The sequence below is a fragment of the Sarcophilus harrisii genome, chromosome 3 (genome assembly GCF_902635505.1).
Source record: "Sarcophilus harrisii chromosome 3, mSarHar1.11, whole genome shotgun sequence".
NCBI lineage: Eukaryota > Metazoa > Chordata > Mammalia > Dasyuromorphia > Dasyuridae > Sarcophilus > Sarcophilus harrisii.
This window is the reverse complement of record NC_045428.1, coordinates 593,628,777-593,762,428: the sequence shown is the minus strand read 5'-3', so window position 1 is coordinate 593,762,428 and position 133,652 is coordinate 593,628,777. Positions and strand designations below refer to the sequence as shown.

The 133,652-nt window shown below is 52.3% G+C and overlaps 6 protein-coding genes across 8 annotated transcripts; all 6 read left to right on the top strand.

Moving 5' to 3' along the window:
• The first annotated feature begins 25,802 nt into the window (after window positions 1–25,802).
• CBLC (Cbl proto-oncogene C) lies at window positions 25,803–45,415 on the top strand. Its single transcript, XM_031963237.1, has 10 exons — window positions 25,803–26,367; window positions 27,898–28,044; window positions 28,414–28,570; window positions 28,743–28,864; window positions 29,040–29,177; window positions 32,670–32,757; window positions 38,758–38,889; window positions 39,905–40,024; window positions 40,292–40,378; window positions 45,123–45,415. Exons 1-10 carry the CDS (start codon window positions 25,817–25,819, stop codon window positions 45,192–45,194), a joined length of 1,614 nt encoding a protein of 537 aa, XP_031819097.1. The 5' UTR covers window positions 25,803–25,816; the 3' UTR covers window positions 45,195–45,415.
• Window positions 45,416–49,017: 3,602 nt separating this feature from the next.
• BCAM (basal cell adhesion molecule (Lutheran blood group)) lies at window positions 49,018–55,544 on the top strand. Its single transcript, XM_031961661.1, has 13 exons — window positions 49,018–49,265; window positions 49,535–49,605; window positions 49,756–49,852; window positions 50,226–50,408; window positions 50,648–50,784; window positions 51,015–51,174; window positions 52,038–52,153; window positions 52,271–52,495; window positions 53,636–53,757; window positions 53,998–54,146; window positions 54,286–54,424; window positions 54,902–55,019; window positions 55,124–55,544. Exons 1-13 carry the CDS (start codon window positions 49,085–49,087, stop codon window positions 55,127–55,129), a joined length of 1,704 nt encoding a protein of 567 aa, XP_031817521.1. The 5' UTR covers window positions 49,018–49,084; the 3' UTR covers window positions 55,130–55,544.
• An 8,824-nt stretch (window positions 55,545–64,368) lies between these two features.
• Window positions 64,369–95,566, top strand: NECTIN2 (nectin cell adhesion molecule 2). Its single transcript, XM_031961660.1, has 10 exons — window positions 64,369–64,520; window positions 67,025–67,103; window positions 69,319–69,931; window positions 70,623–70,919; window positions 71,146–71,263; window positions 72,214–72,362; window positions 76,977–77,136; window positions 94,531–94,594; window positions 94,785–94,871; window positions 94,992–95,566. The coding sequence occupies exons 1-10, from the start codon at window positions 64,369–64,371 to the stop codon at window positions 95,214–95,216; spliced, it is 1,944 nt and encodes a 647-aa protein (XP_031817520.1). The 3' UTR covers window positions 95,217–95,566.
• A 1,322-nt stretch (window positions 95,567–96,888) lies between these two features.
• On the top strand, window positions 96,889–100,484 carry TOMM40 (translocase of outer mitochondrial membrane 40). The gene is given in 10 exon segments (XM_031963236.1): window positions 96,889–96,928; window positions 96,931–97,146; window positions 97,710–97,777; window positions 97,854–97,946; window positions 99,003–99,104; window positions 99,191–99,296; window positions 99,507–99,629; window positions 99,709–99,785; window positions 99,864–99,966; window positions 100,056–100,484. Coding segments are annotated over 10 exon segments (1,068 nt in total). The 3' UTR covers window positions 100,196–100,484.
• A 2,519-nt stretch (window positions 100,485–103,003) lies between these two features.
• Window positions 103,004–104,661, top strand: APOE (apolipoprotein E). The gene is made up of 3 exons (XM_031963234.1): window positions 103,004–103,123; window positions 103,307–103,499; window positions 103,812–104,661. The coding sequence occupies exons 1-3, from the start codon at window positions 103,081–103,083 to the stop codon at window positions 104,485–104,487; spliced, it is 912 nt and encodes a 303-aa protein (XP_031819094.1). The 5' UTR covers window positions 103,004–103,080; the 3' UTR covers window positions 104,488–104,661.
• A 13,384-nt stretch (window positions 104,662–118,045) lies between these two features.
• APOC2 (apolipoprotein C2) lies at window positions 118,046–121,549 on the top strand. Of its 3 annotated transcripts, none has more exons than XM_031963232.1 (4): window positions 118,046–118,131; window positions 120,387–120,455; window positions 120,793–120,949; window positions 121,344–121,549. In XM_031963232.1, the coding sequence occupies exons 2-4, from the start codon at window positions 120,401–120,403 to the stop codon at window positions 121,432–121,434; spliced, it is 303 nt and encodes a 100-aa protein (XP_031819092.1). In that variant the 5' UTR covers window positions 118,046–118,131; window positions 120,387–120,400; the 3' UTR covers window positions 121,435–121,549. The 3 variants fall into 3 exon arrangements, with proteins under 3 accessions (XP_031819092.1, XP_012402238.1, XP_031819091.1); XM_012546784.3 differs by lacking the exon at window positions 118,046–118,131 and adding an exon at window positions 119,654–119,750; XM_031963231.1 differs by lacking the exon at window positions 118,046–118,131 and adding an exon at window positions 119,794–120,055.
• Window positions 121,550–133,652: the final 12,103 nt, after the last annotated feature.

The following is a 133,652-nucleotide window of genomic DNA, read 5'->3' as shown; positions in this document are numbered from 1 at the left end:
CCGCACGGATTGGAGTCCTAAGGAGTTAAGTGGCCTAGCCAGGGTCTCAGAGCAGAGAGTGTCGGAAGCCTTCCTGGCCGAAGGCCGGCTCTGGCTCTCTCCCCTGCGCCGGGCCACTTCTCCGTGCTGATTCCCGCCTAAAAGTATCCCAGGGGCTGAAGAGTGCAAGCAGGATCAGCCCTGAGAACAGAGCTAGCCACCGGCACTGGGGAAGGGAGCTGCCAAGGGGGCAATTTCACCTTCACATAGGGCAGTTTTTGTGATTCAGTCAGGTCCACATCTTCATGACCCCTTGGGCAGCGGTTTTCTTAGCAAAGATACCGGATGGCTTTGCCATTTCCTTCTGTAGCTCTGACAGGGGAGGAAACTGAGTCAAAATGAGGCTTGCCGGGGTGGCTGGGTGGTGCAGTGGGTAGAGCACCAGCCCTGAAGTCAGGAGGATCTGAGTTCAAATCCAACACTTCCTGGCTGTGTGACCCTGGGCAAGTCACTTAACCCCAATTGCTTCAACCCAAAAAAAAAAAAAAAGGCTTGCTCAGAGTCACACAGTCAGTGAGGGTCTGAGGTCTTGAACTCATAAAGACGAGTCTGTTTGATTCCATCCACAGCACCCTCTCACTGCCTAGAGATGGAGAACTAGGGGTAGACAGAAGTGAGTGGGTTTGGTCAGGAAGGTCTTTATTGCTGCCTCTGACCCCAGGCCAGCCAGACCCTCAACAGGGCAGTTTGGCTCTGGGTTTCCTCCCCTGGGTTACATCTAAGGCCCCTTCTCGGGCTAAGAATCTATGGCTACCGAAAGCTAATGAAACACTTCAGGAGACTAGGTTGGCGTGGCCCAGAGCAGTCTGGGAGGACTTCCTGGAAAAGATGGTCCTTGAGCTGGGTCTTGAAGAATGAGACAGATTTGGCTATGCGAAACAGGCCGCCCTTCTCCACACCCCCAGCCCCACACCCCCACCTAAGCTCTCCCTTGTGGGGAGGAAGACCTGGCGATGAAGGACACAGTTCTAGACAGAAGACTGTGGGAAGCCTTGAATGCCAAGATGAGCACCTTGGGTAGACAATGTGACTCTGTCCTCTCCACTCCCACCCCCAGGACATGGCCCGGGGGTCACCCACAGCCAAAAAGGTTTCTGAGAGCCATCAAGAAGGCAATGGAGTGGAGAGGGGGGAAAGGCCAACAATGGCAGCCTTCTTTTTTCTGGAATAAGTCCCAGGCAATGAAGGGAGCCAACCTTGTTTGCACGGCAGTGGGGAGGCCATAGCCAACTAAAGTGGGGGGAAGGGCCACAGAGGAAGCGCCCGGCCCTTCTGAGGGGCCCATTCGGTTCCCCAAACCCTTTCTGGGCCCGGAAATCCCACCATCCCCAGCGTGTGTATTTGTGGACTCATGGAACATCAGGACTAGATGGAATCTTAGAACTTAAGAGGCAAATCGAGCACCAATTAAGTGTCTGCTGGGCATGGCGGTGAGCCTGGGGGTATAAGGGAAGAAAAGGAGTCCTGAACCCAGGAGCTCACAGCTTGATGGTGGATACCAGAAGCTGGGGAAGTGCTCGCTTTGGATGATGGGACAAGGGCCCAAGCCCCACCTTTATCCCTGCCCCCGTGATGCTGGGCAGAGTCGATCACCTCTCTTGCCTCAGTTTCCTTGTCGATAAATCGAAGGGCTCGGGCTAAACCACCTCTGAGTTCCTCTCCAGTCCCAATCTGTGATGCTTTAGTGGGGATTCTTTGCCCAGAGTCGGTGAATTGTTAAAAATGGATTTTGAAAACTACATCCCAATAGACTTGGTTACTCGTGCACAACACATTGTAAGCATGGCAGGACAAGGCTTCAAGAAGGGGGCCACGGCCTTCAGCGGCCTGCCCACGCACACACACACACACACACACACACACACACACCAACAAAAATAACAATAAACCCAACAATACCCCCACAAAATTTAGACAAAACAATTTATGATACAAACACCCCAACAACTACTTACAACCCTTCTCACAAATATACAACCTCATTTACTTTACTTTCTCAAACCAACTACAACACCACCGACAACCCACACACACACACACACGCACTCACGCTCACCCACACTCACACTTTCTCACACCCACACACACACACACACCACCCACACAAAATCTGAGGAAAGATCATAGAACGCCAAGGTTTGGAGGGAAAACCCTTGAGATGGTAGCCAGGAGTTGAGCAGATTTTCATTATCCAGTCCAGTTAAAGACGCTGAGACCCATCCATTGAGTGATCCAGATCCAAGAACTGGCCCTTCCTATTCTTAATTAACAATAGTACTAATAGACGCTGACTTTGGGCCCCTCCCAGTTCCCAAGCCCTTTTACACATTATAACCCGTATCTGGCCAGTTTGATCGACCCTATTTTCCATATGAAAAATTAAGAACTTGTCCAAGATCACAGAGCTGAAATCTGACTCTGGACCAGATGCTCTTCTCCCAACAGCAGCACCATCGTCTACTCGGCTCAAAACCTTCAGGGGCTCAGGAGACATGGGACAGTGGAAGGGACTGGGAGCAGGGAGGGAAGGAGCCGCCATTTTGGAAGGGCGTGAGATGGCCAAGTTTAGAGTAAGGGATCATAACCTGGGAGAAATTGCTTTTAAAAATATCTTCATAATAACAATTCATAAAATCATATTACATTATAATAAATGTAGATAAGAGAATATGATAACTATTATTAATAATAATAATGATCTTAAATGTCATATTTCTTTTTTTAATTTTTTTTATATTTTTTTATTTTTTTTTTTATTTAATAGCCTTTTATTTACAGGATATATACATGGGTAACTTTGCAGCATTAACAATTGCCAAACCTCTTGTTCCAATTTTTCACCTCTTACCCCCCCCACCCCCTCCCCAAGATGGCAGGATGACCAGTAGATGTTAAATATATTAAAATATAAATTAGATACACAATAAGTATACATGACCAAAACGTTATTTTGCTGTACAAAAAGAATCAGACTCTGAAATATTGTACAATTAGCTTGTGAAGGAAATCAAAAATGCAGGTGTGCATAAATATAGGGATTGGGAATTCAATGTAATGGTTTTTAGTCATCTCCCAGAGTTCTTTTTCTGGGCATAGCTGGTTCAGTTCATTACTGCTCCATTAGAAATGATTAAATGTCATATTTCAATACAAATAATCTCCTTTGTAATCCTATGTATTTAAAAACATGGTTCTGAGAAGAGTCCCAAGACTTCCAAAGACTGACAGACCAAGGACCTAGAATGAGAACATCTGCTTCAGAGAGAGGGGCCTAAGGAACCACCGACCTGAGAACTTGGACCCTGCCCTGTCCCGAGCAAACAAAGGCTCTATATCTCTTGCTATCTTTATTTTTCAAGACTGCCAGGCTGGTTTTCCCCTTCAAGCAGGAGGAACTAGTGTTCTTCCCTCCCCACCCCCACTCTCCTAGCCTTTGTCCCTTTCCCCCCTCTGGCCTTGAAGGCCCCACCCAGAAACAAAGACCTTTACCACACCCTGGTAACCCCCTGGAACAGTTACAAAGGATTTTAGAGGCCATACGGGCCAAAGACCTCATTGTATTGTGAAGGGAAACTGAGGGCGAATCTCCACTCCAAGAGGCTGACACAGACAACGAGGCCCCCGCCCAGGGAGAAGGGCTGGGGTATTCTGGGAATGAGCCAACCCGGCTGCCTCTGAGCTCCCCCAGAAAGCAGTCTGAGCCCGCCCAGCCTGGAGTCTTAGGAGCTCTCCATGGTAGCCAGGAGCAGGACCAGCTGGGGGAGATGGGAGGGGGCCTGAGAAGCTGAGCCCAGCTCCCGGCTGCCCTCTCGGTCTCTCTGTGGGCGGACAGAGAGAGGGTCCTAGCGAGAGAGCCGGCGTGGGGCGAGAAAGAACCGGGTTCGAGCCCCACCTTTGGCACTCACTGGCTGTGTGATCCAAGTCAACGAACTCTGTGACTCATGTCTCTAAATGGTAAAAAACAAGTGCTGATCTGCATGGTGGAGGGTGTTTCCACCTGGGAGAGCTCTCCACACAGATAAAATCCCCTGGACCAAGGGTCAAGGGATGCAGGAGGAAGATGAGAAGGTCTCTGAGGTCCCTCCCGGCTGACATTCTATATTCAATTCCATCCCAGACATTTATTAAGCTCCCAGTATATGCAGTCTGTCTCAGTTTCTTCATTTGTCAAATGAGTTGGAAAAGAAAACAAGCCATTCCAGTATCTTTGCCCAAAAAAAACCCCAAAGGAAATTAGAGGAGACTGAAACAACAAAAATGTAGACTGCATTGTCCAGGAAGATACAAAGACAATACAGTCTTGCCCTCAGGGAACTTGGAGTTTACAAGGAAGGGAGAAAAGGGAAGTGAAAGGTGATTTACATCACCTTACTAATGTGACAGGTGCTTGCAAACATCTCATTTGGTTCTCACCACAGTCCATTTTAGGATTAAGAAAACTGAGGCAACTCTAATAATTCCGGTGTCTTGCCCAGGTAAGGGTCTGAGGTTGGATTTGAACTCAGGTCTTTCAGACTCTAGATAAAGTCCTTCTAGGTGCTTTGTGGGGTAGCTCTAGCGAGCTATGTGAGGAGACGTACATAGAGACAGAGACAGAGACAGATGATAAAAAGAGAGACAGAGACAGGAACAGAGAGAAACAGACAGACACAGAAACAGAGACAAAGAGAGATGGAGAAACAGAGATGACAAAAAAGAGAGAGAGAAAGACAAAAAGACATAATGAGACAGACTGAGAAACAGAGAGAGGAGGAGAAGGAGAGGGAGAAAGAGAACTGTCTGGAGTGATGGAACATGGGAAAGAGTCAAGCAAAAAGTCCTAGAAAAACCTGAGGAAGGAGTCACTTTCAGCTGGGGTCTGGGAAAGGTTTTACAATTCAGAGGAAAGGGATGACGAAAACCAAAAGCGAGGAGAAAAGACTTCCTGTCCCGGTACACAGTCATGTGGACAGACTTGGGAAGGGGGACTTTGACTAGAAGCAGGATGTGAAGGAGGAGACAGTGAGTCAGGATGGAAAGGTTGTGCCATAAACATCCAGCGGGGATGTTGGGCGATTGGTTCTCTCCAAGGTACTAGGGAGTCCCTGAGGGATGTTGAGCTGGGGAATGGCACAGGGAGATGAGAGCCTACAGTGATTATTGGAGCATATTGTGACAGCTGGCCTGGAGCAGCCCCCCACCGGACAACGGTCCAGGCGAGAAGTGATGAGGGCCTGCCATGGAGTCATAAAGTAAAGTGACTGGGGAGCCAGGAACAGAGGCCCGAGATGTACAAATAGACCAGCCGGGACCTGGCGACTAGTTGAATATTTAGGGGATGGGGGGTTAAGAGAGAAGAAAGCATTGACCTTGGCTAAGGGGGAAATGGGGAGCTGACACAAGTTGCTTGGGCCATGTTGGGTCAAGATGGATAGGATCCCCAGGCAGAGATGTCCGGGAAGCAACTGGAAATGGGGGCCACGTCGGGGGAAGATCTGGGAGCCATCGGAATGGAGGTCAAAAGTGAATGCACGGGAGCAGAAAAGATCACAGAGAGAAAAATTCAGAGACTTGGGCAGCGTCAAGAGGCCTGGCTAGCCGACGACTTCGGAAGGGAGGCTGAGAAGACCAAGCAGACGTGGTCAGAGAAATAGGAGAACCGGAGAACAGCCACACAATCGCAGAAACCAAGGACGGAGGCAATGGATGGGCATCTTCTATTCCCAGGTCCCTCCCGCTCAGTTCTGTGTGCTGAGGGTCTACATCCTCCCAGCTCACATGTTCCAGGAGTCCCTATGCCCAAGACATAGACAGTCACCACTAGGAGTCCCCATTCATCTATTTCCCTGGCTGGAATTGTACTTGCATGTTTAAGACCCTCATACACACACATGCTTTTCCCGCTCTTGATGTTCTAGTCCATGTTCTAGATTCAGCTCTGCTGCCAGCCCTGGAGATGACTTTGGGAAAATCATTGTCCTTCTTGGGAGCTCAATTCTCTTACTTGAGAACTAAAGGGTTCCACTAATTGGTATCTCACTTTCTCCTTAGCTCTGACATTCCATGTTCTAAGCTTTCTCCCAGCTCTGACAATCTCTAGTCTATCTTCTAAGGTTATTGACATTCTGTCCCATGTTCTGTTCCAAAGGTCCTTTCAATAAACATTCTGTATTCAAAGGCTCCTTTCATCTGATATTCTCCGTTCTAACATCCCACCTAACTCCAACATTCCATGTTCTAAGCTCCCCCCCAGATTTAATATTCTCTGTACTAGGATCCCTCCCACCTCTGACATTCTGTGTTCTATGGTCCTTCTCAGCCCTGACATTCTGTGTTCTAAGCTCCCTCCCAGATTTGACATCCTCTGTTCTAGGATCCCTCCCACTTCTGCTATTCCATGTTCTCCAACTTCTACCAGCTCAGATGAGTTGGAATTCAAGGATCCCCTCCCTGAGTGGGGGAGTCCCTGGGGGAGAAGGAGGGGAGCATTCCCTTGTGCATTATGGTTTCATCTCTCAAGTGGCTTCCTTCCATAGCTCTCCAAAGATGGTGACAAATTTACTTTCCCACCAGGATAATCAGCTCCACTGGGAGAACACAGAGTGTGTTCTCACCTTAATTCAGATCCCGATTTTGACCCATGACCTGGAGAAAGGTCCCCTAAGCTTTCTGGAACTCGTGTTTTCTTATTAGCACCAAGAGTTTTTGGAGGGGGATGGAGAAGACTGAGTAAATCAACATAACTAGAATCGGATGGTCTGGGTTCAACCCTCCCTGCTAGGATAGCTTAAAATAGGTTCCTTGTCCTCTCCGGGCCTCAGTTTCCTTCTCTGTAAAGGATGGATTTAATGGTGCCTGAGATTCCTTCCAGTTCTAACTCTAGCATCCTATGGTTTCTTGGCTGTTAGTCTTCTGATATTTAAGGATATTTAAGACCCTTCATAACAGGGCAGCTTGGGGGTACCACAGTGTACGGGAGGAGAGTCAGGGAGACATCTTCCTGAGTTCAAATCCAGCCTCAGGCATTTACTCGATGGGTGACCTTGGGCCAGTCAGTTAACCTAATTGCCTCAGTTACCTCATCTGTCAGAGGTGCTAGAGAAGGAAATGGCAGAGCGCTCCAGTATTCCTGCCAAGAAAAGCCCAAAATGAGATCACGAAGAAGCCAACGTGACTGAACAACAAAGCTCTTCCAGGTTCTGACATTTTGAGATCCTTCCTCCTGGTCCTCCCAGGGGACCCAGAATTCTGTTCTGCAGCCTGCTTATCTGTAGAGGGAGGGGGTCATTTTCCTCACCTGTTAATCTGTTTTCCTCCTCACCCTCAGGCCTTATCACCAAGCCTCCAGCCTCCGCAGGCAAAGTCCACCTGCCTCAAACAGTCCAGCATCCCAGCAGACACCAGGTGCCCCGGGGAGGTGAGGCTCAGTCCCAGGGACTTCCCCATTTGGCCCAGCCCTCCTGCTTCTCTGCCAGGACAGGTAGCAGCTGGTGCAGCCCCAGCCAGATTTAGTGAGACCAAGGAATGACAATGGGGTAAGGGGGAGAGAGCCTCCCCTCTCCGATCTCAGGACTCTGGTCTGAGGCGTTTCATTCCTTATTTCTTGCAAGCCCCAAAGCCCAAAAAACTAAGACTGAGATCTCTCTGTCTCTGTCTCTCGCTGTCTCTGTCTCTGTGCTTCTGCCTATTTCTGACTACCTAGTTCTCTGTCTCTGCCTCTGTCTGTCTTTCTCCATTTCTGTCTTTGTCTCTATCTCTGCCTTTCCCCCACCCATTTCCTTCTTTCTGTCCCTCTATATCTCCTCTTTCCTCTTTTCCTGCTGTCTCTCTCCCCATTTTCTTTTCTCTGTTTCTCTCCTCTGTGTATGTCTCCCTCTCCCTCTCCCCCTATTCCCTTCTCTGTCTCTGTCTCTCTCTTGTCTCTATCAATCTCTATCTCTCCCCCACAACTCCTTTCTGTCTCTCTTTCCTCTTCTCCTGCTGTCTCTCTCCCCCCATTTCCTTCTCTGTCTCTCTCCTCTGTGTATGTGTCTTTTTTCTCTCCTTCCATTTCCTTTTCTATCTCTGTCTCTGCCTCTCTTTTGTCTCTATCTCTCTGCCCCCATTCCTTCTATTTCTCTGAGTGTCTCTCCTCTGTGTGTTTCTCTGTCTCTCTCATCTCTCTCTCTCCCCCCATTTCCTTCTGTCTCTCTCTTCTGTGTGTGTATTTCTCTTTCCTTTTTCTTTTCTGTCTCTGTCTCTCTTTTGTCTCTATCTCTCTCTCCCCCCATTTCCTTATGTCTCTTTTTGTGATCTTCCTATCTCTCCTCTTCTATGTCTGTCTCAGAACCATCTGGACAACACACACACACACACACACACACAAATATACTGAATGGTTTGCCATTTCCTCCTCCAGGTCATTTTACAAATGAGGAAACTGAGGCAATAAGAGAAATAAGCCCCCCACACACAGTTTGTGCAGGGGCTGGACGGTCCCTAATTGCTGCAGACAAAAGTCTGGCTGTGATTTCTCTGAGCCAGCCCTTCCAGCTCCGAACCTAAGGTTCTTTCTCCAAGTCCAAGGGTCTATAAAGGCAACACAAGTCTAAGAAAACAAAATTCTATGAGTCTAAGATTTTAAGCACTCGAAAATAAGAGCCTAAAAGGCTCCATGACCAATCAATCAACAAGTAAGAGCCTACTATGTGTGGGGAAGGACAGCTACAGGAGGGTCTCAGACACTCCCTAGCTGCGTAAACCTGGACAGATCAATTCATCCTGCTTGCCTCAGTTTCCTCATCTGTCAAACGAGCTGGAGAAAGGAAATGGCAAAGCACTTCAGTGTCTCTGCCAGAAAGCCCCAATTGGGGTTAGAAGTGACTGAACAGCATGACAAGCACTGTACGCAGACCAAAAAATAAACTGAGCCCCGTCCTCAAGAAGCTTGCGAATTCTACAAGATTCAAAGAGCCAGAACCTCAGGATCCTGCAGGAAGACTTCCTGGAGGAGGGGCAAAGGAGAATCCACTTTATTTGGTGGGTGAGGTGGGGCAGCAGCTGTAATTGTGCCTCAGTTTGGGGGGGGGGGCACTCCCCTTAGGAAAACAAGAAAGAATTAGCTGAGCACCAGGGGGAGGGGAAAGACAGACTGGGGAAGAGCAAATGAGGAAGCCTGGCCTTGTCTGCTCACCCCTTTCCAGCCCAGACCATTTGCCCCAAGTTGGTTCATTTCCAAATGGAAATCTGCAAGACTGGACAAAGCCCAGGGCCATCTGGGAACCAGATGAGGGACAGTGACTTAGAAGCCCAAGGCAAGCGGATGCTGGAGAACTGAGTGTACCCAAGGAAACTGGCTCCAGACTCGCTAGATAGGAGTTTGCCCCTGGACTAGTCACCCAACCTCAGTCTTCCTCAGTCTCCTCAAGTGTAAACAGGGATCAGAACAACGCCTTCCTTCCTTCCAGGGTTATTGTGATTTGTTTAAAAAAAAAAAAAAAAAAGAACAGAGCACATAGTAGGTGCTATAGGAATACTTGTTTCACACATACACAATTAAGCTTGACCCCAGAATAGGATAAGAGAGTATGTGCCCCTCTCCCTCCCCTGTAGAGGTCACAATCAACCCCCTCGAAGAGGGAGGATTCAAGTGGAACCCAGCTAATGTTGTCACATTCTGCTGCCTTAGTAGTTTTTCTGAGCTCTTTTTATTTTTTATTTTTTAATTTTTTTTCTGAACTCTTTTGTGTAAGGGATTTCTCCCTCTGTGGGGGAGAAGGGAGAGGTATATTAGGAAAAGAAGGTGAAGTTAAAAAAAAAATTAATAATAATACAATTGATTTTTGAAAATTTTGGTTCTTGGAGGGAGTGGAGGGAAAGGGAGAGAGAAAAAGATTGGAACACGAGGTTTTGCAAGCGTGAATGTTGAAATTATCTATGCATATGTTTTGAAAATAAAAATAAAAAGAAATTTGGTTTTTGACCTTTACCCATAGAATACTTATACTTTCCTAGAATGGAGTTCAACAAAAGTTAGGACTGCTTGGAACGTGGGATGCTGGAGCGTCGTCCCAAATGAGAGAATCCCTAGAAGATAGACTGCCCGATCTGGGAAGGGAGTCTTAGAATCATTTCCCAACAGCCTCGATTTACAAAAGGGGAAACTGAGGCTGAGAGGGGAAAAGATTTGCCTTCGATTATTCAATGAGTCAGTGGTGGACCTAGGGACAGACACTAGGCCTCAGGCAGGGGGAGGATGAAAAACCGCCCAGGCCGGGCGTGGGAAAGATGCCATCTGACCCTGAGCCAGAGGCCTCAGATTGAGGAAGGGCCAAGGGTGCTGTTGGTTTCAGAGCAGAGAGCTCTTCCCAGGAGCTCAGGGGATTTTCTCTCTTTTATTTTTAATCCTGTGGTAGCCGGGGCGGGGGTTCTTTGTGGTCTCCCGGGGGAGGCACCCATTTCCTAGGAATGGACCGAAGATTCTGGGACTCCAAGCTTCACCTGGAAAGAGCTCTGTGTTCACAGCCGGGGGAACCTCAGAAGTCCTGCAGGCAGGAGGGGAAACTGAGGCACAGGGTCCCTTCCCCAAGTCACCCAGGTAGCAGAGGGAGGATTTTAACCCAAGCTATCCAATCCCAAAACTGGTCTTGGGAGCTCCCAGTCCTAGGAGGCGACACCCCGGCCTCCACAAGGTTTCTCCACACCCGGGGAACACAAAGTGCCCCTCATTTCTCCGTTCCTACCAGGAGCTCCTGCCCCTCAGGACATGGAACTATTAATCGGAAATTTAGACAGGATGGCCTCCGAGCTTCCTGGACCTGCAGAGGGGATGAGGGAGGGGCCTTTCCCAGGGTTCTTGGGACTTCCCTTTCTCTGTGAAGGGCGACTGGGAGGCAGAAGCGGCCCTGGGCCCCAGGGCAAGGGGAACAGAGCCAGGCCTTCTGCCCCACCCTAGGGGAGGATCTTCTTCCCTCTGGGCCCCCACCCACCCAGATCCACCCCCCTGGAGCCCTCCCAGTCTCCCCAATCTCCTGGCTTTCCCGGGTCCTTCCCACCCTTTTCCACCTGGGCCGCCTAGGGCTTGGGTCTAGCTCAGTCTGCCTCAGTGTTCCCTTGGAGAAAGCCTGTAAAAAAACTCCAGGAAAGAGGAATTTCCTCCTGATCACCCTGGAAGAGGAGACATGGGGCTGGCCCTCCAGGGTCTATGTTGCAATAACCCCTCCAGCCCGTGGCTCCAAGGAGATTAAAAGTTGGCAGGAGGCCCTTGGGTGGGGCAGGGTGGGTTCGGTGCCAGGATAAGCCAGTCTCCCCACGGCAGGGAAGGCCTAGGGGGAAGGAAAGGGGGGGTGGGGGGAGGAGAAGTAGCTCCTCCTCCAGGAAGTTGGCCCAGATTCACCCTCTGACTTAGGCCCAGGTTTCTGTGGAATTCAGGGCCGAAGAGTGATTCAAGTCGCAGCTTGGGCAATTTGAGGGAGAGGCCCTGAATCTGGGACCTGCCCCGGGGAGCCACCACGAGGGGCAGGAGAGCCAGCCCTCCCCTCAGAGGGCTTCCAGCAAAGGCAGAGGGATTTCTGGGATGTCGGCCATTCGGTGAATCCTGTGACTCTTTAGAGATGTGCCGAGATCGGTCTGGAAGGTGTGGGACGTGACTCGGGGAGACGGGCCGTTCCTAACCCCCGGAGATTTATAGATGAGGAACCTGCAGCCCAGAATACGGAAAGTGACTTGACTCCAGTCAAGGGATGGAGTTCAAAAGCAGGCCAGGGGAGGGAAGGGATCTGGCCAGTGAGAGCCCAGGGAAGGGGAAACCCCCGGTTCTGCAGGCCAGAGACGCTCACATTTCCCAAAAAGCGGCACAAAGAGGCAGGCGAGGGTTAATTAAAACCCCTTCCCAGGGTCTAGGTTAAGGAGGGAAGAGGTTCATCATCCACGTCTCTTCCATTCCCATTCCCGACACTGGAAAGGGGAGGGAGGAGACTCGCCGAGCCGGGACTTTCCTGATCTCCTGGAGATTCTGGGAAACCAGGCCCAGCTTGGGGTGGAGGGTGGGGGGAGAAGCGGGGTCACCTCGGACTTCTCCCCCAGCAAGCTCCGCTCCCAGACTCTCCCGGACCTTAAGATCCTCCTCGATTCCTCAAATCCCAACTACTTCAAGGCCAATCTGACTTGCCCTCAGACTGTCCTTGGACCCTCAGACTGCATTCGTGGGCTAAACAATCACACACACACACACACACACACACACACACACACACACACTCCATCCCTTCACCAGGCCTGAGAACAGAAACAAAGAGATGGGGAGGGAGACACCGGAAGAGATGGAGACAGACACCTCCCTACCCCTCCCAGCTCCTTGAACTATGACCTGAGCCCAGAACTGTCCCTACACTAACCACCAGGCCTCCAGTTAATGATTGATAAGGAAATAGAGGGGGAGGGGAGGGGAAAAGGTCAGGTCCAAGTCCAGAGGTTGGATTATAGCTCTGAGGTGGGAGGAGGGCGGGGCAGGCGGTTCTCCCCCTCCCCACACTCACTTCCCTTAATTCGGTCCCAGGACCGGGAGAGGAGATCTGGGATTATCCGCGGAGGCCAAGAAATAGGCCCCGAGGGCAACATATTTCATGGTCAAGAAGACCTGATTGCACCAGGGAATTCTGGGGAGGAAAGGGAAAGAGCAACGTGGGAACAGGGGGCCGATAGCTGCAGAGAGGAAGACAGAAAAGGTGGGAGGGGGTTCATGCACGAGACTTCAGCTGCAAGGAGCCCAACGGGGTCCAATCCCCTTTGTTTTGCACAGGCCAAAAGAGACTTGACTGAGGTCACACTCCTAGTAAAAAAAAAAAAAAAAAAAAAAAAAGTTAAGTCAGAACTCTTCCAGCCCCCCTCCCCACCCCAGGAAGACTGAGACACTTAAGAGATGGAGGGATGGGAGATTCCAACGGCCTTTTATTCTCCTTCCTTGCCGAAGGACCAAGAGATGGGGAGACCGAGACTCTGAGCCATGGGAGTTTGGGAGATGGGGGAGGGGAGGGGAGGAGGTGGCCCCTCCCTCCTTCCCTACCGTGACTCAGTGACCCGGACTCAACCTCCAGCGGGGAGGGAAGGAGAAAGGGAAGGAGGGAAGAAGCCAGGGCTGGGAGGAGCCTCGCCCCTGGGGAAAAACGGGAAAGCCCCGATTTCTCCGGGGGGGCCACCCCATTCCTGGAGGGGAGGGGAAGGAGGAAGACGGGAGAAAGGGAGAGCGAGGAAAGGAAGACAGGAAAAAGGAGAGCCCGCAGAGATGGAGACCTTAGCGAAGTGCAGGAGGGAGGAGGGAGGCACTTGAGCTCCCGAGCGCAGAGAGATGGAGGCAAGGCTGGGAAACAAGCGTCTCCCCTCCCTCCGGCCCATCCCCGGGAGGAGAGAGAAAAAAGAGAAGGGGGACCCAGTTCTCGGAGAGGAGGGGCCCCGAGTGGGGGGAGGGCGGCTCCAGGGAGGGTTCCTTCCCTTTCGTTCCCAGCGACTCGGTGACTCACCCTCCCCCCAACCAGCTGGGCCTGTTCCCCCACCCCCTCCTCCATCCACTTCCTCTGACCTCAGTGACCGCCTCCCCACCAGGTCTCTCTGGTCTTCCAGATCTGTGACTGTCTTTGACTTTCTCTCGCGCCCGGCTTCTGTCTCTCCCTTTCAGTCACTCCACAGGTGTCTGCCCCCTCCCCCTCCCCCTCCGCTCCGCCGCCGGCCCCCACCCCCAGCCTTCCTTCCATCCAGCATGCCCCTCCCTCCTGGAAAATGGGGTGGAGGAGAGAAAAAGGAACAGAGAGGGCAGAGCGCTGGAGAAATGGGCAGAAGGCAGAGAGAGAGTGGGAGGGGGCCGCGGGCGGCCTAGGGGGACGGAGAGAAACGGGGGGCTGTCCAGGGAGGGAGGAGGGAAGACGCGGACCGGGGACCCAGAAAGACAGGCCGGAGCCGGCCGAGGGGGGAGGGGCTCACGGGCCGCCGAGATCAGGGTCAGAGCCGAGAGACCGAGAGCTGGGACACACAGACGGCGTGTCTGGGGTCCGAGAGGGACCGAGGGACCTGCAAAAGGCGAGACAGAGACTGCGAGGGAGAGACACGGACACAGAGAGACACCGAGAGACAGAGATAGAGACCGAGAGACAGAAGGAGAGAGACAGAGATAGACGGAGACTGGGAGGGAGAGACACGGACACAGAGAGACACCGAGAGACAGAGATAGAGACGGAGAGACAGAAGGAGAGAGACAGAGATAGAGACCGAGAGACAGAAGGAGAGAGACAGAGATAGAGACCGAGAGACAGAAGGAGAGACCTTGAGAGATGGGCGGGCTGGGAGGAGACGCGCAGACACAAGAGAATCGAAGGCAATTGTCAAGGGAGAATGAAGAAACCAGAGAGACGGAGAGAGGCAGAGATAAGAGACTGAGACAGAGAGCAGAGAGCAGGGGAAGAGAACTTGCGCGTGTGAGTGGGAGAGAGAGAATAGGAGGAAGAAGAACACCCACCCCACCCCAGGAGGCACTGAGGAGGGAGAAGCAGAGACTCGGGGCCGGAGCCTCCCAGGAAGCCAGGAGGAGGGGCCCGAGCAGCTCCAGGAGGGAGGAGGCAGGGAGGGGCAGGGGCGGGGAGGGCGGGGCGCCCCAGCTCCTAAAGTCACCCAGCTCAAGCTGGCTGGGGAAGTCCCTGGTGCGCCGCTCGCTGCTCGTGTCGAGCAGGCCGGCGGGGGCTGCAGCCTCTGCTTGACAGCAGCCACCAGGCCTCCCCTTCCGAACAGGCTCCGTCCTCCCCGCCGGCTCTCCGCAAACCCCCGACACCTCGCCGCCCAGCGGGCCCCAAGGACCCCAGGCAGCCAGAATTTGTCGCCCTTTGACCCCGGACGCTGGACGGGGCCCGTGGACCCTACTGAGGACGCATTTAAAGCCGGCCCCGACCCCCAGGCCACTGCCCTGAAAGCGGCGCTACCGGGAACCCCAGGAGTCCCCAGGGCCCGGCATCGCCCCGGCCCAGGGCCTCCTTGAAGCCCCAGCACATTACCCTGGCCTCTGCAGCCCCTTACGCTCATCTACTCCAGGTGAGTGAGGGGACGACTCAGCCCGCCAGCCCGCAGCTCCCCCCCCGCCAGCAGCAGCCTGCCAGGGCTTGCTCCTCCGCCCCATTCCCGGGCTTCAGCAGCCGCTTTCCACCTGTCCCGAGGCGGCGCCCATTGCCAGGCCGCTCGGTGGCAGCACAAACCGGGCACCCAGGCCTGACATCCTTGATACCTGACGCACATCCAACCAGGAGCCTGACACCCTGTCCCAGCCCCGGCACCTGCAGCCCTGCCACCTGCCGCTCCGGCTCATGTCCTTGATCTGCAGGGGAGGGGGGGGGGGAAGGAGGGGACAGACCTTCCCTGGGCATCCTCCCCTACCCCCGGGTCCTGCCTGTCCCCTCCCTGACCCCCTTACCTCTTCTGATCCCCCCTCACCCTCATCCCATCTCTACACAGCCCAGGCACTGCATCTTTCCTGACCTCTGGCCTCTGTTCTAGGTAGCACATCCTCCACCTTCCTGACCTCTGGCCTCTGTTCTAGGCAGCACATCCTCCGCCTTCCTGACCTCTTGCTCTGTTCTAGGCAGCACATCCTCCGCCTTCCTGACCTCTTGCTCTATTCTAGGCATCCTCCGCTCTCCCGGCCAGGGTAGAATTCTCACTCTAACATCCCACCCAAACCTGGGACCCCTTTCTTACTGCACCAAGCCCTGTCAGTCTCCCCCCCCCCCTCAATTGTCCTGGGCTTCCTGGATCTCTGCACATTTCTCCTCATCCTCCCCCCCACCCAAACAAGGCAATCCACCTTTAACGTGCCCCCCAAGGCTCCATCCCCATCCCAGGAGCAAGGACATCGAACAAACTGACTAGCCTCGGCGTGATGTGACCCTGAGTCACCCAAGGAAACCACAACGAGCCCTGCCCAGGCGTCTCTCCATCCCTCCCTCCCCCAATACCCAAAGCTCTTAGTCCATCTCCAGGCCCCTAGAACCTCAATGGAGAGAGAGCCCCGAGCTGGGAGCCGGGAGACTGCAGTGTGGTTCTGATTTGGCCATTGACTTTAGAAGATCTCGGAAAAGCCCTTTCCCTCTCTCGGACCTGTTTCCTCCCGTGGGGGGTGATGGATCTAGTCTATCTCTAAGGTTCCTCGGCCTCCAAAGCTCATCCTCTCTCCCCCCCCCCAACCTCAAAGACAAGTGTAATTCAGAGATGTGAAGCTGAAAGACATCTTAGTCCCAGCTCTACCATAATACAGGTCAGGAAACTGAGGCCGACTGGCCCATGCTTATAGGGTACCTTTCCCTCGGAAGAACCGGGTCCCAAGTGATGCGTTCAGACACCAGCCAGCTCTTTGCCTTGTCCCACAGAGCGGCAGGCCTGGCTTTCTGAGCTCCCCCCCCTCCCCTTCCCAAGCAGACTGGGGTTCCCCTTTCCCACACTAACACCTCCCCTTCCTTTTCCCGTCATTGGTCACTGTAAAGCTGCGCTTGGGATCTGGCGGGGTTCCGGTTTTTAGGAGTAGTGGTTTGGCCGGGCAGGAATGGGGCGCAGCAGCAGGGGGATGGTGCAGCGGCGGGATGGTAACAGCAGCGGGGATATTAGCAATACGGGATAATTAGTAGCGCAGCAGGGATGTTAGTGCGCAGGAGGGATGTAAAACCACGGCAGCGGGATGAGCAGCAGAAGCAGCAGGGATGGTGGTACAGCAGCAGGAGGGAAGGGTGTAACGCAACGGTAGCAAGGATAGCAGCACGCGGCAGTGTAACGCCAACGCAAATGTACTATACTCTGCTAGCACTGGTTCTACTGGTGGTGGCACTAATGCATCTGTGGCTTTGGTAATTAGTATTACTAAGAGAGGAGGAGGGAGTGAATAGTCCTAGAATCTCACACCATCTCCCCCACAGGCCCCTTCCTTTCCCTACCAATGAAATTTTTCCAGTATGGGCTTGCCACCACCCACCTCCCATTTGCCCCTGAACCCACTCACCTACATTGCCAAGGCCACCAGACCTGATGAGGATGGAAACCGTGGTGACCGCCCTTGTCCCCTGGACCCACCTCCTGTTCACCTTCTCCTTCCATTCTTTCAGCCCTCCTCCCAGACAATCCCATCCTCCCCCCGTCTATTCCCCTTGCCCCCATTTTCTCCCCAAAAAAATCCCCTGCCCCTCCTTCTCCCCTTCTATGACCTCTCTACCTGCCACACACCCTATGGATCTCCCCATTTCCCTTTTCCCCTTTTTCCCCTCTCCTCCCCCCCCCGCCCCTCCCCATCTTCCCTTCCCCCTTTTTTCTCCCTCTCCCCCTCCACCCCCCCCTTTCTGTTCCCTTTCCCCCCGGTTCTTCTCTCCCCCCCAACCAAAACACTTTGCCGGCGCCTCCCGGGAAAACCCCAGACCACACCGCAGCCCCAGCTGCTCCCCAGGCCTGCGTCAGCCTCCCCTGTACACACTCGGCCTTAACCCCTTCCGCCCTCAAGTCCCACCGTGAGGGAGGCAGACTCCGGAGGGCTTACTGGAATGGACCTGCTCACCCCTGACCCCGGGACACCTCCCGCCCCTGGAAATTCGGGGCTGGGGGCCTGGAGCATTAAAGTTCTTGGGCAACCAAAGGGAGGCTGGAAGGGTTAATGAGGTTCTGAAAGAATGGGGGCCCAAACTGGTACCCCGGGTCCCGGAGGCAAATGAGGCCGGGGGTGGGAGAACTCACTGAGGGCCAGCAGGAAAGGGCCGGGTAAAGGCACCGGGACCTGAAGGGGCGTGGGGCAGGGAATCCAACTCATAGGTCTCCAGAGGGGCAGGAACTGAGGGAGCCTCCGAACGGAGGGTCCCAAGTCTTGGGAGCCGAGCTTGCAGGGTCTCGGGAAGGGGAGAGCCCGGCTCGGCTGCTTCTGCCCCATCCTATCCCCTCCCCCTCCCCTCTCTGGGGCAGGAAGTGGATTCTCCGCCTCCCCTCCCCCCCAGCCTGGTTACTGGAAGTCTATGAGGGCAGGGCCTGCCCCTCCCATCCCCACTTCCTTCGACCCCGCCTCCTCCCTCCTGCCCTCCCCCTCCCTCCAGGCCTCGGTTTATGGGAACTCCGGCCTCCGGCCCCAAGGTTTCTCTGAAATCAGCAGCTCCTGCTCCCCTTCCGAGCCCCTCCCACATACCCTGGGGCCTGGGACTAAGGGACATCTATGGGGGTGGGGAAAGGGGAGAATGAGGAACTGGGGATCAAGTGACCGCAGGTGGAGCCTGAGGGATGCAGGGAAAGAAAGGATGGAAGCAAGTATGGAGGGAAGTCCCAATTCGGGGCAGATTGGACCAGAGGGACGGGGTGGGGGATGTTGGGGTGGGGGGGGGGGGAGGTCGGGACCTGGGCTAGCTGAAAGGACCATCCAGTCCAAGTTCTCCATGTCTCTACAAAAAGGGGAAACTGAGTCCCAGAAAGAAGGACGTCCCAGCTCAACTGTGTGAGCTGATCGCTGGCTGGGTGGGACTTAGGCCAAGTGGAGGGGAGACGCCAGGAAGGGGGGAGGCAGCAAGCCCACTTTCTTTCTGTCCTCTCAGGCCCCTCCACATCGCAGTGGCCCAAGGCAACCTTATGGCCGTGCAGCGCCTGGTCCACCTCTTTCAACAAGGGGGTCGGGACCTGGATGTCTACAACAATTTAAGGCAGGGGCCCAAAAATGGGGACCCTCTGGGGGGGAAAAGCCACCAGCAATCCTTGGCTTTGCGGTCTTTGGACCCCTTTTTCCCAAACTCCCCTGGGCGTAACTCTTGGAGGGTGGGATGTTTGCCCCTTGTCTTTGTAGGTTCCCTTTTAATTTTTGGATCGGCGGGTTTCTGGAGGGGTGGGGATGGAACCTGGATGCTCGGGTCCCTTACAGCTGTTCTCCCGGGCAGACACCCCTCCATTTAGCCGTCATCACTACCCTGTCCTCCGTGGTGAGGCTCCTGGTGTCGGGGGTCCCGCCCTGGACAAACCGGGGGGCCCGGCCTGTGCAGGGCCCCGCTGCCTGCCCTGCTGGATCCTCCCCCAGGGGCCTGAGCCTAAAGGGGAACTAGGGGTGAGGATCGGCGGGGGCCCCGGGGGGACCCTGGAGGGCGGAGGGGGGAAATTTCATCCAACACAAAGGGGAGGCCCTTGGGATCTGCTGCCAGGCTGGGGGAAGGGGTCCTTGAACACATGGAATGAGGGCTGGAGGGTCTTGGGACCTGGGATGCTAGCGGAGGTCTGGGGAAGGGCGGGAAGAATCACCTGATCTCCAGGTTCAGAAACTCATCCAGCTGGCTCTTGCTCAGGGGGCCCCCCAGCGGACCTCTCCCTGTTTGGCCCTTTGGGGACTGCGGGGGGGGGGATGGGGGGGCCTGGGCAGGGTTCCCTCATTCCGTGTTTTGCCCCCCCAGGGCTACCCCCTGCGTGGGTGAACACAGGACCGGGGTTGCTTTCCTTTGGACCAAGGGGAAACATCGGCCCGTGGTGGTGGGGGAGGGGTACGGGACCCCTGTCTGGGTTCCCGGGTTTTGGGGCCCCCAGGCCGAGGACAGGGGGACTAAAGGGGGCGATGCCGGGGGCGGGGCTTCGGGGGTGGGGGGTGCTTAACCTCCTCCCCCCGGGAATCCCGGGGCTCCCGCTCATCCCCGGTGGGGAAACAGTCCCAGGGTCGGTCTCGGGGAGTTCCCCCCCCCCCTGGCCCCGGGGGCCCGGGCCCCAAAGCCCCTTTCCCCTCGGCCTGGGCCCAGGGCTCGGGGCTTCCTTCCACCCAAAATCCGGGACCTGGACCTGGGGTTCTATGCTTTCCCCATTTGGTTTCTCTGTACCCTTTCTAAACCCCCCGGCCCTCCCCTGGCTCTGGCCCCCTCCTGGTCTCTGGCCCCTCCCGGTCTTGGGATCCCGGGCTCTCGGAATCCCTGGTCTGTCGGCCTCTGGTCCCTGGTTCGACCCCTCCCCTGGTCTGGCCCCTCCCCTGGTCTTTTATCCCCCCTCTGGATCCCTGTTCTGGTCCCGGTTCTTTTATCTTCTAATCTCTGTATTTCCCTCAATCTGGGCCCCTTCCCTGGTCCTGGCCCCCCTGGCCCCTTCCCCCGCCCCCCTGGGCTTTTGGGCCTGGTTCGCCCGGCCGGCGCCTGCCCCGTGACTCGGGGGGTAGCCCACTGCCTCGGCCCTCCCCTGGTCCCGGTGGCCCCGGGGTGGAGCCCCAAACTCCCCGGGGCCTCTGGGGCCCAACGGGGGGGGCCCCCAGGGCCTCGGGGGGGAGGGGGGCCAAAAACCCGGCCCGGGGGGAAGGAAAGGGTGCCAGAGGGAAAGGGAAAGGTAGGGAGGGGGGGGGGGGGGAGGGAGGAAAGGGGGGAGGGGCAGGGAGGGGACCCTTCCACCCCCAATGGTCGTGTGGGGGAACGCCCGGGTTCTCCTGAGGCCCCCTTTCTCCCCTTCATCCTTCTCCAAAGGTCATCGATATCCTCGGGAAGCCCCCAAAGCCTGGGGCCCGGAGCCAACCAAGATGGGCCCCATCTCCCGGGAGGGCCCCGGATCTAGGGTGAGGCCGCGAGACCGGTCCCGTCCCCTGCTGGGGGGGGGCCAGAGAGCCTGGGGGTGGGGCCGAAAGCCTGGGGGGGGAGAAGCCAGGATGGGTCAAGAGCAGGGGATGGGGCCGAGAGCCTGGGGGGTGGGGCCAGAGACTAAAAGGACTGACTTCAGTCCATGCTCTTAAGGTCCTCAAAACCCCTGGGTCCGTCGGCCGGGCGTTTATCCCCTCCCCAGGGATGAATTTCTTTATTTAAAAGCCCACAAAACAAAAGTTTTTGTTTTTTCCTATAGTCCGGCCCTCCCCGTCTGGGGACAGTGAGCCCCCTATTAAAAAGTTTGGGGATGGGTCCCTCAAGGATTCCGGCCCCCGACTTCCTGTGTTGTCATGTTAAGCCCCTCCACCCGTCCTGGAATCCTGCTCCCCAAACCCTTCTCCCCGGGGCTCCCATCCCTCCCTTTATAATTCTTTGCTCCTCCAGGGCCGGCGTCGGCGTCTCCAGCTTCCTCCTCGCCCCCTCACTCTCCCCCCGAGGACCCCCCCACCTCCCTGCAAGGGCCCCAGATGTTCTTCCTGCCCGGGCTCCCACGTTGGACTGCGGGGCCCCTCCCGACCCCGGCCTGCCGTGCCCGTCCCCTGCTCCCGGTGGGAGCAGGGGAAAGGAAGGCCCAGGGGGCCCAAATTGGCCCGCCCCCAAGACTCCGGACCAAAATTTCACACACCCGCCCCATTTCCTTCCTGCCCTCCCCGACCCTGGGCCCGGGGAACAGGGCTCCCACCCCCAGCACCCGGTGTCGGAGGCCCCTCCCTCAGGCTGGGTCCTCCGGGCTGAGGGACAAGTAATTTAGAATTTCAGTTACTTTGTTTATTTTTGTAAAGGACTCTGCTCGTGGGGGGGGCGGACAGGGCCCGTAACCCACAATGCCCCGGGCCGGGGGGGGCCCGGCTTCCGGCCCTCTGGGCCCCTTGCTCCAAGGGAGGCTGGGAGAGGCAGCCCGGACACGGAGGAAAGGGGCCATCCAGGAGGCAGGAGACACTGAGGCAGGAACGGAGGCCTGGCTGGGGGACCCTCGGAGCCTCCGCCACACCAGTGCCCCCAGGCCTGGGTCAGGACCAAGATGGCAAAGGAGATATGAGGCTCTCATTGCTTCACCCCTCGCCTCCCTCAGGCTGTTTACTCCTCCGTCCAAGGAGGGATTGGGGCTCTTTGAGACCCTTCCCAGAGTTTAAGTTCTCCCTCCCAGCCCTGACACCCCCTGTTCTAAGGCCCTCCCAGCCCTGACACCCCCTGTTCTAAGGTCATAAGGTTTAGGAGTCAGGAGGAACCTCATTAGGCCATCCAGGCTTGATACTAGAAACAAAGGCCAGAGTAAAACCCCTTGCCTGAGGCTAGTCCCTAAGGGGAGCTAGTTTTCCTTTCTGGGCCTCAGTTTCCCCAGCTGTGCAATGAGGTCTGGATGACTGCAGGGTCCTTTCATCAAAGACATTCCCACGCTCACCTCTCTTCCTCAGGGGCCTTTCCGCAGCCCCACTTTCCTGTCCAGACCTTGCAGGTAGACATTCAAGGCCTCCACCCAGCCCTTTTTTTTCCACCAAGTCAAACTTCCCCACAAGATGAATGTTCCTCTCGTGACCCAGACTGTTCTTGCCCAATTGAAAGGCCCTTCTCCTACCCATCCCCCCCTTCTCCTACCCACCCTACAGTCCTTCAGGGGCCAGTCTAGCTCTTCCTCTTCCAGGCAGTCCTCCCTGATGGTCTCTAGCCACATGAGAGTATTAGGGGGACCCCACCCTGAGCCCCCACAGGGATGAGTCTGTCCCCGGTAAAGGTCCTGCCCCCTCTTGCCCAGGCCTGAGGTTCCCTCTGCCTTCCTCAAAGAGACTCTTCCGAAAGGGTGACTGAATCTTCTTGGTGATGTGTTTGTCACTGTGGCCTGTGTGTGAGTGCGTGAGTGTGTGTATGTTGTGAGTGTGTTGATTGTATGAGTGTGTCAGTGTGATTGTGTGTGTGTGAGTGTGAGTGTGTTTGTGTATGTGAGTATGTATGAAAGTGTGAGTGAGTGTGTATGAATGTATGAATGTGTATGTGTAAGTGTGTATATGAGTGTGTTTGCATGAGTGTGTGTGTGTGTTGTGTGTGGGTGAATGTCAGTGTGAGTGTGTTTGTGTATGTGTGAGTGTATGAGTGTGTAAGTATGATTGTGTGTGTTTGTGTATGTGAGTGTATATGAAAGTGTGTGTGTGTTTGTATGTGAGTGTCTGAGTGTGTGAGTGTGAGTGTGTTGGGTGTGGGTGTCAGTGTGAGTGTGTTTGTGTATGTGTGTGTGTGTGTGTGTGTGTGTATGTGAGTGTGAGTGTTGTGGGGGTGTGGGTGTATAATCAGAAGGGTACAAAGGACAGGCGCCCGGGCCCGTCTCACTCATTTATCGGTTCATTGCTGGCCATGACCAGGCCATCCGGGAACCGATGCAAATTTAAAGAAAAGGCATCAACAATTGGCGCCCTCGTTCTAACGGAGAATTAAACCCGGCCATGCCATGACCAACTACAAGCAGAAGGAAGGTGGCCGGGAGGGGAGGGGCCGTCGTGGGGACGTCCCAGAAAAGCCTCCAGATCGGCACCGGCCCGAGGGACACTGACAGGAAGTGAAGGTCTCCCCGGAGTTAAGAGAATGGGAGCGAGAGCATGTCAGGCATGGGGACTGTAAGGACCAGGCAAAGACATGGAGGTAGGAAACGAGAGATGAGTGTCACAGGTGAGGAACAGCAAATAGGAGTATGTGGTTGGATCCCGGAACGCTTGGAGTCAAGACCTGAGTTCAAATGCTCCCTCAAAACCTCTGTGGGCCATTTAACCTCTCTTTGCCTCAATGTTCTCAGCTATAAAATGGGGATAATAATATATCGGTGATATCCGTATATCCTCCTGGCTCCTCCTGGGCACTCACTCTATGCACTCCATCAGCTGGAGGCTCCTTTTTTATTTATTTATTGGTAATTTAATTTAATTTTCAGTTCCAAATTATCTCCCTCCCTCCCTTATAGTGAAGCTCTTTATCATAGGTCCCATGAACATAATGCATCTAAAAACATTATTAATTCCCATACCCTCACCATCTTGCCGGGGAATCTTTGACTGTGTCTGTGTTGTGGGGAGGGCAGGGAAAATTCCCCCGAAAGGCCGAGGGGCCCTCACGGTCTGGGGTGGGACAGTGAAGCCCTTGAACAGGGCCCCTAAAGTATCCGGAGGAGGGTGCTGGGGATCTTCCTCTGTCACCTTATCCGAGCGGTCTCATCCAACAATTATCCGGGAAGGTCTCTGATACAGATGTTTTTGTGGGAGCGGGGGTGTATCCTGGGGCCGAGGGCGCCATGGTGAAACTCCATCTGGGTGGGAGACTCATCTTTCCGAGTTCAAATCTGGCCTCAGACACTTGCGCCCACTTGCCTCAGTTTCCTCACCTGTCAAATAAGGCCCAGAAGGAAATGCGGACCAGTCCGGGATCTCTGCCAAGGGAACCCAAACGGGCTCGGGAAGAATCAGACGCGACCAGCAGCATTTTGGGCCTCAGTAGGGTCTATACAAAGAGGGGTCAGAGTGGGGAGGGGGCTCAGAGGGCCCTCCAGGAACGTCTGGGCCCAAGTCCAGGGGCTGCCACACGCTGCTCCAAATCTCCCAGTGCCTCAGGCAGGGAGGGAGTGGAAATCTGCCCTGGTAGAGAGAGTTTCCTCACATGGAAGTCCCTACTCTCTCGTTAAATCTCTGAGTTGCCAAAGAGGACATCTTCGAAAGCTTCGGGTTGAGTTTATTAAATTTGTAAAAGGAAACATAAAAGGAAAAAAAGAATTTCTTTTCTTTTTCTACCTTGTGGAAATGGGGTTGGGAAAGGGAATAAGCACTTATTGCCTACTATGTGCTAGGTTACCCACTACTCAGCTTCACAATTCCCACCCACCCCCAGAGGCAATTGGGGTTAAGTGACTTGCCCAGGGTCACACACCTAGGAAGTGTTAAGTATCTGAGGTCATATTTGAACTCAGATCCTCCCGACTTCAGTGCTGGTGCTCTATCCACTGCGCCCCCTAGCTGCCCCTAATTCGCAATTATTATTTCATCTGATCCTCACAACAACCCTGGAAGATAGATGTTCTTATTATTCCCATTTTACAATTGGGGAAACTGAGGCAGGCTTGCTCAGGATTTCAGAACTAATAAGTGACTGAATCCAGATTTGAACTCAGATTTCCCTGATTCTAGACTGCTCTTAAATATAAAGTTTTTTTAAATACAATTCAATAACTTCAAAAAAATAAAAGTAAAACATTCAATTAAAAAATAGTGTATGTGTCTCTGTCTATAAGGACGCCTGACCCTGGGACTGTGCGGCAGCTGCCCCAAGTCTCCCCCTATTCCACTCTGACTGCTCTCTGATCTTCCTGAAATAACACTCCCCACCTAATTAATTAGAAAATCCTTTGTTTAGCTCCTAATTGTTATTATTCAGTCTTTCCCTCACCTCTGTCTGACTCTCCATGACCCGTGTGGGGTTGTTTTGGCAGAGATACTGAAGCCATTTCCTCCTCCGGCTCATTTTCTGGATGAGGAAACAGGCAACTGGGGGAAGTGACTTGCCCAGGGTCACATAGCTGGTGTTTGAGGCTGGACTTGAGCTCGCAAAGGTCACTCTGTCCTGATTCTGGGCGGCCCCTGGCTATCCTGTGCCTGACACACAGTAGGCTCTTTTTCGATGGGTACTGATGCAGAGACTGTGCTTGTGTCGCTGCCCTGTGGCTGTTGGCCGGTCCTCAGGTTTTGTCACGGTCTGTATGTGTCTGTTGCTGGGTGTGTCTGCATGATTGTGTGAGTGTGTGTGTGTGTGTGTGTGTGTGCTCACTGCTCATACCCAGAGTCCTCTCTGCTCATTCCCAGAGTCCTCTCTGCTCATACCCAGAGTCCTCTCTTTCCCAGAGGGCCACAGAGGGCCAAAGGGATGGGAGGGGGCAGGGAGCCGCCTGCCCTGACCGTGGTTCTTGGCCCCTCTTGACCTGAGAGCCGGCAGGGAAGGCTGGGCAGGAGGGGCCGCAGCGCCCCCTCGTGGCCGCCAGCCTCCCTCGGCTGCCGCCCCACCTAAGCTCCCCTTTCTGGTTCCACCGGTTCAGTCTGGGCTTCCCTACCCCACCCCCACCTCCAGCTTGGAAGAAACTGGGCCCCTGCCTCGCCCTGCCCAGCGCCCCTGGCAGCATACCTGCCCCCCACCCTTTCCTCCCAGAGCCTTAAATGGCTCCTCGCCAGAGCCCCACTCCGGGCTCCCCGTCAGGAGTCCAGGCCCGGTTCCCTCGGGGGGCTTCAGGCCTTCGGGCCGCTCCCTTCTGCGGCCAGGGCACAGCCGTGCCTGGGACGCCAGGTGTCCTGCCCCACGCCTGCCTCCACCCTCCCCTTCCTGCCCACACCCTTGGGCGGGCGCTTCCCGGCCTCCTTCCTCCGGGATTGCTGCCCATGGCCTCCATCGCCGGGCCCGGCCTCTCTGGGGGTCAGCGGGGGGAGCAGAAGGCCCTGGCGGGGGCCGTGAAAGAGCTAGAGCACCTGGGCTCTGCCCTGGGCCGGGGCCCCCGCCTGGAGCCGGGCCCCCCCTCGCTGCCGGACCTGCTCCCTCAGATGGCCAGGCTACTGCAGCGGGTGGCAGAGGCCCGCGGGCAGGCCCCCGGAGGCCACCGGGAGCCCGGGGGGGCCGCCGACTTCCTGGCTGGCTTCCTGACTAACCTGGGCCAGAAGGCGCAGCAGGCGGCCGCCCTCGTCTCAGCGGGGGCGGGGGAGGGCCCTCGGCACAGGTGAGGAGTGGGGAGGGCCGCCCCGTCCCTTCTCCGGGGCTTCCCTGCCTGACTCCAGGGTGCCTCGAGCCGGGCCGACTGACACCGCACCAGGCCGGGACCCGGGAAGGAGGGCCCGGGAAGGAGGGCCCAGGGACTGGTTCCTGGGCCCCTGCCCTCATTATGGGTCCTCATTACACCTGACCCGAGGGGGCAAGAGATGCGGGCTGACTGCGGGGTCCCCCCAGGCCCCCGAGGGGCTGGGCTCCCCCCTCGGATTTGGGAGGGCCCTCAGAAGCAGCAGACAGCTAGCTGGGGGGTCTCCACCTGACATCGGCAAGTTCAAATCTCGGCCACTTATCGCATTACCCCGGGCAACTCACTTAATGTCAATCTCAGTTTTCTCATCTGCAAAATGGGTATTGACCCCCCCCCCCCCAGTACAATCGGCTGCCTCTCAAAGTTGTTGTGGACACGAGCTGAGGTGACATCTGTAAGTGCCACATAAATGCTTTTATTCAGTCACTTTTCAGCGGTCTGCCATTTCCTTCTCCGGCTCATTTTTACAGATGAGGAAACTGAGGCAAGCAGCATGAAGTGACTTGCCTGGGCTCACACAACTAGGGTCTACTTAGAACTCGGGGAGGAGAGCCTTCTGATTCCAGGGGCAGCACTCTATCCGCTACGGCGCCACCTAGCAGCCCCACAGAAAGCCTGGCTCTTCTGATTTCTACCCAGAATCCAACCTGTCCTTGGACAAGAATCCCCTCTGCCCTGACCACGGCTGGAAGCCCTTCACCCACAGGCAGCTCACTACCTCCCCAGAGAGTCCGTTCCTCTCTAACCATAAGGAAGTTCTCCCTTATCTCCCTTGGAGACCCTCCCCCAGCTGGGGGACACACAGAGAGTGGGGCTGACCTCTTGCCTAACATAACCCCCCAACTTCTCTATCCCGTTCCCCCAGCTGACCCTTGCATGAAGTGAGCCCTAATCCTGCCTCCCCCCAGCCCCCAGCCTCTGCTCCGGTTTTTGGTGTCCCCCCCCCAGGACTGGGCTCACTCGGGTTCCTGGGGAGCTCTGATCTGGGCAGGGGGCAGGGGGCAGGGGGCAGCCATCACCCCCGCCCCCCACCCCACCCCCGGCCAGGACTGTTAAAAGGTACTTGAGGGAGAAGCAGAGGAAGAAGCGGCCTCCAAGCCGAAACTCAGTGCTGACGGGTCCTGGCGGGCCCCCAACCTCAGTGCGCTGGGGCAAACTCAGACCCTCGAGTCACAGAGAATGCCGGCTTGTGTGAGGGCGGGAGTTTGGGCTCCACTCTCCGAACGCCCCATCCCAGATGCATTGTTCAGGGCTCCGTGGTCTGGCCTGGAGGCCTTCTAGAGCCTGGGGGGAGGTTGGTGCTCCCACGGATTTCACTTGGGGAACGGCAGGGAAATTACCCAGAAGGCACTCTGGGCTTGGCGGGACTTCTTGAGGTCCCTTCGGCGGACGGGGTGGCCGGGGGGGGAACAGGGGACGAGGGTCCTCGTGACCTCCCGTTGGGTTTCCCAGGAGGCAGCTGACCAAGCTGGCCTTGATCTTCAGTCACATGCACACGGAGCTCAGAGCCCTCTTCCCCGATGGTCACTACTGCGGACACAGCTACCAGCTCAGCAAGCCCCAGGCTCAGGACTTCTGGAGAACCGCTTGTGGGACGAGGTGAGCCCGGCACCCCCCTCTCCCCCAGCCATCATCCGGGAACCACCTCCATTCCCCATCACCACAGGGACCCTCTGGACCCAGGTCACAATTGGGGAATATCAGGGTCAGAGAACAGGGGGTATCAGAGCTGGGAGGAGGCTTAGAACAGGGGGTGTCAGGGTGGGAAGGGGCTTAGAACAGGTGATGTCAGAGCTGGGAGGGGGCTTAGGCCCCCTCTATCAATGCTCCACTATAAAGGTGGGCAGCTGAAGCCCAGGAAGCGCCCCCTACCCAGGCCCTCCAGGACGTTCAGGCCCCGTTCCCCTTTGGTACATGGGCGGCTGAGCCCGGGACGAGGTGGGCAGGCCCGTCTCTCTGGCTTCCTAGGTGTGTGGTTCCATGGGAAGAATTCAAGAAGCTTCTGAGTTCCTGCCACCCTGTGAAGCCGGGCCCCATGGCCCAAGCCTTGAAATCCACCATCGACTTAACCGTCAGCGGCCACGTGTCCGTCTTTGAGTTCGACGTCTTTACCCGCCTTTTCCAGGTATCCCGAGGGCTCGGGTTGTCCAGCCGATGGTGAGGGCCTGGGGTGCAGGACGCCTGAGTCCCTCCGTGGGTTGGGGACTCAGGACACCGCCGTGCCCAGGAGGGAGGGGGGATCTGGGTGCCCCGGGGACAAGAGAAGGCTCACCCCCTCTGACCTCTGCTCCTTCCAGCCCTGGGCTTCCCTGCTCAAGAACTGGACCCTGCTGGCCGTGACTCACCCCGGCTACATGGCCTTCATCACGTATGCAGAGGTAAAGGCCCGCCTGCAGACCTACCTGGACAAGCCTGGCAGGTGTGGACCCAAGGCAAGGGGCAGGCTGGGAAGATAAGGAGCTCCATGGCGGGGTGGGGGTGGGCAGGCAGGAGGTACCTCGGTCCCTGGGGGAGCAGATTCCCGGCAGGGCCGAGGTCGGGGTGGGACGTGGGGGACGTAGAGGTCCCGCTGACCCCGACCTTTCCCCCCCAAGCTACATCTTCCGCCTGAGCTGCACCCGCCTGGGTCAGTGGGCCATCGGCTATGTGAGCGAAGACGGCCAAGTCCTTCAGACCATTCCTTTGAACAAGCCCCTCTTCCAAGCTCTGAGAGAAGGCCAGAAAAAAGGCTTGTAAGTCCTGCTCTAGCCCCCGTTCTGGGGAGGGCCGGCTGCCGGGTCTCCCCTCTTCTCCGGGGCCCCTGTTTCTTCTCTTGAAAATGAAAGGGAGGCACCAGAGGATCTCCAAGAGCCCTCCCAGAATCCCCCAATGAAACCTGGGCCTGCCGCGGGACTGTGAATAAGTCCCTTTCCATTCGGGACCTCAGTTTCCTCCACTGTCCAACTGGCCTTCCAGCTCTTAAGCTTCTCCGATACCCTAGTTCATGCTCCCTTAGTCCTTACCCTGCTGTCGTTGCCAACAACCCCCACCAGAGGGCAGACCTCTCCACTCAATCCTAGAACTTTTGAGTCTTAGAAGCACAATTTGACTGCCCTCAGTTTCCCTCTGTGTCAAAGTAGGTCATGATGAAATGACATCCAAGCCCCCTCCCACTTTAAAACTCTCTGTCCTTAGTCCATCCCTCACTTTCTGTGTTTTAAGGGCCTTTTTTACTCTAATAGTCTATGATCTAGGCTGCCTTCTATCTCAGGCACTCAAGTGTGACATTCATGCCTTCTTAGCCACATGATCCTGGGCAAGTCCCTTCGCTTCTGTCTGCCTCAATTTTCCCATCTGTTAAATGGAAATAATGATAGGACCTACCTCTAAGGCTCGCTGCAAAGCACAAAATTATAAAACATTTTTGCAAACTTTAAAACACCATATAAATGTTAGATTTTGTCATCATCATCATCATCATCATCATCATCATCATCATTGTTGCTCACTTGTCCGACTCGTCGTGATCCCACAGCACATCAGGCCCTTCTATCTTCTACCCCCTCCAAAATCTGCCCAAGCTCATGTTCACCGACACCGATCTTCTGCCATCCTCCCCCCCCCCTTCCTTTTACCTTCGCTCTTTCCCAACCTCAGGGTCTTTTCCAGTAAGTTTTGTCTTCTTATTTATGTGGCCGAAGTATTTCAGCTTCAGCATTTGACCTTGCAGTGAATAGGCTCGATTCGTTTCTTTAAGTATTGACTTAATCTCCTTGTTATCCAAGGGACTCTCAAAAGTCCTCTCCAGTTGCACAATTCCCAAGTGTTGATTCTGTGGAGCTCAGCTTTCTTTGAGTCCAGCTCTCCCAGTCCTGGAAGAGCCATCGTTTTGCCTTTTTGGACCTTCTTCGGCAAGGTGCTGTCTCTGCTCTCTAGGCTGCTGGCCAGAGTCGCCTTCCAAGGACGTTGTTGTTTTCATTGGTTTTAATATCGTGGCTGCAGTCACTATCTGTGGTGATCTGTGAGTCCAGATATATAAAATCTGACATTACCTTCATTTCTTCTCCCTCTTTTAGCCTGGAAATGATGGGACCCAGTTGCCATGATCTTAGTTTTTTATTTTTGTTTTTTGATGTTAAGCTTCAAACCAGCTTTTACTCTCCTGTCTTTCATCCTCATCAGGAAGCTTCTTAATTCTTTGCTTTCTACCATCAGACTAGTACATCTGCATGTCTGAGATTGTTGATCTTTCTCCCAGCAATCTTTTTATTATTATTATTATTATTATTATTACCTTTTATTTACAAGATATATGCATGGGTAATTTTACAGCACTGACAATTGCAAAACCTTTTGTTCCTATTTTTCCTCTCCTTCTCCCCACCCCCTCCCCCCTGATGGCAGGATGACCAATACATGTTAAATATATTAAAGTATAAATTAGATACACAATAAGTATATGTGACCAAACCGTTATTTTGCTGTACAAAAAGAATCGGACCCTGAAATAGTGTACAATTAGCCTGTGAAGGAAATTTTTAAAAAACTCAGGTGGACAAAAATAGAGGGATTGGGAATTCAATGTAATGGTTCTTAGTCATCTCCCAGAGTTCTTTCATTGGGTGTAGCTGGTTCGGTTCATTCCTGCTCCATTGGAATTGATTTGGTTCTCACCTCATTGCTGAAGATGGTCACGTCCATCAGAATTGATCATCATATAATATTGTTGTTGAAGTATATAATGATCTCCTGGCCCTGCTCATTTCATTCAGCATCAGTTCATGTAAATCTCTCCAGGCTTTTCTGAAATCATCCTGTTGGTCATTTCTTATCAAACAATAATATTCCATATTATTCATATACCACAATTTACCCAACCATTCTCCAACTGATGGGCATCCATTCATTTTCCAGTTTCTAGCCACTACAAACAGGGCTGCCACAAACATTTTGGCACAGACAGGTCCCTTTCTCTTCTTTAAGATCTCTTTCTCCCAGCAATCTTAAATCCAGCTTTTGCTTCATCCCGTCTGGAATTTTCTGTGATGTAATTCCCATCACAGAACACGCATTAAATAATTAAGGTGACAATCCACAGCCTTGTAATATTCCTTTTCTAATCCAACCAGTCAGTTGTTCCCCATTGGGTTCTAAATGTTGCTTCCTGACCTTCGCACAGAGGACAGTGAGATGATCCGGATGGGAATACCTTGCCACATTTTCTTGTGATCTACCCAGTCAAAGTCTTTGGTATAGTCAATGAAACAATAGCAGATGTTTCTTCTAGAAAGAACTCTCTTGCTTTCTCCATAATCCATCGAATGTTGGCAATTTGGTCTCTAGTTCCTCTGCCTCCTTGAAAATCAGCCTGCTCTTCTGATACCTCCTGAATCACACAATGCAGAATCTTAAGCAGAACCTTGTTAGCAGGTGAAATGGGTGCAACGGCTTCACAATCTGACCATTCCTTGGCACTGCCCTTATTTGGCTTTGGAATATCATCTGTCCTTTTCCAATCCAGCGGCCACTGTCGTGTTTTCCAAATTTGCTGACACTGAGCCTGGCGTTTTAACGACCTCATCTTTCAAGCTTTTTAAAAGCTCAGCTGGAATCGCAGGCTCTTTGTGAGCAATGTCCACCTGACTTTGTTCTCCAAGATGTCTGGCTCCGGCTCAACAGCCACATCATCGTGCTTATCGGAAATGTTGAGATCATTACATTATTCTCTTTTCCCTTTAAAGCATTAACATTTCTGATTCTAAAGCCCTTCCCGGCTCTGACATCCTCTGTTCCAAGTTCCTCTTCATCTATAATGATCTGGGTTCAGAAGGTCCTCCAACCTCAGTTCTAAATGTTCTCCCTCAGTTTTCCCTCTAAATATCCCACAGCTTCCTGGGACTCCCTGCTCACTTTTCCTGTGAATGAATTACTCGGGGCCCACTGTTTCTCTTGGCCCTCATACTTTATGATGGCACAAAGTTAAATGGGACCCCTACCCTCAAAGAATCCCCATTCTGAGAGTGGGCTTCACAAAGGAGGGCTTGGTCAGACCAGGCTGACTTCCCGGAGAAGGATCAGGAGAAGGAGAAAGGTGCTAGTACACAAAGAGGAGACGGAAGGGCTGACCTAGAATGGACAGGTTCTATTTTCCACCCAGGTTATCCCTGATAGGAAGGGAGGCTGTGAATGGCTCGTGCTTTCCCCCACTTTTCATCTCCATAAGTGTCACTGTTGTATCCCCTCAGGTACCTCTATCCAGACGGGAAGAATGTGAATCCCGACCTGTCGGAGCTGGCAAAAGTTATGGATCACAAACACATTGAGGTCTCACAGGTAAACTTCCTCTTTTGCTGCCCCCTGCACCTCTCACCTGCCCCAGAATCAGCCGGCGGCGTCCTCTCAACCCTGGGTCCTGTCCCAATGACTCTGGCCACTGTCTCCCTTTTCCCAAAGCCCTCCTTAGAGTGTTGGAGCTAGAAGGTCCCGAGAGGATAGAATATGGAATGGCAGATCTGGAGGATTCTTAGAACGTGGAATGTTAGGCCTGAGAGGGCCCTTAAGGATGTCAGAGCAGGGAGGAGCCTTAAGAACTGGGGATGGCAGAACTCACCAATTAATCAATGAACACCTCTATGGCTCCTACAGATTTCATTAGGGCAGATCATATGCAAAGGCTTCCAAGATAGATGGGAGGAGGAGGAGAACCCTAATTATAGCAATAATAATACTTGGGCAGCTTGGAGGCACCGAGGATAGAGTGCTGAGCCTGCAATCTTAGGAAGACCTGAGTTTAAATCTGGCCTAGGACACTTAACTAGCAGTGGCCACCCTATTATTATCCCATTTTTACAGCTGAGGAAACTGAGGCAACAGGAGTTACCCAGGGTCACCCAGCTAGTCTGGACTCATCTTCCCAAGTCCAGTTGCCATGATCAGAATAGGCTTTGGGAGTTGATCCGGGGGTTGAGGGAATTCAAACAATAGAGGTGAGAAAAATCTGAATTTATGGATTGGAGGACCATGCATGGGAGATGGACCATGAAAGAAAGGCAAGAAGAGCGGTTAGCTGGACTGCCGAGGATGGAAAGGAGAGGGGCGGACAAGGCACTCCATCCTCTCCATCTCTGGGCTTTGTCTCTGGCTTTCCCCCTTCCCTGGAACCTTCTCCCTCTCCGGCTTCCTTGAAGTCTTAACCTAAAATTGTATCTTCTACAGGAAGCCTTCCCCCACCCCTCTTAGTTCCAGCGTCTTCTCTCTGTTAATTATTCCCTCTTTATTTTCTTTCCAGCTGGCTGTGTTTGTGTTTTGTCCCCCATCCCCGGCTAGATTATGAGCTCTTAAAAAACAGGCACTGTCTTTTGCCTCTGTTTCTATTCCCAGCACTTAGCACAGCGCCGAGGCTGGTAAATAGTTGTTGAATTGGATTAATGTATTAATTATGAGACCAGAAAGATAGATTTTCAAAGGCATTAAATGCCAAAACAAGGCAGTTGTGCTTGATTCTAATGGTAATGGATGGGGGAGGGCGCCTACATTTCCTGATCAAAGGTGGACCATGCAGACCTTTGGGGAAACCCTAGTAGCTGAAGAGTGGGGGAGAGAGATTTAAGGCAGAGCGACCAGGTGAGAGGAACTATAGTTACAGAGCTTGAAGCCTGGGATCAGGAAAATTCATTTTCATGACTTTAAATTTGATCTCAGACTCTTCCTAACTATGTAATCCTGGGCAAGTCACTTCACCCTGTTTGCCTCAGTTTCCCCAAATGTAAAATGAGCCGGAAAAGGAAATGGCAAGCCACTCAAGTATCTTTGCCAAGAAATCCCCAGATGGAGCCACACGGAGTTGGACACAACTTAACAACAATATGAATGATGGTTCAGTAATGGGGAATGAAAGGATCAGTCAGATAAGTAGATCACTGTCACAAAAAATCTGAAGAGGAAGAAGTATTCAGGAGGAAAAGGATCAGAGAGAAAGAAGAGAGACAGAGACAGAAAGACAGAGAGAGACAGAGAGAGAGAGAGAGACAGAGACAGACAGAAGAGACAGAGAGAGAGAGACAGAGACAAAGAGACAGAAAGACAAAGAGAGATAGAGACAGAGAGACAGAGACAGAGAGAGACAGACAGAGACAGAGAGACAGAGAGAAAGAGAGAGAGAGAGAGAGAGATTCCCAACTCTATGAAGAATATTTTAGGAGAATTGAGGATTGAAAAAAACCCACTAGATTTAACACTTTGGAAAAAGTCACTTTGGATGAATGAGAAGGTCGAAAGTCATATTGTGCTGGTGTTTGTGGGTGATGAGGAACAAATTTACTGAACGTATAAAGAATCCCGAAAGATTTGAGTTCAGTCAGTCTCAGATGGGCAGAGAGAGGATAGACTTTCTGAAAAAAATAGCAGTGAAGAGGAAGGGAAAAAGAAGATGACTTTTTAAGGAAATGGCCATATCAAGGGCAAGATTTTTAGGAGCAGGAAGTATATTTATAAGTAGCAGAGAAAGAGCCAGAAGAGAAAGAAAAAAAATGATAAAATGAAAATAAACTTGGGAAGGAGAGAGGAAAGATCAAAAATAAAAGTTGGATGAGCTAGGACAAAGCCTGTGGGGTCATTCTCAGAGACCAGAGGGAAAAGAGAGGAAGCAAAAAGACTCAGAAATACGTGGAGTGAGTTTGAGAAAGGAGATGGGGAAAGTCATATGGGATGATCTCAGTTGTCTCATAAACTGTTAAGGCAGTTCGTCTGCATGGACAAATGGGGTGAAAATGAATTAGAGAAGAGTAGATGAGAAGGAATTTATCAGAGAAGAAGAAAAGTGTGAAGACCGAGTTAGAACCCTGGATATCTTAGAATCAGCCAGAGTCAGGATAAGCAAAAGTCCTGGTCTTTATTCTTGGGGTAGAAGTGAATTGGATGGACACAGGATCTCCAGGACCTCCTTTTGCTTGTCTACCTCCAAAATGACTCTGACTTGTCTTACTCCATCCCCTAATCCTTCCCACAATTCTCTGTATACACCAAAAGATCGAACCAGCACAGAATAGTGGAAAGGGCCATTTTCCAAGCATATGCTAATAGAGTATTGTCCAATCGGTAATTAGCCTTAAGTGCTTGGTTGTCCCACCCCAGGGCATCAACTCACAGTTTCAGCCCTTTACAGAAAAGACTTTCCGGGCAATAGAAAGAACCCAATTCTCCTCCTTGAGTCGGGAGTTGGGTCCCTCTTCAAATTGATCTTCTATTCTCAGTGAAATGGTTTTAATTTTTTTGTTGTGCTTTTTATTTACAAAACATATGCATGGGTAATTTTTCCAATACTGACCCTTGCAAAACCTTCTGTTCCAAACTTTCCCTTCCTTCTTCCCACCCCCCTCCCTCAGATGCCAGGTAGTCCAATACATGTTAAATGTGCTTAAAATATATGTTAAAATCCAATATATGTATACGTATTTAGAGAGTTATCTTGCTGCACAAGAAAAATCGGATCTAGAAAGAAAAAACCTGAGAAGGAAAACAAAAATCCAAGCAAACAATAACAGAAAGAGTAAAAATGCTGTGTTGTGATCAACACTCAGTTCCCACAGTCCTCCCTCTGGGTATAGATGGCTCTCCTCATCACAAGATCATCGGAACTGGTCTGAATCGTCTCATTGCTGAAGAGAGCCATGTCCATCAGAACTGATTGTCATATTTTCTTGTTGTTGCCCCTATAATGATCTTCTGGTTCTACTGATTTCACTTAGTATCAGTTCGTGTAAGTCTCTCCAGACTTCTCTAAAATCATCCTGCTGATCGTTTCTTACAGAACAATAATATTCCATAACATTCATATACCATAACATATTCAGCCATTCTCCAACTGATTGGCATCCACTCAGTTTCCAGTTTCTTGCCACTATAAAAAGGGCTGCCACAAATGTTTTTGCACATGTGGGTCCCTTTCCTTCCTTTAAGATCTCTTTGAGATATAAACCCAGTAGAAACACTGCTGGATCAAAAGGTATGCACGTTTGATAACTCTGAGTATATTTCCAAACTGCTCTCCAGAATGGTTGGATCTGTTCACAACTCCACCAACAATGTATCAGTGTCCCAGTTTTCCCACATCCCCTCCAACATTTACCATTATCTTTTCCTGTCATTTTAGCCTGAGAGGTGTATAGTGATATCTCAAAGTTGTCTTAATTTGCATTTCTCTGATCAATAGTGATTTGGAGCATCTTTTCATATGACTAAAAATAGTTTCAATTTCTTGGTCTAAAAATTGTCTGTTCATATCCTTTGACCATTTATCAATTGGAGAATGGCTCGATTTCTTATAAATTAGAGTCAATTCTCTCTATATTTTGGAAATGAGATCTTTATCAGAACCTTTGAGGGTAAAAATGTTTTCCCAGTTTATTGCTTCCCTTCTAATCTTGTCTGCATTAGTTTTGTTTGTACAAAAACTTTTTAACTTAATATAATGAAAATTATCTATTTTGTGATCTTCTTTGGTCACAAATTCCTTCCTCCTCCACAGGTCTGAGAGGTAAACTATCCTATGTCCTTCTAATTTATTTATAATCTCATTCTTTATACCTAGATCATGAACACATTTTGACCTTATCTTGGTATATGGTGTTAAGTGGGGGTCCATGCCTACTTTATGCCATACTAGTTTCCAATTTTCCCAGCAATTTTTGTCAAGTAGTGAATTCTTATCCCCAAAGCTGGGGTCCTTGGGTTTGTCAAATACTAGATTGCTATAGTCATTGACTATTTTGTCCTGTGAACCTAACCTATTCCACTGATCAACTAGTCTATTTCTTAGCCAATACCAAATGGGTTTGGTGACTGCTGCTTTATAATATAGTTTTAGATCTGGTACAGCTAGGCACTCATTCACTTTTCTCTTCATTAATTCCTTTGAAATTCTTGACCTTTTGTTCTGCCAGATGAATCTTGTTATTTTTTCAAGGTCAGTAAAATAGTTTCTTGGGAATTTGATTGGTATAGCACGAAATAAATAGATTAGCTTAGGGAGTGTTGTCATCTTTCTTATATTCACAATGAGCTGATTTTTAAGAGCCATTCAGAAGCTTGACTAACGGATCATTTGTTCATCTCAGCCCTGTTGCCTTTCAAATTCATTTAAGGGCCTTAAGAACAGGCTAGAACTTTTACAGGTCTTGAATCCCTTCTTGAGGTTCCTTTTCTATTATTCTGTGGAGAGCTTTCAAAGACTGATCCCTTACACATGTTTGTGTTTATCTGAAAATTGGTATGTTTGGGAATGCCCGAGCCCCAGACACACAGACATGAACATCGTGGAGTTCTAGAAGCCATCTTCACGCTATAGTTCCATCTTTTCTTTCTTTCTTTCTCTTTCTTTCTTTCTTTCTTTCTTTCTTTCTTTCTTTCTTTCTTTCTTTCTTTCCTTTCCTTCCTTCCTTCCTTCCTTCCTTCCTTCCTCTCTCTCTCTCTCTCTCTCTCTCTCTCTCTTTCTTTCTTTCTTTCCTTCTCTCTCTCTCTCTCTCTCTCTCTCTCTCTCTCTCTCTCTCTCTTCTCTCTCTCTCTCTCTCTCTCTCTCTCTCTCTCTCTCTCTCTCTCTCTCTCTCTCTCCTCTCTCTCCTTTCCTTTCTTTCTTTTCTTTCTCCCAGAGTCACACAGTTAGGAAGTATTAGGTGTCTGAGGCCACATTTGAACTCAGTCCTCCTGATTTCAGGGCCGGCACTGTCCTTCCTTTTTAAGGTCCATCCTATCTGAGAAGAAGTTGCTTTCTTTCTTGCTTCAGCTACAACAGATTAATTCCTCTGAGTATAACCTTAAACCTCCCTTCATCCATTAGCTTAATCTGGCTAGCAAAGTCCTCAGGAGTTAACTACAGCATTGCTTTTGCTGGCGGAGGCCCAGTTCTGTGATCCCAGAGAGGCTGAGCCGCTGATTCTGCTGGCCTGTGAGGAAGGGAGATGGGCGGGTGCTGGCCAGAGGGCCCAGTGTTTTGTGGCTACACGACGGCCATTAGTCTTGCTCAGAGCCAATTCAGCAGGTGTTCCTACTTTTCTTTCAAGTGAGCAATCCAGGAAGGTTTCTCAGAATGTAAAATCAGAGCACATCGGAGCCAAAGGGACCTCAGAGAGAGATAATCTGGGTCTTCCTGCCTTGTTTTACAGATGGGCAAACTGAGTTCCAGAGAGGGGAGTTAGCGGGCTGGTCCAGCCCCCGGCCTTCTGGGTGAGCTGAGGCCGCCCTTCTCCCCCGCTCTGGGCCTCAGTTAAGCGTGGGGGGTGCCGGGGTCTCCAGTGACACCCCCCTTCTCTAAGCCTCTATTTGGTCCGCCCCCTCCAGGACCAGTTTCGGCTCTACTGCACCATGAACTCCACCTTTGAACTGTGCAAGATCTGCGCGGAAAGGAACAAAGACACGAGGTTGAAGCCCTGTGGCCACCTCCTGTGCTACCCTTGCCTGGAGGGCTGGCAGGTGCGCTCCGGGAGGGGAGGAGGCAGGAGGGGGAGGAGGGGAGAATGGGGGAGGAGGGAGGGCGGAGCCTCACCACTGCCTCTTTCTGTCTGCCCCCCTCAGGATCCCTCTGGACAGACTTCTCCCAGGGTCTTTCTCTGCCATTCACCTCTACCTGTTTTTCTCTTTCCCATCTCCATCAATTTTGTTTTCTCATCCTGGTTCTCTTTCCTCTTTCCTCTCTCTGTCTATCTATGTGTGTCTCTGTCTCCTCTTTCTCTTCCCCTTTCTTTCTCTAAATCTCTCCTTTCTTCCTCCTTTCTCTATTCTCTCTCCCCCTTCTCTTCTTTTTCTTTTCTTCTTCTTCCTTTTCTTTTTCTGCTTTCTTTCTTCTTCTCTTTCTCCCCCTCCTCTTCTTCCTCCTTTTCCTTTTTCTCCCCCTCTTCTTCCTCCTCCTGCCCTTCCTCTTTCTCCTCCTCCTTTTCCTTCTCTCTGAACCCAGTCTCAGCCTTTCCATCCTGTCTCTGGTTCAGTCTCTCTCACTCTCTTTCTTTATTCCTGTCTCACTCTCTCTCTCCTCCGTTCAGCTGAGAATTGGCCCGTGTGGCCCGAGTTCTGATCCAACTCTGATTCATGATTTGGAAACTGTGCCCTCGTGCCTCAGTCTCTTTGCACAGTGTGTCTATCACTATCACTCTTTCCATCCAAGTCCGTCCCAGTCTGTCTCTCATTCCTTCTCACCCTCTTCCTCTCCATCCCTCCGCCTTTGTCTTTCTCTCTCTCATTCTCTCCATCTCAATCCCTCTCCACATTTTCTCATGTGCATCTTTACATCTCTCCCTTCTCCCTCTACCCCCTCCCCAATTCCTTTTCCCATTTGGTTTCGGCCCTGGGCAATCAACCGTATGTTAATCCATAAATATTTATTAAGCACCTACTATGCGCCAGGCATTATACTAACTGCTAAAGCTGGACATTAAGCGCAAGGTTACAGGAAGAGCTTACAGACCCTGACTTTGCTCCATCCAACTCTCAGAAATCCCCAGGCCACACGTGCCCCTTTTGCAGACATGCGATTCAGGGATGGGAGGCTGTGACCATCCAGCCTTTTCCTGGGGACTCACAAGACCAGAAACACAAGGAGACTTTGATTAAGGTGAGATCTGGGCTGAGGGGGAAGGTGCTCTGAGGGAGGGGAGTGGTGGGGGAGGGGGAGGAGCCAAAAAGAGGAGAAAAATTGGTGATGGGGGAGGAGATGAAGGAGAGGGAGATACTTGCAGAAGCCCAGATTGAGAAGAGGGAGAAGCGTGGGAGAGGGAAGGGTTGGGGGTAATGGGTCATGGGGCTGGAGGGGAGGGGGAGCTGAAGGGGCAGTGAAAAGGGAAAAAGAAGAAATGCTGATTCCCTGCAATGTCTCTTCAAGGTGGATTCTGGGGATTTCCCTTTTGAAGCTCCCATTCTGCCCCCAAGACCTGACCTGTCCCATGGGAGAGATGGAGATCGTGGACCGGTGAGTGATGTCCACTATCTGCCCAGCCAGCCTTCAGCCCTCCCGAGGACCGCCATTCTTACAGTCCACTGGATGTGGTGGGAAAGACCCAAGAACTCAACCTAGCTCTTCTACCACATGACCTTGGGGTTTTGTCTTCACTGCCCCAACTCGAAAATAAGATTGCATGATCTGTGAGGTTTTCTCACTTTTGACATCCCCTGTTCTAAGCCCCGCCTCCCCCAGCTCTGACATTCCCTGTTCTAAGACCTTCCCATCTCTGACATCTCTTGTTCTAAGGCCTCTCCCAGCCCTGAAATCACCTGTTCCAGGGTCCCTCCCAGCCTTGACATTCCCTGTTCTAAGACCTCCCAACCTTGACATCCCCTGTTCTAGGGCCCTCCCCATCCTGACATCCCCTGTTCTAGGGCCCTCCCCATCCTGACATCCCCTGTTCTAGGGCCCTCCCCATCCTGACATCCCCTGTTCTAGGGTCCCTCCCCATCCTGACATCCTTTAATTCTGAGAGTCTAGACTGGATTCAGCTAGACTAGAGCTGAATAAAGGTCCCAGGCCATCGGCCTAGAAGCCTTTTCTGAGCCTGGACGGGCAGTGGTGGCGGCCGATGGGTCCCGGAGGTTATAGAGCCACGGGCAGCCCCAAGAGGGTGACGCCCTTTTTCCTCGGCTGTTGTTCTTCCCCAATCCCCCCCTCCCATTCTGCCTTCCATTTGCCGCTTGGACCCGGCTCCATATTTGGCTGGAACTGGCAGGCTGTCCTTCCCCCTTCCTGCCGGCCCTCTGTTTGCCCAGGCGAGGCTGTGTTCTCTTGCTTCCTGAGCTCTTGTTTGTTTGAAGAGGGGCCAGCTATTGATTTCAAGGATTTGAGCTCTCTCTATTACCCAAGTGTCCTCCCCCTGCCAACACCCCTCCACACACACACACACACACACACACTCCGGCTCCCTTCTTCCCACTTAACCGGGGTGCAGGTGGAGACACTCAGAACTAAAGGGCTCTTAGTGTACAGAAACCAACCCCCACGTCGGAAAGCGAAGGGGCGGGCCCAGGGCTATTTATATTTATCCTAGGATATCAGGCAGGATATCAGAGCGGAGAGAGCTTTTAAAGCAGAAAACCCAGCAAGTCAAAGGACCAGAGACTGTCAGAGATAGAACAGAGGTTCCCAGAGAACAGGGAACATCGAGCTGATGTTTAGAACCCAGTGTCAAGGATGAGACAGAGCTTTGAAGGTAGGAGGTCTGTTTTGTGCAGAGGCAATCGGGGTTAAGTGACTTGCCCAGGGTCACCCAGCTGGTAAGTGTCTGGGGCCGGATTTGAACAACGGATCACAGGGCTGGTACTTTGTCCCCTGTACATCCAGCTGTTCCACACAGGATATCAATTCTAAAAGGACTTGAGCACATTAACATAGAACAAAAAGAAAAAGAAATTTAAAAAAACATAGAACGTCAGAGCTAGCAGTGACTTTAGAACAAACAATGTCAGAGTTGGGGAGAGGAACTTTATTTTGGGTCCCATCCACTTGACTTCCTATAGGGGTAACTTCTACCCACAGTTCAGGTTATTCTGTGGATCTGTAGTGCCCAAACCACAGCTCAGAAACAAAACTACAGAAATCCCCAGAAATCCCCACTGGTGCTTTAAGTTAAGCAGTAGATCCAACTAGCTCAAAGCAAAGGTCTTAACTTTGGCATTGTAAGAAAAAGAGTAAGAAAAAAACCTGAGGCACATTCTCCCACAAAAAATCATCAGTGTGAAACGGGACACATACAGAACAGTAATACAGAATCCCTGGCTTCCTTCAAGGTTTTTTTTTTTTTTTTTCCCTGAGGCAATTGGGATTAAGTGACTTGCCCAAGGTCACACAGCTGGGAAGTGTTAAGTGTCTGAGGCCAGATTTGAAATCGGGTCCTCCTGACTTCAGGGCTGGTGTTCTATCCACTGCGCCACCTAGCTTCCCCCGAGCCTCATCTTAAAGTCACCTTCTGAAAAGGACCTTCCCAGATTCCCCCCAACCCCCTCAAACTCAAGATACACAACTGCTAGTACTTTCCATCCACTCAATCATGTGAATTGTACGTACTATTTTATGTACTTTTTGTTTCTTCTGCCCTCCTATTAGAATATAAGCTTCTCAAGGGCAGGGACTATTTTTTCCATTCTCTTTGTATCTCTGATCCTCATGCCTGCTGTTGTTGCTGTTCAGTAGTTTAAATCCTGTGACTTGTCTAGGGTCACACAACCACTAAATCTCTGAGGTCAGATTCGAACTCAGGAAGATGAGTCTTTGGTGACTCTAAACCGCTTAGTTACTCACCTTTATGCATAGTAAGTGCTTAGTAAATTGATTAACAGAGAGTCGCACTTATAGCCAATATGTGTAAAGTCAAAACATATTCTGCGTCTGGCCCTGCTGGACCCTGATATCCTTTCTCTTCACTCGATGTTATTATTCCCCTTGGACGCAGGATCTCAACTGGGCAGGTCACTCATCCAGCCGGCGGCTTTGCTACTCTCTGGAGCTTGACTCCCAATTGCTGAGATGAATTATTTTTCTTTTGAGTGGGACGTTGTCTCCTGGGTGGCAAAGAACTCCGACAGACTGAGGACCAGTCAGTCTATCAGTCAGTCAATATTTAGTAAGTGCCTACTACGTTTCAGGCATGTGTTAAGCACTCAGGATACAAAGAAGAAAAAAGAAAAGCCAGTCCTTGATCTCTGGGACCTTACAGTCTAATGGTAGGTAGCATTAATAGGAAAGGAAAAGGAAAGGGCAAGAAAGGGAAAGGAGGAGACGTCCTCTGCCCCCTAGAGGGAAGGAAAGTATTCCTTCTCAGTGGCTGGATTCTTCTTCCATAGTGGCTCTCTTCTCTACTGCCAAAAGTCCCCCCTCAGAACTATTAGCTTCCCAGACGTAACAAATTTGCTTTTGGTTCAAGTTTGTTTTTTTAAGTCCAATCACAGGAAAGATGTCTTCTAATTGCATCAAAGAGAATTTCTTCACACTTGGTACAGGTGTACAAAAGTGAAATCCCTTCTTTGACCTTAGTTTAAGGCGATTCGATTTCATCGCCCTCTGAACTGGCCGCTGAGCTTTGGGGATTTCTTTATCTGGTCAGGGAGGATCATAGATTTGGAAGTGAAAGACCAAATAGTCTGACCTCTTCATCTTAACAGATGAGGTTGAAAAAATTTAAATTACTCACCCAGCATCCTCCAGGAGTGAATATCAGAGGTAGAATCTGAACTCATGTCTTTTTATCTCAGAACCGGTGCTCTTCCCACAGTATCAAGAAAAACCAATTCAATTGATCAGGAGTGTCTTCTGACTCAAGGACACACACACCAGGAAGAAATTTCTAAAATTTAAAGCTTCCCCAAAGCTGCTAAGAGGAGCCATCGAAAGATCAGGGGATATTTAGACTGGAGGAGATTAAACTCAAGGGGAACACGATTGTTCTCTAAGGACTTGGTACTAAGTGTCTGAGGACAGAGATGATGTCAGAGCTCCACGACTCCAGGCTGTTCCCTCTACCAGTTGCACCACCCGGCTCTCTTGAGTATAGGATGCAGTAGGAGAGATGAGCTCATGGTTGGAGCAAGTAAGACCAACCTGGGACTTTGGCTCGGAATATTGGAGATGGAAGGGCTTTTACAAGCTTTTTACAAGCTACTAAGTCCCACGCCCTCCTTTTGATAGATGGAGAGACTGAGGCTTCAAGAAGTCATTGCTTCACAGCCCATCAGCAGCACCAGACTCCTAGTCCAGGGTGGTCCCCAACCCACAGCCGGTGTCACATTCGCAAGGGGGGAGAATGAGGCACTCAGATCTCTGGGGCTGGGAGGCAAGCCATCCAGAATTGGGTCCCACCTTTCTCCCTTCTTTTTCATGTCCTTTTGAGCAAGTCAGGAGCAGCTAGAGCCCCCACCCTGAAGAGAGGAGGACTCACCTTCCTGAGTTCAAATGCAGCCTCAGACACTTCCTAGCTGTGTGACCCTGGGCAAGTCACTTTACCTCAGTTTCCTCATCTGTAAAACGAGCTGAAGAAGGAAAGGCCAAACAGTATATTTGCCAAGAAAACCCCAAGTGGGGTCAAAAAGTTGGACACAAGTGAAAAAGTGACAGAACAGTAATAAAATAGGCAAGTCATTGTCTCTTTCAGATCTCTGATTGCCTTATCTGTCAGATGAAAGGGTAGGAGAAAAAAAACCTCGGGCTCTGAATGACATTTCCTGATTCTGCCACTTGTTCTTCTAGACCCCAGGCTCTTCTTCACCTTTCTTGAACCTGCGAAGACTGTGGCTCCCACTTGCCTTCCCTCAGACTCCTTTGCCTCTGTTTCCTGGGACCCAGTCAGACCAGGGGCAGCCAAATGAGGGTGGGGGACTGGGTTCAGTTCTTAAATGGGATCAGAATATCTGGGAAAAGGACCATAGACTAGGTCCCTAAGATCTTCAAAGTGGAGGACCTGAGTCCTCGGAGAGAGACTTAAACCTGGGAAGAAGTTTATTGGATGAGCAGGAGGAACAGAAGGTTCTCCCGGATCCAGCTGCAGTGAGGGAAAAGGACCGTCGACGGAGGGGACTTAAGAGAATAAATTGATGTAATCTATCTTTGACAGATTTAATCTATCTCTAACAGATTTCTAATTGATCAGTCCTGAGGGGCAGGAGACTGCTCCCACTTCTCTGTACCCCTCTGGGCAGCCTTCTCTGACCAACCTCCCCCTTCTCTTTTACAGCTCCCAACCAGAACTCAGGAACCGGGACCCAGGAAGCCTCATCCAGGGAATGCGAGCCTTGGGCCGGAGTGAGCTCTGAGGCTCCCACCCCCTCCAAAAATCAATAAGTCTGTAGGGCCGGGAACCAGCAGAAACCTGAGACCCGACAGGATTCGGAGCTCAGAATCCAGCACCAGAGAGGGGAAAGTCTCTCAGTCCAGTCAGTGCACGATGACTAAAGAAACTGCAAAGCCCCAAACTTAGTCAGAGGCTAGAGCATCCAGCCAAAAACTAGAACCCAGTTAAAAACATAGGAAACAAGGAATAAAATTAGAACCCAGAAACCCAAAGGATTTCCAAAACCCTAAGACCCCCGAACCCTTGGGCCCCAGAATCCCTTTTTAAACTCCCAAAGCCTCAAAGGGAAGGAAGGCCCTCATCCAGAGATCCCGGGCCGGAACCCAAAGGCTCCCAACCCCCCAAAATAATAGCGAAGGGCCAGAACCCAGAAACCGAACCCAGGATTAACTCCAGGAAACCGACCAAAAAAGTCCTTATAGAAGTGGGACGTGATTAAAGAAATTAAACCCCAAAAAAGGCTAAGGATCAACCAAAAACTAAACCCAAAAATCTGCCGGGGTTGGAAATAGGGAACAAGGTGGGCCAGGCCCAAAGACCCAAAATAGCCAGGCAGGGAATCAATGGAACTTGTGGGAAAGGAAACTTAAGCCCCAACCCCTGCCAAAGGACTCCAACCCACAAAAGGCAGGTAGAACCCAAACAGGCCTCCACAGGTCCAAGGGACCCAAATTAAAATCCGAAGAAGAGGAGGAGACTTTGTTAGAAAAAATAGGGAAAATACCCTAAGGGATCTGACTTTTAAAATATTTAAAGACGCCATTTTTTTTAGAAAGAGGCAGGGCCCTTTCTCCCCAATCCAGAATCCAATTACCACTTGGAGGAGGACAGAAGCCCCACCCTGCCAGGTTTCCACCACCAAAAGGCAATGGTTTTCCTTCCCTTCCCTCCCCCCTTAGGAAAGGGCAGAGGCCAACCAAGGAAATGAGGAGAAGGAACCCCCGGGAGTCCTAGAAACCTTGAAAAGAGGGGGAAAGATTTCCCTTTCTTAATTAACAAGGGCCAACCTCACAGAAAGTTTAGAAGAACCCAGGCCCAACCCACCCCCAAGGTCAAACGGGAAGATTTCAACCAGCCCCCTTTATTCCCTCCCTAGGAAAGAAAAAGCCAACAGGAATAAGGAAAGGAAACCTAACCTAAAAAGAACGGTTACCCATTAGAAAAACCCAAAACTTAAAACTGGAAACCCAGAAAAACAAACAAGAAACTAATTTCCCTAGAAAAACATAACCCCTAAACACAAATTTACCCCAGAAAAACATAGCCTAAGACACTAAGGAAAGAAAACAACCAAGAACACTAGTACCCCAGAAAAACTTGCCCTAGAACACTTATTCCCTTGAAAAAAACCTAGAACACTGGCCCCAAAAAAACATCCCCTAAAACACAAACACAGAAAAACAAACCTAGGAACACCAAACCCCAAGAAAAACACTTAAAAACACCAAATTTAAAGAAAACAACCCCACTAATTTAACCCCAAGAAAAACAACAAAACACCCACAAAAAAAAACAAAAAACACTAATTTACCCCAAGAAAAACAAACCCCAAGCACTAGTTACACAAAGAAAAACCAACCCCACTACTGTCAAAACCAAAAAACCCCTTAAACATTAATTTACACCAAAAAACCAAAAAAACCCTAAATTTACCAAAAAAAACCAAACAACTTTACATAAAAAACACAAAAAACACCCAACGCTTTAAAAACCCAACCAAAAAATAAAACCTATAAAATTAAACCCCAAGTACTAGCCAAACCTAAAAAAACAAAAACTTGGGCCCAAACTTTAAAAACCCAACCTAAACGCAAATTAAATTAATAAAAAAACAAAACCCCGGTCACTAATTAAAAAAACAACCACCAAAAAAGGAAAAAACTTGTTTAATCCAAACCCAAAACCCCAACCAAATTACCCAAACAACCAAAAACCCCAGCAACTCATCCCTAAAAACAACCCAAAAAAAAGGCCCAAAAAAAACACCAAAAACCCGCCCAAAACCAAAACCCCCACCCCCACCCGGAAAAAAACCCAAAACCCCATTCCCCCAAAAAACCCCCAAAAAAAAACAAAAACAAAAGGTCACTTAACCCAACCCGTCCCAACCAACCGAAAAACCACCGAAAAAAAAAAAAAAAAAACCACTTTCCACTTCTCCCAAAAAACCAAAAAATGGCCAAAACCACAAAACAAAACCCTCCACCAAACCCCAAATCATCCCCAAAAACCAAAAACCCCCAAACCAAACCCCCTCCAACCCCCCCCCCCCCCCACTTCTCCCCAACCGAAAAAAAACCATCCCAAACACACCAAAACGAAACAAAACAAACAAAAACATAAAACTGCCAAACAATAAACAAAATCCCTCAAAACACCAAAAACTCCAAAACCCCAAAACAAGCACACAAAACAAAACCCACTCCCAATCCCAAAACAAAAATCCCCACCAAAACACAAAGGCCCAAAAAACAAAAAACAAAAACCGCTTAAAAAACCACCAAAACACCCCCCACCCAAAAACAACATAAAACGCAAAAACACCAAAACAAACCACCCCAACCAAAACAACAAAACCTAAAAACCACCCAACACTTAACCTTTCCCCCAAAAACCAAAACTCCCCCACTAACCCCCCCCCACTCCACCCAACCCCACCCCCCCACACCTGAAAACAAGAAAAACCAAAAACCCAAAAATAAAAAAAAAAAACCGGCAAAACACACAAAAAAAAAAAAACACACCACCAAAAACAAAACCAAAAAACAAAAACACCAAACCAAAAACCAAAAACCAACCACTAAAAACCACCAAAAACTTTCCCAACCCCCACCTCTAAACCTTAAACCCCTTCCCCAACCTACCAAATGCAAAACCCTAACCCAAACAACCCCGCCACCTACCCCAACTTTAAACCCTCCCCACCACCCCCACCATCCCACCCCACCACCAAAAAACCCAAAACACAAAAAAACCACCCACCCCACCCCCACCCCGGCAAAACCGTCAAAAACCCCCCAACCCCCCTCCCACCCCCCAAAACACAAACACCCCCTCCACCCAAAAAAACCCGCTCCCTAACCCCAACCACCCCCAATCCCTAATTTCCCTCATCCCCGAAAAACATCCCCCCCAACCCCCAACCCTTCCCAACCCTCCCCACCACACCCCTCACCTTTCCCTTTCCCCCTTCCCTCCCCAAAAAACCTCACCTTAAAACTTTTAATAACCCCACCCACCCGCCCCACCCCCCCCCCCCCCCTCCCACACCCCCTCCCTCCACTCCCCCCACCGCCCAAAAACTCCCCACAAAACCAAAACCCCAAAACAAAAATCCCAAAATCAATCCCCCATCCCACCCCAAAAAACACCCCAAAAAACCCCAAAAAACCAAAACCACCCCAAAAACCCAAAACCACCACTCCCCCCTCCCCAGCCAAACCCCCCCACCACCACAAAACCACCAAAAATCCATTACCATCCCAAAAAACCCGTCCATCGTCTACATCTCCCCCCAACCCCGGCCGCCACCCCACCCCCAAAACATCAAAAAACCCATAACCTAACACTCCCTCTCAAACACCCAACACCCCATTTTACCGGCCGTAACAGGGAAAAAAAAAAACCAAAAAAAAACAAAAATCACCATGGCAAAACCGGGGAAAACAAAAAGGGGAAAAACCCACGGGAAAAAAACCAACCAAAAAAAACTGGAGGGGGCAGCCGGGGGGGGAGAAGGGGAGCTGGGGGGCTCGCCGCCAGGCGCCCAACCCGCCTTGCCCCATGGTTCCCCATAGACAGACCGCTCAGGAAACAGCTCTCCCCTGGTCGTCGCCGCGGGGAGAATGGGAGCTCTGAAGAGAAACGAGGACCCCGACGTGAAGCCGAGCGCTGCCTTCCATCTGCATCCCAACGGGTCCCTGCAGCTGCTCTCGGCAGAGATGGGTGATGAGCGGGACTACACGTGCCAGGTCCTCACCGGGACCGCGGAGAAGGGCCGGGCAACCAGCCACCTCCGAGTCTTTGGTGAGCCCCGGTGTCTCCTGGGAGAGAGGGGGCTGACGGGGGTGAGGGCACGATGTCCGGAGAGATGGGGGGGGAAACGGACCAAGAGAGAGGGGGAAGAACTGGAGAAGAGACGCTGGGGAGGGAGGAGGGAAGGACAAAGACTGATGGGGAGAGAGAGATGAGCTGCCGTCTGTGGGGATGAGGGAGGAATCCTGCCGAGGACGGGGGAGGGTTAGAGTAAGGAGGACTTCCCCTTGATGAAACCTCTTCCTCCCCGTCCACTGCAGTGGCCCCTGAGCCCCCAGAGGTCACTCCCAACCGAGGAACCATTTCTGTCATTGACGATATAGCTCACGAGGTAGGAGAACCTCGTCGAGAAGAAACGGGCCTTTCTGGGGGGTTGAAAGTCCTGGGTGTCTGAGGGCGGGGGCTCCCTGGGGCTCTGATGGGGCAGAAGGAGGGGGTCCCGCCATTCAAGTCTCACAAATCTGATGGCCTCCCCCCCCAGATAGCCACCTGTACCAGCCGAAATGCCAATCCTGCCCCCAGCATCAGCTGGTACCGGGACGGGGAGGCCCTGCAGATCACTACAGAGCTGAACAGGGGTGAGCTTCAAGGGACCTGGCGGGGTGGGGGCTGGGAACAGAACTCAGGGGCCTGGTTGGGGGGTGGGGGGGAGAGACAGAACTCAGGGGCCTGGTGGAGAGGGGGGGACAGAATGTAACTTTTGCCATCCCAGGGGACTCTATCCTGAGAGAATTTAGAATTAGAACACAGAGCCATCTAGTACAGCCTTATCATTTTATAAGAAAGGAAACAGGTTCCGCTATTTCTCGCAGGTGAGCCCTTGGGAAAGCCGCAGAGGCAGCGTCCAGCCGACCGTTCCCTCGGCCAGCCCCAGGGACTCCCGCCGGCCGCCTTTTATGGGGGAAGGTCCGGCCGGGCTCTGATAACCCCCACCCTTCTGTCACCCCCCAGAGCTCTACACCGTGAGCCGCACCGTCCGAGAGGCCTCCGGGCTCCAGTCCCTCACCAGCATCCTCTACCTTCGGCCCAAGAAGTCCGACCGCGACGTCGCCTTCCACTGCAGGGCCACCTACCAGCTGCCCAATGGCCAGCAGGACTGGCAAGATGCTGAGCCCTTCTATCTCACACTGCACTGTGAGCGCTCTGTCCCCCCCCCCCGGCTCTGCCCCCCCTTGCCTGCTTGATCTCTGACCTCTGACCTCACCCCCACACCCCATTCTATGATCTCTGACCATGGCAGAGCGGGCAAGGCTCGGGCCCCCGACACAGGGAGTGGTCTCGACCTCTGGCCTCTGGACCCTCTTTGATCTCTTGACTTCACACTCCCAGCCGCCTGCTGAACCCTAACGACTTCCCCCCCTTCCGCCCCCCAGACCCCACCGAGAACGTGCAGTTCTGGGTGGCCAGCTCAGCGGCCCCGGGCGGCTGGGTCCGAGAGGGGGACACCGTCAGCCTCCTTTGTCGGGGAGACGGCAACCCAGCTCCCGAGTACATCTTCACCCTGGACCAGGTACCTCCCCTACCCCCTGCCCTTCTTTGGGAGCCTCACCCAGATCTCCTTTCCCCCCTCAGATGGGGGAGGGGATCCCCTCCTGGGAGCCCCCTGCCGGGCCGAGCTCATTTCCCAGCCCTTGCCCCCTGCCCTGGGAGCCCCCTCCCCCTGTGCACGGGAACGCTCCCGCCGGGAGCCCCCAGACCTCTCCCCTCTGAGGGAGCCGCGTTCCTTCCCGCCCTCACTAGGGAAAAAAGGAGGAAAAGTCCCTGGAGACCAACACCAACGGCAACCTGACCCTGAGGGACGTCTCCCGGGACCAGAGCGGCCTGTACCAGTGCGAGGTGGCCGACTTTGACGCCGACCCGGAGGTGGAGCTGGTCCAGAGGCTGGAGCTCCACGTGGGATGTAAGTGAGGCTCCGGGCTCCCGGGCCCACCTCTTCTTCCCCGGGGTCCCAGGGTGCGGCAGAGGAGGGAGTGGAGGCAAAGCCTGCGGCCTGGGGGTCTGACCCCGGGCCTGAACAGGAGGAAGATGCCTTCCTGGCTCCCCCTCTGGGCTCCGAGGGCTCCCTGAATAACAAGGGACAAAGCCCTTCTCCCTCTGGGACGCGGTAGCCCCGAGAACCCCGAGCCCGGCTCTGGGCCCGAGGGCGGCTCAAGCCCCCAGAGCTCCCTCTGCGGCTTTTTGAACATGTTTGATCCCGGCAACGGCTTCAGGATTAGTTACCACGTTACCTGGGCTGTTTCCAGCTCCATTTTACAGATGAGGAAACTGAGGCAGAGAGCTTCAATGATTTGCCTAGGGAGGATCTGAGGCAGGATCCGAACTCGGGTCTGACTCCCAGGGCGGTTCCCTCTTTCCCTTTCTGAATTCTTATTCAATCACCCCAAAGGGGCCCCCAAAGGAAGCAAAGGGACCCTTGGGAAAAGGGAAGGCCCCGGGGGGAGGGGGGAGGGGAGGGCCCCAACCTATCTGCTCTTTGTGGCTTTCTGATTCTCTTCTCTCTCCTCCTCCTCCTCCTTCTCCCTCTCTCCTTCTTCCTTTCCTTCTTTTCCCTCTCCTCTCTTTTTCGGTCTTTTCTCTCTCTTCCCTCTTACTTCTGTCTTTTATCTCTTCTCTTCTCAACCTCTCTCCCTGTCTCTTTCCTTTGTCTTTCATTTCTGTCTTGTATCTCTCTTTTCTTCTTTTTCTTCTTCTCTCTCTCCTCTCTTCCTCTCTCTCTCTCCATCTCTCTGTGTCTCTGTCTCTGTCTCTCTCTCTCCCCCCCAGACCTGGACCCCCTGGAGCTAAGCCCGGGAGAGAACGTGACGGTGCCCTTGGGGGGCACCACAAAGCTGGGCTGCTTCACCTCTGGGGACCCGACCCCCGAACTCCTCTGGACTAAGGTGAGGCAGGAGGCCCCCGTTCTCCCTTTGGCTTCTCAGGCCTGTCCCTCTGCTCTCTGCACACCCTCCCCCACGCCTGCGGTTCTCGCTCAGCCTTTGTACCCCTTTGCACCCCAGGATTCCATCCCCCTGCACCAAGGCCCCCAGCTCACCCTCACCAACGTCTCCTTCACTTCGGCCGGCGTCTACACCTGCGAGGCCTCCGTGCCCAAGCTGCCCGGGCTTACCCGGACCCGGCAACTGCAGCTGTTTGTGCAAGGTAAGCCCAGGACCTGGAGGGCTGGGAGCGGGCTGGGTGGGGCTGCTGGGCCCTGCCTCCCGCTGACGTCCTCCTGCTCTCTGTGACTCCCTGCCTTGCGGCTACCTCACCTCTCTTCTCCTTCCCCCCTCTCCCCCGACCCCTGTCTCCTCTCTTCTTTGATTCCTCTTTCTCTTGATTTCCCTCTCTCTCTTGATTCTTCTCTCTTTTTCTCTCAATTTCTCTCTCAATTCCTCTTTTTTTCTCTTGATTTCTCCCTTATTCCTCTCTTTCTCTTGATTTCCCTCTCTCTTTCTATTGATTCTTCTCTCTCTTTCTCTCAATTCCTCTTTTTTCTCTTGATTTCTCCCTTATTCCTCTCTTTCTCTTGATTTCCCTCTCTCTTTCTGTTGATTCCTCTCTCTCTTGATTCCTCTCTTTCTCTTGATTTCCCCCCCCCCCTTGATTTCTTTCTCTTTCTCTTGATTCCTTTCTTTCTCTTGATTTCCCTTTCTCTCTCTCTTGATTCCTCTTTCTCTTGATTTCCCCCTCTCTTTCTCTTGATTTCTCTCTCTCTCTCTCTCTCTCTCTCTCTCTCTCTCTCTCTCTCTCTTCCTCTCTTTCTCTTGATTTCCCTCTCTCTTTCTATTGATTCCTCTCTCTCTCTCTCTCTTGGTTCCTCTTTCTTTCTCTTGATTTCCCTCTCTTTTTCTATTGATTCCTCTCTTTCTCTTGATTTCTCTCCTCTTTCTCTTGGTTCTCTCTCTCTTGATTCCTTTCTTTCTCTTGATTTTCCTCTCTCTCTCTTGATTCCTCTTTCTCTTGATTTCCCCCTCTTTCTCTTGATTTCTCTCTCTCTTGATTCCTTTCTTTCCTCTTTCCCGGTTTCCCTCTCTCTTCTTCTTTTCTTTCTCTTGGTTCTCCTCTTCGGTTCTTTCTTTTCTCTCTCTCTCTCTCTCTCTCTCTCTCTCTCTCTCTCTCTCTCTCTCTTGATTTCTCTCTCTCTTGATTCCTCTCTTTCTCTTGATTCCTCTTTCTCTTGATTTCTCTCTCTCTTTCTCCTGAGTCCTCTCTCTCTTTTCTGGTCCCTTTTCTCTGTGTCTCGGTCTGAGTCCCCTTTCTGTCTTCCTCACTATTCCCTTCTGTCTCTGTATCTCTCCCCTTTCTCTGTCCCTGTCCCCTGGTCTCTCTCCTGTATCCGTCCCTCTCTTTGTTCCTGTCTTTCCACCCCCGGGGAACCCCAGGCTGGAATGGAGGAGTGGCCCCAGGGCAGCAGCGGCTGGACTGAAGGGGATGAAGTGACCCTCACCTGCCTCTTGGGGACACCCCAACACCCGGCTGGGGCTGGGACTCATTCAGGGGAACAGTAAGAGACCCTCCCCGACGTTGGCCCCCGAACCCTCTGCCCAGGGACCCCAGCGTCTGGGGGCTGCCCTCGGGAGGTGGCTGGAAGCCCGGCACCCCGAGCTCTCAGACCCCCGGAGCTCGGGCTCTTCTCTCTCCTGTCTGAAGGAGAAGCCCTTGACATGTTGGGGACCCGGGTGTCCTGACTCGACCTCCCCAGCCCATCGGGGCCATAGGCCGGAAGGCCCCCAGCCTCCTGACCTCTACCCTCCCAGGTTAACAGAATCATCGGTGGCTGGGTCCAGAGTTCGCTGAAACTGAAGGTGATGGGAACTGTCGCCAGGGAAGGAGTCACCTGCACAGCCTCCAACCCCCTGGGTCATGCCCAGCACACCTTCCACTTTGAGGCAGGTGAGCCTACCTTGCAGAGGGAAAGGGGGAGGGAGAGGAGCCCAGGGGCCGCAGAGCCTGGAGCTGCCTGGGCCCCTTCCCTGATGGCCCCTTCTCTTGGTGACCCCTTCCCCCACTGACCCCTTCCCATCTCCTGCAGTGGCCCCACAGACCCCCCAAGCAGGCGTGGCCGTGATGGCAGCCGCCGTCAGCGTGGGACTCCTGCTCCTGGTGGTTGCTCTGTTTTACTGCATGCGCCGGAAGGGCCGCTGCTGCCGTAGGCGGGAGAAGGTGCCCCCGTGAGTGCGCCCCTGGCCCTCCCCTGACTTCTAGCCTTCCTGACCCCGACCCTGAGCATTCACTCACTAACCAGGGGCCGGCCTGGGCTGGGGCCCCACGACCACCCAAACTCTGCCACAAAATAGGGACGGAGCACTCTCAGGCTGGGGAGGACCATCTGTCCATGGGAGGAGGGGGACACAGCCCTGGACAATGAGGAGTCATCACAGGACTCTTAGGTCGTACTTGGGCTGAGCTTGGGAGGAAGCTGGGGGGGCCGCAGCCAGGGAGGACATCCCAGGACAAAGGCAGAGCCTGTAGACACAAGAGGACCAGAAGGGGGCTCTGGGACCCCGGCCCTGGCCCCCCGCTCCCTTCGGATCTTCCCCTTGCTCTGTTTGCCCGGACCCCGGCCTTGTCTCTCTGGCCGGTCCCCCCCCTGCAGAGGGCTCCCCGACTGGTCCTGCCTGTTGTTGACCTTTGTCCCTCCCTCGCAGGCTGCCCCCGGAGCCTGAGTCGAGCCGTCCCGGCATGGATCGCCCGGAGCAGACAGGCCTGCTGTCGGCAGGCGGAGGTGGAGGGGGCGGCCGTGGAGGCCATGGCTTTGGGGATGAGGTAGCGCTGGGGGCCTGGCTTGGGGAGGGCACCGGGAAGGGGCAGGGGGACTGGGCAGGAGCAGGACCCCCCTAACCCTCCACCTTCTGTTTGCCCTTCCACAGTGCTGAGACTCAGGACTCTGGCCGGCCCTCAGCCCCACCTTCCATCTTTCACCAGGCTCAGAGAGAGCTGTTCGCAGGTGGTGGGAGTGGGGGGGGGTACCCTCAATCTGGTCCCAGCCACTCCTCCCCCCACTTCCTTCCCCCGCCTGAGACTCAGGATTTGGGACCGGGCCTGGGCGGCCCGCCCTGCAGAGACGAGGACCTCCTCCCCCGGCCCCTGAAATATCCCCGGGTTCTTGGCCCGCGGCCTGGCCTGGGAGGAGGGGGTCAGCGGAGGAGCTATTTTTACCAGCCTCTGAGGTCTGCCCTCCCTCCCTTCTACTGTAAAGTCTGACACTGGATCCCTGCCCACCCCTCACCCTTGCTTCACCTTGGTCAGAAACACTGGAGACTAAATAAAGGCCGTCAGGCAGCCCACCCACCCCGGCCTCGTTTCTGAGCTCACCGCCGCGGGGCCCCTGGGAGAGAGTGGGGGACACGGCCGCCCCGCCCATTCCGGATCCCCCACCCCCATCCCCAATCCCCGGAAACAAATGACCAGCATTTGGGAGGAAATGAAGCAGGGAAAGTTAATGAGGTCCGACTGGGAGAGGGTGGGGCTCAGATGGGCCGGGCACCTAGGCAGCCCGAGCCAGGAGAGTCCTGGGGGCCGCTGCCCCTCCTAGGGAGGTGGGTGGGCTGGGCCGGAGCGGCCAGAAAAGCAAGCAAGGGAAGGGCTCCTGCAGCTGCTGCTCAGAGGGCCCTGGGGAGGAGGAGCGGAGCCAGAGCCGACCAAGGAGGGTGGGGGAGCCCCGCTGCGTGGGAAAGCCGAGGCTCGAGGCGGCCGCTCGGTCCCAGGGGCCAGTGTCCTTAAAAAAACTCCCTCTGCCCCAAAGGTCTCCTTTTCCCCATCTGTTCAATGTCAGAGCCTCCAGTCTTAAGAGTCTAAGGTTCCCTCCCAGCTCTTAGATTCTGGGTTCTAAAGTCCTCCCCCCCCCAGCTCTTAGATTCTGGGTTCTAAGGTTCTCCCCCCAACTTCCAGCTGTACCATTTTCTGTTCTAAAGCCTTCCAGCTCTGACATTCTCTGCTCTAAGGTTCCTTCCCAACTATGACATCCCATATTGTAAGGTTTCCTCCCGGTTCTAAAATTCTAGGTCCCAAGATTCCTCCCAGTTCTGACATCCTCTGCTCTAAGACCCTCCCAGCTCCGACATCCTGTGTTTCTTTTGAGGGACTTTCCAGTTCTGAGACTGGTTTTACCAGATAAACAAACCAAAAGAATTAGTTCCCGCGAGAGTGGATAGGAGAAACACCGAAAGGTGGGAAGATCCCGGTGAATGGCCATTCCAGCTCCCTGGCTTTGCCGCTTTCCTGCTGTGTCCTTGTCCCTGGGGGAGCCCAGCTCCCCTTCTAAAATGAGGGGAGTGGGCCTGGGGGCTGGTGGGGCTCAGGTCTGGGCAGCACCTACCCAGGCCAACTCAAGTCAAGACCTGAGGGATCAGATCAAAAGGATCGAGGGACCAGATTGAAAGGATTGAGGGACTGGATCGAAAGGATCAAGGGACCAGTCAAAAGGAGCGAGAGACCAAATCAAAAGGATTGAGGGACGGGATGGAAAGGATCGGGCGTTTATCCGGGAAGCTAAGACAAGGGTCCGGGACACTAGATCTGCCTTTAAGGCCTGAGAGGCCGGCCTGCACAGGAGGGATCCCTCTGCCCTGTTTGACCCCGGAGCGCGGAGCCCAGAACAAAGGGAGGAAATTACGAAGTGGCAGATTTGGAAAAAGCTCCTTCACCGGGGGAGCTGCGGACGTTGGAGGCGGAGGCTCCTCCTCCCAGCTGGGCGGTGGGGAGGCCCTTGTTCTGCTCCTTGGCCACCTGGGGCCCACCCGCTCCGGGCTTTCCATTAGCCGGCCTGTAAAGCGCCCATTTACTGGGAGCCGAGAGGGAGAGTCTCAGACCAGGGAAGGAGACTGATGGAAAGACAGAGCGGGAGGGAGAGCCCCCCGGGCAGAGGGAGGGCCCGGAGACTCAGCTGGACAAGCAGCCGGCCGGGGCAGACGGGCAGACGGGATCTGAGGGAAGACAGATGGCAGGGGTGGGGGAGAGCCCCCCACCTACACCAGGCACACCCCAGCGGACAGTCGGAGGGTCTCCCGCCCGGCACCTGCTCCCGGCTAATAAAGGAACCCCGGGGCTCCCTTCCCAGCAGGGGACCCGCATGCATTTGCATATGGCCCGCTTCATTTGCATAATGCCCAGGACAGTTTATATTCAGACAGAGAAGGCCCTTCCCTTCCCTCTGCAAACCCTCCCAAAAAGCCCTGGGATTCAGGGAGCCCGAGGAGCCCGCTTTATAAATGAAACTAAGGGCAGCACCCCGGCGGGCTCCTAATGTCCCAAGTCCCAGACCAGGCTCTTCCCCCCAGCCCACACGGCCTCCCTCCTGGGAGCCTCTAAACTGGAGGGGAAGAGGAGACCCTCCCCTAGGTCAGGACACGTTGGAGCTCGCGCCTCCCACGGACATTTCCAGCCTCAGTTTCCCCAGCTGTACAAAGAGGGAAAGGCTACTTAAGGTTAACTTCCCGAGGCCAGACGGCTGGAACTTGAAAATGACCAGAGAAATGGGAGCTGTCGAGGCAAGGCTGCGGAGTCTGGACCGGGCGGCACCCCTCGCACCACAGGGACGGCCCATTGGGCGGCCACTTCGGTGACCACAGGGACAGTAGGAGGGAGTGAGGGGGCGGGGCAGAGCTTCTCCGGCAGGAGAGGCCAGGAGTCCAGAGAGCTAGAACAGAGACCCATGGGGGCCCTGCTTTGATGTGCAATCTGGGCAAACCCCTTCCCTCTTGGGACTTCAGGGGACCCATTGGCAAGTGGGGAGGCTCAAAGAGCCGGGCTCTAAGCTCCCTTTTTTGTATTAAAGCTTTTTAACTTTCAGAAGCTCTGTGTGGATCATTTTCCAACACTGACCCTTGCAAAGCAAGCCTTGGGCTCCAATTTTCCCTCCTTCCCCCCACCCTCTCCCCTGGATGAAAAGTAATCCAATATATGTGAAGCATGATGGAAATAGATGTTAAATGCATATATGCAGGCAGATTTAGACTTGCTGCCCAAGAAAAATCAAATCGAAAAGGAAAAAATAAGAAAATAAAATGCCAGCAAACAACAGAGAGCGTGAGAGTGCTGTGTTGGGGTCCACACTCAGTTCCCACAGTCCTCTCTGGGTGCAGACGGCTCTCCCCGTCACTAAACACCTGGAACTGGTTTGAATCATCTTAATATTGAAGAGCCACGGCCATCAGAATAAGTCATCATATAGTCTTCTTGTTGCTGTGAATGATGACCTCCTGGTCCTGCTCACTTCCCTCAGCATCAGTTTGTGTCAGTCTCTCCAGGCCTTTCTGAAATCCTCCTGCTGGTCATTTCTTTTCTTTCTTTTTCTTTTTTTTTTTTATTTAATAGCCTTTTATTTACAGGATATATGCATGGGTAACTTTACAGCATTAACAATTGCCAAACCTCTTGTTCCAATTTTTCACCTCTTACCCCCCACCCCCTCCCCCAGATGGCAGGATGACCAGTAGATGTTAAGTACATTAAAATATAAATTAGATACACAATAAGTATACATATTAAAATTATTTTATATAAAAGAATCAGACTCTGAAATATTGTACAATTAAGCTTATGAAAATCAAAATGCAGAATTAAGGCATAAATATAAAGGTTAAATTCAATGTAATGGTTTTAGTCATCTCCCAGGTTCTTTCTCTGGAAGTAGCTAATTCAGTTCATTACTGCTCCATTGATTTGGTTGATCGTTGCTTTGAGGATGGCCCTGGTCCATCAGAATTGAGCATCATATAGTATTATTGTTGGAGAGAGTATATAATGATCTCCATAGCCCTGCTCATTTCCTCAGCATCAATTCATGTCAGTCTCTCAGGCCTTTCTGAAATCATCCTGTTGGTCGTTTCTTACACAGACAATAATATTCCATAATATTCATACCACAATTTATTCAGCTATTCTCAACTGATGGCATCCTCAGTTTCCAGTTTCTATTTTTCTGAGAGAGGGCTGCCACAAACATTTGTGCACATACAGGTCCCTTTCCCTTCTTTAAAATCTCTCCCTCCGGTATATATATAAGCCCAGTAGAAACACTGCTGGATCAAAGGATATTTCCCTTAGAGGACAGTTCCAAATTGTTCTCCAAAGTGGTTGGATCAGCTCCGCCAACAATGCATCAGTGTCCCAGTTTTCCCGCATCCTCCAACATTCGTCCTTATCTTTTCCCGTCATCTTAGCCAGGCTGAGAGGTGGGTAGTGGTGTCTCAGGGTTGTCTGAATTTGCATTTCTCTGAGCAATACTCATTTAGAGCTCCTTTTCACACGACTAGAAATGGTTTTAATTTCTTCATCTGAAAACCGGCCATTTACCATTTGGTGTTTGGAGAATGGCTGGGATTAAGATCCCCTCTTTTTAGGGTTCTGGGTTCTTTTTATTAAAATTTGTCTCAGCTCTAAGGCCCCTCCCAGCCCCCACGCCCCCCGTTCTAGGCCCCCCCACGACCTCCGTTCGACTTCGCCCCCGTTCTAGAGCCCCCTCTAGCCCCCCGTTCTGCATTCCCTTGTTCTAATTTACGCCCCCTGTTCCTAGGCCCCGACGCCCCCGTTCTAGGCCCCCAATGCCCCCATTCTAGGCCCTCGGCGCCCCCGTTCCTAGGCCTCAGCGCCCCCATTCTAGGCCCCCACGACCTCGTTCTAGGCCCCCAAGCCCCCGTTCTAAGCCTCTAGCGCCCCATTCTAGGCCCCTGACGCCCCGTTCTAGGCCCCAGCCCCATTCCTGACCCCGGCTTCGTTCCATTACCCCGTTCATTACGCCCCGTTCCACAAGGCCCCCCCGCCCCCATTCCCCAGGCCCCCCGCCCCATTCTAAGCCCCCCCCAAACGCCCATTCCTAGAGCCCTCTAGCGCCCCGTTCGGCCCCCCAGCGCCCCCGTTCTAAGCCCCCCCAACGCCCCCCGTTCTAAACCCCTCTGACGCCCCCCCATTCGGCCCCTCGTTCGGCCCCTCAACGCCCCCCATCCTAAACCGCCCCCATTCCGCAAACGAGAAAACTAACACCCGAAAACACCCCGTAGCCTGGGTTTGCGGGTGGGCGCGAGCCGGGCGGAGAGGAAGGGACCCAAGAGGCGCCGTTTCCCAGCGCGCCGGGGCCGAGTCAGCGGCCGGGCTCTCCCGCGGAGGCTGCGCGCCCCCGCCCCTCTCTGGGCCCGGCGCCGGCCGTCCTGTGTCTGCGGCGGGGAGAAAGCCCCTCTCACGGTCCGTACGGGGCGGGGCGGGGGGGGCTCTGAATGGCGTGCGAGGGTCGCTTTGGCAGAGGCAGCATTTGAACCCAGGTCCTTTGCAAAGAGACAGAATCAGAGCGACCGAGATAACGGGCGGGGAGGAGGGGGAGGGGGAGGGGGGCCGCCCCCCAAACTCGACCCCCCGCCCCCACACTCATACACTCACACATATATTCCCGGCGCTCACCCCCAGCCGGCCAGACATAGGGCGAGAGAGGACACGGCCGAGAGCAAGGCCAGTCCCTCTTCCTCCAGCCCCTACGCTTTCCCACACATAGGCCGACAGAGGAAACACAGCAACCCAGAGGCAGAGACTACCTGCCCCTTGTAGAGGCTAAAACGACTTCTGGGCACTGCCCAGGCCTAAACATTCCCAAACCCCAAGAAAACAAGCAAGAAAACAAACAAACAAACTTCCCCCCTCTACAGAAAGAAAACACTTAAAACACCCAAAACCACAACTCAATCCCATGCCACAACACCCCACAAATCCAAAACTCCCAAACAATAAAACACTAAACACTCCAAACACAAAGAAACAAACAACTCCAAACACAAAGAAAGAAACACAACAACTCAAACCTAAAGAAAAAGGCTAACTCAAACCCTAAAGAGAAAAACACACACCCAACTAAAACTCCAAAATTCAAGCTCCAAAATTCAAAACTCAAAATTCAAGGCAAAAAGTTCAAGAACCCAAAATTCAAAACCCAAAAGCTCAAAACTCCAAAACTCAAAACTCCAAAATTCAAAACTCCAAGAAAATTCAAGAACTCCAAGAATTCAAAACCCCAAAATTCAAAACTCCAAAAGTTCAAAACCCAAGAGAATTCCAGAACTCCAAGATTCAGGAACAGGAATTCCAAGCTCAAAATTCAGGAACCCCAAAAGTTCAAAACTCTAGGCCCAAGACTCCAAGGCTGAAACTCCAAAACCACAAAAGCTCAAAAACCCAAAAATTCAAAACTCAAAATTTAAAACAGAAAATTCAAAACTCTCACTCCAAAAGCTTCAAAACTCCAAGAAAGTTCCAAAACCCAAAATTCAAAACTCAGAAAAATTCAAACAAGAAATTCAAAACTCAAGAAAATTTCAAGAAACTCCAAAAGGCTAGAAACAAAAGTTCAAGAATTCCACAAAACTCAAAACCCCAAGAAAGTTCAAACTCCAAAATTAAACTCCAAAATTCAAAAACCCCAAGAGAATTCAAGACTCCAAGGCACCACAAAAGCAAAAGCAAACACATGCCGCCGCCCAGGCAACCCACCCCAAAAAACCCTACCACTGGCACCCTATCAAACATAACCCTACTACCTAAACACCAAATTCCCTAAAAACTGCCCCTCCCCACAAATTAAATGCAACCTCACTCAAAACTCCCTCTTTAAAACCAGAAACATGCAAACTGCAGCTCTAACCCAAAACATAACTCCAAGAAAAACCTCACGCTCTGCACTCACAGAAAGAGAAGCCAGAAACACCAATGTTAATCCGTAAACTACCCAATGCAACACCACCTCTAAAACCAGAAAGAATAATTTAGGAATAGAGAAAGCCAACAAAACACAAAAGCACAAAATATTACTAAAATACCCCAAAATATAAACAGCTACAACCCAATAAAACCCCATGCCCTAAACCTCAAACAATACAAAAACAACACATTACCAAAACACCATAACCACAGCAAAAGCATAAAACCCCAGAAAGGCCAAAACCCTACACATAATCCAGAACCAAAAGTAAACACCATTAACTAAAACAACGAAAAATAAAACCAAAACACAATAATACTCTATGAAACCTAACCCAACCAGAAACAGAAAACCTAAACTCACAGAAACCACTACAAAAATAAACAAGGCAAAATCCCTAGCCACACTGCCAAACCACCCACATCCATTCCCAATACGCCCTTCCCAACAGCACCACCATAATTGTAATGCCAAGAAAAACCCCAAAAAACGAAAACATGCAAAACATATTCTAGCACCTCTACTTGTACCCTTAGTATAGCCCTAAAACACACCAAGCCAAACTATTTAGAAAAAGGTACACAAAATTTACTATATCAATTGCACAATCTAGAAAAGGCTAGAAAGCAAGTATTTCCCAATGGCAACTTCACCAACATAATTTTAAATACCATGCCCCAAAGAAAAAATACATTACTTAAAAGCCACTCATTAGAACACCCCTTCAGCAAAACAACTAAAACCAGCAGAAAAATAAACAAAAAGGCAAGTACCCAAATTGAAACTAAAAGGCCCAAAAATTAAAACACACCATCAACAAAATCCCCACTCCAAGGCACAAAACTGCCAGCAAAACACAAAAGCCAACACAACCCAAAGACAAACACCAACAAAACACTACATCACAAAACAACATAAGCAAAACCACCAGAAAACAATCCAGAAAAACCCTAGAAAACATGCCAACACCAAAACTAAACACTCCAACTCAACCAAGCACAAAAGTAAGAGAAAAATCCCCTCTCAGCAACATCAAACACTAAATATCACTACCAAACCACCCCTACAAACCAACTCCACGGCAAACAAGCAAACCCCAACAAGAAAATAACCAAAACAAACCCCAAACAAAACACAGAACACAACCTTCTAACCCCGGCAACACCCAAACCACCCTCACTTCCCTACTACTACCTTTCCACAGAAACCAGCCCAAAAACACACAATCCCTAAAACCCCAACACCACCACATCCACTCCCCTCCCCTCCCTCCTCACACACAAAACACATCTCCCTCTCTCCCCTCCCCACCCCACCCACCCCACCTCCGCTCTCCCAGAAATCCAACCCCCACCCAACATCCCTCCCTCCCCTCTCATCTCACCCCTTAATCTCACTCCCTCTCTTCCGTCCAGCATGTTCACCACAACCCCCACCAAAATCACCAAAACTCCACCCACCACAACATACCCCTCCCCTCATTTCTCTCTCCCCTCATCACGTCATCCCTCTCCCCGCATTTTCTCCACTTTTGCCCCAACTCAAACACCACCCTCCAACATACCAGCCGTCAATCCCCACCTAGTCAATCCCACAAACCTCACCGCCACTCACCCCACCCTACCCCACCTTGCCCCATCCAGCAAAAAATTATCCATCAAAATCTACTTCCGCCACCCCACCCCACGCCCAAAACCTGCCAAAACCATAAACACAAAGAAAACGAAAACCAAGCAACACCACCCACCCTCACTTTCCACCCTAAATCCACCATTCCCGCAAAAAACACAAACCCGCTTAAAAACCAAACACCAACCCCTCCCACAACGAAAAACACAACACAAAAAAACAACCTATTAACACCACCAAAAAGCAAAAAAGCAAAACACTAAAACCCATTCATTTCCACACAACACCATTCCACTACCACTTGTCCCAGCACCCCCTCAATTTCGCTTTCCACACCCCTCACTTCTTCCCCGCACCCCCTCCCCTCCCCTTCACCGCCACATCCAAAACACGAAAACTGCAAACTCCTCCCTCCACCCCTCCCCTCTCCCCAAAACAGCACAAAAACCGCCACACCGCCCTCCAATCCCTCCCTCCCCCTCAAGCAACCGCCCGCTCTTTATCTAAACACCGTGAAAAACCACTCCCAAAAATTCCACCCACCTCTGCGCCCAACCTACTAAAAACCCCCATTACCCAACATGCAAACCAAAACTACTTTACCACCGCCACCCCCGCAAAACACGGCAAACCAAAAACAAAAACACCTACACCGTAAAATACCTAAAACTCCCTACGCCAAAAACAACCCGCTTAAACACCAAAACAAAAAACATAATACTAATCCCCAACGCCAAAACGAAAAAGCCACTAACACCAGCATTTCATTTTAGCCACCGTAACAAAACCACAAAATTTCGCAAAATGCCGCCGTCAAATCTACCTTACAAAAAATTACACCACAAAATCGCCGTTAAATGCAAAAACACAAAACACAACACCCGTCCCCTCCGCTTGCCCCGCCACCGCCGCCGCCATATTTGTTACACCCCACACCACTTTAGCCGTTGTGGCCCGTAAAAAACGCCTCCCTCCGCAAAAAATCAAACAATACGCCGGCCAAAACACCCAAAAACCTGCCGCAACCGTAACAAAAATGCCCGTAAAAGCAAAAAAACATGCCGTCACCACCGCTCAACTGATGTTCTGTATCTTCCATTATATTGTTCTATGTTCAAAAGACAGCCCTGACATCCCTATTCCTAAGCCCCCCTCAGCTCCATCCCTGTTCGCCCCCCTCCCAACTCTGACATCCCTGTTCCCAGCCCTCCCAGCCCCAGCATCCCTGTTCTAAGGCTCCTCCCAACTCAGCCTCCCTGAAGCCCCCTCCAGCCTGGCCTCCCCTGTTCAGGCTCCTCCCAGCAGCCTCCCCTGTTCAGCCCCCTCAACTCTGACATGTCCCTATTCTAACCCCCTCCCAGCTCTGGCATCCCTGTTCTAAGCCCCTCCCAGCTCAGCATCCCCTGTTCTAACCCCCCTCCCGCTCTGACATCTATTTCTAACCCCTCCCAGCCCCTAACATCCCCTATTCTAACTCCTCCCAACTCTAACCTCCCTGTTCAGCCCCTCCAACCAGCCTCCCCTGTTTAAGAAGCTCCTCAACCCCAGCCTCCCCTATTCCGCCCCCTCCATCTGACATCCCTATTCGCCCCCTCAACTCTGACATCCCTATTCTCGCCCCCCTCAACTCCCCAACATCCCTAACCCCTCATCTGACATCTCCCCTATTTCTAAACCCTCAACCCTGACATCCCTATTTCTAAGGTCTCTCACACTCTAACGTCCCTATTCTAAGAGTCCCTCCCAGCTCTGACACTCCATGTTCTAGGGGCCCTACCAACCCTGATGTTCTCTATTCTAAAAATCACCGGATCAGAGATTGCGAGGCAGGGCCTTGGTCTCCCTCCCCGGCTCCTTATTTTCACCACATTTCCCTGAGCTCTGCATAGCTCCCCTTGCTCTCTCTTCCTCTTAGGGAACCAGAAAGCAGCCCCAGGGCCTGTCACCTTATGTCTTTACTTCTTCAAGAAGAAGGAGCCTGGCTTTGCTTTTCTCAATGAGTGGAGAAAATGGGGCAAGCGTGGGGGAGCCAAGTTATAATGATACATCTGGAGGTGCTGGCGGAGCCCATTTTATAGAAGGAGAGAACGAGGCCCACAAAGCCGGCCCTGCCCCCGGGGCCGCCCCGGCCTCTGAATCAGTCCCTGGTCCCACGGCCAGGTCTGCCCCGCTGCTCCTCTGCTGGTCTCGGTTCTAAGGTTCCACCTCGGTGCCAGGCACTTTGCTAAGCACCGGGGCTACAAGTGTTGTCCTGTTCTGAGGAGAACTCTGAGACCTTGTTTGGCTTTGCCACCTTCTGTTCTTCAGTTTCCTCCTGGCTCTGACTTCCCCCCTTCTCCAGTGCTTGTGGTGTTCTCTGGTCACCCTGTGGCTCTCGCCTTCCCCCTGGCCCCTTCCCCCCGGCTCCTGTGCCCCTCCCTCCGGCCCTCCCTCATAGCCTTCCTCAGCACCTTCCATAGCCTCCACTCTGGGCAGTCCTGGACGGAGACTCTGCCACGAGTAATCCCCAGACCCCCTTGTGGGGGTCCACACTGTCCACACTGGGCCGGACCTGGCCCCCGCAGCAGCCCCAAGTCAGGTGGACGGGACACCCTGAGCCCATTGCCGGGGCTCTCCAAGACCCTGGATGCGAATCCCAGCTCTTAGCACTCTGGATCTAGGTTACTTTATTGATCATATTTATTACTCATTATCAGAGGCTTCGCCCATTGATTCCCCCTCTTCACAGGTTACACACCAAGTGACCTATGAGCAAAAAGCCATCTCTCTTTCTTGTAGGAGTCCATATGAGCTTTTCCCCCCAGCACTTTATGGGGCCTCCATTTCTTTCCCTATAAAAAGCCATTTGATCTATTATGGCCTCAGCTCTTCCTCTGTAAAATAATATTCTCAAAGGACCCTTCTCTCTCCTGCCGGATCATCCCGATTCCCCAAGCAGCCCGACTGCCCTCCCTCATCCATAAACAACATTTCCCATCATGCAGGAGCCCTTCCAGCCGACCTTCCCCATCCCCACACATACAAGCTCTTTCTCCCTCCCTCCTTCCCTCCTCCCCTCCTCCCTCCCCCCTCCCTCTCTCACTAACTACACACATTCACACTCACTCACCTACACACTGAAACGCAGGCACCCAGACACCCACTCTCAGTCATAATACACGTTTTCTCTAACACATTCACACTCCCACCCCCCAGTCTCACACCTTAGTCCCCCTCTCTCGCCCCCCCTCCCCCTGCCAGCCAGCGGCCTTCTGGCCCTGCCGTGAAGCAGACGCTCTCCGGGCTCTTCCCCGGGCCTGGGGTAGCCTCAGTCTCTGTTGTCCCCTGGCTTTTTAAGTCCCAACTAAAGTTTCCCCTTACAGGAAGCCCCCCCTCTCCCTTCCCCCCCCCCCTGTTTCTAATGTCTTTTGTCCTGATTGTTTCCTGTTTGTGGGTCCGGTGTTCCTCTGCTCCCCTGTAGGCTGGAGGCCGAGAGCCGGAGCCTGGCTGTTGCCCTTCGGGGGCGTCCCCGGCTCAGCGGCATGGCTGGCCCTCCGCGGGCACCGAGAAGTGTGACTGCCTGCCCCGGCTCCCCGCACACTGATGCCAGCTGAGTGACAGACGAGAGGCCGCAGGGCTCACCCGTTTGCCTTATCTACAAACAGCCAAAGGGAGCCCCCGAGGGGCTCGGGAGAGCTGCCGACAGCCACGCTCTAAGGACAGAGGCAGGGGCCGGGCTGGCTTCTCACACGCTTGAGGGTCGGTCCCAGAGAAGAGAGACCCGTGAGCCCGCAGGCGGCTCCGGGACACGCTTGGGGCTGGGCCTGGTTACATTCTGAGAGCTCCAGCTGCCCCAGCCTCTGGGAAGTGGGCCTGGGGAGGCCATGGGGGAGGAAACCGGCCCAGGCCCAGGCTCCTGAAGCCAGGCCAAGGGAAACAGTGACTCCCTGAGCTTCCCAGAGCCCGAGGCTGGGGGGACGGGGGCGGGGAGCAGACCCAGAACGAGGGGTCAGGTCCCAGCCGTGCCCCCTGGCAGCCCCATGATTACCTTGGCCAAAGTCTCTCTCCCTGGGTGTCTCGTCATCACAATAGAGACGACCCAAAGCTCCTCCAGCTTTAAATCTATGACCCCAGAGAGAAGCAGAAGTTTTGTTGGACAGAAACAGAATAAAGCTCCTTGGGGGGCCGGTGGAAGTGAGAAAGGGAACAAACCAGTCCCGGGCCAGAGTCCCAGGGGCCAGTGGCAAAGGCAGCCTGGCGGGGGTGGGGGCAGGGAGCGCTGGCGCTGGGGCTGGGGGCGCCTGCCTTCACTCCGGCCTCCCCAGTCGGGTCACCTTGCCTAAATTACCTGACCTCTCACTGCCTCCATTTTCCCATCTTTAAAGCGGGGATAATCACATCTGCCTGATAGGGCATGTGACAATCGGATGCGATAATCTGTGTAAAATTCCTGGGGAACTTTGAGGGTGACATAAATGCCGGCTGCTGTTATTACTGTTGTTGTGGTTCTCATTAGCACCTGGCCTCCGTGGGGTACAGAGATAAGTGATCGGGGGGCCCACGCCGGCCCCCACCCATCCCGGATTTCCGCTGTGGGGGCCGGAGCACGCTTATTAGTGGCAATTAATCAATTAACGAGGTGGCTAAGCCAGCAGCTAAGAGATCTCAAAGCACTTTTGCTAACTGAGCCCCGCCTACATCCTGCCCCACCCCTGAGGGGGACCCCATTTTACTAGGAGGCTGGGAGGGACAGTCTGGGCAACTGAGGCCCCGGAGCCAGTCTGGCAAGAACCCAAGCATCCGGGCTCCCAGCTCCTTCCTCGTTCCAGAATTCTGAGCCGAAGCCCCCACCTCCCTCGGGTCCCAGAGGTCCGGGTTCCCACGGTCTCTCGTCTTTATGAATCACCCAGATATCCAGAGCAGGGCCGGAGCCCCCGGCCCAACCCCTTTCTCCAGGGGAGTTCTGGGACTCCGGCCTCACCCGTCTGGGCCCCAAGCAGCCGTATCTCCCAGGCTTCCACCCCCACACCTGCACCAGGGCGTTCTCTCGCTGGGCTGGATGCCAGCCGTGACCTTGGCAAGCCGTGCCTTTTTCCCGGCCGGGCAGCGCAGCAGGGATGGGGGTGGCGGGGGAGACTAGGGACATCAGCTTCCCTTGCCTTGAGGCCCTGGCCCGACTAGTGACAGGTTTATGGGTGTCAGCTGGGTCCCCCGCCCACCCTTCCCAGCCCAAGCTCTACCCCAGCCTGCGGGCTTCCTGCCAGACGGGCAGGGCCGAGAGCAGGATGCCTGGGTCCTGGCGGGACACAGAGGAAAGTTAGCCTCCATCCTCCTCGGGGCTGAAACTGTCTCCTCGCTCCTCCCAGACCCACGCCCGAGGCCCATGAGTTTTCCCTGCAGCTCCAAATCCAGTTGTGATCGCCCCCTTTCCCAGGGGTCTCTTCCCCGACCCATCCCCCACATCGTGCCTCTTTCCCAGGGGTCTCTTCCCCGACCCGTCCCCCACATCGTGCCTCTTTCCCAGGGATCTCTTCCCCGACCCATCCCCCACTCCTGCTCCTTTCCCAGGGGTCCCTTCCCCGACCCATCTCCCACATCCTGCTCCCTAAGTTCTGATAGTTGGTGTCCCCTCTGGACTGTCACAAATGCCCCGCAGCGTTTTCTTGATGTCTGAGCCCCCTTTCCCCATGTGGTTCTAGCGCCTTCCCTTTGCTCCCTTTTTATCCCCCATTTCGCTTGGTTGTCCGTGCTCCCGCCTGCTGTCTCCCCCGTTAGACGGGAGGCTCCCCGAGGGCGGGCCTGGCTTTGCCTCTCCTTGTCCCCCGGCCCCAGCCTAGGGCCCGGCCCAGACGGGGCCCTCACACGTGGCTCCCGGCGGGCGGCCCCTGCACGGGAAGACTCCCTCCTCCTGCCCCCAGCCCGGGCTGGCCACAGAAGGGGCGCAAGTGGCCGCAGTCCCCCCCGCCGGGCCCGCTGCCCTCAGTGAAGCTTCCCTCCTTCTCCCCAGGAGCCCAGAACATCCAGGTGCGGGTGCCGGCCGAGGTGCGGGGCCTCCTGGGGAGCGATGAGAAGCTCCCCTGCCACCTTCTGTCGGAGAAGGCCGAGATCCGGGTGTCCCAGATAATGTGGCTCCGTCTGGACAGGTACGGGAACAACCAGAGCGTGGCCGCCTTCCACCCCACCTACGGGGCCAACTTCCCCAACTCGGGGCCCTACGACCAGCACATGTCCTTCCTCATGGGCAACTCGCGCCAGTCGGAGGCCGAGCTGCGCGACGCCACGCTGCTGCTGAAGGGGCTGAGGGCCGAGGACGAAGCCAACTACACCTGCGAGTTCGTCACCTTCCCCTGGGGGAGCAGCAAGGGAGTCACGTGGCTCAGAGTGCTGGGTGAGAGGGCGTGGGGGGAGAGGGGCGCTGGGGGGGGGAAGATGGCCTGGGAGGCGAGAGACCCTGCTCTAGGGCGGCCCGCTCCAAGGGCCCTTTCTGCTTGGATGGTGCATGTTCTGTGTCGGAAGTTTTACACTGTTCTAGGCCAGGGATTTCCCTTTTTTCCCCTGAGGCAGTCGGGGTTCACTGACTTGCCGGGGTCCCACAGCCACGAAGCGTTGTGTCTGAGGCCAGATTTGACCTCGGGGCCTCCTGACTCCAGGGCTGGGGCCCCTTCCACTGCACCACCTGGCCCGCGATTTTCAAAAGAGGAGCCACAAGTTTTACCAGAAGCGTCCCCAAACACTGGCTGCTGCATTGTAAATATGTAAACACAATTCTGTGGTTTTTCTAAGTCCAAGATTCACTTGCCGGCCAGCGCTTTATGGGAAGTAGCATTGCTGCGCAACAGAATAAATTTGGCCTCTGTCACTTACGGTCAAACCCAAAGCCCGGCAGAGCTTGAATCTGCAAAGATGTCCTTACGGAGGGCCCGGGAGCCCCGCAGGGCCCTGTTTGGGGCGCCTGTTTCTCGGCACAGAGTCCTTCGGCCCAGTCGTCCGGCTCTGGTTCTGTGGGGGCTCTTCGGGTGCTGCCGGGCCGGGCACATGACCAGAGCCTTAATCTGGCCCCTCCTCCCTCTCCCCTCCAGCCGAGCCCCAGAACCACGCGGAGGCCCAAGAGGTGACGCTAGTCTCGGAACCGAAGCCCATGGCCCGCTGCGTCTCCACGGGGGGGCGCCCCCCCGCCCGCATCTCCTGGTTCTCTCCCCTACCCGGACAAGGCACCGAGACGAGGACAGCTGGGCCCGTCCCCGGCACCTTCACAGTCACCAGCCGGTTCACCCTGGTGCCGACCCCCGAGGCCAACGGTGCGAAGGTCACCTGCAAGGTGGAGCACGAGACCTTCCCGGAGCCCATCCTGATCCCCCTCACCCTCTCCGTGAAATGTGAGTGCCCGACTGAGCCCCTCTGCTCAGCCCCAGCGCCCACCGACCCCCCCGGGCGCGGAGGCCCCACCTGGCAGCTCCTTCCCCACGTCTCTTCCCGCCCTGAGCCTTGGGCACCAGGTATTTCAGGGGTCCCTGAAGGCTCAGAGGAGACGCCTCCCCAGCCCCTCCCCCAGCGGGTTCTGACACTGAGCCGAGACCCTTCTTTTCTACCCGTCTCCCCCAGATCCCCCCCAGGTCTCCATCTCCGGCTATGACGACAACTGGTTTGTTGGTCGAGTGGAGGCCACCCTGACCTGTGACGCTCAGAGCAACCCCGAGCCCACCAGCTATGAGTGGAGCACGTGAGTTCCGGCCCGGGGGGTGGCTGGGAGGGGGCTCCTGGGCCTGCTCCTTGCACAGAGGGCGCCTGGTCCGGACCCGGGGGGGGGGGGGGGGGGGGGGCGGACCTTCTCCTCCTACCCGGGCAGCCCTTCTCACTCCGGGTACCTCAGGCTGATGGGAAACCTTTTCCTTCTCTACCCAGGCAGCCATTGGGAAACCTTTTCCTTTTTACCCAGACAGCCCTTCTCACTCTGGGTACCTCAGGCTGTTGGGAGATCTCTTTCTCTACCCAGGCAGCCCGTCTCACTGGGCACCCTCTGACTGCTGGGAAACCTTCCCCCTCTGCCAAAGTCTTTCTGCTGCTCCCACTAGGGCTGCCCCCCATGAGCCTTCCCTCTTTTTGGTGTCCTTTCTGACAACGGAGCCTGGCCTGATTCTGGCCCGACACATGGCAGGGGTCTCGCCGTAGCTTCTGCCCCACATGATCGGCTCATCTCGCTGTAGCCCCCTACCATTAGCCTTCTTCTTGTCACTGCTTGCAGTCCACCGAGCCCTCCAGATCTTTTTCAGAGTAAGGATTGCTGCTTGAGCAGGGCCCTGCTGCCTCGTGCAGCGAAGCTGATTTTCTGAGCCCCGGGAAAGAGTCAGATAACTGCTAGTGCTCGGGGGTGTTTCTGCCCCTTGGTCCAAGGCCTGGCTTCTCTGCCTGGACCCGATGCTTCTCTCCGGGCTCTCGGTGGCCCCAGTCTGTTAATTGTCCCTTTAGTAAATCGAGGCCCCTCCTTCACCCTCCCGGAGGCCTGGCAGGGAATGTCCGAGACGATGGGATGCGGCGGCCAGATGCCCGGCCTGAGGCCTGAGGCCTGAGGCGGGGGCTCCTGCTAGCCGGGGTCTTGGCTCGGGGGGTAGATGCTGGTGCGGGGGAAGGGGGACGCCGGCCCTCACAAGCCCCTCCTCTCCCCGACGCCAGGACCACAGGCCCACTCCCCACCACGGCCGTGCCCCAGGGACCCCGGCTCGTCATTCGGGCGGTTGATGAGTCAGTCAACACCACCTTCATCTGCAGCGTCGTCAACCCTGTGGGCAATGGTCGTGCTGAGCAGAGCATCCGAGTCAGAGGTGAGGGGCCCGGGAGGGGGCTGCTTGCTGCCTGAAGCTTGGGGGGCGGGAGGGGGACAGGGAAGAGAGGCTCTCAGAGACGCCACCCACCGTGCCAGCACAGGCGCGCTGTCCCGCGATCCCAGAGGGACCCGGCCTGGAGCTCCGTCCGGCCCTGCCCTCCCTCTCCTGGGATGTCAGACACCTCGGGGATCCCTCCTGTTTCCTCCTCGGCCTGGCTTTCAGGGCCCACTGGGCCGGGCCGTCCCCCTCGGCCCCCTTCCCAGAGGAGCCGGAGCATTAACCATGCAACAGCCCGGGCCGGACGGCGTCCTTCACGAGCCCCTGGCCTCCCGGGCCTCTGTCTCAGCAGTGCCGGAGCAGGGCACCCTAGGGCATCCAGCCCCCCTAGGAGAGTCCGTGTGGTGGGAAGTGACCCGGGGGGCTTCAGCTCCTTCCTGGGGCCCCACATGGTGCAAGCCGGGGCCGCTCTGGGGGCCGTTCAGGGAGTGCCGAGTGGCAACGGCCCCTATGGGCCAGGGAGCTAGGGAGGGACGGACCCCCGACCCAGGGTCACAGCCCCAGGGACAGGGACAGACCCGAGCAGAAGGGGGCAGCGCCTCCAAGAGTGGCCCGGGAAATTCTGTCCTCCCCTCTGTCCTCTCACACACTCACACACACTCAGTCAGAAATATTTACCCAGAAAGGCCCTCCCTCCCAGCTCCCCGGGGTAAGAGCAGCACCTCCCAGCCTCAGCTGGAGGCCACTGGGGCTCTGGGGACTAAGACCCGTCTGTCCCTGGGAGCGCCTGTTCCGCTGCCAAGCCCTTGGCTGCAGAAGGCACTGCCCCCCCCCCCAGTTCACAGTCTCCAGCTTGCTTCTGGGAAAAAAGTCCCGCTAAGTGGAAGCCCATTGTGGGGCTCCTCCCCGGGTGCCCGTCCAGCAGCCTTGCTTAGGCCTGTTGTGCCCCTGTTAGAGGAGCCTCAGCGGCCCCTCCCCCCCACAACCCAGGGCTCGGAGAACAGAACCCCGCGGCCACGTGCGCAGCCGGGCACACACCAAAGCCCAGCTCTGGGGCCTCCTCCCCTCCTCAGCCAGGACCCCCCAGGGGCTGCCCCCCAGAAGCTGTGGCCACGGCAGGGCTGGATTTACCAAGTGGCGGAGGAAATGCCAGTGGTGCGAGTGGCCCGCCGGATTTTCAGAGGTCTGAGTGGCCCTGCCAGGGGGAGAGCTGCCCCCGCCCCCCATTCGGCCGGAGCGGCCGCTGTCCGGGTCCCTTCCTCGGGCACAGAGAGCTCAGGGGCTAAAGAGAGACTGGACCAGAGAGGCGGGGGCAATGACCCGCCCCAGGGACAGCCCGGAGGTCCTGGGGCACCAAAGGGCCGGGCCCGGATGCCCCGCTTTGCCGTTGGCCCCATAACCTTGCCATTGACTCCTTGCTCTGGGCCTCGGTTGCCCCGCTAAAAATGAAGGTCTGAACTGAGCGGCCATTAAACTTCCTTCAGCGTGAGGCCCTGAACTGGGCCTGGGTCTGGGATCTCTGACTTCAAGCCCGTGGTCCAGCCCTCGGGCCCCCGCAGAGCTTGCCTCGGGCTCCTCACCTGCAACAGGGAGCTAGAGCCTGCACAGGTGATCCCCTCCTCCATCGGGGGCGGAACCGGCCCGGTGATCCCCTCCCCCATGGGGCTTGCACAGGCAGTCCCCTCCCCCATCGGGAGGTCCCGGCGCAGCCTCCCGTGCACACGGCCGGTCAGATGGCATCTCTGTGGGCCTCTCTGAGCTGGGGGGGCGGGTGCATGTTGGGGGAGGGGGAGTTCCGCCAGCTTGCTTCCCGTCTCTCCCCAAGCCTGGGGTGGCCGGTCCCGTTGCACGGCCCCCATTTTCCTGGCTCTGCCCTTCCTGTTCCTCCCCCTCCCCTTTTGTCCCACCAGCATCACCCGGATTGATTTGCCCCCCAAGTGCAGGGACGGGAGCCTGGGCTCTAACCCGCCTCTCCTCCCGACTTGTCCTGCATGGGGCTCTGCAGTAGCATGGGCTGCTACAGGGGCGCTGTGGGGTCATGCGGAGCTCCCAAGGCTCTCTGGGAGAAAGTGGCGGCATCTTCCTTTCCCTTCCTCTCCCCTTACCCAGACTGGGCCCTCCCATTGTCTCTTCCCTCTCCTTGCTCCCTCGGCCCCCACCTCCCCCTTTCTCTCCTTCCACCTCTCCCACCTGCCCAAGCTTTCTCCCTTTTTTCTGGGGGTAAGTGACTTGCCCAGGGTCACACAGCCAGGACGTGTTAAGTGTCTGAGGCCGGTTTTGAACTCGGGCCCTCCTGACTTCAGGGCTGGTGCTCTGTTCCTCCCCCTCCTTTCCCCCACTGCCCCTCCTTTTTCTTCCTCTTTGGCCTCTCTTTTCTAGCAGCCGCCTCAGTTTTCTGGCTTCTCCCTTTTTTTACTGCTTTCTTCCCCTGGAACCTCCTACTTCTCTTTTCTCTTTTACTTCCTCCAGTGTTTCCTCCCTCTCTTCCCTTGCCATGGACACAAGGCTCCTTCTCTGCTGCCTCCACAGCCCTTTTCCCCTTGGTCCCGTTGCTTCCTTTCTCTGGTCTCCTCATGAGGGCCCACGTTCTCTCCTCCATGTGCTCCCATGTCCTCTCCCCATGAGGGCCCACGTTCCCTCCCTCATGTGCTCCCACATCCCCTCCTCCATGTGCTCCCACGTCCCCTCCTCCATGTGCTCCCACGTCCCCTCCTCCATGTGCTCCCACATCCTCCCTCATGTGCTCCCACGTCCCCTCCTCCATGTGCTCCCACGTCCCCTCCTCCATGTGCCCACGTCCCCTCCCTTACGTGCTCCCACGTCCCCTCTCATGTGCTCCCACGTCCCTTCCTCCATGTGCTGCCACATCACCTCCCCATGTGCTCCCACGTCCCGTTGTTTTTTCCCTCCTGACTCTGTCTCCTTTTTTTTCTCTCTCTCCCCCCACCCACCCCTTCTCTCTCCTCAGACACTCCCCGGGCCTCGACAGGAGATGTGGGTCCAGTGGTGTGGGGGGCCGTGGGGGGGACCCTGCTGCTGTTGCTGCTCTTGGCCGGGGGGGCCATGGCCTTCATCCTGCTGAGGAGACGGAGAAGGAAGAGCCCTGGAGGAGGAGGAGCCGGGGGCTCCTATGACCCCAAGACCCAGGTCTTCGGCAACGGGGGGCCGGTCCTCTGGACCCCCCCAGCGCCCGGTCCAGCCAAGAAGGAGGACGAGGAGGAGGAGGAGGAGGAAGAGGGAGGGCTCATGTTGCCCCATCCAGCAGGGGCGGAGGATGACATGGAGTCCCAGCTGGACGGCTCCCTCATCTCCCGGAGGGCAGTCTATGTGTGACCCGGGACTCGGCTGCCTCCCCCCTCCCCGGAGAACCGTGGCCCTCGCCGCCGCGCACGCGCTCCCGGCCCGCCGAGCCAGCACACGCCCCTCTCCTCCTCCTCCCTCCCTCAGGGACGAGGGCCACACTGGCCGGGCTGGTCGGACTGGAAAGCCGCCCCCGGCTCCTGGAATCCGAGGCGGGGCCGGGCGAGGGGGGGCGCATTCGATACACTGGACTTGGCTTCTCTACCTCCTGTGCTCTCCGAACAAAATAGGACGGGAAAGGGAGCCCCGAGGACCCTCTCGGCCCGGTCCCCCGCCCCGGGAGGCTGGGAGGAGACTCAAAGAGACTATATTTTCATATGGGGTCCCCCTCCCACACTCACCCCACACTCACCCCACCCTCCCAAGGGTTCAATAAAGGACCTTTGAGGAAGAATGAAGGGGCTTCTGTGATTTCTCCCAGTCCTGCAGGGGGCAGGGCAGGTTCCCGGGTCTCTGAGTGAGGGCCTCTGGGAGTGGCGGGGGTGGCCCTGCCCAGGGAAGGCCGGAGTGTTGGGGGTCAGACTTTTGGGTCCCTGCTGGTTCTTTGGACAGGCCCTGGAGGTCTCGGGGGGCACAGGGTGCCTGGGGCTCTTAAGAAAATGGAACCTGCTGGGAGGAGGGCTGGAGGAGCGATGGCTTGGGGGGTTTAGGCCACAAGGGGGCTGGGTTCCTGAGTCCTGGGGGAGGGGCATGCAGGGGTGGGCTGATACCTCAATCCCTGAGAAGGAGGGTGGCTTCTGACCCCCCCTTTTATAAACATGCTTCAGAAACCCTGCTCGGCCGCTCCCTCCTTTGTTCTGTCCCTGGCGTGTCGGGGAGGGGTGACGAGGGGACTTTCGGTGACTCACCTGGGAGGAAGGTCCTGTGGGCTTAAGCTCCTGGGAAAGGGGGAGGGGAGGCTGGGGGTAGAGCCTGGCTCTGTCAGGAGAAGGAAGAGAAGGGAAGGGGACTGGGGAGAACTTGGGGGGGGGGTCACCCAGCAGCTCTGGAGTGGGAAGCTACGTTTCCCGATTCTCCATCAAAGCGAGGGTCAAATGTCAGCGCCAGGGAGGGACCTAAGCCCAGGCTGGCAGAGCCGGCCTATTGGTGATGGTGGAGACCAGCCCATTTTATAGATGGGGAGAGTGAGGGTAAGTAAACTCTGAGGTCCCCAGTGAGCCGAGGCAGAAGCAGCAAGGGGAGAGGAGGGACTGGGCCTTCCTCGGTGCCCCTCCCCCACACGGCCCCCTCACTCTGCCCCTCTCCTTCTGGCAGAGTCCCCCGACACAGCGGGCGCCGGGGCCACTGGCGGCATCATCGGTGGCATCATCGCGGCAATCATCGCTCTGGCCGTGGCCGCCACCGCCATCCTGATCTGCAGACAGCAGCGCAAGGAGGAAGAGCTTCGTGGAAGACCCGAAGAGGAAGAGGATGAGTGAGTGATCAAAGGGACGGGGGTTGGGGGGGGCTAGTCATAATTCTAATAATGACCCCTCGGCGACCTCAGACAAGTCCCCCCCACCCCTCTGCGCCTTTAGTTTCCCCCACTACAAAATGGGGGTGCGGTGGATAGAGCCCTGGGCCTGGAAGTCAGGAAGAGCTCGAATCCCACCCTGGGCCCTCATTAGCGAGGTGACTCTGATCAAGTCACTTAGCCCCTATTTACCTCATCTGTAAAATGGGCACACTGGGACAGGAAATGGCAAATCTTTGCCAAGAAGGTAGAGTTAGACATGACCAGTAACCGTGAAAATGGAAGGGATGGCGGTTAGTGTCCAAGAACCTTTCCGGCTCTGACCTTCTGGGTCCAAGTCAACAGATATCTGTTGGAAAGCCTGAGTCCGGTGCTGGGTACGAAAAGGCAAACTAGGAGTGCTTGCCGCCCAGGAGATGGCATTCTGCTGAAAGGGGGCAGATGAGGAAACACAAAGCACTCTGGGGAGAAAGCTGGCCCTGGCAAGTTGGGGGCTTCAGAGAGAAGCCTTCCAGGGGACCGGGCTTTCCCTTTTGTTCTGGGTTTTGTTTTGTTTTGTTTCCACTTTAAACATATATTTAAAATGAGGATTTTTTTTTTCTTTTTGCTGAGGCAATCGGGGTTAAGTGACTTGCCCAGGGTCACACAGCCAGAAAGTGTTAAGTATCCGGGACCAGATTTGAACGCAGGTCTTCCTGACTTCAGGACTGGGGCTCTATCCTCTGCGCCACCCATCTGCCCCCAACATATGTTTAAAATGATAGCGTGTGTATAACCTATATCAGATTGCCGTCTTGAGGAAGGGAGGAAAAATTTTGGAACTCAAACCAATAGAAATAGATGTTAGACTATCTACGTGAAATAGGAAAAAAATAAGCAGTATTGGACAATTTTAAGAAAGACACCGACGACTGGGTGAAAGAGAGGGGCGTTTCTGCCATGGGGAGTGGCTTAGGGCGCGATGTCTCGCTTGGTCCCGATTCCTGGGGTCAGCTTGGCTGGGATGGTGATCGTGGAAGGAGCAACACTGGCAGGCCAGAGCAGGGGCACGCGTTTTATGCTGGGGCTTGGAGTTGCCGAGAGTTCTGGGAACTGGTGGGTGTTTGGGGGGTGGTTTGGAGAGGAGAGTCTGGAGAAGGGCAGGAGAAACGGGAGCAGGAGCGATTTGGGCGCCCACCGTGGGAATAGAAAAAAACGGCCGTGGCTGATGTGGCTTTGTTGACAAGAGTGGGAGGTGAGAGGAAGGGAAGGACCACTGTGTGTCCGGAGCTGGGAGCCAGAGGGGAGGACAGCAGTGCCTTCAGAAAGGAAGTTCAGAGGAAAGGGCAAATCGAGGCGGGAAAAGTCAGTTCTGTTTTCGACATGCTGAGCGTTAAGAGGCCGTCCAGATGGAGGTGTCTCCTAGGTTTCAAGGCGATCTGTGTTTTGGTGGGTCTCACCACTGGGTCTTCATTCCAGCAATGGAGACCCGCTTCTCATCCTCTGGGATCTCATCCAGGCCCTCCCATGAATCCTTCACAATGGGGTTCCCCACAAGTAGATCGCCTGGGCCAAGGAGCCTTCTGTCTGTTCATTCCTCTTTCCTGGAAAAGAGGAGGTTGAGGGAAGGGGGCTTGGGAGATGGGACATGACGCTTGCATTCAAGCCTCTGGCATGTGGGGAAAGGACTAGGTGCTTTATTGGTCCCCAGAGAGAAGATGAGGAGAATAGGTGCAAGTTGCAAATGGGGTGAACGATGATCGCCCATTCCAGAGTGGAAGGGTCGAGGACCACCATTGGGTGAAGGCTTTCAGGCAGTAGCTTAATCTGATAGAACGAGGATTCACCTGAGGCTCACAACCACCGAGGTCCCCGCTAACATTCTGTGATTCTGTGATGTGATCACCCCACCTCTCTACCGTCTATCCCAAGGCCTTCTGACCTATTCGTCCCCAATGACCCTCTCCATGGGCCTCTGGGAGATGACCCACATCTTTAATTCATTAAAGATTGCAGTTCCGTGGCTTCTTGGCCATACAGCACCAAATATGGTGAGATCTGAGAGTTACAGAGACTGCCATTCGAATCCTGCCTTCGACATTTAGTCACAAGTTGGAGAAATCACTTGACCTTTGTGAAACCAAGAGGCAAAATGGAGAGAATGACAGGGTTATCCAATGATAATGGGAAAGACTGCAGACTTTTAAGCACTCTGTAAATAACATCAGCTAATATGATTACATTAGCAACGTGGCTGTTCCCAGCAGTGGGACTCTTCATCCTCCTGTAGCATCCTTTCTTTCATCCTCTCAAGCCTTCACATGGAATCTCTTATTTTCATCTTCGTCCTGCCCCTCGCCACAACCCCCAGAGTAGTTCTCCTTTTAAAAAAATAATTCTTTGAATACTATATAGCAAGGATGTCCAAAACAAATAGAAACGGGGGCCATTAGGCCGTATGTAACACTCCCCATGAGCCACATGGTGCTGTGGTTTTAAAAAGTGTTATCTATGTCTCGGTTATTTTTATTTAGATAAATATCTCCCAGTTACAGTTTAATCTACTTTAGGGCACACTTCAGAGTGGTGGGGAGCACGTTTGATACTATATAGTGTTCAACGGCGTACAGCCACAAACTACCACCTAGAGAACACTCGTATAAAAAAGATGAGGGCTGGGAAGATAGTATTGTGATTTCCCAATCTGATCCACTTAATGCCTTCTATTTAATTGTGGACCCAAACCACTGTCCATTTTCTGTGTCTTTCCAAGATCTATTAAGCACACTTTTTAGGTTTGTCCATTTGGATGTGTCTCGGTCTCAAAAATGAGCATTTTGTGCTGACCTATTCTTCCCGTGAAAACAATGAGACCAAATTCTCTTGAGGTATTATCGATGCTATCCAGGGATTTCTTTGCAATATTTTTTTTTCTATTCAAATACTTCCTTTTGTGGTCCTTTTTTAAAAAATAAATTCTTGCTGATGTCTTGCTGTTTTACATAACCAAAATTTCTCTCAATATCCCTTCTTCCCTGTTTCAGAGAACCATCGATAATTATTTTTAAAACACATGTACAACAGATAATTATTTTAAGACATAAAATAGTTATTTCCATTTATATTGTGGCAGCACATTAATATTACATAATATATACCACAATTTACTTTGCCATTTCCCAATTGATGAACACCTACTTTCCCATTGTTTGCTATCACAAAATGTATTGGTATGACTATTGTGTATAACTCTCTTATCCCTGATCCCCTTGCAGTATAAACCTAGTTGCAGAGACTCTGGGTCATTGAAGGTGAACATTTTAGTCCCTTTATTTGGTTAGTTCAAAATGGCTTATAGTGATTCATTGTTCCACCAACAATAGATCCATTTGCCTATCGTTCCACACCCTCTTCAATGTCAGTTCTTCCCAGCTTTCATATCTGACTGTTTGTAGAGGATGTGAGGTAAAACCCAAGGGTTGTTTTAACTTGCATTTCCCTTAATAGTAATTTGAAGTGTCCTTTCATAGTTATTAATAGTTTCTTTGGAGAACTCCCTTTGTTCATATCCCTTGACAACTTCACTGTCAGGGAATGGTTTTTATTCTATTGATTCTTTGTCTTACCCTTATTTAAAATTTTTACATAAAAGTTTTTTCCTCCCATTTGATTGATTCCCTTATCCTTGGTACATTAATTTTGTTTGTGCAGGAATTTTTAAGTTTCCTATCATCAAAATCATCTGATTTATTTTCATTAATCCCTTGGTTATAAATGTCTCATACCTATCACTTTGAAAGGTAATGTGATCTCTGATTTTTCCTTGATGTTATGATCTTGAATTTTTTTTTTTTTTTTTTTTGCTGAGGCAATAGGGTTTAAGTGACTTACTCAGGGTCACACAGCCAGGAACTGTTGAGTGTCTGAGGCCAGGTCCTCGACTTCAGGGCTGGTGCTCTATCCACTGCGCCCCCTAGCTGCCCCTATGATCTTGAATATTAGGATCACAAACTCCTTTGCAGTTTTCCCAGCAGTTTTTATCAAATAGAGTTCTTTCTTATATCATTTATTAAGTTAGTAGCAGGATTATTGAGTTCCTTTTCCCTCCCTATCATTTGTCTGCTCTATTCTGTTTATCTCTGGATTTTTAAAGCATTATCTGAATATTTTGATGATCTTTGCATTATATTAAGTGTAAGATCTAGTAGCTCATCTATCCCTTTTTTACATTATTTTCCTCAATATCCAAATCTTGCATTTCTCCAAACAAAAGTTGTGTTATTCTGTTACTGAATTCTGTAAAGCATCCCTCCAATAATCTTATGGGTATCGGCAATATTGGCATTTTTGTCACATTAGCACAGCTCATCCATGACAATGAATACTTCTCCAATTATTTTAAGTTCTTTATATCTTTGAGGTTCACATACTCTTATGCTTTAATAGAGTGATTCCCAGATATTTTAAGTATTTTTAGTTACTTGGAATAGGATTTCTCTTTATATTAATGATCTTCCTTATTACATTGAAATGTTGTTGGGTTTTGAAGATTTGTTTTGCAGCCTCCACCTTTTCTGAAGCTATTAATTGTATCAACTAGTGTTTTTGCAGATTTCCTAGACTCTAAGATTTCTCGGCTTAGAACAACCAATACAGTCATCTGGAAACGGGGAGATCTTTTTCTCTTTAGTCTCTGTGACAACATCTCCCAGAAAGCCTCCAGTGTTACGTTTCACCTGGTGATAACAGAAGTTCAAATTCATCTCTATTGAATATCTTTCAAGGACTCTGACATCATGTTAATATGTACATGGGAAACTCTCTGTTAGAAGAGAGTCTCTAAGAGAGCACTTACTCGACCAAATCTAAACTTTTTATAACCAAAATAATAAACATGGTGACATCTTGTATTTTCATCCCAGGATTCCAGTCAAGATGAGTACCTAAATAGGAGGCAGGGCACCCAACTCCCCTAAGCAAACTCCCCTCACCAGAACCCCTAGTGACCAGGAAATCCAGTAAGAAATTACAGCAACTTCTTGCGCTCCAGAATAGTAGAACAGATCGGCCAAAAGTCCCAGGGCAATGTGGTTGGGCCCCACAGAACCAGAGGCGTGCATTCCTGGGAGTAGAAAAAAGCAAAAGCAGATGCTCCCAGAAAGCCCCGGGCTGGGGACCTTGGAGGTGCCCAAAAGGGCAACAGAACAGCTCTCAGGCTGGGATACCCCATGTCTAGCCTCTTGGTGGCCTCCAGCACCCTGTTCTGTGTGCCAGAGAGAGTGCTGAGTCCCAGAGATCCAAGGGAGCAGAGATCTGCACCTGAGCAAGTGAAAAGTGCAGCAGAGGACCCTGGCACAAAGCCCCGGTTAAGAATCTCTGTCTCTAGATCAAGTTGTATGATAGCAAAAATGTGGTCTGCCATTATTAGTCCTGAATTTCCCCCCATCCCCAATCTTGCCCTCCTTAGGACACCTTGTGAATTAAACCCCAAATTTCCTGACAATTGTATCTCCTCCAGCGTGGATCAATTTGATGTATACCCTGTCATGCATCCTTTCCCCAGCCTTCTCATTCTCGTAACTGCCCTTTCTACCTTGACATCCAAGACTCTTCACAGGAGCCTTTTCTCTGGAATTAAATGCTTTTTAAATAGTCAAATGGTAGATATCCTCCTCTTTTTCATGATATCTTATCCCTTGATATCCCATGGTACTCCCTGAAAACTACATCACCTCCAAAATACATTTTCTCTCCATATTCTTGGTCTAGTCCAGTTATTCTGGTGGGGGCCAGGAAAGGGGAGCAGTTATAACTTTTTCCATTTCTTCATGTAGCACATTATAATAATGATCACAATGTTGAATTCTGATGTAATTCCATTGTGAAAGAAAAAGTCCGTTTCATCTGCTGGGTCTCCAGTTTCATCCTTCTATTTTTCTCACTATGATGTAGCTTAATTGGATTTCTCACCAAGTTTTCTATAATTTTTTTCCTCACCTTTATAATTCTCACTTTTTTTAAAAAGTCTCCCACTTTCCTCAATAAGATTTTGCTAATGAGTTTATATTCAAAGCCAGTCATATTTGTCATATTTCTCTACTTGGCCATGAGATCATTTGCTGACTGACAGTTTCTAGGCTCTTTTGGTCTCATTCTAAATTAACTGTCACGTCAGTTAAAAGCTAATTTTAAAGAAATAATTAGTCAATTATTTTAGTCTCTCAATTTTGGAATCAACTTCAATCTAGCCTGTTTAAATAGCTCCAGAACTTGTCTCGGTTCCACACCATCTTTTCTTCTCACTAACTGCTGGTTTTTATCTTTGCTTTAAAATTTTCATGGCCTCACTGAACACAGATAGATTCAGAAATGCCGACGAGACTGGGAACGGCTAACTGTGTCCAGCTTCAGGAGAAGGCAGAGAGAATGATTTAACGTAATGAGAAAAGGGAATTTTGAAGGTGACTGAAGGACTTTGGAATTTTGAAAATGTTCTTCCTAAAGTGCACATGTGCACACACACACACACACACACACACACACACACTCCACTAAATCAATGACAATGAATTCCTAGCATTTTCAGTATCAAAATACCCATAAAATTCTCTTCTCTGTTCTCCTCTGTGCCCTTCACATCCCAGCAGCCTGTCTCCAGTCTTACATCACACACTCTGCAATCCAGTAACATCGGCTTCCCCGTATCACTTGATTCCAAGCATTTTCACTCCCAGTCCCTGCGTGGCTGGAATCCTTTCCTTCCTCATCTCTGCCTCCTGGCTTCCCTGGGTTCTTTTAAGACCCAGCTAAAATCCCACCATGTGTGGGAATTCTTTCCTGATCCCCTTTTCATTTTAGTGCCTTCCCCCCTTGATTGCCTCCAATTTATTCTTTATCTACTTTGTTGTACATCTTTGCCCATTGTCCCCCTCAATCCCATCCTGGGGTTTTTGCCTTTCTTTGTAACCCTAGCCCTTAGCAAGGTGCCTGGTAGAGTGTAAGTACTATGTTTATTGATTGTCTAGGGTGGGGGGGGGGGGAATTAAGGGCAGATAAAGTAAATTTGAGAGACTTTGAAAAGTTAATATGGCTTCAAGTTTAAGATCAGAAGCTTGAGCTGAAGAACCAGAGGAAAAGAGAGAGCAAAGAAAAAGACAGAACCAAGGAGACTAAGCAGAAGGACTTGAGATGAAAAAGAGATTCTGGAGAAAAGTAGAATTCTGAATATCTAGGTTTTATAGGGTACTAAAAAGGTTAAAAAAAAAAAAAAAAAAAAAAAGGAGAGGAACAGTTCCGGAATCTGTTTGATTTATTCTGTAAGGGAGCTACTACCAAGAAAACAATGGAAGGTCTCACTTGTGATGCATATCAAGAACAAAGTAAATCTCTTGGTTTTTTGTTTTGTTTTTTTTAAATACCTGAAAGGGGTATTTCCATAGACACAGCTAAACACAAAAGGAGGATTCTGTATGAAACTATTTTAAGTGTATAATGAATTTTATGTTAACTTTCAAAACTGTCCTCCTTCCTTCTATTCTCTTTTATGTCCTTTTTAAAGTATCAGAATGATCCCCACCTCCTTTTTTCCGTCATTATCACTACACACGCATCCTAGGCCTCCTTAACTAACTAAAGGAAGAAAAGGAAACTTTATAATTACTAAGCAGAGGGAAGTAAGAGGAGTCCACGCGGCGTGTCACGGACCCAAAGTTCAGTTTCTGCCTCTCATTGTCAGGTTCGTGCCAGCTCATCTTGGGCAGAGTTGAGCCCTGCTTTGATCAGCCCTTAAGTCTGTTCCTTTACCAGGCTGTTGTCCTTGAGTGACTTGTTTACTCTGCATCAGTCCACATTACCCAGCATTCCCTGGAATCCTTTCTCAGGACCGGGCAGTACCACCTCACATTCCTGGGCCATTATTTATTCAGCCCTTCCTGGCTTGCGCCCCTTAGATTGCAGTTTCAGTCAGGCCCGGTTTTGCAATCACCTGCGTGCGTGTGCAATATTGATGTTTCTGTTAGGTCTAAACAGCTGTTATAGGCAGGCAAAGGGCAAGCGTTCTTCCTGGAAGAGCAGAAAAAGGATCCTAGGGAATGCCTCTTCTGGCGCAGAGAAGCACGGACAATAGAAGGGTTCTTTAAAAACAGGAAGGATTTCAGTCAGTAAATATTTGTGCCTCACACTGGGGAAACAGACATAAAACCAAAACAATTCCCACCTGGAGGAGTTTTGCATCTAGGGGAGAAACTATTTTGTGAGGGCAAAAGTGGTTTCGGGACAGGTGGGGAAAGTGGCCCTTGACCCAGGCACTGGAGAGGGGAGCATTTGGCAACCTGGCTTCTCCCCACTTTCCCAGAGTCCTTAGGCTTCCTTCTTCCCCTCGCCCAGATCCTGGAAAGCCACACCCTGCTGGGCTGCCCTCTTCTGGCTTCCTTCTGACTCTGCTCCCGCCACCTCCTGGGGGAAGCCCTTCCTGGCCCCTCCCCCAGCCTTCCATCAGCTCAGTGTGCATCTTGTGTGTGCTCATAGAGGAGACCGACGCCTTGTATGTGCGCGTGCGACACGGACAGTCGTCTTTCCTGGAGGAGAGGTTCTGGTTTGGGGTTTTTTAAATTTCTGTCCCTTAGAATATGGCCTGGACCATAAAGGGCATCTGACAAATGTTTGCTGATTGACTTTCAGAAAGGCCCAAAGTGAGAGAGGAAATGTTTATGGCCAACAAAATAGGCCTATTTAGCCACAACACAGTATGCATGTTGTCGTTCGGTCCTGTCCAACTTTGGGCCTCTCTTTGGGGCTTTGGGGCAGAGATCCCGAGGGCTGGCCCATTTCTTCTCCCCTTCATTTCACATCTGGGGAAATTGAGGCAATCAGGGCCAAGTGGCTGGGCCCCGGTCACCTGCCGGTGTCTGAGCCCGATCTGAATGCCTTCTTCCCCAGACTGAAGGCCCAGGCTCTGTTCGCTATGGCGCCACCTGGTGCCAAGATGTGTGAGGGGGACCGTGAGAGTCACGGGGAAGGCAAGTTATGATGGGCTTTAAATGCCAAGTCCGGGAGCCTTTGCTTTATCTTGGAGGAAACGGGGACTTCTGGGGCTTCTGGGGCAGGGAGTAGCGAGGTCAGAGCCGTGTTTTGTCTGCTTTGGGTTTGGGTGAGACAGCTGGGGTTAAGGGGCTTGCCGGAGGTTACGCAGCTGGGAAGGTCTGAGGCCAGATTCTAACCCGGGGGCTCCTGGTGCGCCATCCTCTGTGCCCACATGGGAGGAGTATTGATTGTATGTGGAAGAGAGCGCCCCTGGGAGATCCGGGGGGGGGGGGGGGGGGGGGGGGGGAGAAGAGGTGCCAGAAGCCGCAGCTAGGTGTGCGGGGGGAACCTCACCGTGAAACCAAACGGGGTCTGCAGACCGAGATGAACCCTGTCTGTGTCAGGTAGGAGGCCCAGTCTTCAGATAAAGGCCTGAGCGGCCTCCTGAAGAGGAGGGACAGAGCCCTGAGAAAGAAGCAGCTTCTCCTTCTCGGAGAAGCCTCAGGGTAGATCCATGGAACCAGGGGACATTTCCTGAGGGATCCACGTCCCCTGGCTCCCTCAGGAAACACTGGAGGCCGGCGGACCCTCCAAAGGGTAGGCACACAAGTAAGTCCAGCATGGTGGGCCGCTGGTGGGGGAGAAGCCAGTGACCTCCTAGGCCCACTTTCTCTCACCGTCCCCTGAAGGCTCAAGACTCCGAATAGCTTAAGGGAAGTTTGTTGAGGAAGTTGGAGATGCTCATCTGAGGAGGTTTGCAATTCTGGGTCACAGGTTAAAAGAGAGTAAAAGTGTTGGCCAGGAAGGGCACACCCAACACAGGCCCGGCATAATGGGTTTGCTCGATCAGCAAGGCAGCGTGGCCCAGGGACACAGGAGGGGCCCACGTCCTGGCTCCTGGCTCACTCCCTTTCCCTGCCACCCTCCAGGATCTTTGAGGTGCAGAAAAGCTGCTGAGCCCCCCGAGGCTTTCCAGACACACACTGGCAGCAGCGGGGTCAGCTAGCTCAGCTCTGTCACTGAGGCAATGAGGACCTAGAGTAAAATTCATCAGAGAGCAAAGGTTACAAGGGGATGGGGGGAAGTTTAAGAGAGGCCAATGGGAACAGAACGTGGGACCAGAACATTCTACAGACGATCTAGGCAGAAACAGCAAAGAGGTGGGTGCCCACCCTGAAAACTTGACGGAAAGAGCACGTCATGGACAACCCACCCTGGGAGACATCCACCGGAGCCCTTGCTGCCCAGCTCTGAAACTAAGATCCACTTAGAAATCAGGACCAATTCCCGATTTCCAATAATGGTCCACCTTAAAGGTGCAAGAGCTGGCTAGGAGAAATTCTGTTCTGGATCTGATTCTTGCCAACAAGAAAGAACTGGTTCCTGGACTAGAATTTCAGTGACTACTCCTTCCTGGAATTTGTGGCAGAAAAGCAGGGCACAGTCTCTCACACACCAGAGATTAGTGGGATTTCAAAGGGTTCTGAGGAAGGATCCCATTGACCCAGATTCTTTAGGGGAAAAGTCAAGGAGAGATGAAAGGCTGTGAAAAAGTAATGCTCATTTAGGCACCAAGAGAAACAGTTTTGAGTTTCTAGAGGACCAACCAACCAACAAACAGGGAACAAGGATACGTGACAAACAGGTTAAATATGAAAAGATGTGGAAATCCTTTAGGAACAGTAATAGGAATGCTAAAGCTTAGGTTGACTGGGAGGGTTAAAGGAAACTAAAACATGAGGGTTGTTTTTTAAGCTTTGTTGGAGCAAAAGGGATTAAAGACCAGAGAAGGTAGCTGCTATGCAAGCATGGTAGACAAAGGGTTAGGCAGAATTGTTTATCCCTTATTCTGTTTCTGTTTTATCTGCCAAAGAAAGATCTTTGAACTAGAAACAGAGCAAATATAGCTATTAGAGGAAGGGAAGAAGATATCCCAGATAAGTAAAGTGATAGATAAGAGAGGACTTTGTTGCTGCCATAGATAATTTATGGTCTCGTGTCTCCGAAGAACTATATCCTGAAAGAAGTGATAAGGCAACTACTGAGGCACTAAGAGTGTTATCTGTATTTGTAGAGAAAAGGAGACCTATTGTAAGACTAGAGCAGGACTGCCTGACTGCTTTCCAGAAGAGAGAAGTCTCCAAACTACTGGGCTAGAGAGAAAAGAACAATTAGTTATTAAGTATCAACTATTGTGAAGGTATGCCAGGTGCTTTACAAACCCTGTCTTACAGGAGGCTCACAACAACTCTGGAAAGCAAGTGCTATTGTTATCACTGCTTTATGGTTGTAGAAACCGAGACAGAGGGTCACACAAATATTGTCTTGAAGCTGGATTTGAGCTCTAGTGTTCCTAACTCTAGGCCTGGTACTCTATCCACTGAGTCACCTAAGTTACCGCCGAGCTTGACTCTGATTCCTGGCAAAATTCTGAAAACTTATTCTTAAAGGGGTGGTTAATGAGCATAGAAACGGAAACCATGATTGTAAAAAACCAATCAGCATGAGTTATCCCCCAAACATTATCTCCTTTGTTGACAGAGTTACTAAACTTGAGGGTCAGGAGATTGCCTTAGATTAGAGTTTTGGCCTAGACTTAGATAAAGTGTCTTTAAATAATCTCGTCCTAATCTTATGGAAAAGACAAAGAGAATGGGCCAGTCACAAGGACACATAAAAATTGAACTGAGTTGATAGTTGGATCCTAAGAATCCACATTAACAGCTCAATGCCTTAATGGGAGGTTGGTTCTGCTGAGGTGGCCCACTGATCTGTGCTGTTGGGTTTACAGATTTCATGAAGCAGAAGAATAGGTAATAAATACGCTGGCTGGCAGAGTCCAAATTCCAAAAAGAATCTTTCCAGTAGCGAGTCTCAAAAATCTTGGTGCAATTTAAGCTTTTTTGTTTTTTTTTTAAACTTGTGGGATATTCTATATAGTCTTACACAGCTTCAAAAAATCAATTTCAAGCGTACAAGAGAAATGGCTAGAAAAGTCTCTGGGAGTTTTAGTAGAATTTGAGCACAGAGTCAACTGTATATACAGTGGCTAAAAAGGCCAGTGGATCTCATGTCACATTAAGAGTGGTGTGGTATCTGGACTGGGGCAGTGGAAGGCCTGCTTTCCTTGCCCTGGGCAGGACACGCCTGAAGGACTGAGCTCAGTTCTGGACACATTTTAACAAGGACACTAATAAATTGGAGAGCATCCAGAAGACATCCAACCCAGGAAGGTGAAGGGCCTTTGAGGAAAAAGAGAGTTAGGTGTGTTTAGCCTGGGGGAGAGAAGGAAGACTTAAGGGAAGCATTCTTAGCCGTTTGATCTCAGCAAGTGAATGATGGAGCTGGTGAATTTAGGTTTGCCGCCAAGAAAAACTCCCTAAAAATGACTGCTTACCGTAAGGTGAATGAGTAGCAGCTGAAGTTAGGGGGCTGCCCCTCATCAGTGATCATCAGATAAAGACTGGGTAATTGTGTGGTGGCTTGATGTCCTAGATGTCCTTGGATCAGTTGCACTGGTTGATCTGAGATCCTGCAATTCTCAGATGCTTTTATAAGGTTATACTGTGTTGATCCTGTCACATACATCTTGACCCTCTTTTGGGGAAAGCATTTATGACCCAAAGGTGGAGGGAGTTCTTCTATATGATCTTCAACTCTCTTGGAATCTCCTCTATGAACATTAAATCACCATGTGATTATAGTCAGATCCAGGTTCATACACTTGTATCCAGAATGTTTTCTTGGTGCTGCTGATTTCTATTTGCGTCCATTTATGTCTTCTTATGCTTCTCTGGATACTTCGTGTATGTTTTTTCTGATGGCACAGTGATATCCTTTTACGTACCACAATTTGTTATTACCAATTGATGAGCATTCTAGTTCTTCTTCCAGTCTTCTTACAAACAAAAAAATTCTACAATGGGCATTCTGCTATGGGACTTCTGTTTCTGTTTGACCTCCTTGGGGTATATGAGATTTCTGAGTTTCAAAGGAAGTGCATATTTGTAGTTACTAGTTTTTCCTCATCATAATTCTAAATCACTGCTTCACCAAGTTTTTCTCCGACTTCTCCAACACTTAACTATTCCAGATCTGTTGCTACTTTTCCAATTAAGCTTATGTTGATTTAATTTGAAAGGTCTTACTGAACCCTTGAGGGGCAGTTAGCTTAGGTGGCTCAGTTGCGTGCTAGGCCTGGAATCAGACTCATCTTCCCGAGTTCAAATCTGACTTCAGACATTTAGTAGCTCTGTGACCCTGGGCCAATCACTTAATCCTGTTGGCTGCAGTGTCGTCCTGTAAAATGAGCTAGAAAAGGAAATGGCAAAGCGATTTCCCCCAAAGACGGGGGAAAAACACCCCAAACGAGGGCCACAAGCCATTCACAACTGAAATACCAAACAAAATTGAAATCCTTATAGAATTTCATTGCCTCTTCAGCTTCCATATCAGCTATTTAAGGTTTACAATTATCCTCCTAGTGTCCTTGGTTGCCATTGAAATTCCAAAGAGGGAACAATACAGTATGAAATGATCAGATATCTAGCTCAGGAAAACATGTTTCCTGCAAACGCCTTGATCTTCTTTTCTAAAAATTTAAATGAGCTAGCTATCCCTCCTTGTAACTAAGAAACGTTCATGTTTTGGCTTTACATCCAATACATCAAGCCTAATGATTCAATTCTTCTAATAAGTAACTGCTCTATCCAGTTTCTCTAGTAAATCTAGTCATCAGCATTTAGAATATTAATTACTAAGTTTTTATAGTCTAAAAACCAATTCTTCTGTACCCTTGGTCTCCTTTGTCACTGTCAATAAAGAAATAGGTCTGGGGGCAGCTGAGTGGTGCAGTGGAGAGAGCACCAGCCCTGAAGTCAGGAGGATCTGAGTTCAGATCTCAGAAATTTAACACTTCCTAGCTGTGTGATCCCGGGCAAGTCACTTAACTCCAATTTCCTCAAAAAAAAAAAAAGGTGTGACCCAAAACAGAGGGATATTTTATATTTTTCTAAGGTTGCTTTGGCCACAGAATTTCTCAGCAAATATTTCATCATTTGGTGACAATTCTTTCCATAATTAAACAAGGCTAGTCCTTGGAAAGTAAATTAGTCTGTTGTCAAGGCCCAGCACTAGTGCTTGAGAAAGGGATCTGGACTATCTCTTCTTGTGGGAAAGATGGAGAGATATGGACTAGATGACAATACTATCAAATTACTCAGAACTGGTGGATTGCCAGACTCAAAGAATAGCTGCTAAGGTTTATGGTCAGCTTGGTAAGAAGTCTCTGTCCTAGAAATCTGTGCTTGTCCCTTTATTAGTAACTTAGACAAAGACATAAATGGGTCACTCATCAAATCTGCAGCTGGCAACCTGGGAGGGACTGCTAACCCAACTGAAGACAATCAGTATCCAAAAGGACTCTTGATAAGGTGAAATTCCCTAGGGGCAAATTGTCAAAAATCCACTTCATAAATCTTATAGGCAGTGAAGAGATAATAATTTTGAAAAAGCTAAGATTTCAAGCAGAACCATTGTATACGGTAACAATAAGAGTGGGTGATGATCAACTATGAAAAGCTTGGTTCTTCTCAGGGATTCTGTGATCCAAGGCAATCCCAACAACAGACTTCGGATAGAAAATACTACCTGCACCCAGAAAAAACTATGGAGATTGAATGTAAATCAATACGTTATGCTCTGTTCACTTCTTTTTTGTTTTTCGATTTTTCTCCCTCATGGCTTTTCCCTTTTATTGATTTTTCTCTCCCAACATGATTCATAAAGTAATGTGTATTAAAAATAAATAGATTAAAAACAAAACCCAAAAAAGGCTAGGATTTGTCAGACTGCAAACTCAACATGAGTCAGCACTTTGACAAGGCCCCCCTAAAAAGCTAATTCAACATTATGCTGCACTGAAGACAAGAATAGCTCCCAGAAGCAGGGAGGTAATGGTCCTGATGTACTACCAAAGCTCCCCTGGGGTTTTGTGTGCTGTTCTGGCCATCGTGGTTTAAGAAGAGCATGAATAAACTGGAAAGGATCCAGAGGAAAGCAGCTAGGATGGTGAAAGGCCTCGAGTCTATGACGTAAAGGACTCGATTGAATCAATCTGACATTGTTATCCTGTAGCAATCAAGACTCTGGAGAGAATGTGAAAGCTCTTGCAAGTCTCCGAAGAGCTGCCATGTGGAGAAGACATCAGATTTGTTTTGTTTGGCCCCAAAGGAGCCAGCACCCCTTGGAACCAAAAGCAGCAGTGTGTGAGAGTTGCAAAGAGGAAAATTCAGACAATGTCAGGAAAAACTTGTTGACAATTAGAGCTGCCAAAAGCTCTCATTTTGAAATGGCCTATCTGGAAAGAGGGGCGGTATGTTCTCAGTTCTTGAAAGTCTTCTAGCAGAACTCATAAATCTGATCACTTACTGGGTGTTAAAGGGGATTTTTCTTACAAGCTGAACTGGATGGCCCACGGAGGGCCCTTCCAACTATCTTCTATGACTGAAGTGAATTAGTAACTTTCAGTAAATTAGAACTTGTCACAGATTGCGTTCTATCCACCTTTAATCCCTCAGGGTCACTCCTATGCCGTGCTAAGGCATCAGAGTGGGACCTGGAGGAAAAGAGATGAACATACACAATCTGCAAAAAGACCATCAAGCTGAAGGAACACATAGGTGTGTATACACACAGTCATGTACGCCCTGGCCTTAAGATAGGTTCACACTTAAATCAGATGGTCGGAGACAGATTACCAGCAAAGAAACCTAAAAAGATTGGTTGGAGACGTGAGAACAGAACCAAGAGAATGACAAGAGAAGAGGCGGTCAAAAACACTTTATTGTTAGGTCCTTTCAGTCAGGCCCAACTCAGTGTGACTGCTGGGCGTTTCCTTAGCAAAGATCAAGTACAAGGTCAGATTGCTAGTGTCAGGCCAGATATGAAGTCATGAAGATGTCTTCCTGAATCCTGCTCTATGCACTGGTCCTTCTGGCTGCCTCACAAACCTAGTGTCAAAAACCAAAAAGAGGTCAAGGAGGTTCATCTTGGAAAATAATACAAATCTTAGGCTTCAATCTAATGCTGAGCTCCGGAGCTCTGAGGGGTCCCGATTCCCTTTTCTGGAGGGAAGAGGGAAGAAAAGCAGTAGGTGGCAGTTCTGGCAATCAAGTCCCCTGACCCTAGACTGAGGTCACACGGCTTCCTTTATGTGTCTCCCCCCAATAGGTTAAACTCTAGTTTTTCTGACTCCCCACATCTCCAGCTGTCTGTCTGGTAGAGAAAAGGGACGGGACAAATGAATGATTCCCTGAGAGAAAGTTGTTCTTATGCGTAGGAAAAAGCAGGATATATGTGAGTAACATAGCAGTGTCCACCTCACACTCCTCAGCCTATTGCTTGATTTATTGGAAAATGAGCAGTTGCCACTAACCTTCTAATTTCCTCAGATTATTCAATATCGTGATTGATTAGTGATAATGGCAATTTATTAGCAACAATTATTTACAGGAAATATACCCATCAGAGTAAGAGGCACCTTAAACCACTCTTGTGGCTACTGGAGACATTTTCTGAAAATACAGTTGCCCTCTTTAATTCATTCAAGATACCGAACAGTTTATTCTGGAGAATTCTGGTCATCCTTTCACAAGATAAGATTAGGGCTTAAGCAGTTGTATCCAGTGAGGCCTTTTCAGCTTCTTTCCCTGCTGTTTCTCCAAGTTGTCTACAGCCCAATCAGGAAAACATCTCTTTAATTGAAGTCATCACTATTAATAATCTGCAGGCACAATCATCAGGAACTACTTTTTGGATACTGTTTCTTCACAAAATAACAGTTACGCCAACTCTCTCCCAAGAAAGGGTTTCTTTATTCTGCCTTGCTGTGTCATATAACTCCAAGGAAGAAACTATTTTCAGGAGAAAAGAACTGGACAATAGCATCAGAGATAAGAAGAGGACTGACACATTCATCTGGATTTAGTCATCAAGGCGTCATGGGAACGCAAAGCTTTTCCAGTGTCTTAGAACCTTTCGGGACTGCAGTCAGTTCGCTGGCCTCCCATCACCCATTGCCACGTGCTGTCCCCTTCCCTACCCCAAGAGAATGCAAACGGGGACTGTTTCATTTTTGTCCCCAATGTCTAGCACATGCTACTTGATAGATGCAAGTTGTTTTTAAGTTGATGGCCCGCGAGGGCCCTTCCAACGATCAACTTCTGTGACTGAAAGCCTTTCAGTAAGTTAGAACTTGTCACAGATTGCATTCTATGCACCTTTAATCCCTCGGGGTCACTGGGGCCGAAGCCCCAGGGAATGAGATTCGATTTTCTCCTTCTGTTCCGTCCCCAGACTTGAAGGCCCTCCTGCTTACAAGCCTCCACCTCCCAAGATGAAGCTGGAAGAGGCAGAAATGGTAAGCCTTTGCTCTCCGCCCTTTTTCCTCCATCCTTCCCTTCCCTCACACAGCCCTGACCATCACGACACGCTCCCCAGCCTGTGCATCCCGCCCCCTTGCCCTTTTCCCATTCTGGGCATGGCCCAGCCTCCAGCTCCCTGAATCTGCCCTGACCTGTGCCCACCCCGCCCCTTCTCTCTGCCCCCAGCCCTCTCAGCTCTTCACCCTAGGTAGCTCGGAGCACGTCCCTCTGAAGACCCCATACTACGAGCCCAGCATCTCAGCTCCTGAACAGGTAATAGTTCCGCTCACAGGGTGCATGGGACTCCGGGCAGCGGCGGGTCTGGAATCCCCGAGGGCCCGCTGGTGACTGGGGGGCGGGGGGAAGGCCTCACGGCCGCTCTCCCTTCCCCAGGACATGCCCCGATACCACGAGCTACCCACCCTGGAGGAGCGGGCCGCGGCTCTGCCCCTGCACCTGGAGGAGCCAGGAGAGGCTGCGGGCGAGGAGAGGCTGCCTCTGGAGGAGAGCGAAGACTACCTGGACAAGATCAACCCCATCTATGATGCTCTGGCTTACACCACAGCCGAGGCCTACCAAGGCAAGGGCTTCGTCATGTCTCGGGCGATGTACGTGTGAGCGCGGCCAGGCCGCGGGGACCTGCCCCCACCTCCGGCTCAGACCCGCGCCGGCTGCAAGCCTCGGCGCTGGGAGCTCCCCGCGGCGCCCAGACTTGAGCCCTGGGCAGCGGCAGCTTTAGCCCTTCCTGCAGGCAGGAGCCGCCCCGAGCTGGGGGTGGGGAGAGGAGGAAAAGGGACCGGGAACTCTGGGGGCGTGGCCAGCGCGAGGGGAGCCGCGGGGCCCGGGAGGTGCGGCCGTCGGCCGGAGCTGGCCCCGCCCCCAGCGGGGGGTGGGGGAGGGATGGCGGGGAGAAGCGAATTTTGTACACAAGTGTTTCCTAATAAACTCCACTTTTGTATGTCTGCGGGCATCAGTGCCGTCCTTGGCCCCAGGGGACGGGGCGGAGGGCGGCCCACCTCGCGCTTACCCATGACTCCCCGCGCAACGTTGCACTTGCCATCTCCCCATCCCAAACTCTGGTTCCCTTTGCTGCGGGCGGCCCTCCGGAGCCGTCCCGCACGCCGCATCCCGCTTGGCCCACTCGGAAGCTCCGAGGGGAAGGGGCCTGTGCCCCAGACTCCCGGCAGAGTAAATATCCTGGTTAAATTAAACGGGACCTAATTAGGGCCAATTAACTGTAGCAGCGCTTCATTACCCGTCATGCCCCAGGGCTGTCCCCAGGTGGAGGGAAGGAGAGAGAGCGGAGAAGGGCAACTGCACGGCATGGTGGGAAAGAAATGGCGCCCTAAGGTCACTGAGGCCCTGCCAGAGCATTCTGGGTCACGGCAGCGGAAGGGAGGGGAAGGGAATATGGATCCTCGGAGAGACCCGGCCTGCGGTGCCTTCTGGGAATCCCTCTCTGACCTTGCCGCAGACCGGCTCAGCCGCGCAGCACAGCCTACCTTGGTCAGCATCCGCCGGGACCTAGCTCCGCCCGCCAATCCCCAGCGACTTTATCTCACCCTGGGACCAATCCGCTAGCTGCGACGGCAGGCGGGAGGGAGAGCAAGCGCCCGGGAATGGGGAGGTCCGTAGCCAATGTAAAGAAACGCTGTGAAAGTCTGCCAATGGGAAAGCAGAGAGGGTGGGACTTCTGAAAGGATAAGCCTATGACAAGGTCCGGAATAAGGGGAGGGAACATCTAACCTCATGAGGTGAAATCATAAGCCAATGAAAAGCGACGCTCCCGGGGAAGGTCAATGAGTGCCGCACGAAGGTGGGCTCTCCACGAATAACGACCAATGAAAATGCAAGAAGACAACGGGCCAGTGGGGTAAATGCCGTACTGGGCGCTGGGGGGGGGTCGGAGAAACCCCACACCAATCAGGGGAAGCGTTCCTTGGAAGAACCAATAGGAGAAGGATCGGGGCGGGATCTGTCAGAGGACTACCAATAATCACGAAGTGGAGGTGGGGCGGGAGAGTCCGACCAATGACGAAAAGATGTCTCTGGCCAATGGTGGGCCCCGTTTTCTGACGGGCCTAAGGCTGCGCCTGCGCGTTGAGCGCCGCCTCCCGCACGAGGGTTCGGTTGCGGAGCGGAAGCCGGGAGGAGCCGGAGCCGCCGGAGTGAGCAGCTCCCGGGGTCGGGGTCACGTGGCATGCGGTGGGGCCGAGGCGCGGGGGAGGAGTGGTCACGTGGGTGGCGGCAGTGACCCCTGACCTCTCGCCCCGGTTTCCTGCAGGTGATCATGGGCAACGTGTTGGCCGCTAGCTCGCCGCCCGCGGGGCCGCCCCCCCGTCCGGCCCGGGCCTCGTGGCCGCGCCGCCGTTCGCTCCGCCGCCGCCGCCGGGCTTCACGCTGCCCCCATGGGAGGACTGAGCGCGGCGTCCGGCGGCCGCGGGGAGCCCTGGCGCCCCTGCGGGCGGGGCCCCGAAGCCGGCGGAGCAGGCCAGCTGGTGCCTGCCCAACCCCGGCACGTTCGAGGAGTGCCACCGCAAGTGCAAGGGTGAGCGCCGGCGGGGCGGGGGCGGGGAGAGGGGCGCCTGCGGGCCCGGGGAGGGGGCGGGCGGGGAGAGGGCGCCTGCGGGCCGGGGGGCGGGCGCCTGCGGGCCCGGGGGAGGGGCGGGGAGCGGGGTGGACCTGAGGGGGCGGGAGAGGGGCGCCCTGGGGCCTGGGGGAGGGGCGGGGAGAGGGGCGGACCCGAGGGGGGGCGGGGAGAGGGGCGCCTGTGGGCCCGGGGGGAGGGGCGGACCCCCTGTGGCCGGATTCGAACCTTCTTCTTCCCGGCGCTGTGCGGAGACGCCCCCTGGCGGCCTCCCGGGGAGTCGGAGCCGCACCCCCGCCCCCAGACCCCCGAGGGCCGGGAGGGCTGGGGAGGAGCTTTATGCGGCCTCAGTTTCCCCGTCCATGAAGCCAGGGCCGACTTCGCCAGAATCCTGGCAGGGAGGGATCTGGGGAGCACGGGAACCCACGTCCTCGCCGCCTCCCCTGTCCCCGACCCCGGGTGCGCCCTCGGCTCCCCTCCCCCAGGGCCCTGGCAAAGCATTGTCCGCCCCCTTCCCCCCACAGAGCTGTTCCCTGTGCAGATGGAGGGCGTGAAGCTCACGGTGAACAAGGGCCTCAGCAACCACTTCCAGGTGAGCCCCCGGCCCCCGCACCCCCCAGGGCAGGGAGGGGGTGCCCGGCGCGCACTCAGGCCCTTGTCCTCTGCAGGTCAATCACACCGTGGCCCTCAGCACCATCGGAGACTCCAACTACCACTTTGGGGTCACCTACGTGGGGACCAAGCAGCTCAGCCCCACCGAGGTGAGAGGGGCCCCCACACCTGGCCCATTGTGCCCCCTGACCCTCCCGGACAACCCGTGATGCTCTCTGGCCCCCTGCATTATCCCACAGTGCTTTCTGAGCTCTCCCAGATAACCCCATGATGCTCTCTGGCCCCCTGCATAATCCCATGTGCTCTCTGAGCTCTCCCAGAAAATCCCATGATGCTCTCTGGCCCCCTGCATAATCCCACTGTGCTCCCTGAACCTCCCGGACAACCCCATGATGCTCTCTGGCCCCTTGGATGATTCCACTGCTCCCCCTGAGCTCTCCCAGAAAATCCCATGATGCTCTCTGGCCCCCTGCATAATCCCAATGTGCTCTCTGAGCTCTCCCAGACAACCCCATGATGCTCTCTGGCCCCTTGGATGATTCCACTGCTCCCCCTGAGCTCTCCCAGAAAATCCCATGATGCTCTCTGGCCCCCTGCATAATCCCAATGTGCTCTCTGAGCTCTCCCAGACAACCCCATGATGCTCTCTGGCCCCCTGCATAATCCACTGTGCTCCCTGAACCTCCCGGACAACCCCATGATGCTCTCTGGCCCCCTGCATAATCCCAATGTGCTCTCTGAGCTCTCCCGGACAACCCCATGATGCTCTCTGGCCCCCTGCATAATCCCACTGTGCTCCCTGAACCTCCCGGACAACCCCATGATGCTCTCTGGCCCCCTGCTCCCTGACCTCCGACAACCCATGATGCTCTCTGGCCCCCTGCATAATCCCACTGTGCTCCCTGAGCTCTCCGGACAACCCCATGATGCTCTCTGGCCCCCTGCATTATCCCACAGTGCTCTCTGAGCTCTCCCAGATAATCCCATGATGCTCTCTGGCCCCTTGGATGATTCCACTGCTCCCCCTGAGCTCTCCCAGAAAATCCCATGATGCTCCCTGGCCCCTCGGATGGTCCCTCTGCACCCCCTGAGTTCTCCCAGACAATCCCACCACAGTCCTTGACCACACAGCCGATCCCCCCGCACCCCCTGACCCACCTGCTCCAGCCGCCCCCACCTCCTTACACACTCATGACTCTCCTCAGGCCTTCCCGGTGCTGGTGGGGGACATGGACAACTGTGGGAGCCTCAACGCCCAGGTGATCCACCAGGTGGGGCCAGGGCTGCGCTCCAAGATGGCGGTGCAGGTAAGTGTGCTCCGGGCTTGGCCCTGGGGAAGCCTCGGGCCTCCAAGCCAGGGCTGAACGCCCCGCTATCCCCCTTTCCTTCACAGACGCAGCAGTCCAAATTTGTGAACTGGCAGGTGGACGGAGAGTACCGGGGCTCGGACTTCACGGCTGCAGTGACCCTGGGGAACCCTGACGTGCTGGTGGGCTCAGGTGAGGCCGCCGGGCGGGGCCACTCTACCCGGTGTCAGGAGGCCGGGGACAGCGCCCTCCTTGCCTCACCCTGTCGCAGCCCGCACCCGGCGCCTAGGTCTCGACTCTGGGTCCGGGAGCATCTGTCTCCAGTCCAGTCATCGTGGCGGGTGGTGGGGCCGAGAAGGGGGGGAGGGCGGGCCCCAGGCTGATCACACACTCCGTCTGCAGGGATCCTGGTGGCTCACTACCTGCAGAGCATCACCCCGTGCCTGGCCCTGGGCGGGGAGCTGGTTTATCACCGAAGGCCGGGCGAGGAGGGTACCGTCATGTCCCTGGCAGGGAAGTACACAGGTACGGGGCTGCACTCTGGGGTGGGGGGTGCCCCACAAAGCCTCGGGATGCTTAAGCCCTCTTGTGTCTCCTCCCCCAGCGCCCAACTGGCTGGCGACCTTGACCGTGGGCCAGGCGGGGGCCCATGCCACCTACTACCACAAAGCCAGCGACCAGGTGAGGGCGAGGTAGGGGTCGGGGGGCCGGGCCGGGCTGGACTGGGGGCTCCCCACTGACCCTCGGGGCTCTCTCCAGCTCCAGGTCGGGGTGGAATTTGAAGCCAGCACCCGGATGCAGGACACTAGCGTCTCCTTCGGCTACCAACTGGACCTGCCCAAGGCCAACCTCCTCTTCAAAGGTAGCCCCCGCCCCCCCGGAGTCTGTGGGAGACCGGCCACCCCTGGCCTGCCCCCTCAGATGCCCAGTCTCCCCCTCATCTCCCCCCAGGCTCCATGGACAGCAACTGGATCGTGGGTGCGACCTTGGAGAAGAAGCTGCCCCCCCTGCCTCTGACACTGGCCCTGGGCGCCTTCCTCAATCACCGAAAGAACAAGTTCCAGTGTGGCTTCGGCCTCACCATCGGCTGAGTCTGGCACCCGCCGGCTGGCCCGGGCCTGCGCTCTGGGCTGGGCAGGAAGGTCCCCGAGGGCTGGAAGGGGAGGCCCCCGGACCTGGGGAGACCTCGGGCTTCGGAGAGGAACTTCAGACTACTGGAAGACCAATCCCCCTGCCCCCTCTCCCGTTCCTGGAAGGGCACTAGGCTCTAGGAGACCTAGGTGGGAAGGACTATGGGGGAGGGTCCTCAGGGTGGGCCTCTCTCTCCCCCCGCAGTGGAGCTGGGCATCCCTGCCCTGCCTCTGGTGGCCACAGGAGGGGCCCCCATCATCCTAGCCCCCGTTCCGTCCATTCCCTCGGCCTCTCCCTTCTAGCCTCTGCTGTCGCCCCCTCAGTGTAAATCATGTTTATAAGTTATGGAAAAAAAAACAGAACATTTTACAGAAAAAAAAAACCCACAAAAATACATGAGTAAACGTGAGTAATGGGGAGGAGGTGGCGTCTCTGTACGAGGGGGCGGGTCTCCTCGCTGGCTGGCTGCCCCCACCATGTTGCAGGTGGCGGGCTCTCTCCGGCCGGCCCCCCAGGTCCCCCACATTCCCCCAGGCCTCCTGCGCACTTGGTCTATTCCGCCCCTGGCCCTGACCAGACTGAATCCCAGCCCATCCCCTCAGCCACTGACATCGGGAGGCCCCTTCCAGCTTGCTCTGTCCTGGCGTGGATAGTTCCTTGCCTCCCACCCCTGGGAGAAGATCCCGGCTTGGAGCTGTGACCTCTTTCCCTGTGATGACATGGGGGGGACAATGATGAACTTTGCCCTGGCTGTAGGGTCCGGGCCAGCGGGGATAGCTTGAAAGGTGGGGCCGGGAGGCAGGCTTGGGGATCTAGACCCAGATATTGGGGTCCAAGGTGCCAGGAGGCCTGGAGGAGCCGGCCCTGGTGGCTGCCTCTCCCACAGTCCCAGGGACAGCCGGGGTCTCCCTGCCCGTGGCCACCCTTGGAGGTCACTCGAGTTCACAGCCCTTCACCCCCTTCCCTGCAGCAGGAAGTGGGAATAGACGGCAGCTTCCTGGCCCTTCCCTGAGCCAGCACGTTTCTGTTCCTCTGTCGGAGTCTGTGGGGAGTCTGTAGGACGGCCTGTGAGCTAGGGGAGAGGTCAGTGGGGACCTTGTGTGCTCCTCCCAGGGCAGAAAGGGGCCTTGGCACCCCCACAAAGGAGCCAACGGCCAGCTGGCCCTGCCTCCCCCCATGAGCCCCAGGCTTTGGGGTCCTGGGATCTCAGGCTGGCCCCCGACTTCTGCTCCCAAGTGGTTCCCAGAAAGGCCCCCAACTGACAGGCATCTGAATCCTGCCCCTGCCCCCACCCCATCCTCACAAACAGTCCTGGGCCCGGGGCCAGCCTTCCCCTGGTGTGTCAGTGACCCCTCAGCCGGACATCTGCCCCCACACAAAACAACCTTTCAGAGCTGGGCCCCCCGGGCCAAGAACAGACTGGCCTGTGGTTACCCACCACCCCAGCTCTGATCGGGCTCAGGGATCAGGGGCTGTCCTAACTGCCCATGCTGCTGCCCCCTCCCCCAGGACCAGGGGTCATACTGCTGCCCAGCAGACCCCGGGCCGTTCTGACGCCCTCCTCCCGGTGTCCAGGTTGGCCGGCATCCCGGGCCTGAGGCTCCAAGCCTTTGCTCTCCCCTAGGATTCCATCTGGACCTCCCAAGGGGGGCCGGGAATGGGCATTCTGTGTCCAGCCCCGGGGGCTGGGGGGTAGGGATCAGGTCAGGTTAGGCGGTGAGAGGTCAGCTTCCCACCCCCCCAGGGGCTGGGAGCCCGAAGGGGGGAGCGGCTCAGGGGGACCGCCCCTCAGGGGGGAGTGGGCCAAGGAGGCCCGCCTTTGGCCCCGGGGAGGGAGGGGGGTTGGGAGCCTATAACTGGGGAGGGGCCCGGGCCTGGGTCCCTTGGTCCAGGAGGATCCCCGAAGACCCAGGTCCTGGGCCGGGGGCTGGAGGACGACCCCGGGGCCGAGCCGGGCGCCGGGCAGTGGGAGAGCTCAGGGACTCCTGCCTGCGGCCAGGTCTCACCTGGGGGCAGGGAGGGGAGGGGGCAGTCCAATCCCGGAGGCGGGAAGAGTTTGGATTAGAGCAAGGCCTGGGTTCAAATCCTCCAAGCTCCTGCTGCTCGATAAGGAGGGGCAGCCAAGCGTTTGGGGGTTTCCCGGCCCCCGGAGGCCCCTCTGGACAGGGCTGTGGGCACGAGAAAGGGCCCCAAGGGGCGAGGATGTCTCCGCTGGGGCGCAGAAGGGGAGACTGAAGCCCGGGGGGAAGGGCCGAGAGCGCCTCGGGACCTGGGCTGTGAATGCCCAGGGGGCAAAGGAGCCGGGGGGGGATGGGCTCCCTTTGCCTGCCCCAGGGGACGCCTTCGGGGGCGAGGGCTCAAAGGGAGCTTCTCCCGGAGAGCCGCCATAAGCGGGTCCCGGCCAGGAGGCCCTGCTCAGGGCGGGAATTCCTTTGCCCAGGGCTGCGGGAATTATCTCCGGCCTCCCGGAAGTTTCTGGAACAAACAAAATTAAATTTTAAATGAAAGGGATGGGGGAGGGGTTAATTTTGGAATCCCAATTTGAGGAAGCCCAACAATAGAAGATTGGCCTTAGGAGGCCCAAGGGCTATCTTGGGTCCCCAGCAAGGAGGTTGGGAGGGGGGGGCAGACTGAGGGGAGGAGATGGGGGGAGGGGGCGGTGACTGGGGGGAGGAGATGGGGGAGGGGGGTGACTAAGGGGAGGAGATGGGGGGTGACTGAGGGGAGGGCGCTTCCCCTTTATCTCCTGTGGGAGGATTAGTGGGGGAGGATAGAAAAGGGAGGGGACCCTGACTCTGCCACTTGTCTCTGCCCCAGCCAGACAGTGGACAGCTGCGCTGCGAAGATGAAGGTCCTGTGGGTCCTGTGGGCGCTGGCCCTCCTGAGCGGTACGTCCCTGCCCGGGCCCTCCGGGGCCCTCTCCCCCTCCCAGGCCCCTCTGCTGCCCTCCTGATCTGCCCCTTCTCCTTCCCACTGCCTCCTCCTCCCATTTCCCGGACTCCGTCCCTCCTCCCCAGATGTGCTCCGGGCACCAGCTCTCCCCCGCTCAGCCCGTCCCATCTTCCCTGCAGGCTGCCAGGGGCAGGAGGCCGGGACTTCTTCGGAGGAGGAGCGGGTCACGGACCCTGAGCTATGGAACTCGGAGCCCGCCCGGGCCTGGGAGATGGCCATGGGCCGCTTCCAGGGCTACCTGGAGCAGCTGCAGGCCCAGGCGGAGAACCTCAAGAGTGAAGTGCACAGCTCCCAGATCGTCCGGGAGCTGAGGTGAGGCCCTCCCCCAGCCCTCCCGACCCCTCCTCTCGCTTGCCCGGGAGCAGGGAAGCTGAGCTGGCTCCTGCCCAGCCGCGGCCCACCTGTCCCCGTTCCCTCCCTTAACTCCAAGCCGTCCCTTGGAGCCCGTCTCCTTTGGGTGCCCACCTTCCCGGGTGCCCACAGCCCGGCCCCTTTCCCGGCTCGGAGCGGGATTGGGAATCGGCCCCGGGCTGGCCTCCCTGAGCGGCTGGAGGACCGGGTGGGTTCCCTCCTCTGCGGGCAGGACGGTCCTCCCAGGTCCCTCCAGCCCTGTGCTCCCCGCAGGAGTCTGATGGCCGACACTATGAAGGAACTGAACGCTTACAAGGCTGAGGTGGACCAGGAGCTGGCCCCGATGGCCGAGGAGACGCGGGCGCGGCTGGGCAAGGAGCTGACGGCCGCCCAGGCCCGCCTCAGGGCCGACATGGAGGACGTGGGGGCCCGCCTGACCCAGTACCACCGGGAGTTCCACGCCGTGGTCAACCACAACGTGGACGAGGTCCGGAACCGCGTGTCCGCCTACCTGCGGAAGATGAAGAAGCGGCTGGGCCGCGACTTCGAGGAGCTGCAGACCCGCCTGGCCACCTACCAGACCGGCGCCAAGGAGGGCGTGGAGAGGGGCCTGGGCCCCCTGAAGCGCCTGGCCCCCGCGCTGGAGCGCGTGCAGGAGCACAACAAGAAGACGGTGGCCAGCCTGGGCGCGCTGGCCGGGGAGCGGCTGCAGAGCCACCTGGACCAGGTGCGCAGCAAGGTGGACGAGGTCCGAGCCAAGGTGGACGAGCAGTCGGCCCAGCTGCAGAGCCAGCTGCAGGGCTTCCACGACCGCCTCAAGGCCTGGTTCCAACCCCTGGCCGACGACCTGCAGCGCCAGTGGACGTCCCTGGTGGACAAGGTCCAGGAGGCCATCAACCCCAACGGCAAGCCGGCCGAGGCGCTCGCCAGCCCCGCGGTTGACAACTGAAGGGAGCCCCTGACGTCCCTCCCCTCCCCCACTCGCTCACGGGGCTCCCGACCCCTCCCCTCCCGGGCCGCCGCACCCCGCGCCCCCGGCCCTCGGCGGTGGGGGCGGGGGCTCCAAGTAGTCTAAGCTCGGGCCAACAATAAAGCGAAAGCTTGCTTATGTACCAAGCACTGATTCCGTGTGAGTCTGGCTTTATCTCCCTCCGCGGGGCTGCTGGGGGAGGGGACACGGGCTGGATCTCTCTGTCCTTCGCAGGCTTTCCTTGAAATCTCCGCAGATAATCCCCTCCCTCCGAGCAGGTCTCTGGCACTCCTCTCTCCGGGCCCCGGGCCGCCAGTCCCCTCCGCCCCCACTGCTCTGCTCCTCTGCCCTCCCTTCTCTCCCACCCCTCCTTCCCGGGCCCCAAGGAGGCCTTTCCCCCCCCCGGTCTTCCCCCCCCGGGGGGGGAAAGGGGGGGGGGCCCCCCGGGAACCCCTTCCCCAAAAAAAGGGGGGGGGAGGTTGGGGGTCCCAAAAGGCCGGGAAAAGGGGGGGGGTTTTGGGGCCCCCTTTCCCCCCCTTTTCCCCCCCCCCTTCCCCCCCCCCTTCCCTTCCCCCCCCCCCCCCCCCCCCCTCCCCCCCCCCCCCCCCCCCCCCCCTCCCCCCCCCGGGGAAAAAAAAAAAAAACCCCCAAAAAAACCCCCAAAAAGGGTTTTTAAACCCCTTCCCCCCCCAAACCCCCCCACCAAACCCCCTTTTAAAAAAAAACCTCCCCTCCCCCCCCCCCCCCAAAAAAAATTTATCTAAAGGGGAAAAATTTGGGAAAAATTTAAAAAACCCCCTTTAAAAAAAAAACCCCCCCCAAAAAAAAAAAAAAAAAAAACCCAACCCCTTAAAAACCCCCCCAAAAACTTTAAAAAAAAAAACCCCCCCCCTAAAAACCCCCCCCCCCCCCAAACCCCCCCCGGGAAAAAAACCCACCCCCCCCCCCCCCCCCCCCCCCAAAAACCCCCCAAAACCCCCCATTCCCCAAAACCCTTGCCCCCACCCCCAAAAAAAACCGCCCCAAAAAACCCAAAAAAAGGGGGAAAACCCAAAAAAACCCCAAAAACCCCCCCCCCCCCCCCCCCAAAAAAAACCCCCCAAAAAAAAAAGGGGAAAAACCAACCCAAAATTTAAAAAAAAAAACCCCCCCAAAAAAAAAAACCCAAAAAAAACCCCCTTCCAATTTTCCCCCCCAAAAAAAACCCTTTCCCCCCAAAGGGTAAAATTCTAAAAAAAAAAAAAAAAAAAAAAGGGGGCCCCAAAAAAAAACCCCCCCCAAAAATTTCCCCTTTTTTTCCCCAAAAAAGGGGTTTTTAAAACCCCTTTGGGGCTTGGGGGGAAAACAAATTTGGGGCCCAAAAAAACCCCGGGCCCTTGGAAAAATTTTTCCCCAAAAAAAAAAAAACCCCGGGGGAAAACCAAAAAAAAAACCCCAAAAACCCACCCAAAAAGGGGGAAAAAAAAAAAAAAAAAAAAAAACCCCCCCGCCAAAACCCCCCAAAAAAAAAACCCAAAAATTAAAAACCCCCCCCCCCCCCTCCCCCCAACCCCCCTCCCCCTTTCCCCCCCCCCCCAAACCCCCACTTCCCTTTCCCCCCCCCGGAAAAAGCCCCAAAAAAACCCCTTTTCCCTTTAAAAAAAAACAAAAAAAAAAAAACCCCCCCCAAAAATTTTCCAAAAAAAAAAAATTTTCCCAACCCCCCCCAAAAACCCCCCCCCCCCCCCCCAAAAAAAAAACCCCCCCCAAAACCCCCCTTTCCCCAAAAAAACCCCGGCCAACCCCCCGGGGGGAAAAAAACCCCTTTACCCAAAATTTCTTTTCCCCCAAACCCCCCCAAAAAAAATTTTCCCCAACCCCAACCCCCCAAAAAAAAAACCCCCCCAAAAACCCCAAAAACCCCCCCCCCCCCCCCCCCCTTTTAACCCTTCCCCCCCTTTTCCCCCCTCCCCCCCCCCTTTCTTTCCCTTCCCAAACCCCCCCTTTTTTAAAACCCCCAAAGGGCCCCCCCCCCCCCCCCCCCAAAAAAAACCCCCCCTGGGGGCCCCCCCCTTTTTGGGAAAAAAAACCCCCCCCCCAAAAAAAAAGGGGGCCCCCAAAAACCCCCAAATTACCCCCGGCCCAAGGAAAAAAAAAACCCCCCCCAAAAAAAAACCCCCTAAAAAAAAAAAAAAAAAAAACCCCCGGGCCCAAACCAAAAAAGGGCCCCCTTCCCAAAACCCTAACCCCCCCCCCCAACCCCCCCCCCCCCCCCACCCCCCCCCCCCCGGGCCACCCCCCTTTTAAAAAAAAACCCCCCCCCCCCCCCTTTTTTTCCCCTTTCCCCCCCTCCCCAACCAAAAAAAAATTTTTCCCCCCCCTTTCCCCTTTTTTAAAACCCCTTTTAAAAAATTTAAAAAAGGAAAAATTTCCCGCCTTTCCCAAATCCTTTGGGATTCCGCCCCCCCCCTCCTTGGCCCCCAAACCACCCCCCCCAAAGGAAAAAAGGCCCCCCTTCCCCCCCCCCCCAAACCCCTTCCCCCCCCCAAAATTAAAAAATTTTTCCGGCCCCCCTTTTTTTTAAAAGGCCCCAAAAAACCCCAAAAAAAGCCCAAGCCCCAAAAAGGAAGAAAAAAAAGGGGAGGGAAAAGGGGGGGGGGGGGGGGCCCCCTAAAAGGGCCCCCCCCCGGTTTTTTGGGGGGGGTTTTTAAAAAAACGGGTTTAAAAAGGGTCCCAACTGGCCCATTTCCCCAAAAAGGGGCCCCCCCCTTTAAAACCTTCCGGGGGGGAAAAAGCCCTCCCCGGGCTTGGGGATTTGGGGGAAGGGGAAAAATTGAAACCTTAAAAGAACCCAAAAGGCCCCAAAAAAAAAGGGGCCAAAAAAGGGAAAAAAAATTTTTTTTTTTCCCAAAACCCGGGGAAGGGGGTTTTTTTAGGAAAAACCCCCCGGGGGGTTTTTTCCCGGGGGGGGCCCCCAAAAAAAAAAAAAAAACCAACAAAGGGAAAAAAAGGGGGGCCCTTTTTGGGGGAAAAAAGGGGAAACCCCCTTTTTTTAAAAAGGGGGGGAATTCCAAAAGAGGGGGAACCTTTTAAAAGGGGGGGGGGAAAAGGTTTTGGGGGAAGGGGGGGGGATTTCAAGTTCCAACCGCCCTTTTCCCAGGGAAACCCCCCTTTAAAAAAAAAAAGGGTTTTAAAAAAATTCCCCAAACCCCAACCCCCAAAGCCCCCCCCGGGAAGGGGCCTTTTTCCTTTGGGGGGGAAACCCTTAGGGGCCCCCCCTTTTTAAAAGGTTTAAATTTTCCCCAAAAAAGGTTTGGGGAAAGAGGGAAAAGGCCGGGGAAAAGGGAAAAAAAACCCGGGGGGAAAGGGGGGGGGAAAAAAAAAAACCAAAAGGGAAAAAAAAAAAACCCTTCCCCGGGGCCAATTTGGGGGGAAAGGGGGGAAATTCCGCCCAAAAAATTTTAAAAATTGGGCCCAAAAATTGGGGTTTTGGGGGGGGGGAAAAAAGGGGGGGGGCCCTTAGGAAAGGGTTTTTGGGGGGGGGCCCTTCCCCGGGGGGCCCGGCCCTGGGGGTTTTAAAAAAGGGAGGGAAAAACCCCAAACCCAAAACCCCCCGGGGGGGCCCGGAACGGGGAAAAGAAAAAGGGGGGCCCTTTGGGGGGGGCCCCCCAAAAGGGGGGGGCCCCCCCCCCGGGGGGGGGGAAAAAGGGGTTTTTGGGGGCCCTTTTAAAAACCCCAAGAAAAGGGTTTGGGGGGGGGGGAAAAAGGGGAAAAAAAAAAAAAAAATTTAAATGGGGGTTTTTAAATTTAAAAAAAAAAAGGGGTTTTAAAAGGGGGGAAAAACCCCGGGTTTTGGGGGGGAAAGGGGTTTAATTTAAAAAAAAAGGGAATTTTTTGGGGCCCCGGTGGGGACCCCTTTTAAAGGGGGGTCAGGGATGTAACGAGGCAGCCCAAGAACCTTGGCCGTTCTTGGGGTGCAGCGAGGAAGGATCCAGATTGGGGACCATCGGCAATGGCGTTTGGTGGTCAGTTGGGAGTTTAGGAGAGACATCGATAACAAGAGAATGACCTAGAAGGGCAGTCAGGTCGGGGAAGGGAGGACCTCAGAATCATGGGGGGGGGGGGGGGGGGGGTCCCTCTCGTTGTAATTTGCAAACCAAGTTGGACTAGATGCCTTCTGAGGTCCCTTCCGACCCTGCGGTCCTGGGAAACACCATTATAGAGCCCCGAGGCTCTAGAGATGGGGGAAGGATCACAGAACAGGGAATGTCAGAATGTCAGAACTCTAGAACAAAAAATGGCAGAGCTGGGAGGGGGCTGAGAACAGGGGATGTCAGAGCTGGGAGGGCCCTTAGAACAAGGGATGTCAGGGCTGGGAGGGGGCTTAGAACAGGGGGTATCAGAGCTGGAGGGGCCTTAGAACAGGGGATGTCAGAGGTGGAAGGGCCTTAGAACAGGGGATGTCAGGGCTGGGAGGGCCCTTAGAACATGGGGTATCAAGGCTGGGAGGGCCCTTAGAACAGGGAATGTCAGGGCTGAAAGAGCCCTTTGAATCCTTTAGAAACCCTCTCATCCAGTTATCCAGTTTTGAGAAGAAAATGGAGGCCCATCAAGCAGTGATTTATCAGATTTGTGCATATTTAACCTCTCCCAGATTGCTTGTTGTCTTGCAGTGAGGGAGGGAGGGAGGGAGAAAAATTTGAAACAAAATCTTACAAAAATAATGTTAAAAACAATCTTTACATGCATTGGGAAAAATAAAATACAATTGAAATTTTTTTTTAAAAAGTGATTTACCAGGGGCAGATAAATGGCCTAGTGGATCTAGTATCAGCCTAGGAAACAGGAGGACCCAAGTTCAAATATGACCTCAGACAATTGACACTTATCAGCTGTGTGAGCCTGGGCAAGTCACTTAACCCTAATTGTCTCAGGGGGAAAAGAAAATAAAAATGATTTCTCCTTGGCTGAATAAGTTAAATGTCTCTAACCCACTTGTGCATGTGTACAAGTGTGTATGCCTGTGCTCACACACACATGGGTACACACCCTTGAGTGGGAAGTACGGCAGCAAAAGAGGAAGAGGAAACCTTGACATATACTTACACCACAGTCTACTCACCCAACCATGTCTTGGATTCAAGACACTCCCAGTGCTGACAGGCCGGTCTGCCTTTTTCTCTTCCCTGGACACCTTTGATTCCAGCAGCACACAGGGAATAGGGAGTTTGTGGACAGAAGATGACCTTCACCACCACCCCCAACCCGAACAAACATCACAAACTCTGTTGTCCACACTCCGGCCTTGGACCCCAGGCAAGGGGTCGGGGGCCTCCTGGTCACCGCCCTTCCTCCCTCCTCTCTGTTCCTGCGATGAGCCAAGTGCCCCATGGGGGCAAGGATCCAAGCGAGTCAGAATCAGAACTGGGAGAACTGGGAGCATATTCTTAGAATATGGAATGTCACTGCCGGGAATATCAAAGCCGGGAGGAAACTTTAGGAGCCATTTCGTCCAGTCTCATCAAATGGCCAGTCTACTTAAGAAAGAAAAGTGTCCAATGCCCCCTTCTGCTTCTGCTGGGAGCTCCTTCCTTGTGGTCAGAAACCTTTGCCTTTCTTTGTACCCAATACTTAGCACAATGCCTCATACACAGTAGGTGTTTAATAAATGCTTACCTGTAATGGCAGCAGAGTAGCAGAAAATGGGAGGGGGAAGAGAGGCACAATGCTTGCAACACAGAAGGTACTTATTGACCCACTGGCCAAGAATCGCTCTTTATTTAGACTTTCTTTTAGACTAAGAGAGTCATTTGTCTCCTACATATGGAATTCTTGCCCAGGGATCACGTCTTGACATCCTCACCATAAATGTGCGACACCTGTGTGTCCCACCTTGTGACACGTCCAGCCCGGAAACAGCAGCACCAAACCGAGCCCAAATCTGCCTACATTTTACCCCAAATTAGCAGGTGACTCCCCGTGTTTACCATTCCAAGGAGAGCTACAGTGGCTGGGTTGGCCACCAGGTGGCTCTCTCCTTAAACTGCCCTTTTAGTAGCTATCTCAGATCAAGGCTTCTTAACCTTAAATAATGGAAGGAAATGTTAAATTTCAGCTAGAAGTTATGGATGGGGTGTAATTTTCCAATATAAATGCAAAGACCCCCCCCAAATCTGTCCATAGACCTTTGGAGGACCCTAAATTAAGAATCTCTGCCTCAGATCATCCTAGAGCTAACTTTCCAAAAGCTGCAGTACCGGTATGGGCCACCAGAGGACTCTTAATCTGCAGGTGACTAAACCACCATTATCAACTTCTCCATGGATATCAAGGCTACAATTTCAAGCAGCAATGTTGCCAGGCTCAGAATTTCATCAAAGGGATGAAATGGAATATTGATGTTACAAAATCTACAGTTCTGTAACCTATCTATAGGATATATATATATATATATATATATATATATATATATATATATAACGATATCTAGGCCCTCAAATTTGTGGTCCTGACCTCCCACATTCACAAAACTCAAGACCCTCAGCATCTAGTGATCACAGAATTCATGAAACACAGCATGCAAAATATCTTAGAGTATCTCAAAATATTTTAATCCTGACACATTCAAACAATTTATAGTGATGAAAAATAGGGTATAGACAAAAGAAACGACATAGACACAGTCTATAATAATTTCATACAGAATTTTAACCTTGTTTTACCATTAAGGAGAGTAAAGCCTATATACTTGGATTTTAATGATAGATAGACCTGTAGGGAGGTAGAAATGGTATTAAAGTGAACAAAGATGAAAAAATAGCTGGGTTGGACCAAAAGAACATATGAAGGAGTTTCATGTGGGAGGTGATACAATGGGAAGGAGCATTGAAATATTCAGAGTGTCTGAAAGAGGAGAAGATACTAACAGTATGGGGGGTGGGGGGAATCTCAGTATTTCATCCTCTCTATGAAAGGCAACTGGGGAAAATCTCAGCCCTCCATCTTCCCTAGGAAAGGCAACTATTAATCTAATACTCACTTTGTTATATGAAATTTGTATGAGAATCAACTACAAACACAATGAAAGGATCTTCGATGAGGGCTTAGTAAAAGAGATTCAGTCTTTCAAAAGCAACATTCCACGATGAATCATATCTTCATTGCACAACTGACTGAAAGATTGATAAAGATCCCGTGTTTAATGTTTTCTTTTTAAAGACATAACAAAGATCTGTTTCACTAAAGCAAAATGTCTTCCTAAAAATGTCTCTTTCGACAAAGTATTTTCCATTTATACATAAGAACTATTCAAAATCTCTTAGCAAAAATAATCTTGTTCAACAAGACTCCAATCATACAGGCAAGACATAAAACAGTCACCGATCTGTTCCCTGACATTGTCATAGAAGAAAACACAAAATCCATTACAGATGTTGAAGAGGATGTCCCGATGTATGGTGAGTTCATTCAAGCATCAAGTAATAAATCTTTACTGCTGAGGAGAAAGTTCCACAGAAATGGCCCTTTGAGCCAAGGGTAGTCCCTGAGCAGGGAACTTAGGGAAGGATGGGTGAGAACAAGTAGGGCAGAGGATGAGTTGTTGGAGGAAATATCCAAACTCATGAAATCACAGACTCATTGGACTACTTGAGTACACAATGTTCTTCCAAATTCTTTGGTCCCATTGTTGTTCAGTCATTTTTCAGTCATGTTCAATTTTTGATGATCAAATCTGGCCTCAGACACTTAACAATTCCTAGTTGTATGATCCTGGACTAGTCACTTAACCCCAATTGCCTCAGGGGGAAAATTTCTCCAAATGATCATTTAATCTCTTTTCTTGAAGGTTGCCAATGAAAAGCTCTTTACCTCCTCAGGAAGAATTTTCCACTTTGGGGGGTAACTGTCATTGCTAGGAATGAGCAGCAAGCAGGAGTCATAGATTGAGAGCTGAAAAGAACCTCTGTCAGCATGTAGTCTACTTCTCATTTTGTGGCTAAGGAAATTGAGGCCTAAGGAGCTTAAATGTTTCCCAGAAGCAAGTTCGAACCTGTTTTCTAACGTCAGTACCAATGCTTTCCCCTTCTGTCATGGCATTGAGAAGGCTTTAGACTCATAGTCAGGAAACTGAATCCACAAAACCTTTTTTAGCTATATGAACCTGGCCAAGTCACTTTGCCTCTAAACCTCCATTTCTGCACCTGTAAAATGGGAATGACAATGTTTACATTGTGGGATTTACAAAGTGGGAAGAAAGTGTTTTACAGATCTTAGAACACTATTGAAATATGATTTGTTCAAAAAGGAATCGCTTAAACTTCATCCTCAGTTTCCCCATCCATAAAATAAAAGGAAAATAATGCCTCCCTTGAAGGTTATTGGGGGAAAAAAAGCTTTTTTGCAGGGCTACAGAAGTATGGGTGGTTATAATTTATTTATGCTAATATTAGTATTAGGAAGTTTTTTCTTATATAGATGTTAAATCTGCCTTCTGGCATTTTCTTCTTATTGTTCTTCATTCTGTTGCTTGGAACCACATTGAGGAAGTCCTGATTCCAGCTAAATTAAAAACATTTTCCTCTTTCTGTTCCTCCCTCTCCCAGTCCCTGGTTCACTTCCAGCAAATATCTTAGACAAAGGCTGACCTGTAGATTTAGGCAGGAGATTCAGTCTGGGACAGTGGCTGACCATTAGAGGGCTAGCAGGGATCAGAAGAGCCCCCAATGGTTCAACCCTGGCTTCTGATTCTCCCTCTATTTTTGCTGCTGCTGCTATTTCCATGTTTGGGAGCTGGCAAATCAAAAAATCCCAGGAGCCTCGGAGCTCATCCACTGCACCCTGACTTTTCCCAGCTTCCTAGGCAAGAAACTCCTCTAGAGATATACTGCGACATATTTAACATGTATAGGACTGCTTGCCATCTCGGGGAGGAGGTGGAGGAAGGGAAGGGAAAAGTCGGAACAGAAGTGAGTGCAAGGGATAATGTTGTAAAAAATTACCCAGGCATGGGTTCTGTCAATTTAATAAAGTTATTAAATTAAAAAAAAAAAAACTCCTCTACAGTCTGCATACTATCAGTGTTTAATGAATGCCTGGAACATCAGAACCACTTAATAAATGCTTGTTGACTGACTGATTGACGGACTTAATTTCTTTGAAAAGTAGCCTTTCAAAGGCATTTTCTAATTGATAGATGATCAAAGGATATGAACAGGCAGTTTTCAAAGGAAGAAATCCAAGTTTAAATCACTAAATCACTTTAAAAATCAATTGAATCATTTAAATTGTTCCAAATCACTAATAATTAGACAAAATAAAAATTAAAATAAATCTGAACTACCACTTCAAACTGTCTAACTGTCTAAGAGGAGAAAAAAAAGAAAGAAAGAAAATGACAAATATTGGAGAAGCTATGGGAAAACTGGCTACATTAATACACTGTTGGTGGAATTGCAAAGTAGCTCAATCATCTCTGGAAAGTTCTGGGAACTGGCTGTCCCCCAAAGCTACTAAACTTTGTATTTACTTTGATCCAGAGATTCTGCTATGAGGGCTAATCCCTAAAAGATCAAAGAAAGGGGGAAGGATTCATATGTACAAAAATATTTACAGCAGCCTTTTTTGTGGTAGCAAAGAATTAGAAACTGAGGGGATCCCCCTCTCCCCTATCAGGGAAGGACTGGACAAATTGTGATAAACGAATGGGATGGAATAGTATTTTTCTGCAAGACATGATGAAAGCGATGGATTTAGAAAAACCTGGGAAAACTTATATGAACGGATGTAAAGTGAGGTGAGCTGAAGCAGCAGAACCGTTCACATAGTAACAGTAACATTGTATAATAATCGACTGTGAAAGACTTAGTGACTCTCACACCTGCAAAGGATTCACACACTATGTATCTGCTGCAGACTGAAGAGATCTTCTTCTTCTTCTTCTTCTTCTTCTTCTTCTTCCTCTTCTTTCTCCTCTTCCTCCTCTTCTTCCTCCTCTTCTTCCTCTTCTTCCTCTTCTTCTTCTTCTTCCTCTTCTTCTTCCTCTCTTCTTCCTCTTCTTCTTCCTCTTCTTCCTCTTCTTCTTCCTCTTCTTCCTCTTCTTCCTCCTCTTCTTCCTCCTCTTCTTCTTCTTCCTCTTCTTCTTCCTCTCTTCTTCTTCTTCCTCTTCTTCCTCTTCTTCTTCCTCTTCTTCTTCTTCTTCTTCCTCTTCTTCTTCCTCTTCTTCTTCCTCTTCTTCTTCCTCTTCTTCCTCTTCTTCTTCCACTTCTTCCTCTTCTTCTTCCTCTTCTTCTTTCTCTTCTTCTTCTTCTTCTTTCTCTTCTTCTTCTTCTTCTTCTTCCTCTTCTTCCTCTTCTTCTTCCTCCTCTTCCTCCTCTTCCTCTTCCTCCTTTTCCTCTTCTTCTTCTTCTTCTTCCTCTTCTTTTCTTTTCTTTTCTTTTCTGGATATGATCAACGGGAGAATTCATTTTGTGCAACTATCCACACATGTAATGAGTTTTGTTTTTCTTGCTTTGCCAGTGGCTGGGGAAGGGGAGAGGGAGAAGCTTCAGATCTGAAAATAAAGTAAAATTGATTTTTGTTTAAAAGGAGAATGACTCTCCAACTCGAAGACTTCCAGGAATGGGGATCTCACTCCCTCCTACATCCTCACCACCTTAATATTCCTAAAAAAAATGTTCCTAATTCTATCCTTTGAGCTCATGAAGGACAAATCTCATTTGTGTTCCAGGAAATCCTTCAGGTCTTGAAAGACAGCTATCCCCTCCCCCTTCCACCCCCTACTCCAACATCCCTCAGCTGGGCTTCTTGAGGCACACTTCCTGTAGCCAAAATCAGACTTCGCTCCCTGACCTTCCTCTCCAAGGAACTCAGAATCTCCCCTCCTCCTGCCCTCATCCCATCCACCAGGGATTGAAAGTCTGCTCCCTCCACCTCAGCACCCACTTAAAAGACCAGGGGGAAAGAGTGGCCAGATTCTCCCCCACACACACACCCTTACCCCAGTTCTCCATGATGCTCCTCAGAGGAGAGGAGACCTCCTCCTCTTCTCCAATGGAGCAAAGAGCCCAGACTCCTAGATCTGGGAAAGACAATTCCCAGAAAGGTGAAGCTCCCAAACCAGTTTGTTTCCTAGAATAACCTGGTGACAAAATGTGTGGCCTGAGAAGTCTTAACTCCTACCCAACAGCCCCTCAGTGGGGAGTCTTCTCCCATCCTTCCCTTCTGCGAAGCAGACTTGAGACAGATCCCACAGATACAGGCATATCCTGGTGTCCATGGTCTCACCCCAGGGACACTGCTGGGGACTTCCTCTCTCAGGACCATTGCTCTTAAGATCAAAGACCCAGAAGAAGGAGAAGGATCCCCAGAGGCCATTAAGGCCAGCCTCTTCTTCAATGCTCTGTCCTTTGCGGGAGAAGGGGGGGGGGGGGAAATTCAGAGGGGCCTCTCTCTCATAATTGCACACCAGCACCATCTTCCTTCCTGAGCCTTAGTCCCCCCAAGTCCTCCCTCAGGCCCTCCCGGTCCTCCTTGACTCCTGTCTCTCCTGTCTACTCCAACTCTCCCTGCTTTGTCTCTCTGACTCCCCGTGCCTCCATAATCTCCTGCCTTGGATCTCCGCCTCCCGACGTTTTCCGGTGTCTCTGCCATTAGATTTTTATCATAAAAACAGACTTCTAGAATAACAAAGACCATCAAGACATAGAAAAGAGAATGTCAATGCTGGAAGAGACCTTGGAACACAGAACATCAGAGCTAAGAGGGACTTCAGAGCTTAGAACATAAAATGTCAGAACTAGCTAGGACTTTAAAAATATAAAGTTTTAGTGCTGGGAGGAACCTCAGAACACAGAATATGGAACTGGGAAGGACCTTAAAACATAGAATTTTAGGGTTGGGAGGATCCTTAGAACAAGGAATGTTGAGAAGGACCTGGAGAATGTGGAACTGGAAGCATAGAACTTCAGCATGAAGAAGGAGCTTTGAGACATAGAAAAAAAATTTAAAAATAAAAAATAAATGAAAAAAAATTAAATAGATATAAAAAATATGGGATGCCCCACTTGTGAATCTGTAACCTGTTTTCCCTCCAGATCTCTGGGCCAGGGGACAGGGAGGCTGTGGACAGAGGATGACCTTCACCCACTCCAAACCTGAGCAAACATCACAAATTTTGTTGTCTGCACTCTGGCCCTGGGCCCTGGACAAGGGATCAATGACCTGCCTGGTCCCTCCCCCTCACTTCCCTCCCCCGTCCTTGGGATGAGACCAAAGGCTAGGGGCTGTGTCATGGGAAGGGTCCAAGAATATCAGAGCTGGGAGGGATCTTGAAAGAAGGCATCTCAGAGCTTGGGGGGGAGGGGAGGACCTTCCATAACTTCTAGGCCTGTTTTCTCATTTTATGATAATTAAAGCAAGGCCCAGAGCCGGGAACGCTTCCTAGGTTTTTTCCTGACCAGAAAGATTTTTATTTAAGTCTTTGATCACCTCTTCCCATCTCTGCAACCTTGGGCTAACTAGAGCAACACTCATGGGGAGCAGAACATCAAGGGAAGTCTCAGATCCCTGAACCCAACCAATCCTTTTCCCACTGAGGATCCCGAAAAGGGCAGCTCCTTGCCCAGGGCCTCTCAGGAGTCAGTCAGGGTAGAGAGGGGAGGGCAGGAGGAAGACTGCCGTGCTGAAGCCAGTGGGCAGAGGGAGCAGGGGGAGGACATAGGTGAGACGCTGAGTAGGAAAAGCTGGTGGGAGCCAGTGCCAAGGGGCGGTCCCGGGCCTCGGGGGAGGGCCCCCGCTGAGCATATGTTCCCCCCATACCCCTCGTTTCCTCTCCACAGAGCCCAGCTGCTAAAGACACAAAGCCCCTAGAAATGCATTTCCTTCGCTTGACCTGCACCAGAGGGCCCCTCCTCTTGCTCTGGGTTCTGGTCCTGGCCTGGGCCACAGGTAAGGCTTTGAGGGTAAATGAGTAGGTGGATGCCCATACCTCCAGAGGTCCACGTGCATAAGGGAGTGTGTATAGGAGGCCCCACTTATGCAAGTGTGAGGGGAAAGGTCTGGTTGGTCTGTGGACAGGCTGGAGAGAGAGAGCCCTGAGTACCGAGTCCCAAAGAGCTGAATTCAGATCCTGCCTCTGGCACTTAGGATTTGTGTGACCACGACCAGATCTTTCCCCTTCCTCGGGGTCATTCCCAGCTGCTAGCTGCCTCCACTTTATCCTGCCTGTAGCTTGTTTGTCCTGAGCCGTCTCCCTCTCTGGTGAGGAGTTTGTGAGCTCCATGTAGCCTGGGGACTTAGCATGGGGCCTGGTACACAGTGGGCGCCTAATAAGTGAAGGTTGGTTTGCTTTAGGGGTATCAGTGGCTTCCCCTGGGAAAAGGGGGAAGAGCGAAGATGAGGGAGAGAGGAGACCCAGAGGTGCCAGAAGGAAATGGGGAGGAAGGGAAGGGAAGAACAGACCTCCCACAGATGACAAGAGGTCCCACACTGAGCTCCATTTTCAGCGGGTCAGGAAGAGACATTGCAGGGGATCCATCATCCTAAACTTGAAGAGGACATAGGGGGAGGCTGGAAGGTATCTCGTTTCTTCGGGGACACTCTGGCGCCCATGATGAGCAAGGCTGTCCAGAGCTGGGTAGAGCTGTGGTGAGTGGACGGGATTCCTGACTTCCTTGGGGAGCAGAAGGTCCAGGGAGAGGGAAATCCTGAATCTCTTGGTCTCGAGAGAAAGTTTTCATGGGATCAGGGCTGGGGGAATTGACTAAAGTCAATGAAGAGGGAATCCAGGAATTGGGGGGCCTAGATACAGGTCCCTGAGGGAGGCTGGTGAAGGGGACCTGGCACCCTACGTCACCTCCCAGGGAGAGAAGGCTTGGGGGAGCAGGACCCCTGGATCTCTCAGAGGGGCTGGGCAGCTCACCGGCCCAGGATGACTTCCTTCCCACACCTTCCACAGGTTTGGAATACCTACCCGAATCAATATTTATAGTTACTTTGAAGGCAAAAACCATCAAAATGAGCTGGATCCCTGGGCCTAGAACTGACTCTACGTGTCCTAGCAGAAAGCCCAAAGTCTCTGCCCCAGAAGGTTCTGCCCAGACGATTAGAGCCATGGGCTACAAAGCAAGAAACCCCAGCTCTCATCATACTGGCTATCCATGTGAACCAGAGACACCCCCTCTGGGCTTCCATTCCCTCCATATCAAGGGATGTTGGACTTCTGCGTGTTCTACGCTGGGACAACCCCACTTCTCAGGCCCCTCCCAGCTTTCACATCCCTGTCCAAGGCCTTCCCACCTCTGACATCCCTTGTTCCAAGACCATCCCACCTCTGACATCCCTTGTTGTAAAGCCCTCCCAACTCTATACTCTGGGTTCTAAAGAGCTTCCCACCTCTGACATCCCCTGTTCTAAGCTCCCTCCCAGCTCTGACATTCCCTGTTCTAAGGCCCCCCAGCCCTGACATTCCCTGTTCTAAGACCCCCCCAGCTCTGACATCCCCTGTTCTAAGGCCCCCCCAGCTCTGATATCCCCTGCTTTAAGGGTCCTCCCAGTTCTGACATTTTCTGTCCTGAGGGTTTTCTGCCATTATTCTTTGTTGGGTCTTCTAAAATGTCATGGTTCAAGATTTCTCACCTATAGGACATTTTAACAATTAGCAATTATCTGTAAAATGATGTAACCACCTCTGGCCAGCTTCCCAATAAAATTGAGTCCCTTTCTCTTTGTCTCCATTTCCTTCCCTATCGCCTATCGCCTCACCCCATCAAACGAAGTGATAAAGGCCTGAGTACGGCTCCACTCTAGAGAGTTCCCCATCAGGAAAGGGAAGGGTCTGGGTCAGGGAGTTCGGAGGGTCTCCCCGTCACCCACTTCCTAGGCCAGTATCCCTGAGAAGTCAGCTGGACACTGGGAGGGGAGAGGGGACTGGCAGGTACCCGGTAAGGGTCTTGGGGACAGCATAGGCTTATCGCCTTTAACTTCCTGCCTCTGTCAACCGTCCCAGGACCACTGGGAGGAGTCTAACACCTAGAGGGATCCCAGTCGTTCCTCCCAAGTTCCCAGGACAGAGGAGATCCCCCTGGGCCTCCCTGATTCGGGTCTTCTCCCACCCCCACCCCCCAAGCCCAACTCTGTTGTGTTGGCCTGGACTTTGAACTGGGCCTGGGGGTGGGGGGTAGGGAGGTGAAATGCCACATTGGCCACCTATAAAGGGCCCAACCCTTGTTCTGGGCTGATAAGCAGAGACCGAGCTGGGGCTGCAGGTGAGGGCCTGGGGGCTGTGGCTTGGCTGAAGTGGAGGGGATGGGAAGTCAGGACAGCGGATCCTAACTGGCCAATGGGGATTGGTCTGGGGGGAGGCCCGGAGACAGGAACTGACTCATTCTGGACCTGAAGCTCTGGTAGCCCCTCAGTCTCCTGAGCTCCGATCTGGGATCTTGGCCTGGAGCAGGGAGTCAGACCAGTCTGAGCCGCCAGAGAAGCTGGGATCATCCCATCGAATTCCCTCTCTTTAGTGAAGGGGAAAATGAAGGCCTGGAAGGAATAGAGATTCAGCCAGGGCCTGGAGGCAAGAAAAGGACTCTCCATGGAGTGTTGGGGACCGGGGGAAGCCGAGGGAAAGGGAGGTGAAGGAGAGAAGGGAGGAAATGGAGAGAAAGGGGACCACAGTGGGGGAGCCCAGGGATAGGCAGGAAAGAGAGGAGAAATATCGGGGAGGGGCAGGAGGTTGAGGGGGCACGACAGAGGGGAGAAAGGGGACACGGCAGCCGGAAGGGGAAGCAGGAGTGACATGTAGAGAATATTCCTTTGGGAGCGAAATGATCTCGGGGCAAGAGGCAACTGAATGGGGTCCCCCCTCCCATCTCATCCCTTGCACTGACTTGTCCCGATGCCCCCAGTTCTCGCTGCCATCATGGGTACCAAGAGCCTCGCCACTCTTACCTGCTTGCTGCTGCTGCTTGCCTCAGGTAAGTGGGACTGGGCACTTGGGTGCTGTCTCCTCCCGCCCTAATTCTCCCTCTGACCTGAATTCTCCCTAGTTGCCTCCCTTCTTTGCAACTCCCCTCCAACTCCTCCCCTCCCAGTTCTTTCTCTTTCCTCCAGTGGAATTCACCTGACTCTGCTGTAGCCCTTGTTCCTAACCCTTCTCCTTCCTCAATTTCCCCCACTGCTCCTCACTCCCTCCCGATTCCCCGTTCCTATGTTCTCTCTCCCATTCCCCTTTGACCTGGATCCCTCGCTAGCCGATGGCTCGGTGCCGTTGGCCCCAACCCCACTGGCAGCTCTTTTTGCCCTCCTTCCCAGTTGCCCAGGCTGCCAGACCCCGATTTCGCCGAGAGGAGAACCCCGGCCTGCTGAGCAGGGTCCAGAGCCACATCTTTGCCTACTGGCAGACCGCCAAAGCCAAGGTGCAGGAGCTCTATGAGAATGTCCACATACCCAGAATGGATGAAAACCTCAGGTAACGAGGCCCTCCTTCAGCCCAGGGGGAATGCTCAGAAGTCATGTCTGCCACCTCAGCCAAGTGGTTAGTCCCTCCCAGGTTCCCCGGTCCTCCAGGGTCAGAGACATCCAAGACACCAGCACCGAGTCTCCCCTTTTAGAGGGGAGTCAGGCATCCTGTCTCCTTGTCTTCTCAGGGACCCAGATATCCAGGCCCTCTGTCCCCAGGACCTGCAGTGTCAGTTCCCCAACTCCCAGCCCCTCAACCCACCACCCTTCAAGGACCCCAGACATCCAGTCTCCTACCCTTCCTCCCTCCCCTTTCCCCAGTCTCCTCTTCCTTCAGCCACCCCCGTCCCGGCACCTCTGAGGACCCGGGCCAACCCTCAGCCCAGCATCCCTCTTCCCCACAGGCACATCTATGGCAAGGGTTCAGAGGCCATGACCACATACACTGGGATTCTAACAGATCAAATCATTCACATGCTAAAGGGAGAGCAGTGATGAGGCAGTGAATCCTGGATCCCCCTCATCTCCTCCATCTTTTGCCCAACCCAGGCGGATGCAGCCTGGAAACCTCACTCTCAGACTTCCCTCCAATAAAACTGTCTATAAATGAGATGAAGGCAACTTCTTCTGGGTATGGGGAGGCTGAGAAACTCTGCAGGGCCTCGGGACCTCCACGGCTCTGAGCCAGGGGGAATTGGGGTCTGTGGGGCCAGGAGAGGGCTGGGAGATAGTTCTGTGTCCCGGGAAGCTCTCAAAAACTGCTTGCAACCCCATCAGAGCTGCCTGGGGGGCCAAAGGCAATTTCCTAGAATCCCAGACCTAGAGCTAGCCACAAGAAGGGAAGGAAGCTGAAGGAGACAATTTGAGTGCCTGATCCCTCTCAGACAGGTAATAAGTCAGGATTTCAACCCAAATCTCCTTTTGAACCCAGCACTCCACACAGAGGAGGTCACAGCTAGGATGGGACAGAACATACAGGGGCCTGAGCTTCTGAGACAGTGGTGGTGGGAAAATACCATCAAGTAGAGGCTGCCTTCAAGGAGCTTGTGGGCAGGAGTGAGTCAAGTGTGCAAAAGAATAAGGGGGACGAAGGGCAGGGGGGCCGGAGAGAAGCAGATCAAGTGCTCTGTAGGGAAGTTTGGAAAGGGAGGGAATGTTTTATGGCTGAATGTCCCCAATTCCACTGAGTTAACACCTTGTTGTAAGTATCCTTGCTTCAAGTATACTTCTCCAGAGTTCCGAAGGCCCTCTACATTGGGAGGGCTGGGGGGGAGGGGGTTCTAGAAAACACTGCCCCCTGGAGAGATGGAAGCTGGGGACCCAGATGCCTTGGTCACCAAGGCCCTGAGGGGGATGGACACAAGAATCCATAAGGAAGTCGGAACAGGAGGTCTGGATGCCTAATGGAGAGAAGAGATGGAGACTGGAGAATTCTCTGGGTTCTTGGCTGAGGTGGGATCTGGGGGTCAAGATCTTGAAAAACTATTTCCAGTGAATTCTGGGTAGGGAAAATGAGCTCCCAGATTCTCAACAGCTCCTGGGCTACTGGAAGGAGTGGGAGAGGTGGGGAGCAGGATGCCTTGAGAGGAAACCTTGCTGTGGTTGAGGTGCAGAACCTCTGGGTCTCCAAAGGAGAAGTTTCTGGGTGACCGCATCCTTGGGGCTCCTGCTTGGACAATGCTGGCGGACAGGATTCCTGAGTCTCTGAACGGGGGTGGGGTTCATCTAGGCTGCTTTCCACATCCTTCCCAAATTGAAGCCAGATTTTTCTCTCCTGCTAATCCTTTCAACTTTAATCTCCAGCCTCTTCCTCCAGAAAGCTCTGCAGGGGGGATGCTCTATTTGGAAGGGAGAGGGGGTTGGGCTGTCACCTCCCCCCCAACCCCAAGAGGATGGAGCAGTGTGATTCCGGGAAGGGCAGGGGGGGGGGGCGTAGGGGGATCTGAGTGTATACTCGGAAGGTCCCCAAGTTCCCAGCCTGAGAAGGGGGTGGGGAGTTTGCAGGATGAACAATCAATCTCTCTTGTGTCCTCTCTCGGCCAGCCCCTTGTCTTGTGGCCAAAGTAAATACCCCAGGCGGCTTCCTGCCTGGCTCTGTCCCTTCCCAAGCCCCAGGAGTCCTTACTGCCCAAGCGCTCAGAGGGCTGAAATCCCAAACCTCTGCTCTCTGCCAAGACTCGGGCATCTGGGTCCCATGCTCCTGCCTCCTCGGGGACCCAGGAGTCTCCTGATCCGCCAGATGTTTCCTACACCGTGAATCCAAACATGGAGATCTGCTGCCCCGCTGCCTCAGAGCCCCAAAATGTGCTGGGGACCCAGGCCCGTGGGTTCCCAAACCTGTTTTTCTCCCCTAACTTACCCTTTGGGACCCATCCTTCTCCAGAAGATTCCACCTCTGGGTCCTACTGACCCATCCTCTATTCTGTAGTCAATAAACATTTAGTAATCACCTACTGTGTGCTAAATCAGAAAAAAGGCAAGAGAGAGTCCGCGTCTTCAAGGAGCTCCCAGACTACACACAAACAACTAGGTACCAAGATACAATCTACATTAATTGGAAATCATCTCCGGGGGAAGGCAGGAGAAGTAAAGAGGCTGGGGAGAGGTTTCCTGGAGAAGGGGATTGGAGTTGGGACCTACAGGAAGACAAGGATGAGGTGGCCACAGGGAGGGAGACAATGCAGCCCTGAGGGGCGAGCTCTCCATTCTCTTGCTTACTCCACACTGGGAGTCCTGGGGGTCTCTTTCTGCCCATTCCCGCCCCCACTCCCCATCCTCCACAAGATCCTTTTCTGAAGGAAAGCCAGAGGAGGAAGGCCCCGGGAGCCAGCAGCCACCACACAGTCTGGTGCTCCTTTCTCCCTCACACGGCTGAGCTGCAGGGGCCAGGGCCCTGTGTCCCCTTGGTCAGACTTAAGTGCCTACTACGTGCCGGGCACCGGGTTACGTGCTGGACGCACACCAACCAGTCCGAGCTCTCAAGCTCGGCCCAGCAGTGTTCTTGCCACCGGGCTGGGTCCCGGGGCGCCTCGGAGGACTCAACCTCACCCTGTAGAAGTCTGCAGAAAGCACGTGCATTCATGAATTAGTTAATTCCTGGAGGAGGGAAAGGAAGGAAGCTCGGTGGGGAGGAGGCAGGGATGGGGAAGGGAGGCCGTGGTTTCCTGATCAGGTAACTAAGTAGCGCGGTGGTTAGAGAGCTAGGACCCCCCACGCACACACCCAAGCGTTTAATTTCAGCCTCGGACACTTAGTAGCGCTGTGACAATGTTTCCTTGTCTGTGAAATGAGGCTAGTGAGAGCGCCTTCCTCTGGGAGTGGTCGGGAGGCTGGTACAATTTGTAACGGGCTTTGCTACTTGTTATCATCCGTAAAATGGGGCGAGGGCCTCGGAGCCCCCCCAGCTCTAAGGCAGGCTCTTCTAGGCCGGGGCATCTTAGCCTGGTTATCAGTACTCTTGTTGCTGCACGCTGTGGAAGGAACCAGTCACTACGGAAAGCCGCAGTTACTGAAGGAGCCTGGGGGGATGCTGCGGGGCAGGGGGAGCTACAGGATGTTCCTGAGCAGGAGAGAGCAGAGCAGTATGGCGCAGCGCGAAGGGAGCTCAGTTACACCCCGTGATTTTACCGATGGGGAAAAGGGATTCTCCGGGAGGCCATATAGCAAGGGGCAAGGACAAGGGATTTAAGCTGTCCGTTTCCCAGCTGACCCCCTCCCCCACCACCCCTCTTTATCCTCCCCCATCTCCCCCCACCACCACCACCTCAAGCCCTTTAACAGACTCTCTTAGAGAGGACTGGGAGAATGCCACTCCCCTCTCAGTTGATTGGTCACTGCGGCCCTCGACGCTCTCCCATTGGTCAGAAACTTAGGAGGGAGAAGTGGGTGGAGAGAACACCGCCTTCCGAATCTTTTCTCTGATTGGCCGGGGAGCCGACTAATCTGATCCAGCTCTCTCTCTCTAGGAAGGGCTCCAAAATAGCGCATGCGCCCCGGGCAGCACAGCGGGGGGTGGGGCAGGGAGCGGAGGGCACCTATCTAAAGACCAGGCTGGTCTGGCTCGAGCCGGCTTCCTGCCTGCACGTGACCAGAAAACTCAATCCAGCGAGGTCATTCCCGAGAGAGCCAGAAGGGGGAGCCCGCGGAGAAACCTAGGAGGCTTTCCCTCTCCCTGCGCCCCAGAGTCACTTGGCTGCCTGTGCTACCCCTTGAACCCTGGGCTAAATAAATGGAAGTTCGAATCCGGCTTCCGACAATTCCTGCCCTTGTGAATCAGGAGAAGCTGCTTTGAACTTCTGTTTATTCATTTGTAAAATGTAATAACAAAATGTCCACAAAAGGAAGGGTGGGAGTTAAAAAAAAAAAGGCATTAATAAGAAATTTTCTGGAGAATTAATTAAATGAGTCTAAAAGTGAAAGTCAGGTGTCCCATCAAATCTTAAATTCATCAGATTCAATACTGAACTTATCTTCCCCCCCCAAAAAAAAACACCTTTTTCCATTCTTAGTTTCTCTACCAGTGTTGGCACCATTTAGGGTTTTATTGGCCAAGGTAAGGGCATGGTTGCCCATTTTCTTGAGGTCATAGTCCCAGACACTCACTCTTGTGCCACTCCCAGTTTAATCTACTGCCACATAATGCCATTGCTCCCTTTAGATCACTCACACATGTCCTCTTCCTTCCCTAGCCATCTCGTGCCTGGTGGTCACTCGCTGGTTGGTCTCTCTGTCTCAAATGCTTAATCTATGCTCCATTTCCTAAAGCCAACATCGGACCACATCACCCCTGTCCTCTCAATCACCTTCAGAGGTTCCCTGTTGCCTCCAAGATCAAATCTCAAAAGTCCTTGAAAATCCTTCATAACCTGCTTATTTTTTCTCACTTTTCCATTAACCTTACTGTCAACCTTCACATTCCCTGCCATCCAGTGAATGGCTTTCCTGTTGTTTCTGGAACAAAATAATCCACCTTCCCTAGTCCCTGCATTTTGCGCTAGGGGGCAGCTAAGTGAGGAAATAGATTTCTGAACCTGGAATCTGGAAGACCTAAATCAAATCCAGCTTTAGATCCTATCTGTGTGACCCTGGGCAAATCACTTAACCTTTGTCTCTTCTTCATCTGTGAAATGGGCTGAACCAATAATATCAGGAGGGTGGTGTCTTGATTTGTAAGTGAATTGGATTTAAGTGAGGCAGAGCTGAAGAAGGAAATGGTAAATCACTCCAATATCTTTGCCAAGAAAATCCCAAATGAGTTCCAAAGAGTCAGACTTGTAAATCTTAAGGGATTAGAGAAGTGTCTGGCATCTCCTAGTTCAAAGAATTTAGATACAGGAATGACTATTGTAGGTGTAGACTGAGGGACAGAGGCACAGAAGGACTTAACCTTTCAAAATTCAATAACTTCCAACAAGAACCTTCTGTGACTCAGCCCCTTTTCCAATGAAAGGGGCTGGACGAGATTGCCTCATGTTCCCCTCCCAAGCTTAACCTTAGAAAATGAGACGCTATGGAGAGACTTACAGGAACTGATGCTGAGTGAAATGAGCAGAACCAGGAGATCATTATATACCTCAACAATGATACTGTATGAGGATGGATTCTGATGGAAGTGATTTCTTCGACAAAGAGAAGATCTAACTCAGTTTCAATTGATCAATGATGGACAGAAGCAGCTACACCCAAGGAAAGAACACTGGGAAATGAATGTAAACTGTTTGCATTTTTGTTTTTCTTCCCGGGTTATTTTACCTTCTGAATCCAATTCTCCCTGAGCAACAAGAGAACTGTTTGGTTCTGCACACATAGATTGTATCTAGGATATACTGCGACCTATTCAACATATAGGACTGCTTGCCATCTGGGGGAGGGGGTGGAGGGAGAGAGAAGAAAAATTGGAACAGAAGTGAGTGCAAGGGATAATGTTGTAAAAAAAATTACCCTGGCATGGGTTCTGTCAATGAAAAGTTATTATAATAAAAAAAAAAAGAAAATGAAATGCTAGACAGGGTCAATATAACTTCATCTCACAGTTAGGGATACTGAGGTGGGGAGCCAGGTACAAAAAGTCATGAGTGTTGGAGGCTGGGATGGGAACAGGGACAAGGAGAACAGAGCTGAGAGCAGGACACGGCTCCGGTGACTTCCTGACTAGATTTCTGTCCTACAAAGGGAATGTGAAATGGATCAAAGCATAAGTTCATGTAGCATCAAAGGGGAGTGATGAAATCAAAGGGATCACAGGGAATGAATAATGGGCACCCAGAAAACCAACTAGGACAGACCCCGAGCCAGAAATCAGCAATTTTGAGATCCCAGAATAATAGAACTGTGGAGGCTACTAGGAGTCATTTCTTACAAGTGAAGAAACTGAGACCCAAATAGGAGAAGGGATTCCTCCAGGGGGAAAAGGTCTGAGAATTCCAGTCAAAGGAAAAGAATGCTTTCCCTGCAAGCTTTCTAATTTTTGCAAGTATCAACGAAAAATTCTGCTTTGAAGAAGCTGCTTGGGATAATGTCTGGCCAATCCACCAGGTGGTGCTCTAGGATCAAGCTACCCCAGCTCACTCAGTTGGGTTGGCAGTAATTACCAAAAAGAGAAAGAAAGAAAAAAAGCTCCTCTTCAAGCCACACTAAACTCGTTTTCTTTTTCTGCAGGATTATTAAAGTAGACGAAAGAAATGTCAGCATAATTTATGTAGGTTTTGTTTTTAGGAAAACTTTGAATAAAGTAACTGAGACAATTTTGTGCAGATATTATGGAAGGAAACAGGAATCGCAAAGAAAAAGGACCCATCCATACACAAATATTTATAATAAGGCTTTTTGTAGTGGCAAAAAATTGGAAACTGAGATGATGCTTCTCAACTGGAGAATGGCTGAACAAGTTGTGGTATAGGATTGTTGATGGATTACTATTGTGCCATAAGAAATGAGGAGCAGAGTGCTTCCATGAAAAATCCAGGAAGACTTCTGTGAACTGATACAAACTGAAGGGAGCAGACCCGGGAAAACATTGTATCCTGTAATGGCTATATTGTACTGATCAACTGTGAGCACATTAACCTCTCTGATGAAAACAAGGATCCAAGATAATTCCAAAAGACTCATGATGAAAAATGCTATCCACTTCCAAGAAGAGAACAAATGAACTTTGAGTGTAGATAGAAGCATATATTTTTTAAATGTTATTTTTCTTGGGTTTTGGTCTGTTTTCTTTTGCAACATGGCTAACGGAAATGTTTTGCATGATTTCATATGTATAATCGATGTCGAATTACTATCCTTCTCAAGGAAGGGGACAGGGTAGGAGGGAGGGAATTTGGAACTCAAAATTTTTAAAAATGTTTTTAAAAATTTGCATGTAATTAGGAAATAGATTTTTAAACAACAGGAATCAATAAACCAAACATAAGGAGCCCTGCAGGCCACATGTCACCTTAGTTTTAAAATGTAATACTTTTGTTTTATTGTATTTTAAGATTTCCAAACTCTATTTTAATCTGGCTTAAGCAGCACCATGGGCGTATCTGGCCAGCAGCTCTGGGGTTGCCACTTTTTCATTAGATAATAATTATGAGTTGGCATTTATATAATGCTTTAAGGTTTTCATAACTCTTGACAAATATTTTCCTCGCGTTATCCTCATGACAACCCTGGGAGGTAGGAGCTATTGTCCTCATTTTACAGATGAGGAAAAATTAAGTGATTGGTGCCGGACCACAAAGTTAGTGCCTGAGGCCAGATCTGAATCCAGTTCTGGCACAGCCAGATGATTCAGAGGAGAATCTGTGATTGTTACGATTCAATGTCAAACAGGAAAAAATAATGATGATTGTTGGAGGGGATGTGGGAAAACTGGGACATTAATTCATTGTTGGTGGAGTTGTGAACGAATCCAACCATTTTGGAGAGTAGTTTGGATCTATGCTCAAAAAGTTATCAAACTGTGCATACCCTTTGATCCAGCAGTGTTACTACTGGGATTATATCCCAAAGAGATTATAAAGAAGGGAAAGGGACCTGTATGTGCACGAATGTTTGTGGCAGCCCTTTATGTAGTGGCTAGAAATTGGAAATTGAATGGATGTCCATCAGTTGGAGAATGGCTGAATAAATTGTGGTATATGAAAATTATGGAATATTACTGTTCTGTAAGAAATGACCAACAGGATGATTTCAGAAAGGCCTGGAGAGACTTACACGAACTGATGCTGAGTGAAATGAGCAGGACCAGGAGATCATTATATACTTCAACAACAATACTAGATGATGACCAGTTCTGATGGATCAGGCCATCCTCAGCAATGAGATCAACCAAATCATTTCTAATGGAGCAGTAATGAACTGAACTAGCTATACCCAGAAAAGAACTCTGGGAGATGACTAAAAACCATTACATTGAATTCCCAATCCCTATATTTATGCCCACCTGCATTTTTATTTCCTTCACAAGCTAATTGTACAATAATTCAGAGTCTGATTCTTTTGTACAGCAAAATAATGTTTTGGTCATGTATACTTATTGTGTATCTAAGTTATATTTTAATATATTTAACATCTACTGGTCATCCTGCCATTTAGGGAGGGTGGGGGTAAGAGGTGAAAATTGGAACAAGAGGTTTGGCAATTGTTAATGCTGTAAAGTTACCCATGTATATATCCTGTAAATAAAAGGCTATTAAATAAAAAAAACAAAAAAAAACAAAACGATTCAATGTCAAAGTAGCAAAAGTCAGCCACTGTGCACCCTTTCACTGGATTTGTTCTTAGCCATGTCATGTAACACTTGATCAGTGATTTGGATGAAGACATTAATGGTCTGCTCAAATTCATGGATGACAAAGCTGGAGCAGAGAGCTAATACAATGGGTGACAGAATATAAAAGGATCTCACTGGGCTAGAGCCGTGAATTGAATCTAATAAGTTGGAGAAACAAACAGCAATTCTTTTTTTTTTTTTTTTTTTAATAATAGCATTTTATTTTCAAAATATATGCAAAGATAGTTTTTGACATTCACCCCTGCAAATCCCTGTGTTCCAAATTTCCTCCCCTCCCTTCTCTTATCTCCTCCCCCAGACAGCAAATAATCCAATATATGTTAAACATCACAAATCTATTGGAATTGCCTTGAATCTCTTCATTGTTGAAAAGGACCAAGTCCATCACAATTGATCATCATATAATCTTGTTGGACAGCAATTCTTTGAAAAAGATCTGGAGATTTTAGGGGAAAGGAGTAGGATAAGTGATAAGATTTGGGATCTATGAAAGAGCATGGCTTCTAGGAAAAGGACAGATAGCTTACCACTCTCATCACACCTCACTGGATGTCATTGATCCCCCAAACTAAGGCTGCTGATGAACTGGGGTGAAGGTGTGGAGTCCGAGGCCTTTAGCCCATGTGATAGGAGGATCATTTAAGGGAAATGTTTGTCTTTAGAAAAGAATCAGGGGTCAGCTCTGATAAGCTTAGCTCTTTTCAGCAATTCATTGATCCAATGCAATTCTGATAAACTTTGGATGGAAAAAATCATCCATGGTTGAGACTGAATGCTGATCAAAGTACTATTTTCACCTTTTTTTTCTTTCTCATGTTTTTTCTCTTTTGTTCCCTTATGTTCTTTCCCAACATGACTCATATGGAAATATATTAAAAATGACTGTACACAGATAACATATATCAGATTGCTCACTAGTGTGGGGCGGGGTGAGATAAGCGAGAAAAAAATTAGGAACTCAAAATCTTACAAAAATAAATGTTGAAAACCATCTTGACACATAATTGGGGAAAATAAGATACGATTACAAGAAAATTAAAGAATCAGGGAGAGGGAATGATGGCTGTGTTAGAATACTGGAAGGCTAATCATGGAGAAGAGGGGACTGTTCTTTTCTATTTGGTCCCAGAGGACAGAACTAGAAGCAAGTCAGAAGTTACAGAGACAGAATGATGCTTGATGGCAGTAAAACTCTCCTAATAATTAGTTGTCCAAAGTGGAATGAACACTTTTGACTGGCAGCAGGTTCTCCTTCCTTGGGAAGGTCTTTAGGGGAAGCCGAGTGACCCAGCTGGCAAATTCTAGAGGAGATTCTTTTCCTCTAAGAGTTCAAGTGGATAGCAGTAACCAGGTGATAAAATCAGCCCCAGCCCCAGTAATCCCATCCATTTTTCTCTCATGGGTTCCACTGAAATAAAAGGATCCTTTGTCTTTTAGAATCTGGAGAGAATTAACGCTCAGTTACCTACAAATCAAGAGAGCTGTTTTGCAATGTTCACCTTTATTCAGCAAAAAACAGCTTTAACAAAACCAAAAACTCTTCACTTTTCCTCATCAGTTCTTGCTATCTGTGGGCTGCTTGCTCTAGATTTTTGTCAGCATAAAGCTTTAAGTTAAAAGCCTACCAAAGGGGGAAAATACTTCAGTAACTCCTTCCTGGGAGTCTCACACTGACTTTTTAGGTCCTGGAGACCAAGTTTTTCCAATTCTGCAAAAGGCAGCCCAGGTGCAAATCCCATGGTATTATCCCGTAAGCTCAAAGCATTTTCTCCCGAGCACAGGGATTCAACAAAAGTTCCCAAACGGATCACCCTTCATCCAAAGGGAATTTGCTGGGCGAGGGGGCCTAGTACTGCCAAGTCTTCTCTGGTACTTAGGGGACACTGGAATTCTCCCTTAAGTCACTCCCATCTCCATGTTCCATGGGGAGGAAAGGAGACATGAGATTCTCAAAAGGAGCATCCCCAGGCCATAGAGAACTTGATGGGGGAAACAGACTGTCCAAGGCAATGTGGTTTTCTAAGATTACACCGGCCCAGAAGTCAAGGCACATTTGGAGGTCTTTCAGGGACTAGGAGCGATGCCTGATGAGTTCTCTAAGGCCTCAGTAAGATTAGCAATGACACCATCAAGTTCCAAACAATCAAGGTATGGGACAAAGGTTGCCACCCTTCTCCAAAAAATTGTCTTTCTCTCAGGGGTATGTGTGGGGGGGCAGCAGGCACATTATTAATGCTCACAGTGGCATTTTCACAGCAGCGCTGTTCACCTGCAGTGAAGCAAGAGGTGTTGTTGGTGAAAAGGCTTCGGAGAAGTCCCCAGAACAGGATCTTTGGAGGGTGAACTGTCACCTTGGAAACATACTCAGAACCAATTCTCTTCTCCAAATCACAATGAAGACGATTCTGATTCACTTTCAATATTCTACAGATTAACAGCAAAGTCCTGTTGAGGTTATGGGCCGCAATCAGACTCTCCCCACACCAAAATGAGGGAGTACTGGGTGATATCTCAAAAGAATATTGGGATCACGAGCTGCTGTTGCAAACACAATTTGTGGATTCAGAGGCATCCTCCAAATCAAGGGGCAAAGACTTTATTTTACTTATTATAGCTTTTTATTTACAAGATATATGCATGGGTAATTTTACAGCATTGACAACTACCAAACCTTTTCTTCCAACTTTTCCCCTCCTCCCCCCCATCCCCTCCCCCAGATGGCAGGTTGACCAATACATGTTAAAGATGTTGAAGTATAAATTAAATACAATATAGGTATACGTGTCCATACGGTTATTTTGTTGCACAAAAAGAATCGGACTCTGAAATAGTGTGTGCAATCAGCCTGTGAAGGAAATCCAAAATGCAGGCGGGCAAAAACAGAGGGATTGGGAGTTCTGTGTAACGGCTCAAAGATTTTATTAAGGCTGCAGAGAGCGAGCTCAATTCCAAGAGAAGTTAGCAAGGAAAGGGGTTTTAGCAAGTAACAAGGGAAAGACAAGCTCCCAATGGAATCTTTGCCTCCGTTTCCTCATTTGAAAAACGAGCTGGAGAACGAAATGGACCCTGCCTCCCCCATCTGCCGAGAGATGCCCGAGCAGCGCGGGAGAGGGTGCCAGCCTTGAGCGCCACCCTCGCCAGCCCCGGGGCGGGGGCCAGGCTCACGCCCTTCCTTCTCGGGCTTCCTTTTCGAGACCCCCCGTTTAGAGTAACGGGATTTAGCCCCCAGGGGCCGGCACGGCTGCACCTCCCGGGGGAGCGGGGAACGCGTTCAGGAGGGGGCACAAGGGGCCGGAGAATCCCTCTCCGCCCCGGGGCTCTCCCTATCCACGGGACCGGATGTCCGGGGAGCCCCTCCTGGAGTGTAACGGGAGCTGGTCCGAGGTGAACTCAATGACCTCGTCCCACCCTCCCCGCCCCTTCTGCCGAGGCGCAAACGCTCCCCGCGGAACGAGAGCGGGAGAAAGGCCGCTTCCTCCGAGAAGCCGCCCAGGATCGCCGGGGGGAGGGGAGGGGGAACTATAACACGTGAGACAAGTCTGCGGCTCGCTGCGGCGAACGGCGCTCGCTACGGCGGCCGGGAAGGGACTGCGCACGGATCGCTGCGCGACCAGTGGGGGCGTGGCCAGAGACGGAAGGTGGCCGCGCAGGGACGAGGCGTCGGGGGGCGGGGAGAGGAGCCCTCAGCCTCCGGGGGCGTGGCCCGGGGCGCGCCAGACGGTGGCTGAGCAGGGACCTGGACGCGGGAGGGTGGGCCGCGGCTGTCGCAGGCAGGGAGCGGGGGTGTGGCGAATGGGCAGGTCAGGGGTCGGGGCCCGGGAAAAGATCTGCCCCCTTCCCTGGGGGCGGGGAATGAGGCGCAGGAGCGCCACTGACAACGGTCGGGGGCGTGGCCGAGAGGGGTCTAGGGACGGTGGCCGGGTAGGGTAGG

What these genes read in the sequence shown, in the direction of transcription:
- NECTIN2 (XM_031961660.1), top strand. Translation starts at nt 64,369, where the DNA reads ATGCCGCCGTCAAATCTACCTTACAAAAAATTACACCACAAAATCGCC. An exon ending in CACTTTAGCCGTTGTGGCCC is followed by an intron (nt 64,521 to 67,024) that starts GTAAAAAACGCC and finishes GCTCCCCTGTAG; the next exon opens with GCTGGAGGCCGAGAGCCGGA. An exon ending in ACCAGCTATGAGTGGAGCAC is followed by an intron (nt 71,264 to 72,213) that starts GTGAGTTCCGGC and finishes CCCCGACGCCAG; the next exon opens with GACCACAGGCCCACTCCCCA.
- BCAM (XM_031961661.1), top strand. Translation starts at nt 49,085, where the DNA reads ATGGGAGCTCTGAAGAGAAACGAGGACCCCGACGTGAAGCCGAGCGCT. An exon ending in GCTGGAGCTCCACGTGGGAT is followed by an intron (nt 51,175 to 52,037) that starts GTAAGTGAGGCT and finishes TCTCCCCCCCAG; the next exon opens with ACCTGGACCCCCTGGAGCTA. An exon ending in GGGACTCATTCAGGGGAACA is followed by an intron (nt 53,758 to 53,997) that starts GTAAGAGACCCT and finishes AGCCTCCTGACC; the next exon opens with TCTACCCTCCCAGGTTAACA.
- CBLC (XM_031963237.1), top strand. Translation starts at nt 25,817, where the DNA reads ATGGCTCCTCGCCAGAGCCCCACTCCGGGCTCCCCGTCAGGAGTCCAG. An exon ending in TACCTGGACAAGCCTGGCAG is followed by an intron (nt 28,865 to 29,039) that starts GTGTGGACCCAA and finishes TTCCCCCCCAAG; the next exon opens with CTACATCTTCCGCCTGAGCT. An exon ending in CTTGCCTGGAGGGCTGGCAG is followed by an intron (nt 38,890 to 39,904) that starts GTGCGCTCCGGG and finishes TCCAACTCTCAG; the next exon opens with AAATCCCCAGGCCACACGTG.
- APOE (XM_031963234.1), top strand. Translation starts at nt 103,081, where the DNA reads ATGAAGGTCCTGTGGGTCCTGTGGGCGCTGGCCCTCCTGAGCG. An exon ending in GGCGCTGGCCCTCCTGAGCG is followed by an intron (nt 103,124 to 103,306) that starts GTACGTCCCTGC and finishes TCTTCCCTGCAG; the next exon opens with GCTGCCAGGGGCAGGAGGCC. An exon ending in CAGATCGTCCGGGAGCTGAG is followed by an intron (nt 103,500 to 103,811) that starts GTGAGGCCCTCC and finishes TGCTCCCCGCAG; the next exon opens with GAGTCTGATGGCCGACACTA.
- APOC2 (XM_031963232.1), top strand. Translation starts at nt 120,401, where the DNA reads ATGGGTACCAAGAGCCTCGCCACTCTTACCTGCTTGCTGCTGCTGCTT. An exon ending in GCTGCTGCTGCTTGCCTCAG is followed by an intron (nt 120,456 to 120,792) that starts GTAAGTGGGACT and finishes CCTCCTTCCCAG; the next exon opens with TTGCCCAGGCTGCCAGACCC. An exon ending in AGAATGGATGAAAACCTCAG is followed by an intron (nt 120,950 to 121,343) that starts GTAACGAGGCCC and finishes TCTTCCCCACAG; the next exon opens with GCACATCTATGGCAAGGGTT.